The 141,649-nt window shown below is 41.3% G+C and overlaps 2 protein-coding genes and 1 pseudogene across 6 annotated transcripts in view; 1 reads left to right on the top strand and 2 right to left on the bottom strand.

Annotated features, from left to right (window-relative positions):
* Positions 1-20,380: 20,380 nt before the first annotated feature.
* Positions 20,381-126,091, top strand: Lpin2 (lipin 2). Of its 5 annotated transcripts, none has more exons than XM_048363671.1 (20): positions 20,381-20,677; positions 86,462-86,662; positions 95,706-95,801; positions 98,565-98,866; positions 104,111-104,218; positions 104,896-105,019; positions 105,982-106,327; positions 107,701-107,800; positions 110,443-110,630; positions 113,092-113,185; positions 113,810-113,879; positions 114,659-114,748; positions 115,801-115,883; positions 117,591-117,735; positions 118,554-118,702; positions 119,460-119,546; positions 121,195-121,347; positions 121,610-121,724; positions 122,361-122,464; positions 122,736-126,091. In XM_048363671.1, the coding sequence occupies exons 1-20, from the start codon at positions 20,654-20,656 to the stop codon at positions 122,878-122,880; spliced, it is 2,724 nt and encodes a 907-aa protein (XP_048219628.1). In that variant the 5' UTR covers positions 20,381-20,653; the 3' UTR covers positions 122,881-126,091. The 5 variants fall into 5 exon arrangements, with proteins under 5 accessions (XP_048219628.1, XP_048219629.1, XP_048219630.1 ...); XM_048363672.1 differs by lacking the exon at positions 20,381-20,677 and adding an exon at positions 26,582-26,967; XM_048363673.1 differs by lacking the exon at positions 20,381-20,677 and adding an exon at positions 32,399-32,566.
* LOC125364212 lies at positions 72,150-73,687 on the bottom strand (annotated as a pseudogene).
* Positions 126,092-129,056: 2,965 nt separating the features above from the next.
* Emilin2 (elastin microfibril interfacer 2) overlaps positions 129,057-141,649 on the bottom strand; it is a 59,138-nt gene continuing 46,545 nt past the window's right edge. The window contains exons 5-8 of the mRNA XM_048363668.1: positions 132,666-133,040; positions 131,783-131,827; positions 131,153-131,281; positions 129,057-130,047 (exon numbers count right to left, since the gene is read on the bottom strand). Coding sequence (XP_048219625.1) covers positions 129,710-130,047; positions 131,153-131,281; positions 131,783-131,827; positions 132,666-133,040 — 887 coding nt within the window. The 3' untranslated portion in view covers positions 129,057-129,709. The remainder of the gene's footprint in view (positions 130,048-131,152; positions 131,282-131,782; positions 131,828-132,665; positions 133,041-141,649) is intronic.

The following is a 141,649-nucleotide window of genomic DNA, read 5'->3' as shown; positions in this document are numbered from 1 at the left end:
CATCATCTTTATGGTAACAGAGTAGTCAAGTATGGAGAAGAGATGACACTCACATGCTCACACACATGCTGGGGCTCTCTGGGGACCATGCACACACCTTGCTGTCCAATTATGAGGGCAGATATTTGTCTTCTGAAAAAGGATGAGAACAACACACAGTGCAACTAAGTTTCGTTGAAAACACTTTGGAAGGGCTGGAGATGTAGCTCAGTGGTAGGCCACTTGCCTAGCATGTGCTAGCCCCTGGGTTTGGTTTTCAGCACCTCAAAGAGAAAGGGAAGGGAAGGGACGCAGGCAGTGGGGGGAGTGGCAGAAAGGACACTTTGTCAATAATAAGCTGTTCTGGTTCTAAGCCAAAAGAAAATGTTCCACAGGGCGGGGACAATTAGAACCAAAGCAGAACTTCCCTTCAGAGACCAGGAGACATACTCCAGCGTCTGTGTTTTGTTTCCTGAGGCTGCTTTGATGGCCGTGGGGCCAGGAGCTGCCAACAGAAGCTTCTCCAAGTAGCCTTGGATGGGGGCTGCAGCACGGTTCATGTGTATTCATGAGCGCCCTCTCCCCACTCCCTTCTGCTCTTTGCTCATGGAAGCCTCCTTGTTCACGGCTGTCTGTCAGTGCAGTCACCTCCAGCCCCTTTACTTCCCACCCCATCCAGTCCCAATCACCAGAATTCATCTGAAACTAACACACACACACACACACACACACACACACACACACACACACACACGCCCTCAAACCAGGGATTGCATAATCAAGAGGAAGTTTTGTTGTTCACTTATTTCCCAAGAGAAAAGACTATGCAGAGGGAGGTGAGAATGGACTCCCTTGATAAGGCAGAATCCAAACACCTGAAGCTTTCCTCTGCAGAGAATGTCATTTCTACTGAAATAAGAAGAAATGGAGGCTGGGAATATGGCCTAGTGGCAAGAGTGCTTGCCTCCAACACATGAAGCTCTCGGTTCGAGTCCCCAGCACCACATATATGGAAAACGGCCAGAAGGGGCACTGTGGCTCAGGTGGCAGAGTGCTAGCCTTGAGAGGGAAGAAGCCAGGGATAGTGCTCAGGCCCTGAGTCCAAAGCCCAGGACTGGCCAAAAATAAATAAATAAATAAATAAATAAAGTTAAAAAAAAAAAAGAAGAAATGATAGAGATGAAAACCAGCCCTTGGTTTCTTCTAATTGAAGACATTCAGGAGTCCGAGGCAGGAGGATGGCAAATTCCAAGCCAGGCTGGGTTACATAGCTACCTTCTGTCACAAACAAAACTTAACTCTAGGTTATGTTATTCAAACTGTGGTATCGTTTCTTCTATTCATTTATCAATTCACGTTTTACTCCTTCAGTCAATATTTACTTGGCTCCTTGTCTGGGTCAACCACTGTTCCCCACATACTCCTGAGCAGGACTAGCTGAGTACTCTTGGTCCCCACATTCCAGCCACATTTATGTCCAGTGTGAGTGGAAAATTACTGCCTGCCCTGACCTTGGCCCAGGTTCTGCCAGAAGCATTGGAAGTGAACTGGAGTGAAGAACTGGTTTTTTCCCAAGTGTATTAAGACAGAACTCCTACGGTATGCTGGGGGCGAGGAGGCGAGCAGGTGACCAGAGAGTGAGACAGGGTCGAAAACAGCCTTGACTATCAAGAACTCTGTGAGAGAGAGAGAGAGAGACAGAGAGAGAGAGGGGGAGAGAAAGAGAGAGAGAGAGAATTATGCTATTTCATTTAAACATGAGTAATTGCAATGTTTCTCAATTTATTCTGCTTAAAGCTCTTCATACTTAATTTAGTTTCTTACCTAACCATATTAAGGAAGGGAGATCATTGACTTTACACAGAAGACTAAAAGAAGGAAAGCTTAAGTAAAAATGGAAGGATAAGTCACATTACCTAGAGTAATGGAAACATTTTATGTGTATTTTTAAATACGGTCATACAAAATCACTTTACCCTATAAAACAGACACTTGGATATGTTCATTTCTGCCAGAATCAGAATGAGTGACACTCAACAATATGTGTGAAATAAACACATCTGGTATAGCACAGATGCATGCAGAGCCATTGTGTGGAATTTCTACTCTATTTTGATTAGCCAAAAGTAAAATAATATGAAAACTTATTACCCTAAGGCTAAAGTAGCCAGTTTCTAGACCTTTGATAATAAATCACTCAAAGCAAAATAAGTCAAGAGGCTAGTTAAAAAAAGCCAGAAAACCAGCAAACAAAAACCTATGCATAGTTGAAACATTTAGTATAGTGCTATGCTATAGATGTAGAGTTGTATCTTATTTATTGATTATATAGAGATATACTATAATTATATATGGTTATTGTATCATACTAATATTATAGTTGTATATAATATAGAGCTACAAATAAGATAAAAATTAAGAGGCTTAAAATCTAAAATAACTATATGATAACCTTAAATAAAACATTTGGCATGGTTCCTCATTTCTATGATAGCCTCATTCACCAGAAGATCATACTGTCCCTTGTCCCTTTCTAAACCAACACAGAATACAGGAAGTTTGTTACAAAGAAATCATTTAGCACAAGAGTCAAACTCTGGGAACTCCCTTTAAATGAAATGTGGGGGGTGGGGGGTAAAACAGAAAGTGTTTACTTCTATGGCATTTAAAATTCCTTATGTAGAGACCAGGCAAGTCATTGGAAAATGACAAAAATCCTAACCTAATTTACTGGTTCTTTTTCATGAAGACTTGAGAATTTTACCCCCTTAGAGCATGGTGATATCTTGCTAAGTCACCTGGCTTTTTTGCTGGTTGATTGGAGAAAAGAGTCTCACAAAATTTCTTGTCTAGGGGCTGGGGATATGGCCTAGTGGCAAGAGTGCCTGCCTTATATACATGAGGCCCTGGGTTCGATTCCCCAGCACCACATATACAGAAAATGGCCAGAAGTGGCGCTGTGGCTCAAGTGGCAGAGTGCTAGCCTTGAGCAAAAATAAGCCAGGGACAGTGCTCAGGCCCAGAGTCCAAGCCCCAGGACTGGCAAAAAAAAAAAAAAAAAAAAAAAAAATTTCTTGCCTAACCTGATTTTGAGCCTTAGCTAGGATTATAGGTATGAGCCACTAGAACCCACCTGAAACTTGGTTTTTTGGTGGTAGTAGTGGTGGTGCTAGCATCAAACATGGGGTTTTGTTCAGGCTAAGCACATATGTGCTAGCTGCTCGTCTAAGCCCCTTAATCCTTGATCTTCTCTGTAAGTATATGTGGAAGATACTTCTGATGGGGCTGCTTTCCAAATGAGGACTCGGAAGTGTTCAGAAAGACATTGTCCAAAGCCCCACACCTAGTCCATAGCTGAGCTGGATTTGAGCTGAGCACTTAGGCTCCAGACTCTACATTTCTAACAGTTCATTAGACTCGGTTGCCTCTCTAGTTAAAAAGAGGAAATAGCTTCATAATCTTCAAGGCATACTAGAAGCATTACTATCCTCCCAACTTTGCAAGGCCCCACATGGGAGAGGTAGGATAGTCTGGGCATTACACAGGGCAAGCTGGTTCTGGAAGGACCCCTCTGGCTCCCATTGACATACGCACCAAACATAACATGCCAGAGAAAACACAACAAAAATATCATTCGGATATTTAGATGGTAGGAGAACAAAACTAATCTCTTAAATGTGAAATCCTTTAGGACAATGATTTTATTTACTTCCTTACCACCTCTGTAGGGCTTATAATCATGCCTGGCACATTAGTATGTGTTTGATAAATATCTGTGAAATCAAAATAAATCAGGGCCTGGAAATGAGTAGTCAACTTAAAGCGATGTGCAATGAATGAAAAAGAATGAATGGAAAAGTGTCTTAGAATCCAATATAAACTTCAGGATGAGGGTGTTGGGGTCTTGATGCACATATATCAAATGGTACAACATCAAGTACATGCGGTTTACACAGGGAAGGAAAGGCAGGAGGACCAGGTCTGGCCCAGAAAAAAAAGCATGAGACTCTAGCTGAAAAAAGGCAAAACAAAAAACCCAGAGGCTTGCCTCAGGTAGTAGAGTTCTAGAAGGTCCTGAGTTCAGTCTCCAATACCACCATAAAAAGGAAGGAAAGAAAAAAGGAAAGGGAAGGGAAGAGAAAGGGAAAAGGAAAGGGAAGGGAAGGGAAGGGAAGGGAAGGGAAGGGAAGGGAAGGGAAAGGAAGGGAAGGATGGAAAGGGAGGGGAAGGAGGGAGGAGGGAGAAGGGGAGAGAAGGGGGAGGATATGAAACCATTAACCTGTTTGAGAAAAGTTCCCTATAGAAAGTCAAGGCATTGCCACATCTGTAAAACAGAAACTAGAACCCTCTAACTGGACAAGCAGTCAGTCCTGAAAACCCACAGCAAGCGGATCTGCTCTTGTGGGAATCTTTCCACACAACCTGAGGACTGTGGGACCCCGAGAGCAAAGAGCACCTGTAGCTACTACAGAGGAGGGCATAAACAAAGATTAGAATTTATCTGGAACATGAAGTACCACAAAGACTCTCAAGAACCACTCCCATCTAGCACTCCCATCTAAGAACTAGAGTTAGTAGAACAACAGGAAAGAATCTTGAAGATATTTGTGTTTAAAATACAGACTGCCAGTCCTGGGCAAAGAAGCCAAACTCAACACCCTAATTCGAGCTCCAGTATTAGCAAAAATAAATAAAATGCAGAAATAAATAAATTATAAACCAGGAACCAGATATTAAGAAGAAAAAGGCAAGTGTGTTTGCAAAGAATATCTAGAAATATTATATGTGAAAAAATATATTACTTGGAATTAAAAAGAAAATTTAATGAACAGTTGACTGGAGAGAGAACTGATGAATTAAGAAATATATTATAAACCAGATTAGATATATAAGAAAGAAAATGATGGAAGACCATATGAGAGACTTGAAGTCTAAATGACATACCAAAGAAGAGAGAACACACAATCATTGTGGAGATGATGTGATTTTTTTCCTACAAATCAAAGATATGATAATGCTCCTTCTATCACGAAAAGAACTAAGTAAAATATCATAATTCAGATTTAGATTAAACTAAAATGCAGGAAAAGAAAGGGGACATAGTAGAGCTGCATGAGTGAGTTGTTACTCAAAGTGTAACCAGTATAGAAAGCGTTCTTCCTTTGTGCCCATGTTTCAGTCTTGTGTTTGGTAGGCCAGTGAGGATTACTTTCTCTGAGAATCCTGCTGCCCTGTCAACAGTGGGAGGGTGAGAGGCTGGAGCGGATTGGGGAGGAGCCCAGATGATCATATTATTACAGCCTCAGGAACTTTCTCAAATCCCCTTTAAAGTGTTGCCTGTGTATTTGTAATTTCATCCCTATTTCTCTCAACTTTAATCCTGCTTTAAATTGTGAAAATCTATCCAAGCATAGTTTTTATTCAAAAATAACTAAAGTACAAATCAACCACGGACCAAATTTCATAGAATTATGTCAATGGGTTGTTCAAATACGCTGAACATTTACTAAGAACAAACATTTGGACTTGAGATCTATAAAATCACAGGTAGGACAATGAGGAATGGGCTTGGATTGGATGGGTTTGAATACAGGATGATCCTGGAGAAGGTGAAGCCAGTACAAAGGCTCAGGACCAGGTCTGTGTTTGAATAACAGGAAGTAGGTCAGAATACCTGGAAAGTGGGTATGATATCAGAAAGGAAAGCCAGAGTCAGATCAAATGGAGACACAAAAACTAGAGTAAGGAATTTGTATTTTATTCTAAATCTAATGTGAATTCACTAGGAAATTTTAAGCAGAGGAGTAGAAGTGGAGAAAATGGATCGAGAAGGGACAAAATGAAGGGGAAAGGTTTTTCTACCTCCAAAATTCATGTGAGATTGATGACAGCTCAGACTAACATGGATAGTCAAGATGGAAAGAAGAGACAAATCTGAGCTATAATTTCCTGTTTAAGATTTGCTGGTGCATTGGCTGTAGAGAAGAAGGGAAAGAGCACAATCATGTGAACTTGAAATCTTCTGGCCCATTCACTAGAAGGAGAGTGACTCCACTATCTGAAATAAGGAAATGGGGGAAAAGAGGTTCTTAGAGGGAACTGAGCATTCCATGTAGCCATGTTACTTTAAGAGAGAGAGAGAGAGAGAGAGAGAGAGAGAGAGAGAGAGAGAGAGAGAGAGAGAGAGAGAGAGAGAGAGAGAGAGAGAGAGAGAGCGCATGAGTGTATGCCTGCTCTGGTACTGGAGCTTGAACTCTGGGCCAGGACACTGTCCCTTAGCTTTTTCACTCAAGGCTGGCACTCTACCATTTGATCCACATGTTCACTTCCAGCTTTTTACTTGTTAATTGGAGATGAGTCTCACAAACTTTTCCACCCAGCCTGACTTTGAACTGTAACCCTCAAATCTCAGCCTCCTGACCAGCCAGAATTACAGGCCTGAACCACCACCAGCCAGCTGCTAATTCTGAGACATTTATCAGACCTGTGGCTCTAACAAGGAGGAGATTGCATAGACAAGTCCCTGGCTCAGGAGAGAAAAAATGAGGTTAAGAGTCATTGCCATAGATGTGCTCCCCAAAGCTGCAAGCTTCCAGAACAGGAATACCCCTGGAGAGAAAGAAGCAGAAGTAGGCCATAGCCCAGCCATTCAGAAGTCAGGAAGAGGAGGAAGGCCAGAGCATCATGCTAGAGGAGCAACTTGAGAGGCAAGAGAAGGGCTAAGGGATGCTAGGGAGGTACAAGAGAAGAGTGTTTGTCCCTGCCTACAGAGTGACTAGCTAGGTCCCATCAGGGCGAGGCTGTCGTTGAGTTTAGTTTTTATGGCACAAGCCTTGGTGTGGATTTAAAAGAAAATGAAACTGAAAAAGTAGGAGCTGGGGGCTGATGTAATCCTGCACCTGTCACTTAGCTCCTGAGGAGGCTGAGATCAGAGGATGGACATTTGCAACCAGCTGAGGTAGAAAAGTCTCTAAGACTCTTACCCCCAGTTAACCCGCAAATAGCTTGAAGGACCAGTGTAGCTCAAGTTGTAGAGCACTAACTAGCCTTGAGTAGCCAAGCGAGAGTACAAGGCCCTGTGTTCAAATCCCAGTACCTGTATTTAAAAACAAAACAATGGAAACAGAGCACAGATGGTTTTCATGTCATTTTTCCTGATGCAGAGTAAAGAGATGAGATGGTAGCTGAAGGGGACTGGGAGGCAGGGAGGGAGCATATCTTTAGGATGATTGGTAATAGATTGACTCATGTAGATGATACTTAACTGAGGAGATAGAGTAAGATGCAGATTGAAATACTGCGCCAAAGGGAAAAGGTAATTGTGATGGGTGGAGTTTGGTTATGTGTGAACAGAAAACCTTGTCCTCTTCCTTCATAGGAAAGAAGGCGAAGAATCAGCACAGGCATATATAGTAAATAGTACATTGTAAATTGTAGTAAAAAAAAAAAGAGAGAGAGAGAGAGAGAAAGCTCTTATTTAACAGATTCAATTTTTTTGTTTTTTAATACTTTTTTTCTGCTTTTATTCTTTATATTTTGTATTCCTTTTTCTTTTCTTTTTTTTTTTTTTTTTTTTTTAGCCAGTCCTGGGCCTTGGACTCAGGGCCTGAGCACTGTCCCTGGCTTCTCTTTGCTCAAGGCTAGCACTCTGCCACTTGAGCCACAGCACCACTTCTGGCCATTTTCTGTATATGTGGTGCTGGGGAATTGAACCCAGGGCTTCATGTATATGAGGCAAGCTCTCTTGCCACTAGACCATATCCCCAGCCCTCAATTTTGTTTTTTTGGAAATGTTGGGATTTGTACTCAAGGCTTGCAAGTGCTTGCGAGGCAGGCACTCTGCCTCCAGCCTTTTATGGCACTGATTTTTTTTTTTTCCCGTGTATTGAGCCTTGAACCCACTGACATCATACTCTTGCTTAGCCTTTTCTCTTGTGGCTGGCTTTTTACCACTGGAGCCATGCCTCCGCTTGTGACTTTTTTCAGGATATTTGGACATGAGGAGTCTCAGGTCTATTTGCTTGGGTGACCCTGACCCTTGATTCTCAGATCTCAGCCTCCTGAGTATCTAGAATTAGAGGCATAAGCCCCTGGTGACTGGCTTGAACTGATGATGCTTGAGAGAGCCTTACTTCCTGCCTGAGCAAGCACCTGCACTGCCTGTTTTATCCTTCTCCTCATATCTGGGATGACACAAACAAACCACAGCAGCTTCTTCTGTTGAAATGGAGAGTTACAGGCAGTTCCACCTGGGCCAGCCTGGAATCACATTCCTTCTGATCTCAGCCTTCCCTGTGGCTGGGATTGCAGTTACACGTCACCCATGTCTGGCTCTGATTACATTTTCTTAACGAGTCCTGAGGCTAAGTCATCACAAAGTGAAGATGAGGCACTGGGTTAGGTACTGAAAAGAGGTGAAGGTATGACATAAGTACCTCAGAAAGTAGGAGATTTGGCAGGGTTTCCAGGAAGTGTCAGGCCTCTGTGAAATCTGGGTGTACGTGTTTAAGATGCGACCCATCTGCACAGTTAGGCAATTTCCTGTATAATATTTGATTGCACAAGTGTCATGATGATAAAGAACTAGAGTTTTCCAGGTGAGTAAATAGGAATAAAATGGAGAAACTGACGTGAGGGAAGTGTACAAGGAAGTGATTGGCTGAGTTAATAAAAGACTAAGACTGTATATGTATATAATATATTATTATATATTAATAATATTATATAATATGCTGTTAATATTTGTTTTATATTACATATAATTTTATATATTACATATATTTTATATTACATATTAATATATAGATATTAAATGGACTGGTAGTGTGAATGAAATAGAAATATTTGGAATTTAAGTCTTCAAGTAAGTCAGCCAAAGGAAATATATCCTGGTCAGAAGGCAGAATGCTTAATTTTGAAATTTCAGAGAGCCTCACCTGCAGACTTCCCTTAAGTATAAGTAACACTAAAGTGAATATTATGGGCTAGCTATAGTTAATAATCTATGGAATACGCTTCAGAAAGAGCAAGAAAGATGGCTGCTTGTTGCTTTACTGAACTAGTTCCCCTACTGCCTCTCATTTGGCTGAAGACAAATAACCATGTTTCCTCAAGGACTTCCTTTAAAACGAAACCACATGGGAAAGGTGACTCATCCCAGCCCGGGCAGACCAGAGCACCCACTCCTTGCCGTGTGAATTCTGTGTCTCCCAGCCCCCACCCCCAGGAAGGCACAGTGGGGTATGGTGCCTTTTTTCTCTCAGCTTTATCCTTCAGTGGGAATTAATTGCTCAGATTACTTCCAGAGAGCACGGCTTTCTGTGGGGAAGGGCAGAGGCACCGAGTGCCTGTGATGGAAAAGGTAGACCTTCCCATGTGGCTTCATATGCACCGACTCTCTTAAAGATAGAGCAAAACAACAAGTATTATAAGAATGAATACAAAGAGAATTTATGTATGGATATTTGTGGTCTTTTAAATGTTTATCTTTGGATATAGAAATCCTGCATGTATTATCATTATGAAATACAGATATTGCATTGAATTGTTTATGACCCTTCATGACAATATCATTTATAATGTTACAACATAAAAGGCAGTTTGGGATGTAAGGGCAATCTGGAGGCAAGGCCTGCCACCCCACTGAATGCCAGGATTGATTACTTAGCTGATCTGGCTGACTAGGTGGGCATCTCCTTCCTTCCTCACCACTCCACATGGTCCCTCCTGAAGCTGCTCCCATGGTTGAAGAGGATGACCATTCCCAGTAGAGGAGGACTGTTCTTTGGTCAAGAGGGACTGTGCTTCCTAGGGTTCCCCTAGAACCTCCAAACAAGCTCTCCTAAAAGGCCGATTCACAGTAAAAAGGAGTTTAAGAAAACTGTTGGTGCTGATACCATGACTCACACCTGTAATCCCAGCTACTCAGACTTCTGAGAACCACAGGATCATGGTTTCAAGCCAGCCAGGGCAGAAAATTCACAAGACTCCATCTGCAAAATAACCAGCAAAAAGCTGAGCTGGAGGTGTGGCTAAAATGGTAGAGCACTAGTTGAGCAAGCAAGCTGAGGAAGAGAGCTCTTGATGAGGTCAACATCATATAACTGTGAATGTGATCATCAAAATATTAATTGATGTTACCCAAAGCATTTCTTTCTTTAAGTTAAAAATGGCTAAACAAATGCAGAGGGGGGAAAGATGAAAAGAATATATACACTATTGGTACCTATTATAGCTGTATGATGGAATTATAGGCAATTTGGTATAATTTTGTTTCTTTGTGCTTTGCTGTGTTTTCATTTTAAAAAATGAAACAACTAAGTGTGGATGTTTTCAGTCATAAAGAAAAATATTCAATTTTATTTTTATTTCCCAGCTGTGCAAAATGAATTCATCAACTGGCCTTGTAATTCTGTCCTTAAGTCTTAATTAACTAACAAGGCTTTTATTCTCAATATTTATTCTGACAGCGTTTATCACAAAGAAACAGTTCATTCAACCTAAATTACTTGATTTGGGATAAAAAAAATAGTTCTCAATAGAACATAATGATGTCTACGGGCAGACAAGGAGGCACAACGTTGTTTTTCTAATCTATGAGTTTTCCAATAACTAAATTATCCTCTCTCGGAGAATGTAGGTAATGCAGTAGCTTAAAGACATTCAGCCTTGTAAGGCGAAACTGACACAGTTCACATTCTTGCTGGCATCAAAGTGGCAGCCTGGTGCAGAGGAAATGGCAGGTAGCTATATCCAGCTAACTGCATGCAGAAAAATTAGTACAAAAATCAGGAGATCACCCTGTGGTCTCATCTTATCCCCATTTCCTATACTGCCGTTCAAACTCCAAACACAACAAAAATAGAAGAAAGAAAAAAAGCCAGCAAAAAGACAATCTGAAGATAGGTAAGCTCTTACAGTCCATACGGTCCAAATCCTAGGTTTTCAGAAGACTGAGATCTGAGGATCCTGGTTAGAACTCAGGCCAGGCAAAGACTCTTCTCTCCAAATTAACCATCAAAAAACTAGGAATGGAAGTGTGCCTCAAGCCATAAGCCAAAAAGCCAAGTTAAAGCATGAAGCCCATCATTCAAACTCTACTACCAGCACACCTATACACACAAAATCTCAAAATAGAAAAGCATAGAAGACTTTTTAATATAATAATAATAATAAACAAAAGAAAAGACAGAGTCATGGCATTTACTCTGTTCTCATTGGTATGACAGTGGCCATACAATGACAAAGATGCACTGTCATGACAAGAAAGAAAAGCCCGCTTCCATCTAGATAATCACAATAGACAATCCTTCAAAAACAGACATTTTGTTATTCCTGTGCCCCTAAAACCATGCCCTTGCCCATTGAACTTGGGCTCATGATTTTCTTCTGTGCTGCCCATTTAAACTTGAATTGCAGTTTGCTGCTTACTTGTTCAAAGGAGCCTGGTGGACATTTCTTCTTTGAGCTTCTATTTCATTTATAATGAGTACTATTATATGTATAGGTTAAATGAAATTGTCCTCTTTTTACTCAGTGCTTTTTTTACTGAGTGCTTTTTACTCAGTTTACTAAGATGGAAGCACAACTGGCGAACACACCAGGATGTGTGTCCATCGAGTATCTCCTGAGGAAATTAGAAGTAATACAGAGTAGTGGACAACTATTTGGTTATACCTAGGATGTGTAGGAATTTGTTAATTTGTTAACTTCACCCATTCATTCAATAAATACTTATTAAATGGTTAGGAAGGTATATTTCTTTACTCCCAGTTGTTTTGGTTATTACCAAAAGAGGAGAGTAACATTCGAAATGGAATATAAAAATACCAAGAAAGTAAGCTAATAAAAACTTACCTATTTATTACCTAACCCTGTTAATGTCTACACAAGTATACTCCAGTTAAGTATTTACTTAGACAAATTCTGAGAAGTAGCTTAAGGACTTTGGGAAGTGAGAATAGGAAGGATGGCATACCTCATTTTTCAAGTTAGGAAGCAGGAAAATGTCTCATCGGTTCTGGGATTTGAAAATTAAAGCTCATCATTATCAAGATCACCAGTTGCAACAATATCAAAGACTATGTCTAAAAACTAACTTAAGCAAAAAGGCTGAAGGTGTGGCTCAAGTTGTATAGAGCTTGCCTAGCAAGTGTGAGGCCCTGTGTTCAGACTCCAGTTCTGCCATGCATATGCACTATGAATAATTATATATATTAATAATTATAATACATATTATACTTACTCTATTACATGTTAGAAGCCCTAAAGAGCTTATGGTTACAGTCAGTGTGTCCAGGTAGAATACACTGAAGAAAGTGAAGAATTCTTTGATGAAAGTATTATTAGTTAGCTTTCAATTACTGTAACAAAATCCCAAGATAATGAACTTAGACAGAAGAAAGATTGATCTAGCTCAAGATTTTGGAAGTTTCAGTTGATGGTCTGTTGGCTCTATTGCTTTGAGCCTGTGGCCCCACATTACATGAGAGCCTGTGGCAAAAGAAAATTATTCCCCTCCTGACTTGTAAGTAAAGAGATAAAAGAAAGGGGCTTGGTTCCAAATATCCCCTTGAATGGTATGCCCCAATAACCTAAGGACCCCCTACTAGGTCCCACCTTTTCATGGGGCTCACCTAGGGACCAAGTGTTTGCCACATGGACCTTTGGAGGACATTTAAGATTCAAACTATAGCAGTTCTGTGGAGTTGAAATGTGAAATCATCATTGAAAAGAAAGAAGAGTTGGGATAAGAGCAAACATGTAGTTAGGAGAAAGATGGTCTTCTTAGGGTGTTGAGTATCATTGTTTGTTGTCGAAAGAAAGGGGCTGTAGAAAAGCAAGAATAAGACAAGGAAGAGAGTTCTGGAACAGGAGAGGAGAGGAGAGAAGTCCGGAGCAAGTGGACAAGCTGTGACAAGCAGAGCCTTTCCCCTCAGCCTTCGCCAGGTGTGTGAGAGGCCAGGTGATACATGGAGTGCACATCCAAGGGTGTAGTTTGGCCAGAGGACAGGGAAAGGAGTGAGGCCCGGGCTCTGGAGGCAGCCACGCAGGACTAGCAAGGCTCATCCCACCTGCCTTGTAGATTGCAGGCGTCCAGCCAGGAGTGCCATTCACCTTTACCCTGAAGTGCAGCATCTGAGAAATAGAAAGACCAGTACTGGAGCTCAGTGTGGACCCTGGCATAGGCCCTGATAACTCAGGGGGCCTGGTCCAATAGTAACTGCTTAGCTAGAAAGCTGAGCAGTGGTGGCATATACCTGTAATTCTACCCACTCAGGAGACTGAGATCTGAGGATGATGGTTTGAAGCCAGCCTGGGCAGAGGAGCCTTCCAGGGAGCACTCATAAGAATATGCCAGCCTCAAGACAGCCCAGCTGTGCCCTCCACACCCCTTCCAGATCCTCACAGACCAAGGCCCTGTCTGGATGCCCTCGCAGCACGCTCAAGGCATCCCCTGTAAGTCTTGGCTGCATTCCACCAGGATATGCAACATGCTCAGGCGACCTTGGGCAAATACTTTTCCCTATCCCACTGTGGGTGGCCCAGTCAGCAAGCAGGAACTAGAGCAGACCTGTCGCTAATCCGCAAACCCCTGAAATCTGGTATTCTGGAATTCCCTGGCTCCTTCTCCACAATAGAGGCCTTGCATGAGAAATTTAGACAAAGCTGCCCATGCTGTAACAACCATGCGAAGGGAGCCAGGCCTCCGGGGCCACAGATGTAGCTCAGAACCCTTCAGAAAGAATGCCAAGTTGCAAATGAGAAAGATACCACAGAAAATAGTTAAGACAGAACCCAAAATGTGGGCCACTGTGCCAAGGTGCAATGGAAGATGACAGGTAGGACATCTTACAGGAGATTATCCTGATCTTATTTGCAATGCTTATAATGCTATGCAGTCAGAGGCCTCTATCTAAAAATATGACTGATTAAAAACCACTTGGACCAAAAGAAATCATGTGCATGTGTCAGCCTTACCCTACAATTCTCTTGTATCTGTTCCTTGTGTGTCAGCCAGCAGTCGAGACCTAGACAGGTGGCAGAATCACAGCAAGCAGGGCTTCGAAGCCACTACTTTCTGTGTAAAACTCAGCTCGCCCTCCTTCTAAGCCCCCGTGGAATGGAAAACAGGACACGACCCGCCTGCCCTTGTGCTGTGATTATTTTGAAAGAATTAAATTATAACTTAAAAAAATCTAGAAGAATGTTACAACAATAAAAATAATAACTGTTTGACCTGACTTTTCAACATTATACAATGCATATATGTATTGGAATATCATACAGTGCTCCCAAAGAATGAGGCTTCATATGTATCAATTAAAATAACATTGAAAATAAACAAACAACAACAACAAAAAAAAACAACAGCCAGAAAGCAGTGCCTCAGAGAGTGTTTGGCCCATTGTAAGTGAACAATAAGGGGTTTCCTATTCCATCTTCCTACCCTTTATTCCTGACCCATTTTCCTCAGGGGCCCTTTTCAAAGGGCAAAGAAAAGCCTATTTGAGACATATTAGAGCCTCCCTTCACTTCTTGTATCAAAATCATTTGAAGTGTATGAAGTCAAGAATTCACATTTGTGGGAATTTCTTACTGCAACTATTTGGTTTTTGTTGAATGGAATCTGTTTTACATGCTTTCTGAAGGGATGACATGTTCTTATACATAAAGTAGAATGTACAGTTGAGTGAGGCAATTAGTTCATACTAAGTTGATACAGCCATTGCAAAGTGAGGCACTAGGAGGTAAACCAGTAGGCCATGTGCCAAGGAATGGCTCAGTGGGAAAAGAGTGGACTCAGGTGCCTCCACACTTCCACCAAAGCTGTTTTCTGAGCCAGCTGCACGGAGATGCTGGCTTTTGAAGTTTAAAGGCAAGAACAGTGAGTGAACAAGTACTAAGAAAACATAGGACATGTTCTCAGTGTGGAGTGCTTTGCCTATTGTGCTCAGGTTCCCAGGTTTGAAAGGAGGGAGAAGAGAGGGGAAGAAGAGGTGGCCTGTGTGTGTGATCCCAGCAATGTGGGAGCCTTAGAAAGGAGGATCAAAGAGTGAGGCCAGCTTAGGCAAAAATGCAAGACCCTACCCCCAAAATAAAGCAAGAAGGGCCAGGGGCTGGTTCACATTGTAGAGTGACGACCTAGCAAGGTTGAGGCCCTGAGGGCTGGGAATGTGGCCTAGTGGCAAGAGTGCTTGCCTTGTATACATGAAGCCCCGGGTTCGATTCCCCAGCACCACATATATAGAAAACAGCCAGAAGTGGCACTGTGGCTCAAGTGGCAGAGTGCTAGCCTTGAGTAAAAAGAAGCCAGGGACAGTGCTTAGGCCCTGAGGCAAGCTCCAGGGATGGCCAAAAAAAAAAAAAAAAAGCAAGGTTGAGGCCGAGTTCAGATCCATGTACTGTCAAAAAAAAAAGAGAGATGAAGGAGGAAGGAAGGAAGAAAAGGAGGGAGGGAGGGAGGGAGGGAGAGAGAGAGAGAGAGAAAGAAAGAGAGAAAGAAAGAAAGAAAGAAAGAAAGAAAGAAAGAAAGAAAGAAAGAAAGATGAGAGAAAGAAGAAGGAGGAAGAGGAAGAAAAAAGAGAAAGAAGAGGAGGAGGAAAGGGAAGGGAAGGAAGGAAGAAAGAAAGGAAGACAGAAAGAAAATGAAGTTAGAAAAGAAAGACAAGATGCTCTTTTTTTTTTTTTTTTGTCCTTTGTTTGATACCCAACTTTGGTGATGCAGTGAAGACTCTGCTTAATGCATATTGGTGGGGAAAGCCACCAGTCAGGAGCCTAGGGTTACTGCTCTTTGCCCTGAGCCATTCTTAGCATCCTCTTCTGTGAACAATCTATGCTGGTTGAACTGAAAATGTCCACAAGAACAATTTCACAACCAGGAAAGGCTTCAGAGTGAGTCAGGGCTTTATGCTCTGCCTCCAGCCAGTTCCACGATGATCAGCCAACTGTAAAAGACAAGTCATACCACTTGCTCAGTTAGTTGTTATTTTCTGCATCAGTATATATAAAAAGGAAATGAACTTGCTGACCTAACTGAAGTGACAAAAAGATTAACCAATGAAAGAAAATTTACTGGAGCAGTAAATATCTATTTCCTTTAAGACTTGGAAGGTCAAACATATTTAACTCACAAGTACCTATTATTAAATGTTTTTAGGTCACTTTAGTTAACCTCCTAGTATTATGTATACACATATTATTATAATCATTAATGGATTTTCTTTTTTTAGGGCCTTGTGCTTGTGGAACAGGCATTCTACCACTTGAGACCTGGCCCTTGACCTTCTTTTTTTTTTTTTTTTTTTTAGTTATTATTTCAGAGTCTTGTGGTTTTTGCCTTGGACCAGGCATGAACTTCCATCCTTCTGATCTCTACCGCCTAAGTAGCTGGAATACAGAGTGATTTTATTCTTCATTATAAAAACAAAATAATTTTTATCATGTGTCCAAATTCTAAAATCTTAGTGTTGGCTATCTAGAAAATATTTTCCCCCAACAACCTTTTGTTTCACTGAGAAATTACTAAGCTTTTATTAAATTGTGCAGTTCCTGTTCTGTTATTCCATATTCTTTAGTCTTACCTCCTTGAAAGACTGCTACCAATTCATGTTCCATCTTTTTTAACTAGACGAATTCTCTTAAGAAATAGGGATTTACAATTCTGCATGATTTTAATCATTACTGTTTTGGTCTCCTTCAAATGTTTTTATCCAATTCTCCTAAAATATGTGACCCAAGCTTGAATATGCTAACCTGAGTACACACGTTGTACAGAAGACATACCTCCATATGTAGACACCTCTCTCCCTTGTGTATTTGCTGTCATTTTACCAACCTTGAGATTTTTGCAAGTAGCAAATCATAGCCATTAAATGCAGCAGGCTACCTGCCCTGCACAGGTGGGTCTTCCAATGTGATTTGTGATGCTAAGTTTAAAAAGCTATCACTGGGCTGGGAATATAGCCTAGTGGCAAGAGTCCTTGCCTTGTATACGTGAAGCCCTGGGTTTGATTCCCCAGCACCACATATATAGAAAATGGCCAGAAGTGGCACTGTGGCTCAAGTGGCAGAGTGCTAGCCTTGAGCAAAAAGAAGCCAGGGACAATGCTCAGGCCCTGAGTCCAAGGCCCAGGACTGGCAAAAAAAACTATTACTGCTGTTGATTGGCCTGCCCTGCTATTTTATAACTTTTCCCAATGAACTGAGACAAGAAAACTTTTAGAAGTACACTCATCTTGAATAATATAGCACCATTAGCAGTCTTCACAAATTAAATAGGTGTGGGAAAAATTCAAACATGTTTCACTTTGAGTAATGATATTACTATGTTCCTAATAAGTTGAACAGAAAAGGAGTGAAACTTTATTGGCAGAATGTGGGGGGGGCGGTGAACTCAGGTCCTTATTCTTTTTTTATTTTTTTTATTTTTTAGGTCCTTATTCTTACGAAGCAAGCCACTTGAACTATACCACCCTATACCTTAAACCCTTTTTACTTGCGTTCTCACACATTTGCTTGGGGCTGGCCCTGGACCTCTGTGTAGCTGGGATCACAGGCATGCACCAGCACATGCTACTTGTTTGTTGGGATAGAATTTCAATAAATCTCTCTCCGAGGTGGCCTTAAACCACTATCCTCTGCAATCTCTGACTTCTGTGTAGCTGAGATTACAGTACCTGCGAGAGTGGATTTACATATAAGGAATCACAATGTCAGACTCACAGCTGGCTCTGTTGTTCAACAAAAAGGAAAAAGCATGTCTAGTTATGAAATTAGGCTGGAGATGAAAAAAAAGCACTTCCATAGAACTGGGAAGAATTAACAGAATTGGGGGACTGGGAGAACATTTCAGAAGGAAGAATAGAGGTGAGCTAAGTTGAATGGGAGGACAGAAGATGTGTCTTGTTAACAGACAGAACTAGAAAATGGGCCAGGGAAGCCTCATGTGGCCCTCAAATAATTCCTCAGGCACCACTGGTCTAGCTGAGGCTCCACATGTGTCATTGCTGTTGTGAATATCTCCAAATTGCTGGATTTTCTCTTAAAACTATCCTGAGCAGCTGGAAGTGGTAGCACACACTCGTAGTACCAGCTACTCTCTGTGCTGAGGCAGGAGAGTCACAAGTTCAAAGTCAACCTGAGCTAGCTATATAGTATGACTCTGTCTTTTAAAAAATAACAAATTATAAAACCAAAACTAGCCCAGGTATTCAAAGGCTTAGAGCACTGATACTATTGAGCCTGTACATTTGGAAATAATGGGCTCCTAACAACTACCCTGCTTACATCAAACATCCACCAGGTCCTACTTTGTGTATTGCTTTTTAAGTTATTGTTAATTAATTTTTTAATTATCTGTAAGTAGTTGTACAGCAGGGTTTCAATTCAACATGTCAGTTTGTGATCAAAGTTTTTGATCAAAGTTACCTCCTTTTATCATTCTCTTCCATCTCTCCCAACTCCATCCATTCCCCCCTCTATTTACCTGGTTTCATTTTCACACGTGTACATTGAATATGATGACCGCATTTGCCCAGCTGTCCTCTCTCCATTCATGTTCTCCTCCTTCCCCTTCACCCCACCCACCCCCTTATGCACTCAACACATGTGCCAGCTTCCTACTATTTGTTGCTGTTGTTGTGAAACTGTAAATTAGTTATTCAAACGAGTAGATTCAAAATATGACTATGTTACACTTTAGTTAATACGTTTGTGTATGTGTGTGTAGGACCCTGTATGTTTACATATATATTTACAATTTAGCTTTAACTTCCACATATGAGAGAAAACAGGTGACCTTTGTCTCCTACATTGGAAAAATTATATGAAAACAGGTTTTAGCAAGCACCATTATGAGATTTATCCAAACACATCTCAAAGATGAATTACTGAGCCTCTCTGAAACCTGGGATGTCTTCTCCAGAGCCTTTTGTCATAAAAACAGAAGAACACCAGAAATTTTTCTTTAGGAGGCTAAAAGTGGAAGAGATAAAGATATGTTGGCCTAGCAGAAAAAGAAGATTCTAAGGCCTGTGCACACTCTTCTATACTGGGACCTAAATTTAGAATCAAATCTGAAAACAAGATCAAAGACTGCTTCGTTTGCAAATTCCACATTCCTAGTTTGACTTTCCATTAGTATCTTGTAAGATCATTTTCCAAGCTGCTGTCCTAGTATCCCAGGCTGCATCTGATTCTGAAACTCCCCAACACCCCCCCACCCCCACACACATACTAAGAGCTACATTTTCTGGCATAAGATCACAGGAAAATTCCAGAAAATTCTTCAAAAACTAAAGTTTGAAAAGGAAGATTTTTCTCATCATTCCCCAAGTCCAAACTGAGCTGTTTTCTCTCACACAAGGCTGTGGGTTATTAAACCTAATTTAATTAAATCCTGATTACGTATAAAAGCCTGGCAACCTCAGTCTTCAGATCTCAGCCTCCTAAGTGCTGAATATAGACATGAGCCTGGTGCCCGGCCTAGCCTTCTTTCTGATCTTTTTTCCTTTTGCCACACCCATGTTTGTACTTCATCTTTTTCCCTTCTACACTGAGACAAAAAGTTCTAGATCAAGTGAGTTGCATTTTGGAGAGGAGGCACAGTCAGAGTGATTGTTGGTAGAAAGTGAAGGAGGGTTGGGGACAGTATACTAAGTTCCAACAAGAGCATACCTGTGAATCCCTTTTCCCTCTTTCTGTGCTTTTTCATACAAGTTCTAATTTCTTCTTAACTCAAATGTTAATACCCACAAAGTGGGCCATCCTGAACTCAAAAGCAATCTCATTTCCTTGTAAAAGTTTGTGGAAGGAACCCAGTAAGTTAGGGAATGTTCCATAGATAAGCTAATTAATTGATGACTACACAGCACTCTAATAGGAATTTACACTTATTTTCTAAATACTGGTAATTATTACTTAATGGCAGAAGAATCTCTTAGGAAGAACAATACAATTCTAACAATAGAAAAGAAACTGGGCATGGTGACATCTCCCTGTAACCCCAGTGCTCAGGATGGGCCTATGACAGGAAGATCCAGAATTCCAGGGTAGAATAGCCTGGTTAGTAGACCCCGTCTCAGAGAAACAAAACCAAAATAATCTATACATTGCATACATAAGCTATACATTGCATCAGCCTTCCATTTTCTCGCAGTGGAAAATAAAATGTGTCTAACATTAGTGAATCACTTAGAGACATATAAAGGAGAGAGAGAGAGAGAGAGAGAGAGAGAGAATGCTTTCTGTGGCTAAGAAAACTAATGTAGTCAAAAGAGCTGTGATGAGGGAGAAAATGGGAAGGGGCGGGAGCAGGAAGGAGAAGGCATCACAGTTGCTGAAGTGGAACCTTCGCTCAGATGGGGCTTTCCTGAGGAGCCTTGACCTTACCATCGGACACAACAAATGTCCTGAACCTGAGCAGAAAGCAAGGAGTGGTTCTGAAGTTTGTTTGCAAGAGTCTAAAGAGTCCTCTGGCGACACATTCTTAAGAACAATTTGTAATAGTACAGACATTCCATTCAAATTAGTGGCGGCTCTGAAAAGAAATTAAGACAGGAGCTGCTGAAACAAGCAATCTGGAAGAACAGGAAAGTTAATATTCACAGAGTTTTCCAGGCTGGTCTCAGCCCTGGCTGTGCATCAGCTCTGTTTCTGAACTCCCAAGTGTGCTATGGGCAGCAGCCGTCTCAATTGGGTGAGTGAATGAGTGCCTTTTCAAACCTCTCTGCCTCTCTTAGGGTCTATAACTCTAATTCTCATTGTTTGTTTGGTTAGCATGTAAATACAAACAGATGAAGGCATAGTGCTTCATAGTAAAACTGGAGGCTTTAGACCCAAGGCCAAGCTACTGGAGTTTCGCATGCCAAGTCAGGCCACTAACTCCTATAGGACAAGTAAAGAGATTTGGTGAAGGACAGAGAAAGAAGGTTTATTTTGTGGCAGCCACAGGAAGACAGCACTTCAGTACTTCATTAGTTGGCTTCTGGAGGTACAGATATCTGTTAAATAGGGACATCTGGGGGCATAGCAGAAAGGTATACAACCTTAAAACAGTCCCAAGTCACAGGTATATTTGTAGGTGGTCAAAGATGGTGTGACAGTCCACTCCCTCGGGATTGTTTAGGCGGGGTCTTATTACAGTGAGTGTCATTGACATGAGGAATGGGACAAATAAAGTCAATTCTCAATGTATTTATATGAAAATGGAACCAAGTGACTTGAAGAGATGGTGGAGTTGGGATATATGGGGGTAGAGAATGATGGAAAGGAGTGGCATTGATCAAGTTGCATTGTATTTGTATTCATAAATTGATATGTTGAATTGAAACACCTTTGTACAACTACACACACACACACACACACACACACACACACACCTCTTTTGCAAAAGCTGGGCTCTAGGTGTTCATGCCTATAATCTAGCTACTCAAGAGGTTGAGATCTGAGGATCAAAGTTCAGCCCTCAAAAAAGAGAAAGGATTGCCAGGTGCCAGTGGCTCACACCTGTAATCCTAGCTATTCAGGAGGCTGAGATCTGAGGATCAATGTTAGAAGCCAGCCCGGGCAGGAAAGTCCCCATGAGACTTTTTTCTCCAATAAACCATTCAAAAACCGAAAGTGGCTCTGTGACTCAAGTGGTAGAGCACTAGGACTTGAGCACAAAGAGTCTCAGGAATAGTGCCCAGGACCTGAGTTCAAGCCCCACAACTGAGGAGAGAGAGGATGATGATGATGATGATGATGATGATGATGATGATAATGATGATGATGATGATAATGATGATGATGATGCCATTAGAAATGCTATTTTCAAGTATAAACATAAATAAAATAAACAAATAATTAAGAGTCATTGACACCTGGCAGTGGTCCTGTCCAGGGTTCTAAGATGGCTACAAAGTGACTGCAGAAGAGAAACAAAGACCTTAGATACAAAACAGAAAAGTCTGAGCTGCTAAGCCTTTATCTGGTTGCAAGTTTATTAGTGGGCCCAAGTAAGTGGTCAACATTTCTCAGGGGAAAAGAAAACAGCTTTTTAAGCACTTCTTACCATAGTATGGATGATAAAAATCCTTCTACTGGGGCTGGGAATATGGCCTAGTGGCAAGAGTGCTTGCCTCGTATACATGAAGCCCTGGGTTTGATTCCCCAGCACCACATATACAGAAAAAGGCCAGAAGTGGCACTGTGGCTCAAGTGGCAGAGAGCTAGCCTTGAGCAAAAAGAAGCCAGGGACAGTGCTCAGAAACTGAATTCAAGCCCCAGGACTGGCAAAAATAAAATAAAAATCCTTCTACTGGACACGGGACACATTTTCTCCAAATTCCCAGTTCTAAGAAAGACAGTGGATGCTTCAAACAGATCATGGTTGTAAGATGCCGTCTCCAGATCATGGTTTTATGATGGCATCTCCTAGACAACATCAAGTGATTTCAGGAAGGTCTGCCTACCGGATAGGGCAATAGTCTCAACTTCTGGTTGCAGAATGAGTTCTCATCCATCATAATGAGTTATGGTGGCCTAAGGGATTAAGCATAAGTGTGACAATGGGTGGATTTCAGCCCCTGTGGCAGACATATTGATTATTCCATGGTCTCTAACTTAATGAGCTGACAGCACATGAGCAGGGAAAGTAAGGAAAGCTTGTGGTGTGACTAGAAGAGTCTTTGTTGTCAGGACTTGGAATTATTGACACCAATTTCAAAGAGGACAATCAGGGTTGAGCTGGTGGGTAGCCAGCCCACAGGTAGAGCCCCTGACTAGCAATGCATGAGGCCTGGGCTCCAGGGCAGAGGGGAGGTGAAAGGAAGGGGAGGGAAGGAGAGGAGAACAAATCTAAATGGAATGAGTTGGAAATATGCATGTTATGAGTGACTTATTAGAAGAGTTTTCATGCTTCAGTTGTTTCTTTTTGCCCTCTGAGCCTTTTGGGGTTTATTTTGGTTTTTGGTTTTTGGTTTCTTGTTCCCAGCCTTACATTTGAACAGTATCTGCTTAGGTAACTTGCTCAGATTAAGAATAATCTAGAGATGATTTCAAGTATATAGGAGGATGAGCATAGATTCTATACAAATGCCATATGTTCTATATATGCCATTTTCTATAAGGGACTGGAATATCTGTGGATATTAAGTATCTGGGATATAAGTATCTTTGGTATAAATATCTGGGAGCCAATTTCCTCAGATATTGAGGGACCCTGTACTTATGATGTCTTGTTTTTTTGACACAAGAGGGCTCAGTAGGTGAAAATGGTTTGAACTGTGCACTTGACATTGTGTGTGCTTTTTCCTTATGCGCTTTATGATGCATACTTTTCTCTGTGTATGTTACATGTCAAAACACTGACTTTATAAAAGTAACTCAGAATGACTGGTCCTTTTGTCTATGTATTCCAAAGCCTGATTTAATACCCTAAGTCATGGCAGAGAACTGTACCAATGCCATGAAGCATGAAACTTAAACTGCCACCACTGCCACTGCTATCTTGTTGCCTGGGCACCTAATTCTAATGTAGTTACTCCATCACCTCTTGGGTGTTGTTTACACTGATGCTCCATTCTCAGCCTTTTAAAGACTGGGATGGATAAATTTGTTAGGCAAAGTCTAGAATGTTTACTCTTTGTGGTAATGAAGAGTAGGTAAGCAAGTGCCCAACTTTTCACTTCCTGTAACACCCAGCGATATAGAACAGGAGTTATAATCCATAGCAGGGACTTATCTGATTTGGGGCAGCCAAAAAGAGGGACATCCTTAAGATGAACATTTTTGTCAGCAGAAGAAAGTAGATTTTAAGTGTCAGGAATAATAGAAGCCTAGGGGTAGAAGTTGACTCTAATGTCTCTGAGCCATTTAATAGGTAACTATTTCTTCTTTATCATTTAGAAGGATATAGTATAACACTACCTATAATGTTCTGTTGGAAAGCAGATATTCCTTTGCAAAGAGTTAGGGACGTTTTAAGAAATACTTCATTCATCTTATAAGTGATGAAGGGAATCACAGTTTGTAGACATACAATAACACTTTTAAAATGTTGTGTATGAAGCTGGGTGTTGTTGGTGGCTGATACCTATAAGCCTAGCTAGTCAGAAGCTGAGATCTGAGGATCATGGCTCAAAGCCAGCCCAGGCAGAAAAGCCCGTGAGACTATTATCTCCAATTTACCACCAGAAAACTGGAAGTGGAGCTATGGCTCAAAGTGGTAGAGTGCTAGCCTCAAATAGAAAAGCTCAAGGACAGCACTCAGGCCCTAAGTTAAGCCTCATGACAAATAAATATAAATAAGTAAATAAATGCAGTGTATGATGTATGGGTGATCCTAAATAGTGGAGTAAGGCAAGAAATAAAATCTATCTGAATCAGAAAGAAAAAAATCACATGACATGAATTTATATGTAAAAACTCAAAATAACATATACACAATGTATTGAGATGAATGTGAGAGTTCAGAAATGTTGCCAAAGTCAATATACAAAATCATTAACATTGATAAATATGAGCAGTAAATAGGTAGGGATGATGTGTTGCATACTTATCTTTTTAAACAATGTATTCTAGTACCAGGGTTTGAACTCCGGGACTAACACTTCACTTGGCTTGCTTGCTTAGGCTGGCACTCTATCACCTGAGCTATATCTCCAGCCCAACTTTTTTTTCTGGTTATTTAGCAGATGAAATCTCATGGCTTTTTCTGCTTTGCACTTGATGCTTTGGATTTCAGCCTCCTTGGTAGCTAGGATTACAGGCATGAGCCACCAGTGCCTGGTTTGAAAATGAACTCTTACCCTTTGTTGCTTTGTACTCAGAAACATGGTCTCTATGGCACAACACTTTCAAAATTGTTTGAGGCTGGGTTTATGGCACATAAGCAATCTACTCTAATGAGCTTTCTAACTATGCTTTTTTCTTGGATATTACTTTGAATCTGGAGTTCCACTTTACATTTTATTCATTTATGCTGATACTGGAGCTGGACTCACGTGGCAGCACGAGCACTATCCCTTAACATTTTCACTAAAGGCTGGAGCTCTAGCACTTGAGTCACAGCTCCCCTGTGGCTTTTTGTTAGAGATAGGAGTCTCATGGATTTTTCTGTCCAGGCTGGCTTCAAACCATGATCCTCATGTCTCAGCTCACTGAGTAAGGAGGATTATAGACATCAGCCACAGCACCTACCCTAGAAATTATTTTTCTCATCCAATGCTATGTACTTTTGAACTTGTTCACATCCGGTCTCCATTCCTCTCTCCTCAACATCCTGCTAACCATTAGTCTACTTGTCACTTCTATAAGATCATTGTTTTATGCTTTGTCCCTTGTTGTCACTGTATTTGATTTTGGTACCCTGAGTATTGTGAGACGAGCACTTTACCACCAGGCCATATTCCCAGCCCCTGTATCCTGAGTACTATATGCATGTTTATCTGAAGTAGGGAAGGGAAGGAGAACATCAAAATGGTTAGACAACGAACAAAGAGTAAACCAATGCAATAGTGATACTCACAAGAAAATATGTTGGAAGTTAACCATACAGCTGGGGGGTAAGGGGAAGGGAAAATGGGAGAAAAATGAGGGAGGAGGTAACAAGTTTGACAAGAATTGTACTCTCTGCCTAACATATGTAGCTGTAATCCCTCTGTACATCACCTTGACAATAAAATTAAATTAAAAGAAAAAATAACTTCTAATATTCTGTATCACAGAGAGTAACTATGTTTGACATCAACTAATTGTCTATCTCAAAGTTATTAGGAGAGGGCTGGGAATATGGCCTAGTGGCAAGACTGCTTGTCTTGTATACATGAAGCCCTGGGTTCGATTCCCCAGCACTACATATATAGAAAATGGCCAGAAGTGGCACTGTGGCTCAAGAGGCAGAGTGCTAGCCTTGAGCAAAAAGAGGCCAGGGACAGTACTCAGGCACTGAGTTCAAGCCCAGGACTGGCAAAAAAAAAAAAAAAGGTATTAGGAGAGAGAGTTTTAGTGGCTTATGCTTATAATCCTAGCTATTCAAGAGGCTAAGATGTAATAATGATGATTCAAAGTCAGTTTGGTCAGGAAAGGCTATGAGGCTCTTACTTCCAACTAACCACCAAAAGGCTAGATATGGAGCTGTGGCTCAATTAGTAAAGCACTAGCCTTGAGGAAAAAACAACAACAAAAAAACTCAGGGGGCTGGGGATATAGCCTAGTGGCAAGAGTGCCTGCCTCGGATACACGAGGCCCTAGGTTCGATTCCCCAGCACCACATATACAGAAAATGGCCAGAAGCGGCGCTGTGGCTCAAGTGGCAGAGTGCTAGCCTTGAGCGGGAAGAAGCCAGGGACAGTGCTCAGGCCCTGAGTCCAAGGCCCAGGACTGGCAAAAAAAAAAAAAAAAAAAAAAAAAAAATGGGCTGGGGATATAGCCTAGTGGCAAGAGTGCCTGCCTCGGATACACGAGGCCCTAGGTTCGATTCCCCAGCACCACATATACAGAAAACGGCCAGAAGTGGCACTGTGGCTCAAGTGGAAGAGTGCTAGCCTTGAGCGGGAAGAAGCCAGGGACAGTGCTCAGGCCCTGAGTCCAAGGCCCAGGACTGGCCAAAAAAAAAAAAAAACAAAAAAAAAAAAACTCAGGGACAGCACCAGGCCTGGCATCAAGACCCAAGGCCAGCACAACACACCAAAAAAAAAAAAAGTTACTATTAGAGAGGACTTTAGGAATTTATATGGTCCCAACACGAAGAAATGATAAATGTCTAGTTGATGGATGTACCAGATGGCCTGATGTTATCATTATACTCTGTACATGTACATGATTTATGTGTCACACTGTACCACCTAAATATGTGTACCTACTAAAATTATATAAATTAAATATGATATACAAATATATAATAATAAACAAATTTAATGTTTATCTATTTCAAAACATAGGTTGAGAATCAACCAGGCCCAGGAAAAATTCTAACTTCATTGCTTACAAGGTGTGAGATCTGAGGTAAGGTTCTTTCCTGTTTCTTCATCTATAACAAAGCTTCTCTATGGTTTAATCCCCTCTCCTGGGAACCACTGGACAGGAGACATCTTGTGTCTTCCAGCCCCAAGATGGGCAGACTTGATTTTTATTCTAGGAAAAGCCTTCTCCCCTTTCAGATTTCCTCAAAGATAGACGTTATCCATGGCTACTCCCTCTCGACTTAGATTCCTCAGTGAGTTTAGAGACTGAGAGATGAAAGGCAAGAAGGAAATGGATGAGACAACTTCTGCTTTCCATTCTGCTGTTGTCCAACTTCTTGACACAGGCACCAGGCCTGGGGAAAAGGCCAGGAGATAAGCAGAAGTTAATGTGGCCAAGTTGTTTTACTGTGAAAGGAATGGCTGAATCATGCAGGCGCAAAGGACCAGGGGATAAATTGGAGCAAGGAGCACTCTGTATATCCTCTTAAGAAACTGGACTTTTTGACCAAAAAAATACAAGTGGACATGATAAATTATACAGAACTCTAGACATTCACACAGTCCAGAAACCAAAGGAGGGTATTCCTAAAAGGAGGATCACAAGGGCTCAACAGCTATGGGCATATGATCATATAAATTTTGTTTATTGAACTACAAGTAATGGAAACAAGAAGTTTTTTTGTTATTTTGCTTCGTGTTTTTTTCTCCTTTGTAGCTGTGGTTTTTTTTTAAATTTCTGTACCTCGAGTCTTATATGTATTTATCTGTTCGCAGGACAAGGGGAAACACAGAAATGGTTGGACAAAAAGTGAACAAATGTAGCAGTGATACTCACTAAACACTATGTTGAAAATGAACTATACAACTTGTAGAGTAGGGGGATGGGAGAAAATATTGGGAACAAATGAGGGAAAAGGTGACACTATTCAAAAAGAAATTTACTGGGCTGGGGATATAGCCTAGTGGCAAGAGTGCCTGCCTCGGATACACAAGGCCCTAGGTTCGATTCCCCAGCACCACATATACAGAAAATGGCCAGAAGCGGCGCTGTGGCTCAAGTGGCAGAGTGCTAGCCTTGAGCAAAAAGAAGCCAGGGACAGTGCTCAGGCCCTGAGTCCAAGGCCCAGGACTGCCCCCCCCCAAAAAAAAGAAATTTACTCATTATTTGACTTATGTAACTGTAATCCCTCTATATATAACCTTTACAATAACTATTGAAAAAAGAATTGGACTTTTAACTAGTACTATGGTCAGATCTGCAATTCAGGTTAGAAGGGGTTATTTGTTTTGTTGGGAAGACTAGCAGCTTCCATGTCTTCAGTTGGCTACAAGAGATATAGAAAGGCCCAACTGCAAGGAGGGGGAGCCATACAGTCCTGCAACCAAGGAGGACATAGAAGGTGGCCAGTACCAAAGTTCTGCAGAGATCTAGAAAGAGGAAACAACAGGAGGCTAGAATCCCAGGGGAATGAGGATCCTTGCCAGGTTTCTCACAAGGATGACTAAATGGATGATGGTGTTATTGGCCAGTACAAGACTGGGGAAGCAGTACAAACAACGGGCCTGAAACTGTGCTTATTGTGGGCTTTGCTGCTGCTGAAGCTGGACACCTGTGGTTCAACTTTGTCTAGCTACCTAGGAGGCTGAGATCTGAGGATCTTGGTTTGAAATCAGCCAGGGCAGACAAATCTGAGAAAGTTAACTCCACTTAACCAGCAAAAAGCAAAAAATGGAGGTATGGCTCAAGTGGGAGAGTTTCAGCCTTGAGCAAAAAAGCTAAGCAATAGTACAAAGTTCTGAGTTCAAGTCCAAGTACACACACAAACACACACACACACTTACTCACAAATAAGTCCACAGAGCATAGGCATACAGACTTCAGACAAGTTCTAGCTCATAAGAATATGAGGGAATTTCAGTAACCTTTTACCTGACAGAGATCATGAGCCCCAAGACCCCAAAGGAACCCATCATATTTGACAACTTGAAAAGTATTAGCAATTAGACTCAGTGGTTTCAGGTATGAAAAGAAGAGCAATATTTTGAAGGGGTGGAAAAGCAGAAATTGTGTGTTCTTCCAGGTGACTTGATTGGAAAATAAATAGATAGCTTAAAGAGAAATGTTTCATAAGGTGGAAATGAGATGGTTGAAGTACAGTTGCACAAATCATATGATTTCTTAATGCATCCTCCAGTCACTGTGCTTGAAAAGAAGGAAGATAATGGTGACCAACATCACAAAAATGCATTTAATAGATGGCTATATCAGCTACTATAGAATGAGTTTCAACATGACTGTAGTTCAGTTGCACAATGAGGGTAAAGAGGCCTCTGTGGATAGTGAAGTCTGAAGTTTGAGGTGAACTGTGTATGCGTAGTTTGTTTGACAATCCCAGGATGCTGGGGGACAGTGTTGGGAATGAAGCTTCCACACTGTGAGGCCAAGAAGGGTAACAAGGTCTGCCTTCTTGCAACCCAAAGCTCTCAAAGCACTGCTCAAACTCTTTAGGTTATGCATTTGAAGCTCAATCCAAAACAACTTATATTAAGAGGCACTGTTCCGGTTTGTCATGCATTCTAAGAGGAAAGGAACTTACTGTAGACTCTTAAATAATGGACATGGTAAATTGTCGTGTGTGTGTGTGTGCGTGCACGTGGACGTGCTGGGAATTAGTCAGAGTCTCTTGCTCTCTGATTCACTTTTTCAATTATGATCTGTACTCTACCATTTGAGCCACACTTCCAGTTCTGGGTTTTTTTTGCTGGTTAATTTGTGATAAGAGTCTTACAGAATTGTCTGTTGCTGTCTTTGAACTATGACTCTCAGATCTCAGCCTCCTGAGTAGCTAAGATTATGGGGATGAATCACGAATGCCTAGCTGATATGTCTACTCTTAACAAAATTTCAAAACAGAACAAAGCACTAGCTCGAAAGCAGAGACATCTTACAACCAACTATTCAAGAACTTGGAATCATTTAAAAATGACATTATAGTGCTCAGTAACCTTTTATCAACAGGATAAATAAAGGCAGCTCCTCCTTCTCTTTCTCTTTATTCTTCTGTCATTTTAAATGATGGGAGGAGCCTGAGTGGAGGCAGAGATGCAATTAGAGTAAGAATCTGGTGCTGGAAGGCATTGAGGGTCAGAAAGACAGGTGAAGGGAAAGGTGTCCGGGATAGTGGAGCAGGTAAGAATTGGTTCCCCTCCACAATACACAAATGTCATGGAGGTCAGGGCAGGAAGTGAAGGGACATTATACACCAAATAGCTAATTATTCCTACTCTGCTGAAGCGGTGGTAAGTTAGGTGGACATGAGAGAAGGAGGAAAATATTCGAAATGTGAAGCAATCATTCTGAATGAGGCAAGGGGGAATTTGGAGGAAGGAAGGGGATGTCTAGGTGAAGGATGAAGGGATGAAAGGAAGAGAGACACTTGGCAGACTATTTCCTCCACAAAGCAGGAGGTACGGACATTAGCCTGCAAGAAACAGGAAAGGTCTAAGTTGGAAAAACGGAAGAAAAGCAAGAAGACAACAGTAACAGTAAGCTCCACAGTACTGGCACTAAGCTAAATTAGGTGCCCAGGGGAAGCATATGTAATTCTCAAGGCAGGCTGGTTTCCATTATGTTGAGTACAAACTGAGGGGTGAATTCTTTCTATGGCTTTAATTACAGTTCTCTATAGTGTGTGTATGTGTGTATGTGTGTGTGTGTGTATGTATGTGTGTGTGAAAGCTGAGTGTCCGGGTGTGGGAAACTAAATGCTGAGCCATGAAGTTTTCCAAAGAGAACTGGAATACCAGTCTCTGACTCTCAGAAAGCTAAGACTGGCCGGAGAAAAATCAATTGCTCCTAGTATTGCAGAGACCCCTATTTTACCCTAAACGTGAGTCAATCAGTGTCCAAACTTTCCTAGACCATGGAGCCAGGTAAAGGCCTTCAAATTGTGGTTGTTAGCTGCTCTTCTACACCTCCTAAGATAAGGAAGTCGCTAATCCTAGGATTGTTCCCCGCACTCTGGTGTCTGTAACTTCCAAGAGATTGCTACCTTGCATTCTGCACGTACTCCCCTGTTGGATAATCAATAAAAAAAAAAAAAAACAACCCTGTTAACAGGGCCTTGGCTGTCTGTTGCTGGTGTAAGGCACAAATCTCCCCGCACCCCCTAACAGGTTTTGCATCGGTCTCCATCATTGCCTTGCTCAGAATAAGGCGCCCACCGCTGTTTACAACACCAGTGCCTGGCGCCTGTAATCCTAGCTACTTGAGTGGCTGAGATCTGAAGATCTCGGTTCAAAGCCAGACAGGGCAAGAAAGTCTGTAAGACTTTTAGTTCCAGTTAACCAGCAAAAAGCCAGAAGTGGAGGTGTAGCTCAAATGGTAGCTTGCTAGCTAGCCTTGAGTAAAACAAAGTTAAGGGACAGTGTCCAGGTCCCTGTGATCAAGCCCCGTACTGGCTGGGTGCGAGGGGGTGTGAAGGTGGCTGGGAGGGGAGGGGGCGGAAGGGGGGGCTTTGAATTTGGAGGAGCAGCTCCAGTCCTGTTTTATAAAAGATTTCCCTGGGAAGCCAGGTGAAAGGCAGCGATATGAAATTTTCTGGTGCACTTGGGGAGGCAAAACCACCCTTTTCCGTGGGGCCTCACTTACTTTGGGGAAGTTCCCTCTAGGCAGAAGGGCCCTGTGGGGAAGGAGGCGGAAGGGGTCTGTGGGTCTGGGCACAGCCGGGCAGTCGGGCTGCACCGGGCCATCCTCGGATCCATCCTCGGATCCCCGGATCCCTGGGAAGAGATGGTGCCGTGGCCAGGCCCACTCGGGCAGGTCTGTCCCACCCTTCGCGGGGCTATGGGAAACACCCTGCTGAGGAGGCAGCAGAGAAACGAGCCAGCCTGGAAAAGCTGCTCACAGGCCTCCGGCTTCCATCCCTAACTTTCAAAAAGAAAATAATAATACGTTTCTCGAAGGCGTATTTTTTAGTGTAATAGGGTTTTGTGGGGATGGGAGGAGAAATACCTGAGCAGGCACACAGTGATCGAGAGGGGGTGTCACAATGTACGGTAGCACTTATATAATCTTATTGCGTTTTTATGACAGTCGTGCGGTCGGCTTTTATTTGCGGGGAGCATTCGCGTGGTTCTCAACATTCACGTCATGACCGTTTTCCGGGGGAACCAGAAGAAACTTTTTTTAAAAAGTAATATCTGGTGTCCGGAAGTGGGAGACAGCATCGCCCCGCCCGCCCCCCGCCCCGGCAGGAGACAGCTCCGCAGCCGGCAGGAAATCCACGCGCGCTCCGGGCAGCAGTGGCCGGAGGCGTGCCCGCCAGCGCGCAGCGCGCGTCTCAGAAGGCGGGGGAGGGAGGGGCGTGCGTGTCACGTGACGGGGGCGGGGCCTGCGCGCTGCCCGCCGCCCGATCGCCCGCCCGCCCGCCGCCGCTGCCGCCGCCGCCGCCGCGTCCCATTCATGAGGGCCGCTCGGCTCCGCTGCGGCCCAGGCGGCTTCCAAGGTAGCGGCGGCGGCGGGAGTGTCGGCCGCACGCGCATCCCTGGCTGACCCCGCGTGCCGAGGCTGGTCCTCGCCACCTTCGTCCAGACGCCCCTGCGTCCCCTCAGCCGCCCTCCAGAGCGCAGCGCCTCAGGTAAGCGAGCGCCGGGGGTCCTCGCGCCCCGGGCTGCGGGCGGACGCAGCTTGCGGGAGCGGGGTGGCCGGCTCGCAGGCAGGGAACCCTCCCCACCCCCCCTCCGGGGAGCGCGGGCCGAGCTGCCTTCTGCCCGCGACCCTGTCCGCGCCTGGCCGCCACCGCGCCACGTAGACGCGGCCCCGGCCGCAGCCGCTGGACGGACGCCGGGGCTGTGAGGCGGGCTGGGGACGCGGGAGAGCACCCGCGCCCCGGCCGCATCCAGGATGTGACGGTCTCCCCCGAGGCCGCGGGTCTCGGCGGAGAGGCCGGAGGGACTGGGGGGGACGGGGCGCGGGCACGTGATCCGCGACACCGGCGCCGGCGGGCTGCCGTTCGTTTGCCCGCCGCCGCCGCCTCGAGGCCGTGCCCGGTGTCCGTAGTTCGCTCTGCCTGACTCCGACCCCGGGTCCCCGGCCGCCGCCGCCTCCCCGAGGCTGTGCCCTGGTGTCCGTAGTTCGCTCCGCCCAACCCGGACCTCCGGTCCCCCGGCCCCGGCCCCGGCCCTCAGCCCTCAGGCCAATCGTAATGGGCATCCGCTCGGTTGAGACACGGCCGTACCCTGGGGCTTCTCGAGCGGATTTTTTTTTTTAATGCCATGGATCACCTGAACGGACCAAGAGTATTTTCATTCAAAATTGGGATGACGTTTCGGAGATATAATTATGCAAAATGGGGCCAGGAAGATCACCCGTCCTTTCAGAAAGTCCTGGAACTCGGAATACTTGGAAAGGTGCCGAATGCTTACTGAGCAAGCAGCCGGACTAATTTTTAATGCAAATTTGAGGCTCACATCACCCCCCCCCCTTCCTCCCAGTTATTGAAAACGAGTTTCTTGCCTTGTTGGCCAGCCCTTGCTAAAGTTTATTTCCTCTACGTTAGTGATGCTGGTTAAGTGATAAGATTTAAGACCTGCCCCGGCTAGTTTATAATGTTCTGGCAATAGAAAGTCAGGGTTCACGCGTTGAAGATCTGATGTTGATGGTCTCCAATGGCTTAGGAATGAACAGTGTGGTAGGTGATACAGGGGTTAGGGATAGAGCTGGCCACCAGGTGCAGACGGGAGCCGGGTGGCCACCTTCAGGGGGCTGGCCCTTCCACGGAACTTACTAACTTGGCTAGATTTGGGCTGAAGTGGCTGCCCTTGGGGCACAAAACAGCTGCTTACAAGAGTGGGTGGCTTCTTTCCTCCAGTTAAATGTGTAATCAAATGTGGTACCACAAACCGAAATATCCTAGCTTAAAGTGTTAGTAGGTATAAACGTAGAACGCTAGAAATGAAACAACAGAGTTCTCATTTTTTTAATCAACAGAGAAGCATTATGTTTAAGAGGATCTGGAAATGGGAGCATTCGAAAACCCTTGAGCACTATAATGAAGTACTGTTAAGCAAATAATAGGGTCAGCTGCTGTAGTGTTTTCTTTATTGCTACCTTCTTGTAGCAGCAAAGGTTCTCATCACTCCTGCATTGTAATTTTTGGTTTACGGATTGAACTGTCCTTGCTCTGGACTCAGACTCCCTAAAGGCAAGACTTCCCAAACTGTCTAGTACTAAGCTGAGTGAGAAGTTCTTTGCAGGCAGTTTGTCTTTCCCTGGGAGTTGGTGGGAATTCCTAAATGACTTCACTGAATTTTCCTGAGTGGTGAGTCTTGAGTGGATCATCTTGGTGGTGCCACACATAGGAGGTGATCAGAGGTTAACTTTGGCAAATACAAACACTAATTGGGTTTTTCAATGCTTAAATATTAGTATTTAGTTTAAATATCACTTGGTTCGCTATATAAATAGCTATTTTCTACGCTGCTTTGCATGCATAACATAGCAGAACACTAACTCAAGGTAGATTACAAGCAGCCTCAGTCAGGATTTTTAAGTCTGACTTGAGTCTGTCTATAATCTTTAAATCATTTCCTTTTTGCCCTTACCTTAGAAACTGTTCCTGTGTTTTTGTATGTGTGGGTTGACTTGCCCTGTCAATTGGTGGGCAGTGCGGTTTGGAACCTTTATTTTAAAAATCTGTTCTTAGCTGTTTCTAATTACCTTCATTGCTAAGGAAGTTGTTACACTGCTGGCTGAACCTCAGGGTCTTCTGACCTATCATTTGCCTTTTTCATAATGAAACAAGTGACAGGTTGGTAGGCCAGGGTTGCAGTTGGCAGAATGCATATAAATTTTGTGTTAAACCTGGGACTTGAAGACACTTTTTTTAGGCTGCAGTCATAATACTGTAATGATGACTTGGTAATTAGGTATTTGAATAAGAAGTCCTTGTGGCTTTGCTAAAAGTTAACCAATTTTTACATCCACTTTCTCCACCATTGTCTTTTAAAAATTTTATTATTTTTGTTTATGTGATACTGAGGAATTCTGCCACTAAGCCACATTCCCAGCCCCTTCCACTATTGTCTTGATTCTTTATGTCAGCAACATATTATTACTGTAAACATTTTCCATGTGTGAGGTCCCCTACATTTCAAGACAAACATGAAGGAAAGTTACTCCTGGGGTTCAGATAAAGTGGCCAATAATTTCATTTCCCAGGTGTCAGTGGTAACCCTCAAGTGACAGGATCGTGGGAACCCTGTCCAGGCGACCTCATTCTCTGCTATCTTCCCTTGGGGCTCCAGCCCTTGATTTGCAGCTGGAAGCTAGGTCCTGTCTGATGGTTGGGTTCAAGGCCAGCCTGGGCTATCTACCCAGGCCTGGTCTCAAAACAAGTAATAACAAAGTTAGAAGAGAAACTGTGCTACAGTGCAAGCAAGATAGGGCCCTTAATGTTAATTTTAGGGTTAAAATGATGACGAACTTTTTTTTTCTGATTTGGCTCTTTGATAACAGTTTAAAGTCTTTCCCCTAAAGCCTTTGCATACTAAATTTCAGTGATCTTATTTGTCAGGTTGATGTTAAAATTATTATTAATAGATAGGCACTGGTGGCTCAGGCCTGTAATCCTAGCTACTCAGGAACTGAGATATGAAGATCATGGTTCAAAGCCAACCCAGGCCGGAAAGTCCACGAGACTCTTATCTCCAATTAACTACCAAAAAAACTGGAAGTGGCACTTCAAAGTGGTAGAGTGCTAGCCTTGAGCTGAAGAGCTCAGGGACAGTGCCCAAGCACAGAGTTCAAGCCCCCAGACCAATCTATGTCTATATATCTGTAACTATATCTATACGTGTGTGTGTATATATATGTATGTATATATAATTAAGGATTGAGGAAGAAGGAAAGCCTAGTGAAACTGTTACTGTATTAGCTCCTTTTCCTACCTTCAGTTTACCTCTGTACAAACCAAGCTAGTTTATGTGACTGTTAAAAGTGGGATCTTATAGAATTCTATTTAGATTATGTTGAGCACACATATAATTTGAGATCCTAAGGGTGAGGTAGCAATGCTGCCCAGGACAAGGAGGAAGATTCTGTGACCCAAAAGACTCAGTACACTGTTTCCGCATCTTCCATGTGCGAAGAGTCTGTCCTTTGTGACCAAACTCTGAGAAAGACACTGGCCAATGCCTGAGAGTCTGGCCAGTGTCTGAGGACCTTCTTGCACCAAATCCCAGAGGCCTTTCCAGCCCACTTACCTGCACCTGCCTGGTGTATAAGGCTTCCACAGCAGAAGACCAAGAGCCCCACTGGATGGGCTGGGACTATATATGGGTGTGAATATATTTGCGTTTGAACATTTGTGCCTGGCAGAAATGGGACAGGGAGAGAAGGATTGATGCTGCTTCCCAGGCCATGGTATATCTGTGCACAAGCTTTTGGCTTCCCTTTCTTGTTGGGTTGTGGGTTGTGATGGGATCTCCATCACTACAGTGAGTAATGTTCTTTAGAACAAACGGTGCCAGGGCACACAGGGAAGAGAGCTATGCAAGCATCATCCTTTCTAGGCCACATAGCAGTGGTCTGCTCCAGCCGTGGGCCAAGAGGAAAGCCAGAACTGGCAGCTTGGCCTCTGCCAGGGCACAGGGCCCACAATGTCCTAAGTGGGAATGCTGAGTGAGGGGAGCTTTCTATGTTATCCTGTTAGCTTGGGGTAGCAGCAAGCAAGGGTCTCTTTGAATTGTTAGGCCCTGTATACCATCAAGACAGTTGGGTAATTAATATGAATCAAATGCTCAGAATTAGTGCTCCTTCAATTATGATATTTTTCCCAAAGATTGAATCTGCAAACTTGTCCTTATATAGAGACTTGCTATTCTTAAGAGTCAGCTTAAGTCTACGAATGTTTGGGCTTAGTGAAACATGAAACCTCATAGGGAGTATGCTTTTTATTTTAGCATGCCGTGTTAACTTTTTGTTGTTGTTTTGTAACCATTCCAAAATATCTACCCACATATTAAATTTCTTTAAGATCTCATCATTTATTTGGGATGACTAATAGGTAGATCTATTTGATGTTATAGCCATAATAGCTGTTTATATATGAACTACAGAGATAAGACTTAAAGAAGTGTTAAAGAAATAGTGCTCTATCATTTAAAATGTGTACTAAAGGCTTAGAAGAAAGGATGTTAGTTATAGAATTTTCCAACTGGCTCACCTAATTCAAAACAACTCACCTATTTAACATTGCTTGAATAGTAGAAATTTGGAATTTGGGGTTCTTAGTCTACCAAATGGCGATGCTGCCTACTATTAGGAACACTAAACATTTTTCTAGAACCTATTTAATGTTTGTAAAAGATTGTCATCATTACTATAGTTACATGATTGAACACCTCCCCTCGGCTAAGCAGTGTGCTAAGTCCTTTTTATATTGTCCTAACACCTCTGCAAGGCAGAGATAATGACCCTATTTCTAGGTGAGGGTGCTAAAACTAAAAGAGGTTTGGAAAAGGCTACACAGCCACATGGCAGTAATCTCCCTTTGTTGCCTTTCACCTCACTGAGGTGATGCATTTATTTGACATTCAGTTTTGGGATTTTAGTTTTTACTTTTATTAGGTAGAACAGGCATCTATAAACTGGTAATAGAGGGAACGCAGCTACTTAATAGAAGCCTTGGGTTTCTTTGATCATTTATGTATGCAAGGCCAATTGTGCTAGGGAGAGAAAACCATCCAGGAAAACAGTGAAGGGTATTGGTTCCCACCTGGTTCTGGAACCAGTCAGACACTATGAATCTGATGTTCCTCTGTCTACTATGTGAGCCTGTCATTAGGCCAACACTGGATCAAGTATCTTAAAGGTAAAATTTTCATACAACATGGCCTCTAAACTCAAGCTAAATATTGCTCTCAGACTTAGCCTAAGAGGAAGATGGTTCTGCTAGAGTATTGGAAGGAAGAAATGGGCAATTAGATTGAGACATTCATCATGATTTCCCTGGTATTTTTTTTAATCTTCTTTATTGTCAAAGTGAAGTACAGAGGGGTTACAGTTTCATATGTAAGGCAAGTACATTTCTTATCCAACTTGTTACCTCCTCCCTCATTCCCTGGTAATTTTGACTGTTCCTGATTTGAGTAGGTGTGTACCATAATTCTGGACTGGCACTAAGATAAGCAGTGTCAGAGTTAGATGGAGCTCCTAGCCTATTCTTTCAAAAGTCCTTATTCTGTCATATTGTATACCTAGCTGAAGCTACCATACCATACTGTTGAATATCTGACTTTTTTGAACAGATTTGTCTTTGAAACTAGTGTTGGTTTTTTTCACTAGATCATTTGACTCACCAACTACTATATCTAAAAATAAGCCTTCCTGTAACGGAGTTTTACTTACTGATTTAATTAATAACTTAAGAACTTTTTTCTTAAACAGAATATACTCAAGCCTTTAGGACTTCCAGAGTTATGGATATAGTATTTTGAGGTGGTACTAGGATTTGAACTCAGGACTTTGAGCTTAGTTGACTTGCTTCTCATGGCTGGCTGGCACTCTACCACTTAAGCCATACCTCCAGCATAACTTTTTGCTGCTAATTGGTGATGAAATCTTAAGAACTTTTGTAGCAAAGCTGGCATGGAACTTCAATCCTCTATATCTAGCCTGAGTATCTGGGATTACAGGCATGAGCTACTAGTACCCAATAAATTAATGAATATTCTTTTTTTTTTAAGTTTATTATTTGTACAAGGGGGATTCCATTGTAACATTTCCACACATGCATACAGTATATCAATCACATCTCTTCCCTATCTCACTCCCCTTCCCAAATTAATTTCAACAGATTATATTGCTCTGTCTTCATACTGATACTGAGTAAGATCATATCCATCCTCCTTCATTCCTCACCCCCATTTAGCTCTCTACCCTTCCACTAGTACCCACTACTCAACAGTGTTGCCACCGTACTTTCTTGTCACTCATTCTTTCATTTTTAAGCCACCAGTGCCTATCTATTAATAATAATTTTAACATCATGGTGTTGATGAATATACTTTTTTAAACTTGATTTTACTTATTATTAAGTAGTTGTACAAAGAGGTTACAATTCCAATACGTCAGGTTATGAGTACAGTGCATCTTGGTCAGTGTTACCCCTTCAATCATTTGCCTCTATTTTCCCCCTCTTTTCCCTACCCTCAATTTATATCTTATATGTAATGTACATTGGATATGAGTGCATTTGCTCACCCTTCCTGTATTATGTACACCTTTTGACTCCTCTTTTAAGTATACCATCCTTTAGTCAGTTTGTGTCTATTATGTACCCTGCCTTTTGTTCTCCCCCTAAACATGTTGCCATTTCCTTTATCGATTTTATTAAAACAGTTCATTAGTTGTTCAGAGGAGTTACACCTTTTGACTCCTCTTTTAAGTATAACAACCTTTAGTCAGCTTGTGTCTATATACTTAAGACTCTGTATGTTATCATGTATGATTGTACTTTAGATCTAGAGTCCACAAGTGAGAGAACACATGTGCCATTTGTCTCTCTCAGCCTGACTTCACTTAATATTTTCTAGGTCCATCCATTTCTCTGCAAATAATTTATTCTGATATATGAGTAAAATTCCACTATATGTGTGAATCATATTTTCTTAATCTACTCATCTATTGTAGGGTATCTGAGCTATTATAACTTGGCTATTGTGAATAGTGCAGCAATGAACTTGGATGTGCAAGTGTCTTTACTATATCCTAACATAATATTCTGGGTAGATGCCCAAGAGTGGTATCGCTAGATCGTAGGGGAGTTCTATGTTTAGTTTTTTTTTTGAGGACTCTTCAAACCATCTTCCAGAGTGGTTTCACAAGTTTACATTCTCATCAACAGAGTTAATTTTTCCCCTGAATCCCCACCACATTAGTTGTTAGTATTCTTGATGCTGGCCAATCTTATTGGAGTGAGGTGGATCCTCACTGTTGTTTTGAGCAGGGATGCTGAACATTTCCTCGTGTGTTTATTGGCCATTCTTGCTGCCTTAAAAACAAAACAAAAATAAAACAAATTTATTGTCAAGGTGATGTATAGAGGGCTTACAGTTACATAAATAAGGTAGGGAATACATACCTTGTTGAATATTGTTACCCCCTCCCTCATTTTTCTCCCATTTTCCCTCCTATCCCACCCCTCCCCCCCAAATTGTAAAGTTCATTTCCAACATACTGTCTTTTGAGTATCTTTTGCTGCTTTTGAGAAGTCTGTACTTAGCTCCTTTGCCCACTTATTACTTGGATTACTGATTTGTGGGGAGTGTTAATTTCTTGAGCTCCTGGCATGTTCTGGATACTAGGCTCTTGTCGGCTGCATAGCCGGTATTCTCCCAATTTGTTAGCTGTTTTTGTTGTTGTTTTGGTTTGGTTTTTGTTGTTGTTGTTAACTTTACTATGCAGAGACTGATGCAATCCCATTTGTCAAGTCTCTAATTTATACTGAGTACCTGGAACTCTTCAGAAAGTTCCTGCCTAAGTTTTGATGTTTTTCCTACTCTTCCTGTAGTAATTTCAAGGTTTCAGGTCTGACATTGAGGTTGTTGATCATTTCGAGTTGATTTTAGTGTGAGGAGACATCCAGTCTTCTACATATGGAGGTATACTTTTCCCAACATCATTTGTTTAACAGGCTTGCCTTTCTTCCAATATAGGTTTTTGGCTTCCTTGTCAAATATCAGATGACTCTAAGAATATGGTTTTATTTATGGGTCTTCCAGTCCATTGCACTGGTCTTCAGGCCTATTTTTATGCCAGTACCAAATTGTTTTTGTTGTTATAGTTGTGTAAAGCTCAGGTCTGGAATTGTGTTACCTCCAGCATTGCTTTTTTTTTTTTGGCCAGTCCTGGGCCTTGGACTCAGGGCCTGAGCACTGTCCCTGGCTTCTTCCCGCTCAAGGCTAGCACTCTGCCACGTGAGCCACAGCGCCGCTTCTGGCCGTTTTTTTCTGTATATGTGGTGCTGGGGAATCAAACGTAGGGCCTCGTGTATCCGAGGCAGGCACTCTTGCCACTAGGCTATATCCCCAGCCCCACCAGCATTGCTTTTTTTTTCTTTCACTTTTTTGGCCCAGATTTTCTTTGGCTTTTAGGGATATTTTGTGGCTCCCTATGGATTTGGGGATTGTTTTCTCTATCTTGGTGAAGAATGACATTGGAGTTTTGATGGGTTTTATATTGAATTTATAGATTGCCTTAGGCAGTATGGCCATTTTCACAATATTAATGTTGCTAATCATGAACATAGGAGGGCTTTCCACTCCATGGTATCTTCTTTGATTTCTTAAGATTTTTGTAGGTTTTGCTATACAGGTCCTTCACTTCCATTATCAGATTTATTCCTGGATAATTTATGTTGGGGAGGGGTACTATTGCAAATGGAATTGTTTTCATGATTGCTTTCTCTGTCTGCACATTGTTGGTATATAAAAAGCTACTGATTTTTTGTAGGTTAACTTTGTATCTTGCTTTTTTGCCAAAGTTATTGATCTACAAGCTTGGGGGTAGACTCTCTAGGGTCTTTTAGATATAGGAGCATGCCATCTGCAAATAGGGATACATTTGACTTCTTTTTTCCTGTTTGGTTCCCTTTAGTATCTTTCACTTGCCTTTATTGCTCTGGGTAGGAATTCAAATATTATATTGTCTTTCCTGATTTTAGAGGAAATAGTTTGTGTTTCACCATTGAGTATGATGTTGACTGTGGGTTTGTCATAGCCTTTATTATGTTGAGGTATATTTCTTGTATTCTAGCATTTCCAGAGCTTTTGTCATAAAAGGATGTTGAATTTGGTTGAAGGCCTTTTCTGCATCTGTTGAGGTGATCATGTGATTCTTCTCAACATTAATTCTGTTAATGTGTGAATATACTTTTTTTTGGCCAGTCTTGGGGCTTGAACTCCAGGCCTGCCAGTTGAGCCACAGTGCCACTTCTGGATTTTTTGAATAGTTTATTGGAGATAAGAGTCTGCCTGGGCTGACTTTGAACCATGATCCTCAGATCTCAGCTTCCTGAGTAGCTTGAATTACAGGCATGAGCCACCAGCAAGGCTGTGAACATACTTTTGATACATAGTTTCTTCAGTTGTCTCCTCTTTTGTAACATGGAGATGACAGTACCTCAATACCTGACTGGCTAGTTTGGGGGATTAAGTGAGAACATATGTTGATATGTAACTACCCAGCGGTCCAGAGGTCAGCAGGAGATTGGAGCTCCAAGGAAACCAGAGATGTCAGAGTTGAATCATAGGGCAAGGATAAAAGGTGAATTGCACAGCTTTCTTGCTCAGAAGTAGTATTTCCTTTTATGTAAAGCAGCTTCAAAACAGGAGGGATTGGGAAAAGAACACTAAATGACTAAAAATGAGAAGGCAAACGAATTAGGTTGGAGAAAGCTTCTGTTTACATTTTTAGTGGAGAGTATATTGAATTTTAAATATATATATTTCAAATCATTTTGTGTGCTTGCTTAAATTTTCTTCCTTAGCTGGGAGCTGGTGGCCCATGCCACTATTAATCCTAGCTACTGAGGAAGCTGAGACCTGAAGATCTGAGATCTGAGCTCTTCTTTGAAGCCAGCCCAGGAAGAAAAGTCCCTATGAGACTCTTACCTCCAAGTAACCAATCAAAAACTGGAAGTGCAGTTGTGACCCAAAGTGGTAGAGTGCTAGCTTTGAACAAAAGAAGTCAGGGTCAGCACTCAGACCCTGAGTTCAAGCCCCAAAACTGGCAAAAATTTCTTCCTTGACCTATTACATTTATTGTCATAGTGCCAAAGTTAACAATTTTGCATATACTACATGTGTTTCTAAAAGCCTTGTGATTTTTTCCATCATTTCATCAATGGCTATGTAAATTTGTAGCGTTTTATCCTTGTATCTAGTACGATGCAGGTGAGTACATTACTAAAAGAAAAAAATGTTTAAAATTCTAATTAATAAGTCTATAATAATAAGCCTCGAATTAACATTTCTCTACAAACTGACTTTCATAAATGGGTGCCAGTTATGTTAGATTATAAAAGTACTCAAAGTTTGTAAATTTCATTTTTATCTTTAAATAGTTATACAAAGGAGTTGCCATTCATGGAAGTTGTAAGTTCTGCATCAAAAGATATAATATTCCTGTTATCATGGTAGCAGATTTCTTTTGAGTCTTCTGAATGTGGTCCTGCTGAATGTTGGCTAAATTTTTTCACTAGTATCCTATCCCACAAAATGGAAAAGGACTTTTTTGTGTTAACATTTTCACTGTCCCAAGTGAATGAATAGGATAAAATTCCTACCAAAGTTGGAACTCTACTGCTTGAACCACAGCTGCACTTCTAGCTTTTTACTGGTCATTTAGAGATAAGAATCTCACAGACTTTTATGCCTGGGCTGGCATCAAATTGTGATGGTCAGAGCCCCCTGAATTTACAGGCATTCCTAACTGAACAGGAACTTCGCTGTGTTTAATATGCTGGTTCATTTCATCTGATCAGTGAAACATACCTAAAGCTCAAATTGACCACAAATGCTAATGCTGAGTATTCTTTCTTTCCCTAATAATTTTTATTCTTGTGAATGATTGTAGCTTTTCATGTTCAAAATTGTGAAAATATAGCTAGGTGCCAGTGGCTCATGCCTGTAATTCTAGCTGCTCAGGAGGCAGAGATTTGAGGATTGTGGTTCATAGCCAGCCCAGGCAGGAAAGTCATGAGACTCATCTCCAATTATCCACCAGAAAACCGGAAGGGGTGATGTGGCTCAAAGTGGTAGAGAGCTAGCCTTCCCCTCAGTTCAAGCTCCATGACCGACCCCTCCCCCCATATTGAAATATTTAAATAGTATTACGAGGTTTAGAGTGAACATAACTAGTCCTCTTCCTCACTACTGATTACTGTGTTCTAGGAATAACATCCTTATTTTGCCTATTTTTTATGAGTTTTGCTTTTTTTCTTTGTTGTTTTTGTGCACTATGGGGGCTTAAACGTAGGGCCTTATGCTCTTTAGATTTTGTGCTCAAGGCTAGTGCTGCTGTATCGGTTGAGCCACATCCCACTTCTTAGCTATTGGCTGATTAATTGGAGATAAGAGTCTAAGTTTGCCTAGGCTGGATTCAAACTATGGTTTTCAGATCTCAACCTCCTGAGTAGCTAAGATTATAGATGTGAGCCAAAGGCTCTTTGGATTTTAGCCTTCCATGTCATTCCATTTTAAACATTCTTTGCAGAGATTCCACTAGACAGAAGGATTTGTCTTTTTCATAATCCTCATGTGACATACATTTTCTTATAATAACCTTCTAATGTAATTATAATATTTTACATCCCCAAGTTTTCAGTTTACATTTTGTGAGTCAACAACTGTTGGCTTTCATTTTGGAGCATGAATCCCAGCTTTCTTTTTTGTTTTTCTGTTGACCATGAGGCTTGAACTCAACCTGGGGGCTCTCCTTGAGCTTTTCGATCCAGGCTGATGCTCCACCATTTTGAGCCACAGCTCTGTTTCCAGTTTTCTGGTGGTTAATTGGAGATATGAGTCTTCACAACTTTCCTGTCACGGCTGGCTTCAAATTGCAATCCTCAGTTCTCAGCCTCCTGAGCCACCAGTGCCCAGCAAGCTCCCCATTTTTCTGAATACAATCTTTACCTTGTCCTGAATTTTAGTCATTTCTCTTGTGTTGGGCCCTTGCCCTAGATCTGGGGTCTTCCTTCTTCTTGCTGCTCTCTTTTTTCTTGATAGAGCACTATTCCAGCAGCTTTTCCAGAAAAGATTCATAGGACATAAACTCATTAAGATCTTACAGGCCTTAGAATCTCACTACCACCCATCATTGATATGTTACCTATAGACTACTAAGATGGAAATAGTTTATTCTTAGAATTTTGAGCCCTTTTAATTTTTTTCTCCTCCTATCCTTTCCTCCCACGTTTTTATAAGCACCTGCACTTTATCTCATTTAAAAGTATCTCTTCAAACTACCTTCTGTTGATAAAGTGTGTTGGTTTGTGATTTGCTATCCTATCTTTGGACAAGACAAGGTCAGGGACTGAATGGAATATTAGGAAAGTACCTGCCTCACCTGGCTTTACAGTGAACTTTCATTCCTGGCCTTGTTCTCTGCACCTGGCTAATAGGTAAGTATGTCACCAGAATCTCTGCAGGATAGAGGGCATAAAAACACTCAGAATATAGGTGCTAGACTGGCTTGGTGAGGCTTCTCCACACATGTAGGGTCAGCTGCTGTGTATCCTTATGAAGTTGGGGAAGGAGCTGGCATTGAGTGCTGTATCTCTGATTGAGAGCCTGGTATGTGTCCTACTTGGTGTAGCCATATGTATGCAGCATTTCTGAAGTCATTGCTATTACAGAAGCTCTATAAACCATTTTTCTGTTGTGATTACTTTTGGTGGAATCTACAGTAGAACCAGGTATCTGGAACAGGGCATTCTGTGGGAACTTTCAATTTGGAAAACCATGTTTCTGATTCTGGGAAATATTCTTGTATTTTTTTTTCTATTCCTTCCTCTTTTGTTTCTGTTTCTGTTCTCTAAAGACCCTATGAATCAGATACTTGGGGTTTGGGGTTCTTTTGGAGGGTAACTTTGATTTTTTGTCACCTCCTTTTGCTCGTTTATTTATCCTTGCTAGACTTAACAGGTTTCTACATATGGTTTCTACATTTCAAAGCCTTCTAATAGAGGCTTTACAAATTTTCTATTATATTTTAATTTCTAAGAGCTCTTATTCTCAAATGTTCGTTTTTTTAGTGCCCTATTGCAATTTCATGGATGCAATGTTTTCTCTTGCATCTGACAATATTATGGTGTTTATGAAACTTATTTGCATTGCTTATTCATTCCAACAAATGGCTTATTTGTTTTAATTACTGCTTTTTACAGTAATCTCTCCTCAGATGTGTGGTATTTGTTGGCCACTTGTTTATATCTAGTAGTTCCAGCTAACTGTAACTGCTCTGTGCAGGAGCTGGACTTAAGTGCAGGGTGGCTTTCACAATGTGCAATCAGATAGGAGATTCCAGGTATCAGTAGTTATAGCTTTCCCCAGTCCCCATATACATTCCTAAGAGAGGAACATGTAAGTAACCAGTGATCTGGAAACTGGGGAATAAAGGGTGAGTAGCTCTTGAAACCTTCATGGATTTCTGGAAAGTGATTCATCTTGTTTTCTGTTGATGATGTTTCCTGTGCTTACTCTTAGCTTGATTTGTAAGTTAGCTATCTCTCTTCTGTTTATTACTTTTTAATGTTTTTGTATTTTTAAGATAGTTTGTTTTGCAGAAAATATAGTATAAAGTTCCCATATAGCCTGCACTTGAGCTTCCATTGTTATCATCTTTGTCATATTTGTCAGTGAGCCATATTAATATATTATTTGTAACCAGAGTCCATAGCCTAAATAGTGTAGATAGATTTCTCTTGTTTTCCTGTCTCAGAGTCCAGGTTACCACTATATCATATTTAGTTGTAAAGTCTCCTTGTTGAGATGAGGATGGAATTTCACAGAAGAAATTTGTAAGTTCATCTAGTAAGTCATTTATACTGAAGTAGACTCATGGTTTTTATTTTATACCCTGGTTATAACTATATTATACCATATTGCTATGCTATGCTGTCCAAATCATTCTAGTTTTAGCCACAAAGAGCTTTTTTATTTTGTTCCTGTGTTCCTCTAACATGTCTCTACCAATTTGGAGTTGGTGTTTCATGTTGTTGCTCTTGTTTTAAAATGAATCTCACTATGCTTTCTAGGTCTCAAATTTGTAAAATCCAATGATCCTCTCACCTTAGCCTTCTGAGTACCTGGGGTTACATATAGGTATGTGCAGAAGTTGGGTTTTGTTTTGCCCACTTGTTTTATTACCTGCTCCTCCATCCATTTTTCTTCCAAAAATTTGACCTCTTCATATCCTGTCATCTCATCAATCCATTTCCATTGTCCTTTTGAGTTACCCTTTTGTATTTCTTTTTTTTTTTTAATCCGCCCCCCACCCCCCACATCCGATATGTGATAAATGTCATTTCTCCAGCTAAGGGGTGGGAGGCAGGATAGGACAGGGCAGCTTCAAGCACAACTGGTGTCCTGCTTAGGTCTTCAGGGAATTGCTGTATCTCTCTTGGGGAAGACAGCAGAGCTTGACTTGAAGACAAAAGAACAATGCTTGGCTTGGCCTGCCAGGAAGAGCAGCCTCCTTTCTCCTGGTGTGTGAGCTTTCTCTCTGCCCCCCTTCCCCCCTCGGGCTTCCTTCTGCCTCCTCCCCAAGACTTGGAGTATAAAGCTTGGAAAGAGATGGTGCCCTTCCCGCACCTGCTTGCTGCCTGCTCTGTATTTCTTTCTTTCTTTTTTGCCAGTCCTGGGCCTTGAACTCGGGACCTGAGCACTGTCCCTGGCTTCATTTTGCTCAAGACTAGCACTCTACTTACTACTTGAGCCACAGTAACACTTCTGGCTTTTTCCATATATGTGGTGCTGAGGAATTGAACCCAGAGCTTCACGTATACAAGGCAAGCACTCTACTACTAGGTCATATTCCCAGCCCTCTACTCTGTATTTTATTGTTAGGGTTCATGAGTATATTAGCTTGCTAGGGCTGCAGTAATGAAGTATCAAAGACTGGGTGGGTTAAACAACACCATGTTACCATGTTAGTATTCTAGAGACTAGGAGCTCAAGCAGGGGTGGTGCATACTTCTATACCTTCTGGTAAATGTGCCTTCAATATTTGTGGTTCCTTGGCTTATGGATGGCATTACCTACGATTTCTGCTTTCATCTTCATATGGGGTGTGTGTGCTCATGTGCGCATACTGGTTGATCCAGATTTCCCGTCATTTATAAAGACTTCCATTATATTGGCTTAGGGCCCACCTTAACTTCATTTTAACATGGTTACCTGTAAAAGTCCTTTTTCCAAATAAGGTCACCTAACTATTTGGGGAGAGCATAATTCAAACCATAATGAGTTTCAAGAGAATGGAAACAAAGTATGTGGCATTCTCTGGCTTAACAGGATGTCTAATTATATTGAGAATTTTAAAGGTGCTTTGAATGATAATGTTCAATCTTCGTTAAAGATCTGAAAGAAGCCCTTAGGAAATAATTTTTAGATTACAACTAGAGATTTTGGTTGGGATTTGTGACTGCTAAAATTTCTGCTGATTCCTGACTGTCTAATAACCTAGCATCTAAGCTGTCTCATAATTTATTCTTGCTTTGTTTTCTAAAGCAACTTGAGGGTTGGCAAAATGATTTAAGAATGTGCAGAGCAATGTGTGGTGTGAGGGTCTGTCGTGTCTATATCACATAATTAGCCAAGTTCTGCTTCCCTCAGGTTCATTATACTCTTATTTTTACACAAAGCCTTTCTGGAGTTCTTTCTTAAAAATACTCTGCCATACATCTGTCTATTTTGGTCTCTCCATGCCTTTTCCTAAAGTAGCCATCAACTGCCCTTCTGTCCTTTCTGGCATTGCCCTTACTTATTTCCCCTTATTTAGTTATCGGAGACTAGGATTTGCTGAAGAGAACAAATCCTGTTGCTATTTTATTTCTCCCTTCATTAGAAAGGTGTGTCTTGACAGACTCACAGGTTGTTCCCAGGTTCTCAGAACAGCGCCTGAGTGAAAAAGGGTTCATATTTTCAATGCCCCTAGTATTGGTTCATTGACTTGCTGTTGATCTTGGACGGAGTCCTTCTTGTTGAAGTAGCTCAGTATGCTCAATGTGTCTGCTTGTGATAACACATGGCTGCAGCCTTCAAGTTTCCCAAAACTGCAGCCCCATCTGGAGTGATAGGCAGTACTGGCAGCAGCAGTGCAGTTGGTGAGAGCACTGCTTCTATAGTCTCTCTCTTTACCCAGCCAGATGTCAACACAAAGCTGGGAAGGAGACCACTCTAGGAGTATAGCCCCTCCTGCATATTTGAAGCTCTTATGAGGTCTCAGGGGATGCCATGCTGAATAAAGCCAGACAGGAACAGGAGCTGTGTTCTGATTGCCACTAGTGAGAATTTACCCAGCTTCTCATTTCCCAAGGGTCCTCTACAGATGTACCACCAGATGACTAGAGTTGGGAGATAACTACTACTTGGCTTTCCTGTGTTCTACTTCAACTAGTACAGGAAAACTAGGTGGTTTCCAAATTGAAACAGGTAGTGTATACCAGTCAATCCGACTCCTTTCTAAGAAACGCGGAGCTGCATCTGATAGCTAAATGCAAAAGAGATTAAAGTTGTTTGAAAAACCTGAGTATGTGCTTCAGGGTGGAGAAATTCTCCTGATCACATCTATGTTATCAACTAAGTAAACTGGTGAATTGGTGCTTTATTTTTTCTTCTTCCAACTGACATCCTTTCGATAATACTGGAAGATCTTTCTCTTGCAGGAGTTGTTAAGTGATAACAGAGCAGGCAGCATGTGAGGCTGTTGAAATTGTTTATGCAGCAGAAATAACCTTTTAAACAGAACTATGGCACTGTCTTGATTTCATCATGGCACACTGAAGGGTGACAGTGGCTAAATAGCCCTTTTTTATTTCAATGAGATTTCTGTAGCTTTGACCTTGCTAATAATGTTCTCTTGAATTTTAGTTAGGATTAGGAAAATTAGGAAACTTTACAAACCTGAAGCATATAGATTTATGAACTATTGGGCTGGGAATATGGCTTAGTGGCAAGAGTGCTTGCCTCGGATACATGAAGCCCTGGGTTCGATTCCTCAGCACCACATATATAGAAAACGGCCAGAAGTGGCGCTGTGGCTCAAGTGGCAGAGTGCTAGACTTGAGCAAAAAGAAGCCAGGGACAGTGCTCAGGCCCTGAGTTCATGGCCCAGGACTGGCAAAAAACAAAACAAAACATAACAATATTTATGTACTATTGGCTCTAGTATGTGTTATTTCTAAAGGTTTTGCTGGCTGAGGAAAGAACTTTGAAAAACAAAGTATACAGCATTGTTGTGTTGTTTGGGGAGGACCTATATTATAGATTTATGATATTCAAGAGAAGAAGCCCTCAACAAGTGGGCTAAAGACTTAAAAAGAGTCTTCTCTGATGAGGAAATGAGAATGGCCAAGAGACATATGAAAAAAGTGCTCTACATCACTGGCCATAAAAGAAATGCAAATCAAAACAACATTGAGGGGGCTGGGGATATGGCCTAGTGGCAAGAGTGCTTGCCTCGTATACATGAGGCCCTGGGTTCAATTCCCCAGCACCACATATAGAAAATGGCCAGAAGTGGCGCTGTGGCTCAAGTGGCAGAGTGCTAGCCTTGAGCAAAAGGAAGCCAGGGACAGTGCTCAGGCCCTGAATTCAAGCCCTAGGACTGGCAAAAATAAAAACAACAACAAAAAAAAAACATTGAGATTCCATCTCACCCCAGTAAGAATGTCCTTTATCAAGAAAACTAACAATAATAAATGTTGGAGGGGACATGGCCAAAAGGGAACCCTACTTCATTGTTGGTGGGAATATAAACCAGTTCAGTCACTCTGGAAAATGGTATGGAGATTCCTCAGAAGGCTAAATATAGAGCTCCCCTGTGACCCAGCAGCCCCACTTTTGGGCATCTACCCAAAAGACCACAAACAAGAACATACTAAAGCCACCAGCACAACAGTGTTCATCGCAGCACAATTTGTCATAGCTAAAATATGGAACCAACCCAGATGCCCCTCAGTAGATGAATGGATCAGGAAAACATGGTACATATACACATGGAATTTTATGCCTCTATCAGAAAGAATGACATTGTCCCATTCGTAAGGAAATGGAAGGACTTGGAAAAAATTATACTAAGTGAAGTGAGCCAGACCCGAAGAAACATGGACTCTGTGGTTTCCCTCATAGGGAATAATTAGCACAGGTTTAGGCTAGTCACAGCAGAGGATCACAAGAGCCCAATAGTTATGCCCTTATGAACACATAAGATGACGCTAAGTGAAATGAACTCCATGTTATGGAAACGACTGTTATATCACTGTTGTAATTACTTTCAACATGCCATGTGAAACTGTAGCTTCTATTGATGATCCTCCTGTATCCCTTTCTGTGGTTGTCCCCGTGCTATCACTGTATCTCAGATGAATACCCTGGATACTGTATATACTGGTGTTAGAATTAGGGAAGTGAAAGGGAATATCAAAATCAAGAGACAAAGGATAAAAAGACAACCAACTCCAAAAGCAATACTTGCAAAACCATTTGGTGTAAACCAACTGAACAACTCATGGGGGGAGAGGGAAAGGGGGAGGAGGGAATGAGGGAAGAGGTAACAAACAGTACAAGAAATGTACCCATGGCCTAATGTATGAAACTGTAACCCCTCTGAACATCACTTTGACAATAAATAGGAAAAAAAAAAAAAGAGGCCAACTGTGGTGGGTGGGGGGAAGAGGAGGAGGAGAGGGAGAGAAGTGTGTGCTGTCCTAGAAAATGTCATTTCTTTTTTTTTTGCAGCTTTACCATACCCGTTGGAATGGTAATGAGGTGTAATTTATGGACATTACTTACATATAATAGATTTAACACTACTAGTTTAAAATTTATCCATAAGACATAATTACTTCAAGTTTTCTAGTTTTGCCGATGTATTACAGGTGAACTTGGTACTACTAAAACATTAACTGCGGAGTACTATGATTAAAAATACATTGCTTCCTTTTTTTCCTTCAGTACTGGAGATCAAACTTTATGGATTGGCCATGCTAGACAAGCACTTATACCTTTGAATAACACCTCTAGCCCCTATGTTGCCTACTTGATGATGCACACACACACACACACACACACACACACACACACACACACTTTTTCAACCATGCTGTCATTCTGGAAAATATTCGGAAACACTTCTCCTTTTTAAATTGTTTTCTAAGTCTTGAAAACAAAGTTCCTTGTGCTCAGTGGTAGAAAATATTTACCCTTCAGGGTAGATTAGGGAAATAACTAAAAACCATTCAAAGTAATACATGGTGAATCATGCATGTAGAAAGATGAGTCATGTTTACTTCTGGATTATGAGGTGGCTGAATTTACATCTGGGAGTGGGCTTTTACCTTAAAACTATTCTAGGGTTCTTCTGACTTATTTTAGCCTTATGGTGCTTATTAGTGGCTGGAGTATGAATTAGATTCATACTCTTTGTACAAATAATCTGAAAAATAGGATTCAGTGGGTTAGGAAATCATTTGTAAAGCCAGGACACATAAAGAACTGTTGATAGAAATGGGAATTTAGGAAGTTAGTATACTTTCCGGTGCCACTCACTGGATATTGAGCTCCTAGGTGTCAGGTTGCCGTGCTTCGCTCTATCCCTCCCCATCCACGTGGGGAGGGGTCCTGGGCTTATCTATCTCTTCCGTGTGGGATCCATACTCACTCTCTCACATCCCCCCGGCCGGTAGGGTTTAGATGCGGGAGCAGGGGTCCCGGGTGAGCCTCAAGTTCGCATGTGGGGTTCCCCGGCCATTGCACACGTACTCGCCCCAGGAGCAAAGGGCTTCTCTTCCTGTTAAAGGCGGAAGAGGGGACAGCTGACCTCAACATCAGGTACTTTAAAATTTTTGTATTAAGCACAGACTATGACATCAGTATTGGTGCTATTTATTTGATTTTTTGTTTTTGTTTTTTGTTACAGTCCTGAGGCTTGAACTCGGGGCCTGCACACAGTTGCTGAGCTGTTTTGCTCAAGGGTAGTGCTCTACCACCTGAGCCACAGCTCTGTTTCCAGCTTTTTGGTGGTTAATTGGAGATAAGAATGTCCTGGACTTTCCTATTTGGGTTAGCTTTGAATCTTGATCCTCAAATCTCAGCCTCTGAGCAGCTAGGATTAGTTTTGAGACACCAATGCCCAGCTTGCTATGGTAATTTTTGGAATAAGTTCTCTTTGTTGTTGGTGGTGGTGGTTTGGGGTCTTGAACTCTGGGCCTGGGCACTGTGTCTGACCTCTTCAGCCAAGGTTAGTGCTCTACCACATTGAGCCACTTCCATTTTTCTGGTGGTAATTGGAGATGAGTCTTATGGACTTTCCTGCCTGAACTGGCTTTGATCCTCAGATTTCAACCTCCTGAGTAGCTAGGATTATAGGCATGAGCCACTGGTGCCCGGCAGGTTCTCCTTTTTATGCTTTGCATTTAGCTAGGATGCCAGGTACACATTACCATGCTTGGCTATGGTTTGAAGAAGGGGTCTTGGAAACTGTTTGCCTGAGCTGGCTTGGATCCCCACCTTTTAAGTAGCTAAGAGGCATGATGCACCAACCTGGCTTATACTTGATTGTGTTTTTGTTTTGTTAGAGGGGATTACTGTGATGAAAACCTGGTTATAGGAAATATTTAGTGGCTATGTGTTTAGTAGAGCTAAATGCTTAGGAGGTTCTTCTTTTCATAGTATCAGATTATTGTACCCAGAAGGATGCATAAAAATTATACAGAAACGGGCCGGACACAGTGGCTTATTCCTGTAATCCTAGCTACTCAGGAGGCTGAGATCTGAGGATCCTGGTTCAAAGCCAGCCTGGGCAGGAGAGTCCATGAGAGTCTTATCTCCAAAGTAGTAGGGCGCTAGCTTTGAGCTGAAAAGCTCAAGGACAAAGCCCAGGCCCAGAGTTCAAGTCCCATGATGGGGATGTATGTATGATATACGTACATACACACACACACACACACACACATATACACACACACACAGAAATGTTGGGATTTTTTATGAGAATATTGAATGCTTTGCTACAGAGAGACACTATCTCAACCCCACCCCCACCCCCAAACAATCTGAATATCATTGCTATAATTTTTCATTTATACAACTTGGAAACTTTCAATAAAATAGAGGGAGATTCAACTGCTAAAGGCAATAATTAAGAATTCTGATTATTTTAATTTAAATTTCACTAAATTTCTTTACTTGGTAACAGACTTAAATGTAGCATTAGAATTTTCTAACCATTGTGAAGGTAAATTCCTTAAGTTACTCTCGCAGCAAAACAAATATATAGCTTCTTTTCCTGCTTATTATTTCCTGCAGAACAAGTGAAGCTGCACACAAGAATATGAAGTATTTTAGTTCTGGCTTGGGATGCAACAGAGATTGAGATGCTTGAATATTTAAAAATGAAAAAAAAAAAAAAAGAACAGGAGAAAAAGCTGACCACAGAAACAAAGCAGGGTTGCCAACTCCCAACACACACACACACACACACAGACACACACACACACACACACACACACAAAATTGCAATGGTGACAGTGATCTGTGGCTGGAAGTGGGCCTCCAATCAAAACCTGGTGACTCTGCTTTATGTGTTTTGGAGTTTTTTGGTACTGGAGACTGAATTCAAAGCTTCATGCCAGCTAATTAGCCACTCTGCCACTTTTTTTGCTTTTTTTAATTTTTCAAGTAGTGTGCCACACTTTTGCCCAGTGGTTTGAGACTATAGTTCCTGCCTATATCTTCTAATCCTGCCTATACTTCCTGTATGGTAGGTGTACAGCATTGAAATTACAGACATGTACTACCAAGTCAGGCTTTTTGGTTAAGGTAGGAGTGTTAGTAACTTTTAGCCCCCCCCCCCCAAGGCTGGCCTTAATCTCTGCCTCTCCAGTAGATGAGATTCCAGGCATGTTCTGCCATAAGTAGCCTTTGGATGACTTTAAATTTACTAACATAATAAAAGAGCAAACAGTAGAATATCAACAATATCGTTAAAAGCTGCTTCAGACAGGAAACTCCTAGTATTTTCTCATCTCAAAATTCTAGGTGAAAGCTTAATTTAGAACATCTATGTCACAAGGATTAGATTTGTTTGAACCTGATGTCTTAAGTTGGTATACCTACATCCAGTTTCTAATAATATTCTAAGCCATACAATTAATGAATGTGATAAATTTATAAATAAATGTGATAGATTTACCCTTGAATTTGGTAGGAAAAACCAGTTTATATAAGTCAGAGAAAGGTGTTGATATTTAAAGATGAAGAATCTTCAGGGAAGTTCTTTGAGTCAATTTAATATAGGTCTCTGATGTCAGGAGATCCTATTTTTTAATTTCTGGAAAGAACTGTTTGGATTTGATTATTCATTCACAGTTCAATGGAATAGGTGTTGTTGAAAATTGGAATTTATGTTAAGATATTACACAACACAGGAACTTGATAAAACTTAATTTTTCTGGCAGTCCTGAAGCTAGAACTCAGGGCCTAGGTGCTGTCCCTGAACTTTTTTGCTCAAGTCTAATACTGTACAACTCAAGCTACAGCTCCATTTCTGTTTTTTTGGTAATTACTTGGAGATAAGAGTCAAACCATGACCCTCAGCTCTCAGCTTCCTGAGTAGTTAGGATTATAGGCATGAGCTGCCAGCACCCAACTTGATAAAACTTTATATATAAGCCATTAAACTATAAATGTTGAACAACGTGAGAGTAGTAGAGGAATTTCCTTTTGGAAACAGTCTTCCTTTGGAAGCAGTCTCTTTTGGGGGGTTGTCATAGTTTCAATAGTGACAAAACAACAAGCCCTTTATATGCTTTAGTGTAGCTGACAGAACCATGTGGCTTTAATAAAAGGAAATTCGTTTTGAGTGGTTTGTGATGCTTTTATGAAGTCTTTATAGAATAATTACAGTAGAGATTATGAAATTATGTAAGGCAGCCTTTAAGAATATTTTCACTGTGATTTTTTTACTCATGTCTTCATGGCTAATTCAGAAGAAGATGTTGCTATTCCACAGTATGACCACTAGGAAGAGTATAGTTACTATGTTTTATGAAATGTGGACACAACTCGGGTACCAGCATAAAAGCATTCTGTTGAACCAAGTTAACACATCTTCACAATTTTCGTTATCTTTAGTCATACCAGGGAATTACCATTTAACAAAGCATTTCATAAGTACAATGTATCTTGATCAATGTCACCCCTTTCATCACTTTGGCCCTTCCCAACTCCTTTCCCTTCAGTTTTCTTAGTTTTATAAGACATACAGTGATTTTTTTTTTTGCCAGTGCTGGGGCTTGAACTCCCGGCCTGGAACACAGTCCCTGAGCTTCTTTTGCTCAAGGCTAGCACTCTACTACTTGAGCCACAGCACCAGTTCCAGCTTTTTCTGTTTATGTGGTACTGAGTAATTGAACCTGGGGCTTCATTCATGCTAGGCAAGCAATCTACCACTAAGCCACCTTCCCAGCCCTATATTGAATATTATGACTGTGTTCTTCCTTTCCTTATTCCCTCCCTTCCTTTCTTTCTTCCTGTATTCCTCTTCCCTTAAGCCCTCCCCTCCCACCTTTCAAGTGCCTGGTTCCTACTATTTATTTTGTTGGACTAAGTTTTTGTAAGGAATTATACTATTTGAATTCTCTCCTGCAAATACCATAGTTTGGTTAATACATTTGTGTGTGCTTACATACAACCCTGTCTGTGTTTACTTGTACTTTTTTTTTCTTGCCAGTCTTGGGGCTTGAACTCAGGGCCTGAGCACTGTTTCTGGCTTCTTTTTGCTCAAGGCTAGCACTCTGCCAACTTGAGCCACAGCGTCACTTCTGGCTTTTTGTATATGTGTGGTGCTGAGAAATTGAACCTAGGGCTTCATGTATACGGGACAAGCACTCTTGCCACTAGACCATAGTCCCAGCACTACTTGTACATTTTTAAATTAGTTCTAGCTTCCACATATGAGGGAAAACATCAGTCTTTTGTCTCTCTGGGCTTTACTTGGTTTCACTTAACATTTTTTTCCAAATCTATTCATTTCTTTGTAAATGATGTAATATTCTAATTGGTGAGTAAAATTCCATTGTGTATATATGCCACATTTTCTTGATCCATTTATTCATTGAGGGGCATCTAGGCTGTTCTCATACTTTAGGCAAAGAAGTTGTAAATCATTGTTTTCTTATAAGGTCCTTTATGTCTCATCTTATATATTTATGGGGGAGGGCTATGTAGTTTACTTGGTATCATTATCACTCCCACAATCTGAACAAGATTTTTATTTTCATGACTGGCATTTAGCTTTGTTTTCCTACTAGACTAGTTTTTTTGTTTTTTTTTAAGGTATACATCTTGGAAAGACTACCATGCACTTTTTCCCCTTGTTTGTTTGAGACAGTTTTACTGAGTAGGCCAGGCTGAGCTCAAACTTGACCAATCTTTCTCCTTCCTCTTCTGTCTACTTCTACCACCTAGCCCAACTATTTTCAACATCATCAAAGAGCCAGGTACAGTGGGAGGGTTATCTAGACCCTCCTAGGAAAGATAAATCCCCCGATTATAAAAACAAAAACAAAAAACTTAGAAGACGCTATGTAACAGTAAAAAGCAGTTCTCAGTATTCAGCCATTTGTGTGTGTGTGTGCACATGCACGCACCCACGCAGTTTTTGGATTTGAATTCAGGGCCCAGACACTGTCCCTGAGCTTTTTTAAAAGCTCAAAGCTAGTGTTCTACTACTTGAGCCACAGTTCCATTTCTGGCTTTTTGATAGTTAATTAGGTATAAGAGTCTCACAGACTTTCCTGCTCAGGCTGGCTTTGAACTGTGATCCTCAGATCTCAGACTCCTGAGTAACTAGGATTGCAAGTGCCCAGTTACATATACTTTTAATATTAGCCTGTAGATAGAGTTCGATAGAACTATTTTTCCCCCTTTAAAAGATTAAAGATTAAATCATTTTTTCCCCTTAGGAAATTAGAGATGATAGAAAATTTTCTATTTGTGATTTTAACACTAATTGGCTAAGACTAAAAAGTGCCACCACCCAGATGGGAGGCCAGAACAAAAACATCAGGTCACAGACCTGGAGGTCAAAATGGTGCCCAGGTCACCACAAGGAAAGCTGAAGTTGTGTGCCTGGAAGCAAGTAGGTGTTCAGATGAACTCACCTCTGATGACTCCATGGTTATAGACAGGACATTCTGTGAGTCACCAACAAAAACAATGACACAATACCGAAATGGGCAGGAAATCCATGGCCACTCTGGAACCACCTTGTTGTGTAAGAGTTTTTGAAGTGAACATTGGCCAGAGTTTGTACCCACTGGCCTCTGCCGTGCAGGATCTCTACCACTTTTCACTTGTTAGAACTTTCCTCCTGTTTCTTGTCAGCTGCCTCCTCCTGCCTCTAGTATATTGTCTGTAGATCTCAGTTTGGCAAAATAAAAATACAGGGGCTGGGATATGGCCTAGTGGCAAGAGCGCTTGCCTTGTATACTTGAAACCCTGGGTTCAATTCCCCAGCACCACATATACAGAAAATGGCCAGAAGTGGCGCTGTGACTCAAGTGGCAGAGTGCTAGCCTTGAGCAAAAAGAAGCCAGGAACAGTGCTCAGGCCCTGAGTCCAAGGCCCAAGACTGGCAAAAAATAAATAAATAAATAAATAAAAATACATACTGAACCACAAATTGGGAGGATTCTTGTTTGGGCACCTTTGTTGAGTAGGTGACCTCTGGCTGTTGCCTGAACTCTTTATCGACCTCAGTTTTCTCACGTTTAAAATTGATGAGGATAAGATTTTTCTTTTTTTCTTTCCATCTCACATCTTAATTTTTTCCTTCTGCTGTCTCCTTGATATTTTCTCATCTCTTCCATATTTATCTCCTATGCCTCTGACTTTGCATGCCTCCGCTTCATGTTCTTAACTCACTTCTCTTAATCTCCCTATTTTGTTCTCTCCTATTCTTCCATGACCTCTCATTTCTCCTGCCCCTCTTTTTCCCACTAGTATGAGATTACTAACTATACCCTCTGACGCTAGGGCTCTGGAATTGTAGCAGGTCATGCAGGAAGAGATTTACATTTTTATGTATGCAGCATCATAATTAGACCATAAAATCGGTTGCCTCCTTTGAAGGGATGTATGTGATGCATATTTAGTTACATTACAAGAGAATGTGAATTCTTTAATGTACCTTAGGCTCTCATTACTATCTGGAAGACTGAACTAGCAAGCAAGGAAATTTTGTTCAACGCAAAACAAGTTTTCCTATTTTAAATTTTGGTGAAATATTTTTTAAACTCTTCCCCTTAACATATTATTTAAATCTTGGTGGTGAATTATTTCCCCTTACTTGGCCAAACATTTGGTAGTTTAGAGATAGGAAAAGCAGTATCATTAATTGTGTGTTGATCAGTAAATAATTGTTAAGCACTTTAATGGAATGGTGAAAAATATTTTCTTTAGTTCTTCAATAAGTAAAACTTTGCCAGGGTATCCTTCCTCAGTTCCCTGCTCTGAAGATTGCCTCAGAGACCTAGAGCAGTATTACTCAATAGAAATGTAGTGGGAGTTACATGTGTAATTTTAAAATTTCCTTTTTTTTGCCAGTCCTGGGGCTTGGACTCAGGGCCTGAGCACTGTCCCTGGCTTCTTTTTGCTCAAGGCTAGCACTCTGCCACTTGAGCCACAGTGCCACTTCTGGCCATTTTCTGTATTTGTGGTGCTGGGGAATTGAACCCAGGGCCTCATGTATACGAAGCAAGCACTCTTGCCACTAGGCCATATCCCCAGCCCCCTAAAATTTCCATTTTTATGTTGTAAAAAGTAGGAAAAAAATAGGAAACAATAGCCAGGCACTGGTGGCTTATGCCTATATTCCTAGCTACCCAAAAGCTGAAAGTGGACTCTTTTATCTCTTAAACCCCCCAAAAGCTAGAATTGGAGCTGTGGCTTAAGTGGTAGAGCACTAGCTTTGAGCAAAGGAAGCCCAGGACTAGCACACCAGCCCTGAGTTCAAGCCCTAGAACCAGTGCACACACAAAAGAAGTAGGAAACAATAGACAGCATTAATTATAGTATCTTAGTCTAGCATACCCACAATTTTATTTCAATATGTTATCTGTACATATATATGTATATTTATAAAAATAAAATTTCACTTTCTTTTTCATACTGTCTTTAAACTCCAGTGGGTATTTTATACTCAGAACATAGTATAGCTGGTGCTGGCTGCTTAAAATAGCTCAGTAGGCACAAAAGATTGTGCTGCTCATTACAACTAGCAATTTATTAGCTTTACACAAACTAAGAAAACAAAATATATTCTAACCTAAAAATCTAATATTTTGTCTATGTGTGTTGGAAGTGCTTTAGGTTTTTTGAAAAATTCAGGTGAAGTTACTTTACATTGACTTTCTGAAAACTGGCAAGAATCTACTGGGAATATTGGTGAAGTATTGTGTTGTCATACTGTTGAAGTGTTGTAAATCTTGTTTACTGTGCTGAGCAGGATATCTGACACATTTATGAAAAGTATATGGTCATGCCAGTATGAAGTAAAAATATTTAGTATTTAGGATGTACAAAACATACGTACACCTGGCTGATTTGGGGAGTTCACTGATACTCAGAAAATCTATGTAAATTATTTCCCCTGTATGATTAGTTTACATAAGACTATTTCTCCATATTTGTAGATGTTTTTATTTCAGAAAATGAGGATGTAATTGGTTCAAGAAATCATTAACTCAATCCGTGTTTGTGTGAAGGCAGCTGTAGGGACCATCATGTGATTGGGCAGGACTTGGTACCTATCAGTGTAAACACATGGCACAACCTATTTCATGCCTTTGCTTATCTCCTCAGGAGAGAAGGGGTTGAGGCATTTTGAGCAAATCTCATTGGTAAGTTATGTATGCATTGCTTTTTTTTTTTTTAAGAATCATTTCCTTTCAGTTTTACCCATATTCCTGTGTCTGCAAACAGCACTGTTTGTCAGCAGAGCTGCTTTCTCTTTTGATGCACTCTTCTTCATTGCTGTAAAAAGATATGCTTTACAAGCTTCTTCAACTTTAAGATGTTTTACTTAGAAGATGATAGTGAAGAATGGAAGGGTCAGGAAAGCTCATTAAGTAGAACTCGAGGTGTTTACCATGGCAAAGCTCCTCCTAATATTCTGGTGAGTTCCAGACACCCATACCTGGTTTGCTTGCTTGTATGCTCAGGCAGGGTACCAATAAGAGAGAGGGTGACCCACGAAACAAAAGCAGCTAATATGTTTTCTTTGGGAAATGTAATGTTATCGTAAATTTGCTAATTTTCAAATGCATGTGGAACATCAGTCTTTGACTGCTTGACCTTTCTAATTGAATCTATGCTATCTATATCTGTCTATCTTTTCCTGTTATTAAGCAAATAACTTTCTGCCTAGAAAAAAGTGAAATTGATTTAGACTTTTTGAAATCTAGGTTTCAAAGTGACTTACTTGGTTTCATATTCTCTTTTTTTTATTAAACCTTTTTCTTTATTGTCAAAGTGAAGGGAGGGGTTACAGATTCATATGTAAGGCAGTGAGTACATTTCTTGTTCAACTTGTTACCTCCTTCCCCATTTTCCCCCCTCCCCTTTTCCTTCTTCCCCCAAGAGTTGTGCAGTTTATTTACACCAAATGGTTTTTGTAAGTATTGCTTTTGGAATGATTTGTCTTTTTGTCCTTTGTCTCTCAATTTTGATATTCCCTTTCCCTTCCCAGTTATCTTTGTGTAGGAGATGAGGTATAAAAGTCAGTTTTAAAGTCTCCAAAATGTATTGTCTTAGCCAAAATATTTGAAAGCTAAACTCATATTTTGAAACATATTTTATGTGGATGAATAATGGAGAAGAATGACTGCAGTCTTCTGCAATTGTAAAGAAAACAACAACAACAAAAGATTGTAAGCTTGAAATATGTGGGGAAAATAGAAATAGTCTGAAGTTTTTCTCTAGGATCCCAGGGCCTTGTGTGTGCTAGGCAAGTGCTCCACTGAACTACATCCCTAGCCTTGATTTTTTTTTTCTTTAATTTAGAAAGGGTTTTTGTTTTGTTTTGTCAGTCTTGGGGTTTGAACTCAGGGCCTAGGCACTGTTCCTGAGCTTCTTTTGCTCAAGGTTGGCAATCTACCACTTGAACGACAGTGCCACTTCTGGCCTTTTCTGTTTATGTGGTACTAAGGAATCAAACCTGTGGTTTCATGCATGATAGGCAACCACTCTACTACTACTAAGCCACATTCCCAGCCTATGTAGAGTTTTGTTACAACATACAAAACAGAACATGTCATAACTTTAGTTTGAGTTCCAAAAGTCTGTGTTAAGGAAACTAAATGAGATTTTTTTTTTTATCAGAGAGTGTAACTTTCCCTATGGAATCTTTTATTACAAAAATAATACAAAGTAAAAATAATAATAATACAAAGTAAATGCCTATTTTAATAGGCTTAACAAATTTTAGAAAATTAAGGACAAATATTTTAGTAAATAATGTTAAATCCACAAAAAAAAAAAAACTGGACTGTTTCTAAGATCTGGTGCATATAACCTAGTTGATTTTAGTTTTTTTTTTTTTTTTTTTTTTGGCCAGTCCTGGGCCTTGGACTCAGGGCCTGAGCACTGTCCCTGGCTTCTTCCCGTTCAAGGCTAGCACTCTGCCACTTGAGCCACAGCGCCGCTTCTGGCCGTTTTCTGCATATGTGGTGCTGGGGAATCGAACCTAGGGCCTCGTGTATCCGATGCAGGCACTCTTGCCACTAGGCTATATCCCCAGCCCTTGATTTTAGTTTTAAATATATATATATATATATATATATATAATTTTTATTGTCATCGTTGGAGATATTATCACTTTCTATGTGCTTTTTTGCTTTGGGGTCTGTAGGTTTAGGTCTACTGTTTAGACTTCCAGAATACTAATTGTTTGAATATGAATGATAGTTGCTACTTAGGGAGGCAGTTTGCTTTTGAATTCTCCATTTTATTACAGAGTTTATTTGCAGATGGATTTTTATACTTTGGTTCAAACAAGAGTATTAAAGAAGGAGAATATGGAATAATATGGTTTCTTTATGAAATAGTTTACTTAGTTGCGTCAACACACACAGACTGTCTGCCAGAGAAAGAAATTCTTACGACACTGTTGGTATTTTCCAGAGAAAAGCCTAGGACTGTTTGCTTAGACTGCATTTTATTAACTGTTCCCTTTTATGTTATATCTTTGACGTTTTATGCGTCACCATCTGCCCCAAGAGAGGCATGAATTTCTGAATGGCTAGTGGTTGGGATACTAGATTAGATATCTGCTTAGTAATCTGTAATGACTATGTTAAAGTTTACCTTTATAACTTAGGTGTGTGTAGTGAGAAGTAGAATCCTACTTTCCAAGACCCAAACACTCATTACAAGTCATATTTTGGGAGTTGACAGTTTTGAAAGGACTCCTTTCCTTGTGGTTTTATGTGTTCAAAGTGCACAAATCTCATAACTTTAAAAATTGAGAGAAGACTTCTGTGCTTTGTTAGAAATTGGGAATTTTTAAAAAAAAATCTGCCTTTTTTAAACAAGATAATTTATTTGGTGTAGGTTAAAGGCTAAGTGATATTATGTTCAAATACCCTGGAGTTCTAAAGTAATGATTGGCTTAATTTTCCCTCCATTTCTTTTAAATTACCTTGCTTATTGTGGTATTTTGGGGGTGGTTCTTTTGCCAGACCAGAATGTGATAATAGGAATTTTTAGCGAAATCCATATCCTAAGAGATCTTCCAGAGTCTGTCTTTTGGCAGTTTAGAGCTGGAAAGGATTCTAAAGCCCAATTACCTGTTCTCATGTTAGGCACCGGCAGAGGTTACCCAGATGTGCTCTTAGACAGTAGTGAGACTTGATGTTGTGTCTTCTTATCCTTGCCAGCTGCAAGCATGTAGGAGCCGCTAGGGATAGTGCTCCTCAGTCTTCCTATCTCTACTCTATCAAAAGACCTGACCTCCACTGATTGACTCCAAAAAGCTCAACAAGGGTGTGTGTGTGTGTGTGTGTGTGTGTGTGTGTGTGTGTGTGTGTGTGTGTATGTATGAGAGAGAGAGACAGAGAGAGGAGAGAGAGAAGAGAGAGGAGAGAGGAAAGAGGAGAGTGAGAGAGAGAGCTGGTCCTGGGGCTTGAACTAAGGGCCTGGGTGCTACCCTTTAGTTTTTTGTGGTTTTTTGTTTTTGGTTTGTTTGTTTGTTTGTTTAAGGCTTATGCTCTACCACTTGAGTCACAGATCTACCAATAGCTTTTTGGTAATTTATTGGAGAATAAATTTTTTTTAAGTCTCACAGACTTTCCTTGCTGGACTGGCTTTGAACTGCAATCTTCAGTTCGTGGCCTATGAATAGCTAGTATTACAGGAATGAGCCACCAGTACCCAGCTTGCTCAACAAGATTTAATCATCTGAACCAGTGGTAGAAGGGAGCAAGTCACACTGTTCTGCTGGTCAGGGCTCATGACATGAGGCCAAGTGGTTTATAAGGAAGTAAGGAAACCCTGGGCCCATCAGCACTTCTTGAGTGGGACTGATGAGCTGTTTCTCTGGATAGAGTGCCCAATGTTGTGATGTCATCCAGGTATAGGATAGTCAGCTTTGTGGGAAAGTTAAACACCTCATTGTCCCATCTATGCTTCTGTTCCCACAAGCAGCCAGCCAGTCTAAAAGAGATAGGTACAACTAATAGGTCTAAATAGAAATCTTACCCTCTTGAGAATACACTGATTTTAGGCTATTTGTGTTTTGTTCAAAGCCATTTCTATTGGCAGAAAAAAAAAACCACAACTATACATTTTCAAGAATAGTTTGTGTGCTTCTATTTTTTTTAACTCATGGAACATATGCAATTTTATTTTTATTGTTTTATATCTTATTCTGGGAAATGTTTTTGTCTCTTCCTTGAAACCTGTTTATCTAATGTCTCTTATGAAAGACATGAAAAATTATTTTTCAGAGACAGTTAAGAAATATATTGAGGGGCTGGGGATATAGCCTAGTGGCAAGAGTGCCTGCCTCGGATACACGAGGCCCTAGGTTCGATTCCCCAGCACCACATATACAGAAAACGGCCAGAAGTGGCGCTGTGGCTCAAGTGGCAGAGTGCTAGCCTTGAGCTGGAAGAAGCCAGGGACAGTGCTCAGGCCCTGAGTCCAAGGACCAGGACTGGCCAAAAAAAAAAAAAAGAAAAGAATTATATTGAATGAGTCTCTAACTTTTATTTCTTTCCTGGGGAACAGGAAATGTTTCTCTCTCCCTATTTCTCCCTACATTAACTCTGATATACTAAAATAAATAATTGCTAAAACTTTCCAAAATGTTATTATTTGTAATTACTTTGTGAAAGTATTATTTTAGCTCTGTAATGAAATCATGTTTAGAATTGCATGTGCCTTTGGTATACCATTTTATCATTAACTGTTATTTATGTGGAAAGGACTTGTATTAGAAACCTGCCTAGTACCAGAGTGCTGGTGAGCTCCTGTAATTCCAGCACTTGGAAGGCTGAACCAGGAGAATTATGAGTTTGAGGCTGTCTAAGCTATGTAGCAAGACATTCAAATTAAGGAGAGAGGTGAATCATTCTAAAGTGAATCAATCCTAAGGATATTTGTGTGATCTCTAGAATATTACCACATGCTCAGACTTACCTGAACTCTATTGAACTGCAAATAAGAGAGGCTATCTTCTGCTGGGTCAAGGGGCAGTAGCTAAGATTATAGAAGTCATTTGTCACTTTTGTTTCTCTTATTCTAAGAAAGGATGATACCATAATCATTATATATTTCAATCTAGTGGAAAAGTAATTCTGTCAGGGGAGTGAGGCAGAAAGGAGCAGTCCCTGTGAAAATGTAAGGATTTTAGAATTGATCCACTTGCTTCTTGTCATCCGCTTAAAATTACTGACATTTTAGGGTAACTTGGGGACTTCAACAAAAGTACTTGTACCTGTAACCCTTTGGTGAATATATGGTCATCAGAATTTCTCTAAATGTACAACTAGCCATGAATGAGAAGTGTTCCTAAGAATAGTGACTCTTAACTCTGGACACTGGAATCTGGGCTTTGGTTAGGATACACAGATTTCCCAGACAAACTGAGGCAGTTAGGGGGGTCCAAAAATTGCCTTTTCTTTTTAAAACAAAACTACAGCCTTTTAAAGATATTTTTAATGAAGTCCCTATTCTGTTTCAGAATCTAATCCAAGATCTCACCTCTTCAGTTTTCCAGCGCCCTCATTTTCTTCCAATCTATGATAATCTTTCCTTTAATCTTTCCTGATCTTGACATTACATTGTATACTGATCAGATACTTAGTGCATTTATCCTCTATTTGGATTTGTTTAGTGTTGTCTCATAATTAGATGGTGGTTGTAGTAATGCATCTTGAGGCAGATAATGAGGCTTGAACACAAGACTTTCTTTTTGGTTTTGTATTTTTGTGCTGGTTCCACAGCTTGAAACCAAGGCCTCATGCTCTTGCTAGGTTTTCTTGCTTATGGCTGGCTTCAAACCACTATCTCAACATCCTGAGTGGTTAAGATTACAGCCGTGAACCATCTGTGACCCATTCAGTGTGTCCTTTTCAAGAAGTCATGTAAGTATTTGTTTTCTTACTGGTGAAGTTTTTCTTCGCTATTTGATTATGCAAGTTTCTACAGGTACAGGTTTCTCCAATGGACATGAAATGCTATTTTCCATTCTTGTAATGAATTATATATTTGTGGGAAAATAGTTTGAGGAGAAACAAGCTGTTTGAACATTCTCAAACTTTTGTCTTCTTTATTTTTGACAGTAGTAGTGTTTGAACTCTGAGCTTTGCACTTGGTCTGCTTGCTTGCTCAGCTGTGTTCTGCCACTTGAGTCATGCCTCCAACCCTGCTCTTTTGCTGGTAATAGTTGGAGAGGGAGTCTTAAGATCTTTTATGCCCAGGCTAGCATGGAAAACTGTAATCCTTCAGCCTCCTGAGTAATTTGAAATTCAGGCTTCAACTGCTAGCCCAGTTTATGCTCCGTTTGTAATATCTGCTGATGGACGTTGCTTATTATTATTGTGGTATTCTAATATGACGTTCTAGTTTCATTATTTTTCTTCAGGTCTCAGTTGGAATTCATCTTTAGGATAAAGTCTCTTCTTGGCCCACTTATTTATTTACAAAAATGTAACCTCAAAAATATTTGCTTTATTCTCTTTAATCTTTGTTGCTCAAATTGTTCTAGCCTTAGCCATTAGGAGTTCTTACTTATTAACTCTCATGTTACTGTAATTCACATGCCCTATTGTGATTTTGAGTACTTTGTTACTATCCCACACTGCAGAATAGTCTAGCGGCAACCTGTGTTTTGTTTTGTTTTGTTTTTAATTTTTACTGTCAAACTGATGTACAGAGAGGTTACAGTTTCATATGTTAGGCATTGGATACATTTCTTGTACTGTTTGTTACCTCCTCCCTCATCCCCCCCTCCTTCCCTCCCCCTTTCTCTTTCCCCCCATGAGTTGTTCAGTTGATTTACACCAAACAGTTTTGCAAGTATTGCTTTTGTAGTCGTTTGTCTTTTTACCCTGTGTCTCTCGATTTTGGCATTCCCTTTCAGTTTCCTAGTTCTAATACCAGTATACACGGTTTCCAATGTACTCAGATAAGATACAGAGATAGTGCAGGTACAACCACAGGAAGGGGGTACAAGAGTATCATCAATAATAGAAGCCACGGTTTCACATCGTATGTTGAAAGTAATTACAACAGTGATATATCACTCATTTCCATAACATGGAGTTCATTTCACTTAGCATCATCTTTTGTGTTCATAAGGGTATAGCTATTGGGCTCTTGTGATTCTCTGCTGTGACTAGACTAAACCTGTGCTAATTATTCCCTATGAGGGAGACCCTAGAGTCTATGTTTCTTTGGGTCTGGCTCACTTCACTTAGTATAATTTTTTCCAAGTCCTTCCATTTCCTTACGAATGGGGCAATGTCATTCTTTCTGATAGAGGCATAAAATTCCATTGTGTATATGTACCACATTTTCCTGACCCATTTGTCTACTGAGGTGGGTTGGTTCCATATTTTAGCTATGACTAATTGTGCTGCAATGAACATTGTTGTGCTGGTGGCTTTAGTATGTTCTTGCTTGTGGTCTTTTGGGTAGATGCCCAAAAGTGGGCCTGCTGGGTCATAGGGGAGCTCTATGTTTAGCCTTCTGAGGAATCTCTATACCATTTTCCAGAGTGGCTGAACCAGTTTACATTCCCACCAACAATGAAGTAGGGTTCCCTTTTGGCCACATCTCCTCCAACATCTGTTATTGTTAGTTTTCTTGATATAGGACATTCTTACTGGGGTGAGATGGAATCTCAATGTTGTTTGATTTGCATTTATTTTTTAAGTCTTTAGCCCACTTGTTGAGGGGGCTATTGGTTCTTTGCGGTTTTTTTTTGGAGGAATGTAATTTTTTTAGTTCTGCATATATTTTAGATATGAGGCCTTTGTCCATTGTATGGTTGGTAAAGATCTTCTCCCAATCTGTGGGCTTTCTGTTTATCTTGCGAGCTATGTCCTTTGCCCCACAGAAGCTCTGCAGTTTGATGCAGTCCCATTTGTTCCTCCTTTCTTTGATTTGTAGCATTTCTGGGTCTTTGTTAAGGAAGTTCCGTCCTGTGCCAAGGAGCCCGTGTTTCTCCTACTCCTTCCTTTAGCGTTTTCAGGGTATCTGTTTTAATTTCAAGGTCTTTGATCCATTTGGAATTGATTTTGGTGCAGGGTGATATATAAGGATCTAATTTTAGTTTGTTGCATGTGTTGAACCAGTTTTGCCAGCACCATTTGTTAAAGAGGCTATCTTTCTTCCAGACTGTCTTTTTAGCTCCTTTGTCAAAGATTAAGTAGGCATAGTTCTGTGGGTTCATTTCTGGGTCTTCAATTCTGTTCCATTGGTCTTCAGGCCTGTTCCGATGCCAATACCAAGCTGTTTTTATTACTATAGCTTTATAATACAGCTAGAAGTTTGGTATTGTAATTCCTCCAGCACTGTTCTTTCTGCTTAGGATTGTTTTTGCTATTCTGGGTCTTTTATTGTTCCATATGAATTTCTGGATTGCTTCCTCTATTTCATTAAAAAATGGTGCTGGGATATTAATGCATATTGCATTGAATTTGTAGATAGCCTTTGGTAATATTGCCATTTTGATTATATTAATCTTCCCAATCCAGGAGCATGGGAGGTTTTTCCATTTCCTTAGTTCTGCCTTAATTTCATTTTTCATGCTTTTAAAGTTTTCATCATAGAGATCTTTCTTTTGGTTAAGGTTATTCCTAGGTATTTTATGTTTTTTGAGGCTATTGCAAAAGGAGTTGCTTTCCTTATTTCAGCCTCGGCGTTCGGGTCATTAGCATATAGAAAGGCCATTGATTTTTGAGGGTTTATTTTATCTCCTGCAACTCTGCCGAAGTTTTGGATCAGCTCTACTAGCTTGGGAGTAGAGTCTATGGGGTTCTTTAGGTATAGGATCGTGTCATCTGCGAAGAGAGAAAGTTTAACTTCATCTTTTCCTATTTGGATCCCCTTTATATTTTCTTCTTGCCTAATTGCTCTAGCTAGAAATTCTAGTACTATGTTGAAGAGAAGGGGAGAGAGCAGACATCCCCGTCTTGCTCCTGATTTTAAAGGGAATGGCTTTAGTTTTTCACCATTTAGAATTATGCTTGCTATTGGTTTGTCATAAACTGCCTTTATTATATTCAGGAGTGTTCCCTGGAATCCCAGTTTTCAGGGCTTTTAGCATAAATGGGTGCTAGATTTTATCGAACGCCTTTTCCACATCCAGAAATATAACCATGTGGTTCTTTACCTTGCTCTGGTTGATGTGGTGGATTACATTAATTGACTTGTATATATTGAACCAACTTTGCATCCCTGGGATGAATCCAGTTTGATCATGGTGTATGATTTTTTTGATGACCTGTTGAAGTCGATTGGCCAGAATTTTGTTGAGAATTTTTGCATCTATGTTCATCAGGGAAATCGGTCTATAGTTCTCTTTCCGTGATGAGTCCCTGCCTGGTTTTGGGATGAGGGTTATACTGGCTTCATAGAATATGTCTGGTTGTGAACTTTCTCTTTCAATTTCATTGAAGAGTTTGAGAAATACTGGTGTGAGTTCTGTTTTGAAGGCCTTGTAGAATTCTGCTGTGAATCAGCAACCTGTGTTTTCCTGTCCTCAGACCTGCTCTTTTTCATTTTTATTGGAGAAATATATGGAAACTTAAGATCTGAGCTCTAGATACTTACCTTGCTTTGGGAGTATCCATGGTTGTAGATCCTCTCATCAGAAGAAATTTAAGTCAATATTCTCCCAGATATAAGCATGTGTGCACTTATCTACATATATATATATATATATATATATATATGTAAACTATGAGTTCCCATTCCAGTTCAACACCACAGGGTTCATTCAGCCTTCCCCATTAGGAAATAGTGTTTTTATAAGCTTCCCAGAACTTTATGTTCTAATCAGACCTGGAGAATGAGTTTTGGTTTTAAATCTTTTAGGTACAGTATGACCTTAAGGCTCTTAGGACTTTAAAACTGTTCAGTAAGAAACAGTCTCTTAGCAAATCATCATTTCCATAATTGGATTAGTCGCCATTTCTTCTTCATACACTAAAAAGAATTTTTATTTTACTCCAACCCTCAAGACTAAATAAATCCTATTGTTTTGTAGTGGAATAGTTCTAGTTCATGGCCAGTAGTCTTCTAAAAACTTTTTCAGAGAAATGGAACACTCCCAAAATGTTGTTTGGTTTGAATGTCAAGGGAACTGTAAACATGTTTTAAGTATATAAACAACCACCCAAACAAGGGACACAAAAATCTCAGAATTCCATAAAATTAATCTAATTCTTGAATTACCTTCTTTTTGATAAGGCAGTCTGAATTGTATTTTTAAGTTTGCCTTGATTTCTTTTCTTTTTTGTTTTTAGTTTTGGTTTTTTGGGTTTTGGGGGGTTTTTTTGGTCATGGAGCTTGAACTCTGGGCCTGCGCACTGCCCCTGAGCTCTTCAGCTCAAGGCTAGTGCTCTGCTACTTTGAGCCACAGAACTACTTCTAGTTTTCTGGTGGTTAATTGGAGATGAGTCTCATGGACTTTCCTGCTTCAGCTGGCTTTGAACCGCCTCCTCAGATCTCAGCCTCCTGAGCAGCTAGGAGTACAGGTGTGGTGTACTTCGACTTTTTTTTTTTTAATTTTTCAAACTTTATTCCTTACATCAATAGAAAAAAGCAAAATTTCTCAAATTACTGATTTTTAGATAATATTTACAATTGCCACCAAAAAGTTCAGTTTCACAGAATATAACATTCAGTGATCTCTAAATGCAACTTTAATCCTTATTTTAAGCTAAGTATAATAACTTAATGCAATAAGCTGTAATCAAAAGGTGTTTATATTCTGAACTACAAAAGTGGTTTGTAGCTACCTGTGGTTCTAATCAAGACATTTCCACATCAAACATGTACTTACATGGGGCTGGGGATATGGCCTAGTGGCAAGAGTGCTTGCCTCGTATACATGAGGCCCTGGGTTCGATTCCCCAGCACCACATATACAGAAAATGGCCAGAAGTGGCGCTGTGGCTCAAGTGGCAGAGCGCTAGCCTTGAGCAAGAAGAAGCCAGGGACAGTGCTCCGGCCCTGAGTCCAAGCCCCAGGACTGGCCAAAAAAAAAAAAAAAACATGTACTTACATATATGTTAATAAAACGCTACCCCAAATTCCTGCCCTGCCATCAAGTCTTTAAGCCCTGCCACTCCTACTGCTGAAATCATTTATTTTTAGAAGCTTTAATCTGATCTGGGAAAATGAGATCTCCCAAAACTTAGTAGTATGTTATAAGTTCAATAAGGTTTTAAAATTTAAACACAGAAGCATGATATGAAACTTAAAAAAACAACCTTGTTATCTTTAGAAAAGAATATTAAAACAAATTTTCTTTCTTTCTTTTTTTTTTTTTTTTTTTTTTTGCCAGTCCTGGGGCTTGAACTCAGTTTCTGAGCACTGTCTCTGGCTTCTTTTTGCTCAAGGCTAGCACTCTACCTCTTGAGCCACAGTACCATTTCTGGCTTTTTCTATATATGTGATACTGAGGAATAAAACCCAGGGCTTCATGTATATGAGGCAAGCACTCTACCACTAGGTCATATTCCCAGACTCAAAACAAATTATCTTTTAAGGCAGATAAACATCCTTCCCCAAATGAGTTGTTTTCCCATGTCATCTCCTTAAAAGAAACACAAGCCAATTCACTATTTTTAATAACCTCACACCACTGTTGTCTAAGAATTTCAGAACACATGAAACACTGTCTCAGCTTTAAGTCAAGAAAGGACATCTCCATTTCACATATTAAAAGCTACAGTTATAGCTTATAGTGGCCCAAATCTACCTCACACATAAATACAGCATGATTTACAACACTTTAAGATTCATGTAGTCATTAAAAGCCAATAAAGAATTCAAGTACATTGATATAAAGGCAGCAAATTAAAGGCTCAAGTGTAACTCTAAAATTAAGGACATGAAAATAAAGACTTTCTCAATCTTCCACTTACATGCTTAGATATCAGGATAACCCTGCAGAAAATACACAGTCATTATGTATGGTTTCCACAGAAGATAGTGAAATTTCAAAAAGGTGTCAAGATCCATTGTTTGCTTCATCAAATGCTTTTCTAGCTCATTTCAGTTCTTCATAGTAAATAAATCTTCACTCTAGCAAATTTTCTTGGATCTTTTCGAATCAATAAGACAATATCTTCAACTTGCACTTGACCTTGTCTTCCGATTGATATTGCTTTATGAGTCATTTCAGTGATGAACTCTATGACAAGGTCTTGAAGAATGTTCACTGATTCAGTATAAGGATTCTGGTCATCCCCAAGTCCATACCATACAACGTAATTCTTTTGAAAAAAGCCTCTTTCTTTTACCCTGTCTACCTTCTGCACCTCCTCCAATTTCTTCATTTTCCTCCTCAGAGGTGTGGTCTTCCTCCTCATCTGCCATTCTGGGAGCCCACCAAGCACCAAACTCATACCTTGACTTCTTAAGCAAGTAATTTTCTACCAGAGCCATTGATAACCTTTCAGCCTTGGGTTGGTGAGGGTGTTGGACTGTGAAGTTTAAGCCTGTAGATGTTAATAGCTGCAATATTAGTTCAAGTAGGTGCAATAACATTTTAGGAGATGCAATACCTTTTAAAGCCCAGCCTTTTTCAATGCAGCCATTATATTCCTGAGTTTTACCACAGTACAGTATTATGCTACCAAGGGACTTTCAACCCAAGGAATTGACAGGATTGGGACAATTAGGTTCCATTGGTTATACGTGTATGAGAGGAGGGTGTTATAATTTCACACATGTTTGCAGTATATTCCATTCAATCTTATATCCTCTATCACTCCTTTCCCTCCTACCCTTTCCAAAACAGTTTTAACAGATTTCAGCTCATCTGTGATATTTAACTAAGGTTGTCTTTAAGGGGTAAGAAGATAGAAGATAGATGAGTGAAGTATGACATCTTTATTTAAACCTACAAGAATGTGTTGATTTGTTTCCAGTCTATGGTTGTAATTTTGACATTACAAGAAATCATGTTGTTCATTCTAACTTCTAGGTCAATGTGTAAATAGAACTTCCAATAGAGATGGAATGCTTACAAGGAAATTGAATCCTACTAATGTTTGTGATAGTCATTCCTGCTAGTACAATATATGGTTTCCATACCAGCATGCTAAAATTGTATGCCTTTTGAATGTGAAAGTAAGCTAAATGATTAGATTTCTAATTTACTTTAGAGATCCTGTGGTTGATCATTACCAAAATATATAATTGTCATAGAAAGTTTAAAATTAGAACTTGGCCCTTAAGGGGGCTGGGGATATGGCCTAGTGGCAAGAGCACTTGCCTTGTATACATGAAGCCCTCGGTTCGATTCCCCAGTACCACATATACAGAAAATGGCCAGAAGTGGCGCTGCGGCTCAAGTGGCAGAGTGCTAGCCTTGAGCAAAAAGAAGCCAGGGACAGTGCTCAGGCCCTGAGTCCAAGGCCCAGGACTGGCAAAAAAAAACAAAAAAAAACAAAAACAGAACTTGGCCCTTAAGACATATTTTTAACTTGTACTCATATTTTAAAAAAAAACACAACTTTTTTCTTGTATGGTAACATGTGGGGTAGTCATTAAGATCTTCTAAAGTCTGTGAAATTCAAACCTGCAAATAGCCCTGAAAGTATATGTGTGGTCCCTAGATGCAGTGGAGGGATCATGGTGTTTGAGAGAGGCATACTTGGGTGTTTGGGCCTTTCTCTTTTTAACTGCTTGACTCTCCAGTTAGGTTACATAATCTTCATTAGGCTCCAGTTTTCATGTTATTTATAGCACATAACATTGACTTAACGTGATTGTGAATATGAAATCAGATTAAGTATATGATGACATTTAGAAGGGTTGAACATTAGTGCCTTCTCTTTTATCCTCTGTCATCCAGTGGCTATTAACATAAAGCAAGATGAGTAAAGCATATGAATTGCAGCTTAATTTATAATGTGGTTAATAAGAAGTATGCAGTGCTTAAAAGGTTTATATCAGTGAGTAATTTGCATTTTCACCAGTATAGTGCATCTACATTTTAAGCAAATACCACATATGAAAATTTAGGCTTATAAAATAAATTATCACTTTGAAAGTAATTAAAGGTAGAGTGTATGCACATGTTCGTGGTATGCATGCTGCTCCTAGGAGCTCGAACTCAGGACTTGGGTGCTGTCCCTGAGCTTTTTTGCTCAAAGCTAGCACTCTACCACTTGAGGCACAGGTCTTTTTAGGGCTTTTTAAGTACTTAATTGGGAATAAGAGTCTCATGAACTTTCCTGCCCAGGCTGACTTCCAATCATGATCCTCAGATCTCCACTTCCTGAGTAGCTAAGATTATAGGCCAACAACCCAGCTAAAGTGGGGTTTCTTATTAATAGGAAATTGCCATATGTCTATGAAGTTAGCTTAGAATAATGATACACAGTTGGACATTCAGAAGGGAAAGGGAATACCAAAATCGAGAGACAAAGGATAAAAAGACAAACCAATGCAACAGCAATATTTACAAAACTATATGTTGTAAACCAATTGCACAACCCATGGTGGGGAGAGGGCAATGAAGATGGGGGAGAAGGGTGAAAAATGAGGGAGGAGGTAACAAGTTGGATAAGAAATGTACTCACTGCCTTACGTATGAAATGAACCCCTCTGTACTTCACTTTGACAATAAAGAAAAAAAGAAATATATGTAAGCATTCCCATTTACTTGCAATTATGCTGGCTCAAAAGTTTATGTACAGGTGTTTGGCTTTATTTGTAATTGCCAAGAACTAAAACAACCTAGATGTCTTCCTGCTAGTGAATGGATAAACTTGGTACATCCAGTCTATAGGTTACTTTTTAACAGCAAGGAACAAACTGATACTGATACACGGCACAAACATTAATCTCAAGTGCATTGTGCTAAGTAAAAGAAGTTAGATTTCAAAGCAGTTTTAATATTTTATATGATTATTATGATAGTTTATATGATATTCAAGAGAAGAGAAGATTAGAGACAGAAAAAAGAACAGAGGGCACTGGGAACCCATGAGGATGCAGTCTAACTTTTCTATACCTCGATTATGGTCCTAACACAGATTATGTTGTTAAAACTTAGAAAAATATACTTATGGAAGTGTTCATTTTAGTGTGTGTGAAGTTTGTTACCCTTTTAATCTGTTTTCAAGGCACAGGTATTTGAAATCTTAAAATTGCCATACCTGAACAATTACCCAGAAGTTTTTCTGGGCTGGAGTTTTTCTATGTTGATAGCTATCATCATTCAATTTAAGTAATAGTCTAATATCTTTCATGATTAAACAGAATCTTAAATTCATTACTTTTTTTTTAACTGACTTTACTATTTTCTCACTAGTCTTTTGCCAGGTTTTTCCCTGTCACAGCATTTGTCATTTCATGGAGCCTGAAGTCAAGATGGGGCCTATTGTAGCTGAGAAGAGAGTCGATAAGTACTAAATTGTCAGAAAGCTTGTTATGAGGTGAAGGAAGGAGTGATAGAGAAAAATGCAGGAAGAGAGACCATTTAGAAAAAGTTATAACGGGCTAGGAATATGGCCTAGTGGCAGGAGTGCTTGCCTCATATACATGAAACCCTGTGTTTGATTCCCCAGAACTACATATATAGAAAACGGCCAGAAGTGGCGCTGTAGCTCAAGTGGCAGAGTGCTAGCCTTGAGCAAAAAGAAGCCAGGGATCAGGCCCTGAGTTCAAGGTCCAGGACTGGGGGGGGGGGGGGAAGAGAGAGAAAGAAAAAGTAATAACAGTTTGAAACCAGTTTGGTCATTTCAGTGAGGTGAGTTTTAGCTCTTCTTCTACCTTGCTCCTTGCCATTTTAGGATCTACCAAGGCAACTTAATTCATTATTACTTTGAAATCTAAAATAAGCACTTAGATTTTCTTGATTCATACCAAATTCTTTTGTTGAGAAGAATGGATTCTTAGGTACACTTCTGATTTTATCATTACTAGATATTGTCCTTGAAAACTCTGAATAATTAGAAAGTTGGTTGCTTTCATGTAAGTAAAGTGACTAATGGAAACTAGATAAATTGGCTTCTTTCACTGTGATCATCTTTGGTTCTGGTTTTATCTCTTGTCACCTAATTTCCCCATGCTAACTTGCTACACTTCCTTTGACAAAATCATGTGCCTCTCTTCTGCTCTGAAACCCCGCTGGGCTACTCACGGTTCTTCAGAATGATCTGTACAGGTGTCATTTGTTCTCCCAAGGATAATTTTAGATTTTTCCATCCTGAGGCCAGTGTTTGTCTTATCACTCATAGATGTATGCACATTTTTCTCAGTGAGATCTGAACAAAAAACATTGGTTTCTGAATATGTAAATACTGCTTTTGGGCCTTTGGGTTCACCACCACCACTGATTTTTTTGTTGTTCTTTTAAAACAGAGTCTCACTGTGCAGTGAACTCTCCATCCTCCTGTCTCAGTCTTTTCAGTGCTGAGATAACAGGATGTACTACCATACCTGCTTTTCCCACTTACCTTTCAAAAATATGGATGTGGGGCTGGGGATATAGCCTAGTGGCAAGAGTGCCTGCCTCGGATACACGAGGCCCTAGGTTCGATTCCCCAGCACCACATATACAGAAAACGGCCAGAAGCGGCGCTGTGGCTCAAGTGGCAGAGTGCTAGCCTTGAGCGGGAAGAAGCCAGGGACAGTGCTCAGGCCCGGAGTCCAAGGCCCAGGACTGGCCAAAAAAAAAAAAAAAAAAAAATATGGATGTGTGTATAGATGTCTCTGCATGTATATCTAATCAATCTGTCTGTAGTCATTTACTTCTTGAATATCATTAGCTCATTCAGTAAGACAAAACAAAATACTCTGTATATTCCTCATGTTACTGATTCTGCTCACTAGCTCTTGTATATATGCACTAGTCCGTCCAAGGTTATTCAGCGGTGGGAATATACCTCAGTGGTAGAGCACTTGTCTAGCATCTGGAGGTCCTAGGTTCATTTCCAGCCTCCCAAATCCCTCAAAGTCGGGCTGGGATGTAGCTCAGTGGCAAAGCACTTGCCTAGCAAGTGCAACGTCCTGGGTTTGATCCCCAGTACCAAAAAAGAAAAGACAAAAATACAATTTAAAAAAAAAAAACCAAATCCCTCGAAGTCCCCACACTTAGAATTCAAGATTTCCCAAGCTTTTGAGACATATGAGGTATGCAAAACTCCTTCTTTGTTGGAATTTTAGGATTTTGAAGTGATCTAAACTAATAAGTATGGTGAGTGTTGTGGTGGGGAGAGAGCAGGGTTCTGTACTGCCTCGGTAACAGTTTCAACATGCACTTCAGTTTTTCTCATCAATTAAGGTAGAAGCCATGCATCCTTACCTCTGTTGGTTTTATTTTCAATTGTGCTTTTTCATTGTGCTCTTTGGATGCATAATCTGTTGTGAACATATTTTCCTATTTGATCCCATTTCTTCTGTATCCAGGAAGGCTGAAACATACTTGTTCCTTTTCTTTCTTTCTTTTTTTTTTTTAAGTGCCAGTTCTGGGGCTTGAATTCAGGGCCTGAGATTATTATTTTTTTTCAAGGCTAGCATTCTACCATTTGAACTATCACTCCACTTCCCACCTTTTTGGTAGTTAGAGATGAGTCTCATGGACTTTACTGCACAGGCTGGCTTTGAACCATGACCCCTCAGATGTCAGCCTCTTGAATAGGTAGTATTCCAGGCATGAGCCATTGATGCCCCACGTGTGTGTTACCTTTTAGGAAATCGTAAGATTGAAGAATAAAACTGGTGTTCAATTTTGAAGGATTGTCCTGAAAGATTTTTGAGCAAGTAACGGGGGTGAAGAGAGATGAGTTGATGGATTTTTCAAGGTGAAATTAATAATGCTTGTAGTTTGTCCTATATTTGCTGAAAAGCTGAAGCAAATAGCTGAGAATATATGTTGTTATATTGGCAAAAAGTTTTTTCTTTCTATAACTTAACTATTGTAAAGACTTCACAGCCTTTTAAACCTTTCAATGGAGAAAGCAAATTTTGATAGTTCTTTACATCTCCTTTCCTTATAACCTAATATCTAAAAGGAGGTGGTTGAAGGGAACTTTGCAACTTTTTAGTTTGTTTTATGATCCTAATTTTTAGTCTGGTCCTTTTGGTATTTGTTAAAAGTAATATATTTTCCTTGTGTCTTCATCTATCTATGACTGAGGAACTTTGTAGTCCCTTTTAATCTTAAAGAGAGATATGGAGGGTCGATGTTCAGTTTTCTGTCACTACTTTTTGTGCTGAGTGAACTTTTGGTCCTCTGTAGAAAGAGAACCAGAAAAATCTGTTTTCCTATCTGATTTAGGAGTGACATAGGAAATTCAGGTAACAGATTGCTGCAGTCAGGACCAGAAGACATCAAGTTACTCTTCCACTAAAAGAGAAGTCAGTTAGAAATGAGTGAAAAGCATCCTTTAAAAGTTAAAATTGTTGGGCTGGGAATGTGGCTTAGTGGTAGAGTGCTTGCCCAGCATGCATGAAGCCCTGGGTTCAAGTCCTTAGTACCACATAAACAGAAAAGGCTGGACGTGGTGCTGTGGCTCAAGTGGTAGAGTGCTAGCCTCGAGCAGAGAGAGGCTCAGAGACAGTGCTCAGAATAGATATGTTTATTCTTGAAGAACCATATGAAACATAGGGAATATAAAGTTTACAGTTGGAATGTATTAAAAATACCTGTCAACCACAGAAACAGCATAGTATAGTGATAGTTACTAATAAAGATGGCAAAATAAATTCATCTCTCTGCCCTCTTTTTTTTTTTTTTTACAGAGCTGAGGACTGAACCCAGGGAGTGCTCTTCCACTGAGCTAAATCCTTAGCCCTTGCCCTCTATTGTAGATGTAATAGTCCATACTTGTCTTCTATGGATAATATTGCTTCAATACTGAACCTCCTAGAGATTGATTTTAAATCTTGTTTATGACTTACAAGAATAAAAACTTTCAGCCCCAGCTATTTCTGCTTTTATTGTAATAACAAGAGAAATAGGTTTTATTCTTGAAATGTAAAACCATATGTGACAGCATCTAATAATCTTGAAAAATAAGCCATGTGCCTTGTAATTTTTCCCACCTTTGAATAGACCTTTCAATGTTTTGCCCTGCCTTATAGTAGAATGTAAGGTTTATCTAAATCTGGAATTTCCAGGAGTAGGGCAGAAGAGATTTTTATTACTTTACTGTTTACTCTAGGTGTTAGGTTACTAGGTTGCCTAATTTGGATCCCAAAGTCCTATAGAGCCCTACCATTTTCAGATAAATCTTGTGTTTGAGGTGACCTTAATATAAAGAGGTCTTTTTTTTCCAGAGCCAAAAGTTACTTTCCCTGGAGATATATGTGCCCTACATATTTTACCTTCTCTTGGGGGAATGTGTTTCAAGAGATTAAGTATTCTGCAGATCCCAAGAAATTAAAGAAAAACTATCTGCATACTGAAATAAGGCTCTGAGGTTTAAAGTTAAGGTCCTTAAGTCCCTTGTTAAGATAATTTCAGTTGGTAATCTTTTATCTAAGCTTTAGCCTCTAAGAAAATAAGATTCGAATTTGCATATGACAGTGAGTTGTAGAGAACATAAAATGTATTAGTCTTCTTGGCTGTCACTGGCATTGGATTAAATACTGTTAACCTTTGCAAAAACAGAACCAGGGTAACAATGGTTGATCCATCATAATGACATGGTCTCCTATGTCAGAAACCTATACATAAGAATTCATCTTTATAACCTCTTAGTTTAGGGTTACCGGGGTGCTGGCAGAAACGATTCAATTCCAAGGCCTCATAAAGTTAAGGCTAGTCAGGAACTTGTGATCCTTCTGTTTCAGCCACCCAAGCACTGGGATTGTCATGTACTGTCATGCTGTCATTGACTAGTTATCTTTTGACAACTTTTCCTTGTCTATGAGCAAGTTCTCTGAAGACATCATTGACCCCACCACTCTTTATTTGTTTTGTAATTGTCCTTACCAGGGTAGATTCTCTGGATGAAGTCCCTCATTGGGAGGGAAGTGATAACACAAGTTGAGAGTGAGTGCCAACAAAACCATTTTTAACCAATTTAAAGCACTTAAAAATTTTACAATTGGTCCTTAGACTGGGTATATCTGGAATCCATTTTTAAAATTTAGTTTTGTCTACTCTGTAAGTAATGTCCTGAAATTAAACGAATGCTCTTTAGGTTACTTTATTATGGATATACTTGTGAGATTCAGTTCCTTTCTCAGGCACACCGATTTCTGTCATTAGAAAATGGATGAGGGCTCCCCAGTGTCCATACATAATCACAATTCATTGAGATCCATGTATGAAAAGAATTTCAGTGTCTCACAAAAAGGAGAGTGAAAGTTTTAGAAAGATTTTATTTTAGCATAACAGAGTAGGAAGAAAAAGAAACATAAGAAATGGGAGTTAAAGACTCAGGAACATATATGCTTTAACCGACAAAATTTGATTGTATTTCTCATGGACCAATAAACTGAGTAGAGTTAATCCTTCTAATGTTTCTTCCCTTAGCAGGAAAGAAACAAGTGAGACATTTAGGAAGTGATAAATTTGCTCTTTAGAAATAATGTGTAATCTATAGGACTTGAAAGAGATTTGTCCTATAACTGAAGAGACATTTGGGGTTCTTGCTCCACTAAGGAGCTGAACAGTGAATTTCACTTGTGCAACTGTCAGCATTTCTTATGTACTGTCTCAACTTCAGAGTGGTCACATGGCCTAGATGGACCATCTGTTTAGTGGTGCTCTTAGAGGGTGGGCTGGTCGTTTCTTGTGCTGATATTGTTTTCTGTTTTGTTTTATTTTTATCTTACAAATGATTTAAAACGTAGTTCATAAAACAGCAAAAATTAAGGGAACTAATTGACATTTTGCTGTGATGGAAAAAGGCATTTATTTGAATTTAAGTGACTGAGGGCAGCTTCTCCCAAGAATGTCAAGTTCTTTGTCAAGGCTTAACATCTTTTATCTGTGGCACTCAACTGTTTGCTACTTATTCTCAGAGAAAAATTTGAGCAGGTTGAATTCAGTTCATCTTTTGTCCTTACAGACACCAGAAAAGAGCCCTATATTTTAAGTACTAGAGCGGGGGGAGATGGTGGACAAATTTGGGACTGAGTAAAGAGGGAAGTATGGTCTAGTGAGTAGTATGGAAAATAAACACCTTGCTTCAGTCTGAAATATAAAACTAATAATATTGTCCTTGCATAACTTGCCTATCTCTGAGGATCAAATGAGGAATGTTTGAAATTTTTATTGAAAAATACTAAGTGCTCTTTAAACACAGGATATAATCTTGTTATCCTGGAGGAGTTTAGCTCAGGAGCACAGATTCATGCTGTAATGTATAACCAAGTCTGCATGTCTTTTTGCTGAAGAATCTAGGACATCACTAACTGCTATGAGCAAAAGGTTAAAATGGAATGGTAGGTTCTTTTGTTTTTATTTTTGTTTAATTTCTGTAAGAATAAGTTTTTGTAGTGGTATATTATGTTTAAGAGAAAACTCTTCCACATGTCCCTGCATGCATTTGATCATCAGCTGCTCTTCCGTGGCTGAGCCCCTAAGATAGCCTCTTTCCAGGTATGTTAGGGAAACCCTATCAGAAGGTTGCTGCTTATCATTTGCCTTCCCTTTTCCCTTTGTTTTCCCAGTCTTCATAATATAAACAAATATTTCATATCTACCAGGAGAAGTTTTTTACTAAACAGCCTCTATTTTTATGCATTTAGCAGCCACATTTACACAATAGATCTCTATGTGTGACAGCACAGTCCTAACCATAGCAATTTAAATCAATCTTGAATAGATGTACTTACACTTAAGTATTGATTTTATGCCCCAGTTGATGTAAATTTGTTACACAGTTATGTTTATATAAGACCATTGCTTATGACTAAATGTTAATGCTTTAGTATTTTTCAATTTTTTAAAAAGACAATTGTGATTTTTTCTCCATAGAATGTTACAAAATTCATTTTCATATTGCCACCATTTGGTGATCATATAAATGTATGTCTTGGATGCCATTTAATTGCTGTGCCAAGCAAACAAAGCATGTTGTAAACACACATTACTTGCAGAATGTGAAAAGTTTGAGTTGTTCTATGTTGCTGTAATAGGGAGGTCAGATCTGGCCAGTGCCATCATTAACTGTGGAGGGGCGTCAGATTGACTCCAGCTCAGATTAGAGCAGAAGCCAACTCCATCACTAAAATCTCCTCCACCCTATCCATGGAAGCTCCCCTTTATTATGATGTTATGTAAATTGACTACCTGAGGCCTGGGAGGTTCAAGGGAACCTGTGTCCTCCCATGGGTAGGTGTATCTACCTGACTTCAAATCCATGTGCCCTCCAGAGTGGGCGTATCCACCTGATGTCAAACCAATGTGCCAATTCTAACTAGAATGATAGGTTGGTCCAAAAAGATACTATGAAACTGACTAGCTCTATTGGCCACCTGCGTGCGGCCTAGCATGCTCTGTAAGTGCTGTATCCGCATTGGCCACCTGCATGTGGCAAGTTTGACTATGATGTTTGCCTTATAACCAGGCTAGAAGGCCACACGTGTGCGCGGTTCCAGCTCCGAGTCTGGGTGCAACCCTGCACATGTGGTCAACAGTTTCAGCTCCCGAGTCTGGGTTGCGACCAAGGCCGGTCAGTTTGCTTTTTGTTCACTTTTTACTTCCCTAATAAATCCATCTTTTTATCATCTTGTAGCTGGAGACTGTGTGGTGGACTCTTGGGGGAACCAGGAATCCCCTCCCTTGGGGGGGGGGACCGTTTCATTGTAGTGAACCCCCACTTTACTTCAGTTTCCAAGAAATACTCCCTGGTAAAACAGACGGAGAAGATCTACTGCTTTAACTGAGATTCATTTCTCTCTTGGCATAACAAATTGTGTAGCATGACTCCAGAAAATAATTTTTTAATCTGCATTCCTTTCCCCCCCTTTTCTTATTTATTTATGTATTTATTTATTTGTCAGTCCTGGGACTTGAACTCAAGGCTAGGTTGCTGTCATTGAGCTTTTTCTCTTTACAAGTGCTCTACCACTTTGAGCCACAGCACCACTTCCAGTTTTCTGGTGGTTAATTGGAGATTACTGAATCTTCAGATCTCAGCCTCCTGAGTAGCTAGGATTACAGACAAGAGCCTATGCTGGGCTCTAAATTATCTTTTCTAAAACAAATCTGTATTGCTCAGTTGGCAAATCAGCATATGAAAAGATGCATAACATCATTAGCCATTAGGAAAAAGCAAACTAAAACCAATATCACTGTTGAACCTGTCATCGATGATGGCTAAAATAGTGACAATGCCATACTGTGGTGAAGGTGCCAAATAACTGGATCTCATATAAGCCGTTTTACAAAGCAACTCTGGAAAAGAGTACAGCAATATCTTAAGAAGTTAAGCATGCTATTGATCAATTGGGAAAAAGTAATAGCGAGTAATAGAGTATTATTCTGAGCAAACTACAAATGCATATTTGAAATACTATGGTGAGACTTCTTGGTGTAATTACTGCACACATAAAAAAAAAAATAGGCTGGTTGTTTGGGAGAGGGGTGGGTCTGATGGGAAGAATACCAGCAGGGCTGGAGCTGGTAGGGCTAGTGAAGAGTGAATGAGAATAAATATGGATGAAATAGTACATTTGCATGTGTGAAAATAAAACAATGAAACTTGTTGAAATGGTTTTAAGAAGAGGAGAGTAGGATAAAGGATAGGAATAAGAGACAATGAGGTAATGAGGTTGATCAGGATATATTGTGTACAGTGTTACAGTGAAACCCTCCTTGTACAAATAATGTATCCTTTAAAAAAAAAGTTAAGCATGCAATATCCATGCAAAACTGAGCATTTATTCAATGAATTGACAATGAATTTATTTTCACATACAAACACATATTGAATGTTAGAATTGTGGCTTTATTTCCAGTATCCAGAAAATGGAAACCGTTCAGCTGTCCCACAATAGGGGAATGATTAAACTGTGGTTAAGTCTATATGATGGAATACTACTTAATAGTTGAAAAGAACTAGTTGTTGACACATAGCAACCTCGATAAAGCTCCACAGATATAAGCTGAGGGAAAGAAGGCAATCTCCAAGTGCTTCTACTGTATTGTTGCATCTATATCAATTTCTGTCTAAAAATGTCAAAAGTAGAGAAGGAGTTAGAAGTCATTAGGGCCCAAGGAATGAGACTAGGGAAGAAGGAAATAGATTTAGTTGTAAGAGGGCAACAGGAGAAGAGATTCTTGTCATGATGGAAATGTTCCAAATAGTAATGGAGTCAGTGATAACCTCATAGTGATGTTACAATAGCCATTCCTAATTAGAAGGGACTCAGAAAAGGATACATTGGATCTATCATTTCTTAGAATGACCTATGAGATCCACAATGATCTCAAAATACTAAAAGTAACATTTAAAAGTACAATGAGATGTTACATGGATATTCTAGTGAAACACTATTTCCTCCCTACATATTTCTTAGGGTTTTAAAATTCCCCCACCCCCTTATGTGCCCTTTTAGATTCATTACTACTGGTTCATTTGATCATTCCTTTGTTTAAGAAATAATTATTGAGAAATATGTGCTTAATCTGTATAGCCTTGCTATTAAGGTCAAATCAGTTCTGAAACCACCATCAGCAGTTATGTTTTATAGTTACAACAACATAAATGACACCACCTCATTTTATTATATAGTGGTAAATTTTGCTGCTAATGTGCATTGCTCAAAGTCAGCTCTTGTCCAGGTACATATTGAGATCTTGGTAGTAAGTTTTCTTGAACTTTCATATTAGTCTGTGTGTAAGAGCAGAAAAACGTGTTTAGTGGAATTAGATCACTGTGGTAGACCCTGGTTCATCTTCAGAGAGTAGGGTGAGTTTCTGTGCAGGCAGATGAACTGGTAGAGCCCTTGTTTTTCCAAGGGACAGCATTCTTTCTCCCCGTTCTAGTTTGGGCTATCCTGGCAACCTAGAATGTGTGTAGAATTTTGCAGAAATGGAACTCTGCAAAGCTCAGAGCAGCTTCACAGCTGGGTTTGGTGAGACCACTGTTTATGGTGAGTAACGTGGAAACTGGTTTGGTCAGACCTGGGGTTCAGTAGAAATGAGTTTCTGGATTAGCCAGAGCAGTGGAGGGTCTCTTATCTTGGGCTACTCTCCCCAGGGCAAGAACTTTCATTGAATTGTGCTTTCACACAAGGTGATGGTGTCTAATGAATGAAACATAGCAGTCTGCTGAAGACCTGGAAAGATGTAACATCTTTAGGACTACATAAATTGTTCTGGTTTGGGTTAAGGTTTTCAAGGAAGAATTGGATGGGGCAAAAGGGATAACTTTGTGGAGGATTCCTTGGAGAGACCTCTAATGATCCTGATTTAAGTAGTGGATTGTGGTTGAAGAATTAGATCAAAACTCCTTACTTTGAATTTTTGGGGATTTGAATGTGTATCTATGAGTTGTGTTAAAGCAAATAATGTTATGTGTTTGGCCTTGCCTAGCTTACCACAACTCAAGCATGTATCTGAACCATAATATTCTATTAGTAGCTGAGTATAGAACCCAGTTCTCATATTCTTACTTCTTCTCTTGGGAGTAATATTTCTTTTCTTCTCTTCTCTTTTTTCTGTTTGACTGTTATTGCCAGAGTAAATTCAGTATCCCCCAAGTTTTAGTCTTTGCAGGAGGGCAGCAGTGGTGGTCAGAGTTCTGGGATGACTCTGCAGCCCCTGAGCTTCTGGGGGATGGGGGTGGGGACTCCCTAATGGCATTTGACATCCTTTCTGGTAAGAAAAAAAAAAACAAACTTCTGTAGCCTAAGACCCAGACTGGGACAAGCTCTTACACAGAAAGAAGGGCAGGCAATCTTTCCTCCATGGAAATGTGTTGAAACAGTAGAAGCAGGAAACTGCATGATATCAGCCACTGTAGTTTTGGTCATTGTCATTAGACTCACAAAATCAGTATTAACATCTTTCTCTCTCTACTTTTTTGTAGTCTCAAACCATGAATTATGTGGGTCAGCTGGCTGGGCAGGTGCTTGTCACTGTGAAGGAACTCTACAAGGGCATTAATCAAGCCACCCTGTCTGGGTGCATCGATGTTGTGGTGGTGCGACAGCAGGATGGCACCTATCAGTGTTCACCTTTTCATGTGCGGTTTGGGAAGCTGGGAGTCCTGAGATCCAAGGAGAAAGTGGTAAGTACAGCATGCAGCCTGTCTTCAAAGTGGGAAAAATGGGTGTCAGTGAGCAAATTATCATGGTGAGCTTTCTGGGCCGTGTTCCTTTTTAAGCCTGAATGTTGAAGACAGTGGTATGAGAAGTCAACCTTCCCTTATTGCTTTTGAAATTTTTCTAAATTTAGAAAGCCTTATTATGAAAGTCTCTCCAAAGAAAAAGAAACTGGTGGTAATTAGGATCGTCTTACATGTTGAAAATCTTTAGAGCATAATGAAGAATTCGTTATAAATGAGGATGTTATGTGTATTTCAAAAAAGTTTTTGTCTGAGCGTGGTAGCTCACACCAATAATATCCCCTATTAAGGAGGTAGGAATTGGGAGGATCCTGGTTTAGATGAGACAAAGTTAGTGTGACCCTATTTCAACAAGTAAGTTAGATATGGTGGTGCATGTCTGGAAACCTAGCTACTTGGGAGGCTGTAGGTAGGAGAATTAGACCTTGTATAGGAGGATCATAGTCATACATCATAGACCTGGCAATGGCAGAAATGAGAGACACTATCTTACAACTTGAAAAACAAATCCTAAAGCAAAAAGAGCTGGCAATGTGGCATTGTGCCTGCCTACAAAGTCCAGGATTCCTGAGTTCAAACAAAAGTACTTTCAGAAAAGGGAAGGGGGAGTCTCTTAACTAATACAGCACTTTGAAATAACTCAGTGTAATACTTTTTGATACTGATTATGGACTAAGCTAATTTTATTTTATTTGCTTAAAGGAAATTAATGCTGTATTTTTCACAAACTTGTAATCTGTATGTGCTTATTGATACACCATGAATTGTCCCCCAAACTGACCAAATGCTAATCCAAAGACTGGTTGATTTTTCATTTATTTTAGGGACAGGTCCTTCAAAAAGGTATTTGTGAGCCAGGTTTAATGGCTCATGCCTACTCAGGAGGCTGAGATCTGAGGACCCTGGTTCAAAGCCAGTCCACCCAAGCAGAAAAGTCCGTGAGACTCTTATCTCCAGTTAACCACCAAAAAGCCAGAAGTGAAGTTGTGGCTCAAAGTAGTAGAGTTTTACAGGCTCTTGAGTTCAGCCCCATGACCAACCAAAAAAGATATTTGTATTAGCTTCTTTTCTTTCTCCTCCTCCTATCTCCCTCCCTCCCCTTCTCTCTTTCCCCCTACTCTCTTTTGTTGTGGGGAGGCTGGCTGGGCTTTTTGTGGAACTGGGATAGAACTCATGGCCTGAAGCATGCAAAACACATACTGTACCACAGAGCTGCGCCCCCACCTTGCTTTTCCTCTTTATTCCTTCATCCTTTGGGTATTGGTTAATAGGGAAGTTGGTAATAAAAAATATTCCAGTTTCCAATTCCATTTCCACTCATGTCCCACAATACTTACCTAAATAATGTATTGAGAGATTCTGTCAAGATTACAGAGCACTGTGAGAGATTCTCATCATTTTCTGACACAGATCTAATAGTTTGTGTTACAGGACCAACTTCCATAAGTTAAGAACATCTAGTATCAACCTTTTGCTATTTTATATAGCTGAGCTTATTTGTTTGTGAGGGCTGGTATGGAGACTTGAACTCAGGGTTTCTCACTCATCTTTCTAGCTTGCAAAAACTAGTACTTTACTATTTGCACCATGCCTCCAGTCTAACATTTTGCTAGTTAATTGGAGATGGAACCTCACAAACTTTTCTGCCTGGACTGGCTTTGAACCTTAATCCTCTTAAGTCTCAGCTTCTTAAGTAGTTAGGATTACAGGCATCAACTACCTATGCCCATAGCTGCTATTCATTAAATATAAATTCTCCTCTTTAATTAAATGTATATTGTTTTAAGAGTGCAAGTAAATGAAGGATTTGAAAACTAATTGTTCTTTATTAGTATGTAGTAACCTTTTTTGTCTCTTCTTACTGTTTTTAATTTGAAGTCAATTTTATCTGATACTAGGATTGTGACTCCAGCCTGCTTATGGGGGCCATTTGCTTGGTAGATTTTATTCCAGCCTTTCACTTTTAGAAGATGTTTGCTTTTGCTGGATAGATGTGTCTCTTGGAGACAGCAGAAAGATGGATCTTTAAAACATGGACTCTATGGTCTCCCTCATAGGGAATAAATAGCACAGGTTTAGGCTAGTCACAGCAGAGGATCACAAGAGCTTAATAGCTATGATCCTGTGAATGCATAAGATAATGCTAAGTGAAAAGAACTCCATGTTATGGAAACGAGTGATATATCACTGTTGTAATTACTTTCAACATGCCATGTGAAACCATAACTTCTATTGTTGATGATCCTCTTGTATCCCCTTCCTGTGGTTGTACCTGCACTATCACTGTATCTTATCTGAGTACATTGGAAACTGTATATACTGGTATTAGAACTAGGAAAGGGAAAGGGAATACCAAAGTTGAGAGACACAGGATAACAAGACAAACGACTACAAAAGCAATACTTGCAAAACTGTTTGGTGTAAACCAACTGAACAACATGGGGGGAGAGGGAAAAGGAGGGGGAATGAGGGAGGAGGTAAAAAACAGTACAAGAAATGTATCCAATGCCTAACGTATGAAACTGTAACCTCTGTGTACATCACTTTGACAATAAATAAGAAAAAAAAATATATATATATATCCACAGGAAAAAAAAAAGAACCGTGGTTCAAAGCCAGAAAAAAAAAGATGGATCTTGATTTTTGATCCAACTTATGAGCCTATGTCGTTTAACTGGAGAATTAAGTCCATTAATGTTGAGAGTTAGTATTGAGAGATGATTGTTTGTTCCTTTCATTATAGCTATCTTGTTAAAAAGCTGTGTCTTTATAGACCTACCCTATGACCCAGCCATATCACTCCTAGGCATCTATCCTAAAAAGCAAACCCCAAGATATCAAAAAGACATTTGTACTTCCATGTTTATCGTGGCACAATTCACAATAGCCAAAATATGGAAACAACCCAGATGCCCCTCCACAGACGAATGGATCCAAAAAATATGGTACTTATACACAATGGAATACTACATAGCGATTAGGAATGGTGAAATATTGTTATTCTCAGGGAAATGGTCAGAACTCGAACAAATAATGTTGAGCGAGACAAGCCTAGAACACAGAAAACAAAGGGGCATGATCTCCCTGATATATGACTGTTAACAAAGGGAGACAGAGAGACAGTAGAGACCAAGTCTGTGAAACCAAAAACTGCTTGTCAAATAGTATTCCCCACAGGATTGGGGCAGCGACCCAACAGTATGTAACTAAAACCAAACAATTACTCAACATATAAAGGTCAAAAATTGACCTCTCAGGGGAATGCAATAGCTCAAAAGCTATGTATGTACGTTCATATAAGACTACTGTCGACATATGGTCTAATATCGACATTACATTTAAAGCCCTAGGAGAACTTTCTTGGGCGTGGCCACGTGGCTACTGTATATGTTCTTGATACATTGTATATGGTATATATGTCTACCTGACCTAGAGAAGAGATAAAAAACAGGGTGTAAGATATCACAAGAAATGTACACACTGCCTTACTATGTAACTGTACCCTTTTTGCACAACACCTTGTCAAAAAATTTGTGTTCAATTAATAAATAAATAAATAAAAAGCTGTGTCTTCCCAATTCTTGATCTAATATTCTGGTTTTCTATTTAGGGTTCATTTCTCTGTCTGTATTGTGATCTTGATTATTTTCCATGTGTAGTACATCCTTGCGGATTTTCTGTAAAGCTGGTTTGGTGGAGATATATTGTTCCAGTTTTTCCTTATTGTGGAAGACTTTTATTTGGACTTGGAAAAAAATTATACTAAGTGAAGTGAGCCAGACCCAAAGAAACATGGACTGTGGTTTCCCTCATAGGGAATAATTAGCACAGGTTTAGGCTAGTCACAGCAGAGGATCACAAGAGCCCAATAGCTATACCCTTATGAACACATAAGATGATGCTAAGTGAAATGAACTCCATGTTATAGAAATGCCTGTTTTATCACTGTTGTAATTACTTTCAACATGCCATGTGAAACCGTAGCTTCTGTTGTTGATGATCCTCTTGTATCCCCTTTCTGTGGTTGCCCCCGTGCTATCACTGTATCTCAGATGAGTACCCTGGATACTGTATATACAGGGAAGTGAAAGGGATATCAAAATCAAGAGACAAAGGATAAAAAGACAACCAACTCCAAAAGCAATACTTGCAAAAAGCATTTGGTGTAAACCAACTGAACAACTCATGGGGAGAGAGGGAAAGGGGGAGGGGGGAATGAGGGAGGAGGTAACAAATAGTACAAGAAATGTACCCATGGCCTAACGTATGAAACTGTAACCCCTCTGAACATCACTTTGACAGTAAATAATTATTAAAAAAGAAAGATTAAAAAATAAATAAATAAAATAAAAACTAATTGTTTTTTTTCCCCAAAGATGGTGAGGAGATGTGGTAGAGACACTTTTCTAGGTGTAACAAATCAGTATGTACTAGAGAGCCACATTTCAGGGTGACTGTGAGGTCTGGCCTCTGCTCACAGTCACCCTTTAGAAAGCAAAAGCAGATACGATTTTCAAAGGGACTTGGAAAGTTTCATTGCAAAACAGTGTTGTTCAGCAACAGTTTAGCTCCTGTGAATTTTTTTCTAGTCATACTAATAATAGTACTTCCAGAATGTTTCTGTTTTGGAGGAATCAGCAGCAAACTGTTTCTCTTATGAAATTTCCCATAAGTTGTACAAGAATTTGTAAAACTGCTTCTTAGTCTCCCGTGTCAAGTTTTAATCAAGTCAAGTTTTTTTAATTGGTTCAGTTTTTTAACCTTTTGCAATGGAACCTGCAGGCAAATGTATGTAGGCACTAGAACATCTGTAAATGATGACTGAGCAGATAAGTTACCTTTCTGTGCATGCTCTGTGCCTCTAATTTAGGAATATGATTTCTTTACCAGGATCATTCTGTTGTGTTAAATGTCAAACATATCTCAAGCATAATTCAGAAGAAGAGAAATTTTATTTTCTGCTCCTACATTCCAGAAACCTAGAGGATATGTTTGGGAATCAGTTGACTATTTTATTTACCAAAACACAGCTTCCCTGTGATTGCAAAACATGAAAATGGTTTGCTTTGAGATATATGCTGGCAATTGCATTAACTGTTGTTGTGTTATTGTTCTTTTTTCTGAGTCACTTTACATTAAGGAAAACTATTCACTGACTTTATGCTTATTCTAAGGCCCCAGTTTTTCAAATGGTGATACCTGTGAGGTGGATTTGAAGTAATAAGCACTTAAAAAAAACCACTTCAATTTTTCAACACCTGTTTATCTGATTTTGTTTGATAGAGCAACAGTGCTCTCCATGTATCTGAGAACTCGGGGATTTAATTTTAGAATCCTTTCTAAATACTTTACTTTGATGTGGTATTAAATATGTGGTAATACATTTATCAACTCAGATTGGTATTATTTAGCTGATACTGGGATTTGAATTCAAGGTCTCTTACTCTTGGTTAGCTTTTTCGCTCAAAGCTGGCACCTGAGACAGTTCAGTTTCTGGCTTTTTGCTGGTTAATTAACAATAGAGCCTCATGGACTTTTCTGACTTTGCTGCCTTCAAATCATGATCCTCAAATCTCAGCCTCCAAAGTATGTAGGGTTACGTGGATGACAATATCATTATGTAGGCTAAGTGATTTTTTTTTCAGTTATTTTTCCCCCAGTGCTGCCATTTTAACTCAGGATTCATGCTTGTTAGGTAGGCACTCTACCACTTGAAACACACACACACACACACACACACACACACACACACACACACACACACACACACACACACACCCACCCATCCCTTTTGGCTTCAGTTTTTAGATAGTTTCTGTGTCTTTTTTTGTCCAGGGCAAACCTTGGACCACAATCCTTCTACCTTTGTCTTCCACATAGCTGAGATCACAGGTGCATACCACCACTTGGTTTATTTGTTGAGATAAAGTCCTTTTTGCAGCTGGGCATTGGTAACTTAGGCTTGTAATCCTAGTGACTTAGGAGACTGAAATCTGAACATTGAGGTTCAAAGCCAGCCCAAGCAAGAAAGTCTGTGACTCTTATCTCAAATTAACCACCACCTAAGAAAAAAAAAATGGACCTCCAGAAATGGAGCTGGAGTTCAAGTGGCAGAGCACTAGCCTTGAGTGAAAAAGCTCAGGCAGAGGACCTAGGTCCTGAATTCAGGTGCTACTACCAGCACAAAAAAGTCCTTTTGTCCAGGCTGGTCTCAAACTGTAATTCTCCTGACCATTACCTCCTAAATAACTAGGATCACTGCCATGTACCATCTCACCCAGCTTTTTTCATTTATAAGTCCCCTTTTTACTTAAAAATGTAGTCATGGGGGTTGAATTGAGGGAACTTAGTTTTTGCTAGTCAGGTGCTCTACTGCTTGAACAACATATTCAACTTCATTATTGTTACTTTAAATGTGATATACAGAGGGGTTAAAGTTTCATAAGTTGAGTACATTTCTCTGTGGACAATGCCACCTTTTCCCTAATCTCTCTGTTTTTCCCTCCTGTCCTCACCCACAAGTTGTGTAAGTACAATTTCAGCATAGTGTCTAGTGAGTATCACTGACAGCTCTACTTTAAGTTTGCTTTCCAGATAGGTTCTCACAATTTTTTTTTTTCCTCCTGGGGCTTGAACTCAGGGCCTAAGCACTGTCCCTGGCTTCTTTTTGCTCAAGGCTATCACTCTACCACTTGAGCCACAGTGCCACTTCCCGCTTTTTCTGAATATGTAGTGCTGAGGAATCGAACCCAGGGCTTCATATGTATGAGGCAGGCACTCTACCACTAGGCCATATTCCCAGCTGTGTTCTCACAAACTTTTACCCAGGCTGACCTTGAGCCTCGATCTTCCTGTCTCCACCTCCACAGTGGCTAGGATTAGAGGTGTGCTCCACCATGCTGGTTCTCCTGCCCCATTTATAAAATGCAATGCTGTATTTCAGAGCTGTTCTTCCTGGGTACAGTGGCTCATGTCTGTAATCCCAGGTACCTGGGAAGTGGCGATCGGGCAGACCTTGATTTGAGACCAGCCAGAGAAACAAGTTAACAAATGAGCCAGGTGTGGTGTTGTGCACCTGTTAATCCCAGCTGTGTATGGGAGGTATAAGTAGAAGGACCACAGTGTATGGTTCAAGTCCCTATCTGAAAAACAACAATAGCAAGGGGTTGGCATGGTGGGACATGGTTCTGGTTGTGGAGTGCCTACATATTAAGTGAGGCCTTGAGTTCAAACCCCAGTACTGGGTTGGGGGGGACATTGAAATTATAATTTTTATTTAGTTGCTCAAGCCATCCCATTTTGTCAATTAGTATTACATATACTATTATATTGATTATTTTCTGAAAAGCTTTAATTTTCCTTTTGTTTGAAATAGGCTCTCACTTTGTATCCCAGGTTGGTTATGAATTTCCCATGATCCTCCTGCCTCTGCCTCCCAAGTTTTGTGATTACAGATGTGCCCAATCATACCCAGCTTCCATTGGTTTTTAGCCCATTCCTTTAGAAGCAAAAATCTGCTCACTGGATATTCTCATGCTACTAAAGTGGCATTGCTTCCAAGTTGTCTCATCTGAAAGAGCTGACACATTGTGTACATTTCTGTTGTGTGTTTTGCTAGTCCTGGGGCTTGGACTCGGGGCCTGAGCACTGTCCCTGGCTTCTTTTTGCTCAAGGCTAGCACTCTGCCACTTGAGGCACAGCGCCACTTCTGGCCATTTTCTGTTTATGTGGTGCTGAGGAATTGAACCCAGGGCTTCATGCATGCTAGGTGAGCACTCTCCCACTAAGCCACATTACTAGCCACATGTGTACATTTTTAAACGTGTAAAAATTAGATTCATAGATTCTTCTGATTGCAGTGCATTACTACAGGTTGCTTCTCCCTCGTCTGTAATCTTCTTTCTGACTATGGGGAACAGTTATAATTATCTATAGTGTGTCCAATACTTGTCCAGTGCTACAGTGCATAGAAGAGAGTTTCAAAATGGTTAATCAACATTTCTGTGATTAAGAAAAATTACTACTATACAGTACTAATAGTACGCATATAAAGTTTGTCTTTGGGCATTTTCCTTAGGTCTGTATATACTTCTGTATTATGTAGTGTTCTTCTGGCGGCATATCTTGATTTCTCCATTGGCAGCAAGGGCATGGTGCCCAGAGTAAATTGTTGTAATTCTCAAGTACAACATGAATTTGTGTTCCAGCATCATCAATTTTTTTTATTGCTGCACTTGGATATCTTGGCCAATAAGTTTCTCTTTTAATTGGCTTTTTAAAAAAAAAGATGTATTATTTATCATGTATCTTGAAGTCAGAGAACAGATTTCAAAGAAGATCCATGATGGTTCACAGATGGCTTCTATTATTTACTTAGAAATCTGTGGACAGAGGAGCTGCAGGGAAGTTGCTCCCAGTTCATGAGCATGCAGGATTGCATGAGGATTCCTTGCCAAAACTTGTGAAGTAGGCAAATGTATCTACAATATTTTCCCCATTTTATATTATTTGGAGATTAAAGCCTTAACAATAGATGATGGTGCCAGGCACTAATGGCTCATACTTGTAATCCTAGCTATTTAGGAGGCTGAGCTCTGAGGATTGAGGTTCGAAGCCAGCTCAGGCAGCAAAGTTTGTGAGACTCTTATCTCCAATTAACTACCAAAAAAACGAAAGTGGAGTTGTGTCTCAAGTGGTAGAGTACTAACCTTGAGCAAAGAAAGCCCAGGAAGCAAACCCAGTCCCTGAGTTCAAGCCACAAGACCAGCTCACACACACACACACAAGTTGTTGAAACATTTTCAGTGTCTAGTTCTCCATTCCTGCCCTAACCCACATTTGTTTCTTTGAGATGGGGATGTGAGGTAGGGGGCAGTGTTTGTCTAGGGCTTTAACTCTAGGAAATTGTTTTACCGAGTTTGGCTTAAGAGCCCAGAAAACTTAAGTGAAAGATTAAATATTAAGTCACATTTTATTTCTCTGCTAGATTGATATAGAAATCAATGGCAATGCAGTAGATCTTCATATGAAATTGGGTGACAATGGAGAAGCTTTCTTCGTGGAGGAGACTGGAGAAGAATATGTAAGTTGTCCACTTTATGCATTTGTTTCAGGTCTCTGGTACATGTTCCAAATCAGAAATGGTCAGCAGTTTTCATGCTTGCATAAATGATTAATGCTGTTTAGACAAGCTGTAGTATTCAATTGAAGAGCTAAACTATCCAAAAGGAACTGGGGAATGAGGAACTCTACACCAACTTTGAGGGTCAAGAAAACATACATACAGAAAGCCTCTATATTTGCTCTTTTTGTAAGGGAAGTACATCTTAACTTATTAATTTTCAGTGCTGAGGATTCAGCCCAAAGCTTCCCACTCACTAGGCAAGTAAGTACTCTATCACTTGAGTTACACCTCCGGCCCTTAATGAACTTTCTTAATATCTTTTACAATTTCCCCTTGACTGAAATTTATTCAGTTCTGCCTGAGTAAGGCATATTGCCTCAGACTATATGTAAATGTTGGTACATGTGACCTTTAAACTTGGTTAGGAATTTTATCCCCAACCTTAAATAGACACATGAATTAATTCTCACAAGAGATTTCAAGCGATGGACCTGTGTTCTTTTATAAATCATTACGTCTTCCTTCCTTTCCACCAACACAGTCCTGCCCTCCCCCCAGCCCTGTTTGAACAGGAATAAACGTGTTCTTGGTACATTTAGTTTGACTCTTTAAAAAAATCTGTAGAAGACACATCTTACTCTATAAAGAATAAAATTCCAAGTAGCAAAAATTATAAGCTTTATTAAGGATATAGAATTACTTTTTTAGTTTTGAAGGTGAACTACAAATTTTGAACTATACATTCACAAAGAAAAATGTCACCAAAAAACGATAGCAAAATGAGATTTTTTAAAATCAATTTTTAGTTTAGAGAAAACCATTAACTTAGGTATAAGCAAGCAATGCAGCAATTGAAATAGTGTGACTTATTAAGGAGAACCTTATCCAACAATTGTTCTTCTGGGTGTGTATGTGTGGGTCCTTAGGCTTGAAATCAGGGCCTAGCTACTCTCCCTGAGCTTTTGTGCTCAAAGCTAGCACTGTCACTTTCGCCACAGCCCCACGTCTACCTTAAATGGAGATAAGAGTCTCAAGGACTTTGCTAACTCAGACTAGCTTTGAATCTCAATCCTTAGATCTCTGCCCCCTGAGTAGCTAGGATTACAGACGTGAGTCACATGCTTTTCTTAACATTTTAATTTATTGCCTAAAAACAAGTGGGAGAAAAACAAGGGAGGGGAGTAATAATGTTGGACAAGAAATGTACTCATTACCTTACATATGTACCTGTAACCCTGTACATCACCTTAACAATAAAATTAAATTTAAAAAAAAGAGAATGAATCATAATAACAGCCATTAGAATGATAACATAATTTTGAAGTTTTAAATCACCCATAATCCATATCACAGATTACCATTGCATCCAGTAAGTGAGAGACTGGGTTAGTGATGGTTCATTATCTAGTTTCAATTGCTATTCTCACAATTCCATTAAAAACTGTACTTTGGCAGAATCAGCTTTGAAAATATCAATTTTCCAGCCTGTTCTCTATTCCTTATAAAAACAGTTGACCAGATTTTCTATAGTGAAGTATGTTTCTCTTTAAAATAAAGTTAATTCATCCTATAGACATTGGAATTACTACTATATGCCACATACATATTATGAATACAATGTAGCACTTGCTCTCCATGATTTAGAAGATTTAAAAATGCCCCATCTGTCATGTATTAGGTTTTGTTTCCCTCCACCTTTACTTGAAATAGGGCTTGTAGTCTCTCTCTCTCTCTCTCTCTCTCTCTCTCTCTCTCTCTCTCTCTCTCTCTCTCTCATTCTCTCTCTAAGTCCCTAGCAATCACAGACCACAAACTTTGCTGTGGATGCCTTAGGTGCCTCTTATCATAGTTATGCTACTGGTAAACACAGAGATTGTCTAGGTAAATAAAATTTCCAGCTTCTGATAATGTTTGCCAGAGCTGTTAAAAGCTTAATGGGAAACTGTTATGAAAACTCACACATTCTCTGTATAAAAACTTAAAAATCCTAAAATTTTCAAGATGAATGTATGACTTTCTACCTTTTATTTCCTCCAATGACAGAGGTGTGAGGTTAATTTGCTGAACACTAGGCTTGTCTATTTAGTCAGTATGAAACTAAGAATTACTTTAGATATTGAATCTCCTTTTGAATTCATGAAAAGATGTTTAAAATACTTTATGGTATAAAATTCAGTAATATCACCTGTTTATTACAGGTTTTGCTTCTGTTACAATCTTTTTCCACCTTCAGTTAATTTGGCTAGTTTGCATTAACCACTCTAAATTCATCTAATTCATTTCACTTATCCTGTTGTTCTTTGTCTGATGTGGTATCCTTAATCTCAAGAGCCTTCTACTTTGTGGTATTTATACTGTTCTTTGTAGGTTCTTGACAAAGTCCTTATAACTCCCCCTTAGAATACTTACATTGCTACTTGGAACATCCCTTTGCAAAGAATTGAACTGATTCCACTTTAATTGCAGCTTTTGCATATTTTGTGCTGAGTTGGCAAATCATTTCCTCCAAATATACTTGGTTACGTGGATTGAAATGAGCTAACATCTAGCTATGTCTAGAAGGGTAGAGATTTGCTGAAGCACCTCAGTTCAGTATAATTTTCTTACCTTTAGAAATGAGTCTTCTTTGTACCATCATGAAAATATGTAAGTCAAAATTTATTATTGCTGTAGTCCACTATCCATCTGATCATAGCTATTTCTTTTACTGTGTTCTGTAAGGAAAAGCTTCCTGCTTATCTTGCTACCTCACCAATTCCTACTGAAGACAAGTTCTTTAAAGATATTGACACCCCTTTGGTGAGAGCAGGTGGAGATGAAAGAGCATCTCAGAGTGCAGCCATTGCACACATCTTGGAAACTGAGACCATTTTCACTCCAAGCTCTGTGAAAAAGAAGAAACGAAGGCGAAAGAAATGCAAGCAGGACAGCAAGAAGGAAGAACAGGCTGCTTCACCTGGTGTAGAAGATGCTTGTGATGTGGTCGTGAGCTCTGATGATGAGAAGGGAGCTCAAGCAGCCAGGTACAGCTCTTGTCTTGTGGTAGATGGGGCTTAGGGACAGCCAGCAGCTACTATTACTATTGTGGAAACAAGTAGCAATTTATTTTTCCTTTTGCATTTCTGCAGAATTTACTGTTCAGCCTTTCGTTATGGTATAAATCATTTAATTTAAAGAAAATATGTTAGAGACACTAACTCTGGGTTAGATGTTATTAGACACATCAACGCATTCAACTGTGCAATTTCCCCACCCATGGTATCCCCCCTAAAATAAAGGGGTTTTTCTGTGTCACCCAGGTTGACTTTGAACTCAGTCCTCCTGCTTCAACCTCCTGTGTTCTAGGATTACTGGTGTAGTCCTAGTGTAAATCTGGCATCCCCATCCAAGGTTTTATGCTTGGCATCGTAACTGTACTGAGAAGTCAACAGTTTTGTTCTGATTTGATTATCAAAATATTCTAGTAAGTTGAACTTTAAATAAGAGTTCTTAATCTTCACTTATTGGTTTAATTAATTAGATGAGCTCAAAAAAATAAGTGCTATTTTTCAACTCAGTACTACCTGGGATTTAAAGGGAACAGATATGTTGTATCTTACATTCAATTTCTTCTACTTGTTCTACTCAGTGGCTACTGGGCCCTAGAAGATACATGAATGTGTCTGTAGGCAGCTCTCTCCACTGGCAGCCTTTGGTTAAGAAGCTGCCACCCATGGCCCTGCATCTCCAAATCCTTCATTTGAATGGGGGGAGTGGCTTTCAGTGGGACATTCTGGTCCACTCGACTGTTTTTAGTTCTGATGCTGAAAGGAAGATCATTACCTACTTCCTAGGAAAAGTAATACTGTAAATCTGTTCTTGTCAGAGAAATAAGGGAGAATAATTTTTTCTCTTATGACAGAAACCAAATATATATAAAGTAAACTTTTATTTTTATCTAGTATGTGTTTTACCCATCAAGCCATCTCAACCTGTTTTCCTTTTCTGTCTTTTTTTGTTGTTCAAGTATGTTATTTGCACCGAAGGGTTTCATTATGCTAAGATAGTACTTTTTAACATATGAAATTTTTCCTGCTTATCTTTTTTGCTGGTCTAGGGCTTGAACTCAGGGCCTTGAGCTCTTATTTGGCTTTTTGCTCATAGCTGATGCTCTACCACTTAAGACACACCTTCAACCCCTGATATTTGCTAGTGAATTAGAGGTGGAATCTTTGCACTTTTCTACCAAGGCTGGCTTTGAACCACTATCCTCCATGTCTCAGCCTCCTGAGATATAGGTAGGATTACAAGCATGAGGAACCAATACCTAGCTTCTGTTACCAGCTGTCATGTGTGATACTCTTATTATAAGATTTTTATTTGAATCCTGATAAAATGAAGAATTTCTGTTAGAATTAAATAAATATGAAAAGAAATAAAGTATTTTAAGCTCACGGACTTACATACCTATAAAACTTTAAAATCCTGAATAAATCAATAATGTTCTACCACTAATATTAGTTGGATCAGGAAGTGGTGGTTCAAGCCTTTAATCTTTGCTACTTGAGAGATGGAGATCCAAGATCACAATTTGAGGCCATCCCAAGGATAAAAGTTTGACACTCCACCTCAACCAATAGCTGAGTGTCTTTGTGAGCTCCTATTATCCCAGTTATGGGGGAACCACAATGGCTCTGCACAGTGACAGAGTTAATTTTATAAACTCAGTTTGTGTGCGTGCGTGTGTGTGTGTGTGTGTGTATCAATTATCAAAGGATTTTAGACTACCATAGAAAGTACCAGATTTTTCCCTGTCTTTTTCCTATTTTCAGTCTCAGAGGTTATTTATCCTTCCCTAGGAGAGTAAACCTTTCAAACCTTCCTCCACTTGATTAAAGCAATTCCTTTCAGTGTTCTATCTTATATATAGTAAAATATATAGGTAGACAAGAAATGTTTCTAGACAAATTTCAAATACCTAAATCTTTTTTGGATTAGCATGCACCCTTAAGTGCCTTATTCCTTAAAGTGCTTTCAAGATCCACTAAATAGCATTAATCGTTTTGCCCCTAAAGTTTTGTTGATACATGCCTCTTACTAATATAGATTGGAATTTTTGAACAATCTAGTTTTAACGTAAGAAATTAGAATTTTTTTAACTCATGCATAAAGTCCTCTGCTGAGTGTACAAGAGTTGTTATTGTAAGGGCATTTTGTAAATGGATAGTGTAAGTCAGTACATTGCAGAAATACTAGTACATATTTTACTTTCCCAAATTGTATGAAAGCCTGCATCAACCAAATCTGTTAGGGTACTGATTTGGTTGACAGTTTCAGATGGTTGCCAGCTTTTTTTCTCTAAGCTAACACCTTGTTTGCTTAGTAAGCAAGTATCTTACACCAGACGTAGGGAAGTATATTTTTCAGGAACTTGGAAATTGTTTTTTCTGTGGGCCAGTAATGAGTTGCAGATCTTGTCACTTGAAAGAGTTCTTTCCTGAAATGTATGTGAGCTGGGCATGGTGGCACATGTTTATAATCCCACCACTTAGGAAACTGAAATAGGAATACTGAGAATTCAAGGCCAGACTGGGCTATAGCAAGATGCTATCTCAAAACCACAGACAGAATCTATATAAACTATATAAACCATATGTATATAAGAGCTATATAAACTATGTAAGACCTATATAAAGATTTATATAAACCAACAACAGCTGCTTATTGTCAGGTATTATGTATTATACATAATTGTACCTGATGTTCTTTTATACAACTAACATTTAATATATCACCATCACCACTAATGTGAATGATGCATTGCACTGAAACATTACAATCATTACTCCACCACTAGGTTTAGCTAAATCTTAGGAACCACATTCAGTTAAGTCTTTCATTGACCAAACTGTCATACCATACACACACATACACACACACACACACACACACACACACACACACACACACACACACACACTTTTAGCTCCCCATCCAGATTTGTGGAAGGTACTTAAAGTCATTAGCAACAAACTAAATAGCATATTAATATGTGAGAGAAGAGTTAGGATGTAGCTCATGGTAGAACAGTTGAATGTGCAATACCCTTGGTTTAATCCTTAGACACACGTGTGCACGCACACGCACACACACTTCAATCCTTGATTGGAAAGGGGGTCTTTTGCAGTTGAGTATCTGATGTCCACCCCTCTCCCCCGCCCAGGAGTGGAAATGTGACCAAGGGTTTATTGCATTCTAGACAAGTGCTAAGAGTGATGTTTCTTGAAGAAGACAAATGGAAGAGGGAATGTTTTTTGTGTTTTTTGTTGTTGTTGTTTTTTGGCCAGTCCTGGGCTTGGACTCAGAGCCTGAGCACTGTTCCTGGCTTCTTTTTGCTTAAGGCTAGCACTCTGCCACTTGAGCCACAGAGCCACTTCTGTCTGTTTTCTATATATGTGGTGCTGGGGAATCGAACCAGGGCCTCATGTATACGAGGCAAGCACTCTTGCCACTAGGCCATATCCCCAGCCCCCCCCCCCATTTTTTTTTTTTTTTTGGTCAGGGGTCTTGAACTCTTAAGTGCCTGGGTGCTGTCCCTGAGCTCTTTTGCTCAAGGCTATTGCTCTACTACTTTGAGCCACAGCCACCTCTTTGGTTTTTTGTTTTGTTTTGTTTTTTAGAAAACTATCATTTATTGATAGATTTAAGGTGTAATACAGGTTTCCAAAAGTGTGGCAGTGAGAATACCAGCATAAAAAAGAGAAACTTGTGCCAGAAACAACCTGAATTCATCGTTGGCAATATTACATTACAATCAAGGTCCTCACATACGAATGATTTCCACTTTGCCTCTATTGCCAACCTCCCATGCATCAAGAAACCTCTTTGGTTTTTGAGTAGTTTATTGGAGTAAAAGTCTCATGGACTTTTCCTTCCCCAGCTGGCTTCAAACCACAATCTTTAGATCTCAACCTCCTAAGAAGCTAGGATTACAGGGATGAGCCACCAGTGCCTGGTGGGAATCATTCTCTAAAAGCCATTGCAGTCACAGAAGAAAGCCATTTGTGGAGATCAGTATTTTAAACCACCCAGGGCTTTGTTTGCACTGTACCTAGCGAGTTTCTCTGCCTCCTTAAAGATAGACTAGACTTGGGGGTTGAATCTAGCATGGAAACATTTCTCAGGATCAGTGTGTGTGTGTGTGTGTGTGTGTGTGTGTGTGTGTGTGTGTGTGTGTATGAAAATTGTTTAACAGTATCCTTCTGGGAATGAAAAGGACTTTTTAAGTTGGAAGGTATCCTGTCACAATTTTAAGTGCAAATATACAAAATATTACCATTTTTGAAACAAGTCTAAAATATGCAAAACAACATTTCCATGCCACTGATGAAAATAGTTCAGATACACAGCAATAACAAAATAAAGGGACAAATCCAGACAGAAAGAAACTTCAATCTTTGCCTCTCAACCACAAAAATGGGTTTGAAAGTTAAACCTAGGAACTAAGTCACAAAGCCTGAGACTTGTCATGGAGTGCATCTTTTGCTTAGAGGTTACATTCTTCCTCTCCTGATCAGTAACTGGCTTCTAGGACCTCGCAGATGCAAATTCTTTTGTGGTATGTGCAAGTATTTATGGTGGCCTGGAGCTTATGGGCGTCCTGCCTTTGTGCTCCTATATTCTGATACAGCAGATGCCTTTTAGGAAGTGTACATTTTATGAAAACTGTTTCTTGTCCAAATGCAAAGGTTATTAGCCACACTGAAATTCACTGAGAATAATACTGTGCTAAGGTTGCTGATAAATGTATTGTTATCATAAATGATCTTTGGTCATGGTACCTAGTAAAAACCCCATTTATCTCTTAATACCAATTATAGATTAAATTTATCTTATGTAAGTCAGGATTTTACTCTAGCTTTCTACTGACTAAAGTACAACTTACAACGATATTGGCAGATATTAGGTGCGAAGTTTAGTAGATTTTGGTGGTTGCAATTTCTGTTAGCAATTGAAATACTGACTTGTTCAAGGATGGCAAACTTGAAGACATAATGTAACAACATGCATGGGTTGAAGTGCTTTGTGCACAGTGACAATGAACATGAGCAGCTGTAAATACCAGTCTTGACTACAGGTCAAGTTACTGATCTCTCTGCTAACATATATATGATTATTCCCGTGTTTTAGCAGGTACAGACTGTGTTCAGGCAATTTGTCAGATTTGTGGAGTATTATAAAGCTGACTAAATGTTGTTGTTTCTGACTTTGGGTTTTTCCTTTCACAGAGGATCTGCAAATGCTTCCTTAAAGGAAGAAGAATATAAAGAGCCTTCCCTCTTCCATTCTGGGGATCACTACCCCTTATCTGATGGAGATTGGTCCCCATTAGAGAGGTAAAATCTTTGAAAATTCTATTTTCTTAAGAGGAAGAGGAAGGACATGTTCAATAAATTTTCTGTTATTCAATAGCAACAATACTCATGTCTTGTATAGTAGAACATCAGAGTGTTTGCTGATGTTTTAACATGAATATGAATTGTTTCTCTTAATAGTTTTATTTCTAAATTTGATCTGACCTCTAACATTGTTGTCAGGTTGTAAGTCTGTTATAGCCAGCACAGACTTTGCTCATCTACTATGCTAAAATTCCAGCCAGTTGGAATTCCAATTAGTGGCAACTGTTGGCTATGACCGTGAAAAAACATGTGGTCATGTTTGTTCGGTTCCCAAATCTTCATGTATTAGCTGCCTCTTTGTCTAGTTTTTGGTACTGGGTATTAAACATGGGACCAGATAGCTGTTAATTTAAGCTACCTTTTGTACATTTCTTCCCTTGTAAAAATGCTTTTTTCATCAACATCCAGAGAGAAGTAAGTGGAAGAATGGATATAATAGTATTTACTGAGGACCTAGTAGGTCCTCAGTTAAACACTAGTTATTTGTCTTACTAAAATCCTCGAATGGAGGAAATAATGTGTTCCCTTCAGTAGCATGTATATATTTTATTCCCGTTTCTCTCTCACGCTCACAAAACTGAAGGCTTTGCTCTTCTTTGTACTTGTGTTTGCAGCACCTATTCCCAGGCTGTATGTCCTAAGAGTGATTCCGAATTGGAAGTGAAACCCGCTGAGAGTCTGCTCAGATCTGAGTCACACATGGAATGGACGTGGGGCGGGTTTCCAGAGTCCACTAAGGTATTAGGTTTACACTGTACTGTGGGTGCATCTGATTATGACCAGTGAACTCTCACATCCCTAAGTAAAAGAAGCAGGTTCTAAATGAGTTCACAGACTAGTACCATAGTGCCCTCCTGTGGTACTGAAATGAAATAAAGTTATAAATGTTTGCAATATGTATTTTTAACAGAAGCAACACAACAGTGCTTTTTGTTTCCAGTTAGCAAGTAATGTTGATTGCTAATTTCTTCAAGGAAATTCTGCAGCCACCAGAAAGAAACTTACCACACTGTATTTTTTTTTTATTTTTTATTTTTTATTTTTTTTGCCAGTCCTGGGCCTTGGACTCAGGGCCTGAGCACTGTCCCTGGCTTGTTTTTTGCTCAAGGCTAGCACTCTGCCACTTGATCCACAGCGCCACTTCTGGCCATTTTCTGTATATGTGGTGCTGGGGAATCGAACCCAGGGCTTCATGTATACGAGGCAAGCGCTCTTGCCACTAGGCTATATCCCCAGCCCCACCACACTGTATTTTTAAATAAATTATATGAAGGATTTTTTTGCCATTATGGAAGAAGAAAAAACTAGAAAGATAATATTTTTGAAAGGAAGAAAATGTTTATATTCTCTTTTTAATTTAGTTAAGACATATGAGCTGCTTATGTTGTTTTAATCAAGTTTGGACTTCCTACTTTGTTTTAACAGAGCCATGTTAAATTTTATGTGTACAATTTCCCTCAAAGTGAACATTTCCTATCTCTTGATATCTAAAAATTGTCATATTTCTAGTCTCTAATATTTAAATCTTCATAGTAGAACAATTATATCCTATCATTGAACAAATGGGAATTGTTACTTTTTATCAACTAGGAACTGTTTCACTTAAAATAGGCTAATGAAATCAATATGTTTACTAATTTAAGTGTCACAATCAATATCTTTTGAAATCAGTTAATTTTTAAACAATTCAACTTTTGTAGGTCACCAAAAGAGAAAGATATGACTATCATCCTTGGACAGCTACAATTACACCTTCAGAAAATACCCATTTTCGGGTAATTCCCAGTGAGGACAGTCTCATGAGAGAAGTTGAGAAGGATGCTAATGTGGAAGAAACTGTGTGTACCATAGTGAAACCCAAACCCAGAGCTTTGTGTAAACAGATGAGTGATACAAGTTCTGCTGTAGAACTTCTCCAGCCTCCTCTTGAGACACCTCAGATTTCATCTATGTTAGATGCAGACCACCTTTCCAGGCCATCCTTAGCAGAGGCTCCCTCAGAACCCAAGCCAGCAACTAAAGTAGACTCACCATCAAAGAAGAAAGGTAGTAATTGTTTAATTAGTCGTAAAGTACTTGGATTTTGGATGAAATTATTTCAGTGTTATAGATGAGATTGCTACCTTTATATTTGTATTAATCAGGACCCTGTCTTCATTTTGTTATGATTACTTATGTACTGTCTCTTCACATTTACTCTTTCAACTTCCACTGGAGTAGGATGCTTAATTTCCTCACTACTATCTCCTGACTATCACTTAGGAGGTCTATGTAGTATTTATTGAGAAAGCATATGAATCAGTTCTAATGAATTAATAAATACAACAGTAGTACCATTATCATCTTGAAGAATTGTGATTTACAGTTCCTCAAGTGTGATAAGTGTACTTTTAATTTATCACTTCCTTTCATCAGTTTATTTTAAAAGGATTCTCCCCAACCTCCCTCATCTCTTCCTCCCTTGTCTTTCCCTCTCACACACCTCCACACCTCTCTCCTTACTACCCTCTCTGGTAGAATTCATTCAATTCCAGGTACATCTAATTGTTTTGTAAAATGAAGTCCCCCTACTTTCTTAACTGGAAATTACCATTTAATACCATTGTCCAACAGAAATACATTTTCTGTCTATGAAATGTTGAATCTTCTAATGGCTACTTTAGAAGAGTAACATTGTGTTTGGGTTTATTAAGCTATAGTCTACCCAAAGCAGTAAATAAAACCTAAAATACTAGAATTTTAATATGCAATATTAATAGATTCATTAATATAAAATTGAAATAAAAATTATGGAAAATCATGTTTTTATACTTTCTTACATTTTAAAATGTATATTTTAGATTATAACTTTTAAAGTTCAGATAAACTTTTTTTTTTGTCATTTGTGAGGCTTGAACTCTGGGCCTGGGCACTGTCCCTGAGCTCTTTAGCTCAAGGCTAACACTCTACTACTGGAGCCACAGCGCTACTTCTGGTTTTCTGGTGGTTAATTGGCAGTAAGAGCCTCAAAGACTTTCCTACTTGGGCTGGCTTTGCACTGGAACCAGCTAGATAAACCTTTTAATGCATTAACATACTTCAGACAAGTGACAGTTTAAGTGCTCAATAGCCACTTGTGCCTGGTAATACCTGTAATGGAAAGTGTATGCAAGTAGTCCCAAGTTTGGTCCTGTTTATCCTATCTTTAATTTTTTTAAACTTTCATCATTAAATATAAATTAGGTGCTAAAATTATTATTGAACACAACCTCTTTCACTGGTTTGGATGGTAATCAACAAGATAAACAGTGACACCTTTTAAATATAAAACTTATTCAAATCATGGTATATCCTATTTGGAAACATTTATTTTTTTCCAGAATTATAAATGAAAAACAACAGAATTGTTTACTTCTGTTATGTTTTTCCTATAAAAATAGGTGTCCACAAGAGAAGCCAGCACCAGGGACCTGATGATATTTACCTTGAGGACTTAAAGGCTCTGGAACCTGAAGTTGCAGCTCTCTATTTCCCTAAAAGGTACTGTGTGCTTTCTGTATTGGGTGAACAGCTCCAAAATACCCAAACTATTTCGTCTTGGAAAAAGGTGTAAGATGATTGCTTTTTAGCTAAATTGGGTTATTGCTTCAGGATTTACAAAAATCACAAATGTTTTTAGTGCAGTGACTTCAAATAGTTATTCATACTAAGACTTGACACAGTAGTTTGTAGTATTTAGGGGAGCTTCTTAAATTTTTTTCTTAGGTCTGCCTGTCCCCTAAATTTATCTCAAGTGTCTACATACTTCATTTGAAATAATAAGGGGTTTTTGATGAGAAACTGAAACTGCTTATTTTCTTCTAGTAGGAAAATTAAAATGTAAGCTGTTTTAATCAACTTCCCAGTCCTTGGTTATTTATTTACATTGGCATTCCTATAGTAGATGTTTTTCTTTTCGCCAGTCCTGGGGCTTGAACTCAGGTATCTCTGGGCACCATCTCTGAGCTTCTTTTGCTCAAGGCTAGCACTTGAGGCATAATGCCCCTTCTGGCTTTTTCTGTTTATATGGTACTGAGGAATCGAACCCAGGGCTTTGTGCATACTAGACAAACACTCTACCACTAAGCCAAATTTCCAGCCCTATAGTATATTTCTTAAATTCTCTTTTTAAAAAATGAAGAAAGTGGGGCTGGGAATATGGCCTAGTGGTACAATGCTTGCCTCGCCATACATGAGGCCTTGGGTTTAATTCCTCAGCACCACATATATACAAAAAGCCAGAGGTGGCACTGTGGCTCAAGTAGTAGAGTGCTAGCCTTGAGTAAAAAGAAGCCAGGGGCAGTGCTCAGGCCCTTAGTCCCAAGCCCCAGGACTGGCCAAAAAAAAGTGGAGAAAGTGTCAGATGATAGGACCTTTGTATAATCTATCATAGTTTAATTTAATTGGCTAGAGTTATTTCCCTTTACTAGGTTGTAACTCACAACTAATTATTTCCTGAGACACTGTCATAAAGATGGACTCTTAATGTGCAAGCATATGTTTTGTTGTACCCTTCCCTATTAAATTGCCAGTATTACAGCTAAATTTGAGTACAAGTCCTGTCAATCCAGTGGATTTGGTATCATGCTGAGTCAGATGGCATGCCTCATATGTTCAGATATTGCTACTGGCTTGGAGACACCAGCTGCTATAACTGGTAAAGCTCAACATCACAGTGAATTAGCACAATCAAAGTTTATTTTTTTGCTCTTGGGAGATCATTCCAGTCCCTTCCTTGGTGGCAGGCCTGCATACATGTCCCTTCTATTTTGAGCTCTGCTATCCTCGGGGCCTTGGAGTTCATTATCCAGTGAAAGTAACCAAGACCTTGCTGGAAGGGTGCAGCATGTACCCAGCTCTCGCTCAATCCCACACCCAACTACAGAAGGAGCCACCCATGTGTGTAGTAAAAATAGCACCTATGGGTATTAAGAGAACATGTAGCCACCTTCTCCTGTTTCACCACCCACCCTTCTTCCCTAACTCCACTTAGACACAGGTTTTCTGCATTATCATTAACCAACAGGATTGGCTTTTTGCCATTTCAGTGAGAACATACTCTCAACCCATGATACTCAATTTGGGGGTGTAAGAATGCATTGATATTAAGAGAAAAATCCATAAACCCAAGCTTCTCATTAGTTTACACGTTAAAAAAAATAGTTTTTGAGGCTGTTTTCTGCTTAAAACAGATCTAAACTTTGCTGTCTGACATCTGTTATTCAACATTGAGTTTGTTTTCAGAAGGGCACATTAATTTCACTAGATCTCATTTTTTTTTAACCCAAACATTAAAAAAACAATAGTTTGGAGAATATAGATCACGTGAGGCCCTAAGTTCAACACCCCAGTAATTTTTTTTTAATATTAGCTTATAGAAAAAGTTCTGGGGCAGTTTCTCAAATTCAATACTTACTTAGAGGTGCAGAATAATAAACATAGTGACTAAAAACATAGCATGCCATTTTCTTGTTCTTTTTCTCTCAGATTTATTATGTTCCATGACAGAAGGTGTCCATTATGGTCACCTTCTAGAACTTCTATTTCTTACCTAGCAAAAGAAAAGTACTGAATAACCTCATCTTTAGTTCTGGCCCTTAGTTCTGACCTTTAGTTTTCTAGATGGATATAGTCTTTTGAGGGTTTCCTTAGGTTTTTTTTGTTTGTATAGATAAATTTAGCAAAGCCTTATTTTTAAAGAGTACAGCCTTAGACTACAGTAATTTTGTGTGGGATGTATATAGTACCATTGTTTTTTCTAGGAAATTAGGATCAAAAGGTTTCTAAATGTCAGATTTTTCTTAACTACCTGTCATTTTTATCATGGAATTATAAATAAATGCTTAAAACTTGTATTCCTTTCATTAATACCAGAAAGACCACATTTAAATGTTTGTATTATTATGAGTGTAGTGATTTTGTGATCGATTTACTATATATATTCACAGTTAATTCTTCAGAAACACAATTTAGTTTCTTGCTAATGTTGCTTATGATTTGATTCTAAATGTTATCTTTTAAAAAGTTAGGTCTAACTAGACATATGATGTTTGCTTTGAGCACCCCAGTATGTCGTGTAGGAAGCTAGATATATGTTTGTAATAAAACAGATCTTTTTCAACCTTTTCTTGTCCCTGCTGCAGTGAAGCAGACCCAGGCTCTCGTCAGTGGCCTGAGTCTGACACACTCTCTGGCTCCCAGTCGCCTCAGTCTGTCGGCAGCGCTGCTGCAGACAGCGGCACCGAATGCCTCTCAGACTCTGCCATGGACTTGCCGGATGTCACCCTTTCCCTTTGTGGGGGCCTCAGTGAAAACGGAGAAATTTCTAAAGGTATGCTGGGCAGTCATGCCATGTTCACTTCAGGGCAGCTTGGTTATCATGTGACTTAACACCTGCCTTTACCCAGTTCAGGGTGTTGTAAGTTCTTGCCTGACAGCCACATAAGAGCAGTAATCTTCCTATAATGTTAGACTTGTAGACCCCATTTTGGTGAGGACAGTACTTTAAAGGCTCTGATTCCAAATGAAAAAATTAAAATCTGCTGGCCTGTTGGCTAAGCAGTCAGGTCAGACTACACCACATTGATCTTTTCATCTGCAAAGTTGTTGGAACATTTGTGGGCCTGGGACCAGCTGCTTTCCTGGAAATTACTGGGCTTAGACCTGATGCTCAGGTTCCTAAGTGGTAGTAAATGATTATACACTGACTCAGCAGTGGTCTTTCTAGCAAAAAGCTTAGGAGTACTTTCTGTGTCGGCTTGAGAGTTAACACAAGGTAACTAAAAACTTGCAGCAGAATAAGGAAAGATCTCAGCAGAGGTGGTCAGACAGCTATAGGTGTAATGGAGCACCCATGTGTGGGTGAGTCTCATGTTCCTCAGTCTTTTTAGCTTTACCTTCATTCTAAACTAAACGTTTAATCATTTCTTATTTTGGCTGATGGCCAGTGATTGATTTTCCCCTGAGAAAAGCTTTTCTTTTCATAACTGCTACCATCATTTTCACATCATCCTGTATCTTCTCTTGCCTTTAAAGGAACTAAACGCATGATTTGTCAGACTGGGTGGCCTGAGCCCCAGAACTGTTTTCCTGAACTTTGCCCTTTAGGACTACTGGATATTATGCCTCTTTCTTCATCTCATTATTCCATTCGTTTGCTTTATGTCTTACTTGGTTTGGTTTCTTATTTTATAAGAATCTCAGGCCTTGAATTCAAGATCCTTATGACACAAGCTCCTTGATACTATAATTACAGGAATGCACTACCACCACAACCAAGAGTTTGATTTATGTTTTATAACAAATGAAGAGTGTGGTACAGCACTTGCCTAGTATACATGAGGCTCTGAGTTCAGTCTCCACTGTGGCCAAAAAAGGAGAGTATTTGGGCCGTTGGCTCTTTCTAGGAACAAAATTAGGCTAGATTCTTTTTATACATCTTTATTCCCTCAAGTGTTTTATGAGAAAGGATAGAAATTTAAATCAAATACATATTTCACTCTTGTAATGACAAGGTAAATTATATACATACATATATGTAGATGTTACCTAGGAGAATTATTCTTGTGCAAAATTTATTTGTTAACCTGGATCAAATACAGTGCAGATTTAAGAACATGTATAAAAGTTCATGCAGGGGCTGGGAATATGGCCTGGTAGTAGCGCTTGCCTCATATACATGAAGCCCTGGGTTTGATTCCTCAGCACCACATATATAGAAAAAGCCAGAAGTAGCTCTGTGGCTCAAGTGGAAGAGTGCTAGCCATGCACATAAAGAAGCCAGGGACAGGGGCTGGGGATATAGCCTAGTGGCAAGAGTGCCTGCCTCGGATACACGAGGCCCTAGGTTCGATTCCCCAGCACCACATATACAGAAAGCGGCCAGAAGCGGCGCTGTGGCTCAAGTGGCAGAGTGCTAGCCTTGAGCGGGAAGAAGCCAGGGACAGTGCCCAGGCCCTGAGTCCAAGGCCCAGGACTGGCAAAAAAAAAAAAAAAAAAAAAAAAAGAAGAAGCCAGGGACAGTGCTCAGGCCCTGAGTTCAAGCCCCAGGACTGGCAAAAAAAAAAGTTCATGCGAAGTTTTCATTTGCACTTGCAGATCTTAAGATTTATTTATTCAAGACTCAGAAAAAAATTGTACATTTCTCTTTTTAATGCCAATAATTATAATTGTCTTTTGGTTGTGTATGCACATTGGCTGTACCTACATAGATCTACATAGATCTACATAGATGTTCCCCAGTTCAGAATTCTCTGTAAATTTCCCCTCATGAAAATGAACTTAGTTATTAATGTATAATTATCCACCTTCACTTCTCTCTCTCTAGCCATATCTATGATCTATTTTCTTGAAAGTCTCTAGCATATCCCTTTCTTCTCTTAGAGTTTGCTTTTCTTATTTTAACTACAGGGAAAAGGAGATGATAAAAAAAGTAGTTTTCTTTCTGGTCCTTAGAGGGAGGAAAAGGGTATGATATTTTGCCTTGATCGATATAAAAATGTTAGGGTTTTGTTTTTGTTTGTTTAAAAAGGACTTTTAGGGCACAGAGGTGGCTCAAGTGATAGCAATTAGTAAGGGCAGAACCCAGAATTCAAACCCCATTACCACTAGGGGGTAGGGGTGGTGGTGAGCAATTTAGTCTACGTTTTTCAGTGCTGAGGTTTGAACTCAGGACCTTGTGCTTGCTAGGCAAATGCTCTGCCACTTGAGCCATCTCTCAGCCTACAAGTCTAGCGATGTAGGATATTGTAATTATCTCTAACCAAATTGATCATCACTATTTTATATTGCAGAAAAATTTATGGAGCATATCATTACTTATCATGAATTTGCAGAAAACCCGGGACTTATAGACAATCCTAACCTCGTGATACGGATATATAACCGGTAAATGTTGAAGGGATTTTTTTTTTAGCAAGGTGCTGTTTTTAGCTATAAAAATTTGTCATCTCATGTAAAGGAGCCAATGCTGAATGGCTTTAAGTGAAAATAAAGCCTCAACTTACTTAATAAGACATTGGAATGCTATTAGTCTGTTTATGCTTCTATAATCAGAGAGGTTTGGCTTGAAGCAGAGAGTTTTCAAGACAAAAATTAGGTTGTTATTTTTTTAAACCAGTTCTAGGACTTGAACTCAGGGCCTACACACTATTTCTGAGCTTTTTTTTTTTTTTTTTTTTTTTTTTTTTTTTTTGCTTAAGGCTAGTGCTCTACCACTTGAGCCACAACTCCACTTCAAGGGCTTTTTGGTGGTTACTTGGAGACAAGAGTCTCATAGACTTTCTTCCCTGGGCTGCTTCCATCTGTGATCCTCAGATCTCAGCCTCCTTAGCCAGGATTACAAGTGCGAGCCACCAGCACTCAGCTTGGTCATCTTTTTATTGAAAAGAATAAACAATGAGATAGTTATTTCTACATTTTCTGTACTCCTTCACACCCTCCCCAACCCTGCTTCACTTCTCTCCTACCTATCTTTGTGTAATGATTTTGAATAATTTTTGTTTCTCACAGTTACTATAACTGGGCTTTGGCTGCTCCCATGATCCTTAGTTTGCAAGTATTCCAGAAGAGTTTGCCTAAGGTGAGTGATTCACATTTGAGGCCTTCTTGAAAGGTAGAGCACTAGCCTTGAGCGAAAAAGCTCAAGGGCAGCACCCAGGCCCTGAGAAAGAATATAGTACTTGATTTTTCTTAGATGGGTGCTCTCCAGTGTTTTATCTGAGTTCAGTGTTTAATGTAAAGACTCCTACTCACTGTACATACTTATTTAAATTGTCCCATACCAAAAATCTAGTCTACTAGCTGGGCTGAAACTCTTCGCATTCTCTTTAATTAAATATCTATACCAGTTTCAGGTGGTGTATAACAAGTCCAAGGTTTAGGCTAGGAGGATGCTCAGTGCTACCACTGAGCCTAACATGCCTAACATGCATGAGGCCTTGGACTTGATACCAGCACCATAGAAAAGCTGAAAGATTTTTTACTAATTATAACTGAAAAATAGAATGAATGAAAAAAGGTTATCTTCTCATTAATATGAGCAGAAGCAGCAAGAAAATTGTTGTAGTTATGACAGGAGCATGACATCAATGTAGTTGGATCCAATTGTGGCTTACATCTTCCAAGTAGAACCCCAAACCTTGTGATGTGTAATTTGTCTACCAAGAAGACATCATCTGCCTACCCCTAAAGGACCTATCTAGATTGACTACCAGGCTTACACCAAAGAACTGCCATGACCTTCGCTGCCACCAAAGCAGGATATTGTCCTCTTATAGTTATTGGAAACGCTATCAGAGTTGGGAGGTAAAGAATTGAGTACTTTACAACCCATACTGACCCAAGTTGGTTGATTTCCAGGCTACTCTTGAGTCCTGGGTCAAAGACAAGATGCCAAAGAAATCTGGTCGCTGGTGGTTTTGGCGTAAGAGAGAAAGCATGACCAAGCAGGTAACAAACAGACCTACCTATAAACCTTTCTATGGACCAAACATAACTGAATCATTCATTCAAGCAACTTGTTGGCCACGTACAAGAAAGTGGACTGTATGGTAATGTTTTATTTTTTTAATGACAGGAAACTTTATTAGAATAGAAATATAGCAGAGAAAGCACCTGACATAGACATGCCTCAGGGTGGCGATCAGTTCAGCCTGTATCTGCTATCTTCTATGTGGTGTTATTTTGAAGTGACAGCATTGAAGTAATTACTGCATGTTCTAGGTGGTTTCATATATTATCTCAACTTTCTTCAGCTCAGCCCCAAAGATATTTGAATTGCTATTTTACAGTAATGAAGCTTGGGAACAAAGAAGTAATAGAGCTTCATGAAGTCACATAACTGGTGAGGGATGGAGCTGGGGCTGACCTTGAGTCTTGACCTTAGAGCCTATGCTCTTTCCTCTTCCTTGCCTTACCTTTCAGATAAAATCAAAAGTTTATAGTTCTCCACAATTCCACATGCAAATAACTGAAATCTGCTCTTTTAACGAAGAGTCAGTAGATGAGGCTTATCTAGAGAACATTAAGTAGATCAAGTAGATTCAAGCCTTGTGAAAAAGAGGACTCTGGGAGTTCCACATATCAGATTGGTCCAGCCTGAGCCAAGCTCATGTCCACATCATTGTGGTCTCCTGCTTCTTCCTGCCCTTGTGTGGATGCTGGGTGACTCCCAGAAGGAGCAGACAACATTGATCACTTCGGTTGTGTTTCGGTGTCTCTGCCAAGGCCTTTCCCATGTTAGGTCAGTTGTACTATATTTTATAACTGAAATCGTGCTCTTCTAAAATGTCTTAACTAGATTTGTGGGGATAGTTTTCTGCATGACAACACTTCTGTCTCAAGTTGCTACTGTACCCTTTGGGTCAAAGTAGACAGTGTGTTTTTAAGTCTTTGTGAGTTCAGAAGGTTTTATTTTTCCTAGAGAGGGCAGCTGCTAAGTTTGGCTTATCTGTAGGGAAAACATTGCATATTGCCATTATCATCATCATCTTCTTTTTTAGCTGCCAGCAGCCAAGGAGGGAAAATCTGAGATGCCGCCAACCAGTGAGCTGCAATCAGATCCTAAGGAGCCAGCCAGTGCCAGGTGAGGCCCTAACCTTGGCACAGAGCACTTGGGCTGATCTTGAATTTTTTGTTTAATTTTTAGTTGCAAACATCTTTCTCTTGTATCATATGGACATGAAGTAGCTTATTAGTGCCACTCACATGACAACTGCTTTTGTTAAAAAAAAATTACTAGTAAATACATGCATCACTACTTTATAAATAACTAGCCCCCATCACTGAGCCATGGAAGTGGTGGCAGGAAGATGGGACTTGGGGACGGGACCCTAGATGTGTTAAGGATTGTTGTCCCTAGTGCCCATGCTTCCTATCAGATGCCAAAGGGAGACATGGAAAGGAATCTGAAGAGTTGGCTGGCCCAAAGATGAGTTGTTAATTCAATGCCCATTATAATTTGCCCTCTGCTTTAGTTCTCTTTCTGCTTGCTAACTTTCTTTCAGTAGTCCAAGCCCAAATGTATCTTCTTCCCCCTCAAAGGTAGATTATTTTAATGCAATTTAATTGTTCATAGTAGTATGGATAAGTGGTTTATTTCAATTCTGAGGAAAATTCTTAACAGCTTTGATCTTAATTTTGTCAAATACAAACAGCTCTATTTACCTTTTAAAATAACTTTATTATATACCTTAATCTTTTTTTTTAAACGTTCAAGTCATTTGGAAACCTTGGACTGTTCGCTTATTCCTTTGGGCCCAGCCAGCTTTCAGAGCAATTTTCTGCAAAGTTCTACTCGCCAGCTGGTGGCAAGGCTGCTTGATAGAGATGAGCATGGTGAAATGAGTGAGCACACTTTGTAAAGCTACCTCTAATTCTCCTCATTAGTATGATTCCATCCACACCAGCTTACGCAAGGTCAGATATGCAAGACAAGTACTTGGCAGGATTCTAAATAGTGAAAAAATGATTTCAAATAAAATAGAATCGCTCTTGAAAGAGAATTGAGCTATGTTTTATATCAATCCAAGAAAGACTTTAATATTGGTCTGCCCTAAGTAAAAATTAAGAATGCCTTTACCTTAATGTGAAAAATATATGAAATGAAACTTGACTGGCTTTTAAAAAAATCATCATAGGTGGGCCTAGAGGCATGGTTCAAATGATACAGCCCCTGCCTAACAAATGCAAGCCTCTGAGTTCAAATCCGATATTATTCTCCAGGAAAATTGACATAGAATATTTTATTTAATTTGTACTAATTGAAACACCTTTGTCAACAAGAATGGTATACATCTGATTAAAGTAGAACATAACAAGTCAAGACCAGAATAACTAGCTACATGGCAATAAGGACATGAAGAAGAGGTGGTTAAGGATATGCATGGTTAGGGCATAAGAAACAGGATATGGGAGGATTATAGAAGAACCAACGCTTCTATCCTAGAAAGGGTAAGGATGCCTTTATTGCTCTTTTTCTTTTTTCTTTTTTGTTGGATGGTTGGTTTTTGTTATTTTCTATTTAGACAAGGTCTTACATGTAGCACAAGCTGGCCTTAAACTTAGAATCCTCCTGTCTCATTCTCTCAATGTGGATTATTAGCATGTGCCACTTCTTTTTTTATTTGATCCTAAATTAAAAACCTATTGCCACACACTGGTGACTCATGCCTGTAATCCTAGCTATAGTATTCAGGAAGAAATAAGATCTGAGCATTACAATTCTAAACCTACATGAGCCACGACGCTTGGCTCCCTGTTGTCCCTTAGTAACTGCTTTGATGTTGAATAGGCCGGCTGAGGATGACACATCCAGTGACGAGGGATCACAGGAGCTGGAAGAAACAATCAAAGTGGATACTCTCCCCACAGAGACCCTGAGCCATAGCAGCATGACTTCATATAAGAAGTCTCTCCGACTATCCTCAGACCAAATTGTGAGTCTCATTTGATCCCTGTGGATCCAGTAGGCTTTATTGTAAATAATTCCCTGTCTCAACTGCACACAGAGTACATGGTGTTGGGTCATGTAAATGCTCATCTACAGTGCCAACCCTAGTCCCCCACGGTTCATTCCAGCCATTCTGGCAACCTGAACATGGATTTTGAAACTAATAAGTTTTTTTTTCCCCCAGTTCCTGATTCCAGGCCATTTTTCTTTTCTTTTGGCTTTCTTGCTCACAGCTAATGACCTACCTCTTGAGTTAGACCTCTAGCCCAGCTTTTTGATAGTTAGTTGAAGACGCAGTCTTGCAGATCTTTCTGCCAGGGCTGTCTTTAAACTGCCATCTTTGGTCTCAGCCATCCTGAGTAGATAGGGTGATAGGCATAAGCTACCAGTGCCTGGCTTCCCTGGTAAATTTTACAGTTAAGCCAGAACTGACCCTTGGGAGTCAAAACAACAGAGAAATAACTTTTTAAACACAATTTCCCTTTCTTGTTTTTAACCTTCTCTTATTTTGACCTGTTTTCAGTATGAAATGGCTTTCCTGAGCTCAGCAGGAGGTTGTGGACAGAGCTGTTTTATAGGGGATTAGAACTAAGATCATGGGAGCCCAAAACACTGCTCAAGCAGTGGCTTCTTCAGGATGTCCATGAGCATTCTCATCGGCTTAAGTGCCAATGCCAAAGAAAACTGCCTGCCTTGAATTTGTGGGACTCTTCAAACACTGTTTATTTTGTAAAATTTGAAGTAGATTGGTCCAAACTGTATGTCTTCAGCTGGTTTTCTTTGTTCTTATGCTTTTTACTAAAGGCAAAACTGAAGCTCCATGATGGCCCCAATGACGTTGTGTTTAGTATTACAACCCAGTATCAAGGTACCTGCCGCTGTGCAGGGACCATTTACCTGTGGAACTGGAATGACAAGATCATCATTTCCGATATTGATGGGACAATTACCAAGTAAGAATGAACCCACTACAGATGGCACCTAGGTAGAGATAGTGCACCGAGGGGAGGGAGTTGAGGGACATAGATATTTAGCTCTCAGCCAGAGTGGGAATGTTTTTTAAACCATAATATCCTAAAAGTAGTGCAGACACTGTCATCTCATGAACCAAGGAAATGGGTGGGTCATGCAAACGGAACACAAAGAATAACTGGGAAGGAATTATTTGTTCTTCAGATTATATTGTTCAAAGAAAATGTTGAGATTAGGGACAAAAAATGAGAATATACAGTTGTAAACTGTCTATAAAAATCAACATCTCAGGGCTGGGGATATGGCCTAGTGGCAAGAGTGCCTGCCTCGGATACACGAGGCCCTGGGTTCGATTCCCCAGCACCACATAATCAGAAAACGGCCAGAAGCAGCGCTGTGGCTCAAGTGGCAGAGTGCTAGCCTTGAGCGGGAAGAAGCCAGGGACAGTGCTCAGGCCCTGAGTCCAAGGCCCAGGACTGGCCAAAAAAAAAAAAAAAAAATCAACATCTGGCTTTTGAGTAACTCTATTCTAGAAATACCTTAGTGTGTTATGTGCTCTCAGGGCTTGGCAATTACCTGTACCCTGTACATGAAGACATGATGAGATAGGCTTTGTAGAGTACCCTTGATTGCTTTTCCACCCAGTGTTTATTCACAAATGATATTCAACAAATGTCAAATGCTTAGCTTTGTATGTTTGATACCTGGTACCTTTTCCTGTTTCTACTTTCTTCTCAGGTCTGATGCTTTGGGACAGATTCTCCCACAGCTGGGTAAAGACTGGACTCATCAGGGCATAGCTAAGCTCTACCACTCTATCAATGAGTAGGTATCCTTTCCCCATGTCATCTTGCTCTAGTGAGACTGTTTCATTTTGATCATAAACCATAGAAAAATGCCATAAGTCAGGCTGGGAATGATGGCTGTAGTCCTAGCCACTTGGGAGACAGAGAAGGTAGAACTGATGTTTGAAGCCAGCTTGAGTAAAATGTTAACAAAGATATGCTGGCCCAAATATGTAATACCAACTACTTCTTAAGAAGCAGAAATAGGGGGGGCTGGGAATGTGGCCTAGTGGTACAGTGCTCGTCTCATATATATGAAGCCCTGGGTTCGATTCCTCAGCACCACATATATAGAAAAAGCCGGAAGTGGCGCTGTGGCTCAAGTGGTAGAGTGCTAGCCTTAAACAAAAGGAAGCCAGGGACACTGCTCAGGCCCTGAGTCCAAGCCCCAGGACTGGCAAAAAACCAAAACCAAAACCAAAACAAAATAAAGAAGCAGAAATAGGATTGTAGTCTAAGACCAGCAACAGGCAAAAGCAAGAGACCCTTATCTGAAAAACAAACTGAAGCAAAAACAAAGCTTGGCAGACGCTCAGACTTCAAACCCCAATACCACCGAGAAAAACTGTAAATCATCAGTCCACATCAATTGTGTGTTTGTTAAGTCCAGACATTACTGCTCCGTATTGTTAACAGCATGAGGTGTGTGCCTAGCATTGTGTTACAGGCTTTACCTGTATTATCTGCTAAGTCTCATAATCTTGAGATTTAGGTACACTTACTATAGAGATAGTAGTTTTTTTAGTTCTAACTATAACTATTTTTTTTTTTGCTAGTCCTGGGGCTTGAACTCAGGGCTTGAGCACTGTCCCTGGCTTCTTTTTGCTCAAAGCTAGCGCTCTACCACTTGAGCCACAGCACCACTTCTGGCTTTTCCAGTATATGTGGTGCTGAGGAATCGAACCCAGGGCTTCGTGTATGCTAGGCAAGCATTCTTGCCACTAGGCCATATTCCCAGCCCCTATAACTACTTTTTTATAGTTAGTACTGAACACAAGCTGATTTTTATTTTTGGTTTATTCACTGGGCATTTTTAAATTTTATGCATACATGGAGAACAGTTGACTGCCCATGCAGTTCTTTCAGAACATTCAAAGGAAAACCACAGGATCCTTTGTTGGGATCCTCACACCTAGGAGCTGCATTCATTTGAAAATGTGTAGCACTGTCTTCAGCATTAGTGGAGAATGCCATGATAGGAAATGATGGATGTCAGTTACCCAGGTGTAATTTTGTTCTATATGTAACAGAGTAATTTACATCCTGCAGATTGTTCTTGTGAAGATCTCTCATGTCTTTCCTTTATATCAGATCCTTTAAAGGTGGGCCAGGATTTTTTGACCTGGATCTTGCTCTCGTGGACTTGGTGCTACATGTATTAGTTCAGTACTTTTAAACTTGTCACGATCATTAGTTGCATGGACCTCCATCAATGTTTTTTTCCCCATAGAGGAATGAAATCTAAATCCCAAGTAATTTCTTCCTGAGTTCAAGAATTTGGCTTTCACATTAAATGAGAGGAACATGATTTGGATCTATGAAAAGATTTTTAGTTTTGTTTTTTTTCCTTTAACCAAAATATATAAGCTAAATAGGATATGGTGTTTTCTTCTTGTTGTTTTTTTTAGGAATGGCTACAAGTTTTTATACTGTTCTGCGCGTGCCATTGGCATGGCTGACATGACTCGTGGCTACCTGCATTGGGTCAATGACAAGGGCACAATCTTACCCCGGGGCCCTCTGATGCTGTCCCCCAGCAGCTTGTTCTCCGCCTTCCACAGGTACTTGTCCTGCAGTCACCCTGGATTCCCACCTCAGTGTACATAGGGGCCAGGGCAAGATGGAGCATGTGAGGACAGACAAGTCGTATAGGGTTTCCACCCACTGAGGAGGTTTAACTCGAGTGCACGACAAAGACTGGAAAAGAAGGAGAAACAGGGTACCAGTTCCAAAGCCTCAAAGTGGGTGGCTTTGAGTACTGATATCTTTAGAGAAATATGTGCTATTTAAATTTGGTGCTTATAGTATGTATTTATCCCTCAGGGAAGTAATAGAAAAGAAACCAGAGAAGTTTAAAATTGAATGTCTCAATGACATTAAGAACCTGTTCGCTCCATCCAAGCAACCCTTCTATGCTGCCTTTGGAAACCGTCCCAATGTAAGTGTCTCCTGGGTGCCTGCTACCTTCTGATGTAAGCAATATTGGGGTGAGGTGGTGGTGGATCAGGACGTATTTCCCATGATTCTAAAGCCATTTCACATGAAGTGGTTGTTTTACTCAGTGTGTTCTCACTTGATCTGTTCCAAATTCTCACAGCAGTTAAGGAGATCCAACAAGTAGAGATCTACCCCAGACTTTTATGTGGAAGGAGCTCCTTTGTTTCTGGAGCTTCAATTCTGTGTTCTCAGGCAGCTCTTTCATATGTCCTAAGCCATGTCTTTGGGTTCACCCCAGAGCCAGAGCTCCTTTTATCATCCTTTTCCAGTGTGCTTCCTGTCCTGCAGGCCTACCACATCACAGCTATGCTGAAGGTACTGCTCCCAGACTCATGTTCTCAGAGTTCCCTGTAGCCTTCCTTATCAGCTGCCCAAGTTTTCTGACTCTCTAGAGGCACTGTCTGGGTTTGACATCACTCCTTACTTTGGGTTTGTCCAAAGTTCAATCTCCAGAGGCAAAACTGCACTGTGCCTATTGCCACGTATTTTCCATAGAAAGTCTTGTGTTGGTGCAATGTCTCTGGCTCACAAGGAGCCAGTGGAGCTTCTCGTGACTTCTCTCTCCTTTCCTCTGCAGGATGTTTATGCTTACACACAAGTTGGAGTTCCAGACTGTAGAATATTCACTGTGAACCCCAAGGGTGAACTAATCCAAGAAAGGACCAAAGGAAACAAGTCATCGTAAGTATGCCACTTCTTAGTCAAGTGCCCTGCAACCCAAGGCTCAGCTGGGGACAGTGTCAGCAGATTACAGCTACATACCTTTGGGGTGTTTTGCCCCCAAAGTAAATATTTAAGGTGTTTCTGGTTCTCTTAAGTGTGCAAGTCAATGTCCTGGGATAGGACTAAGACCTGACTGAGCCTGCCTATGTGGGGTATCTAATAGCCTACCTCACAACCCAGTCTGTTCTTTGTGGAGTCACAGACTGTCTCCTTCCCCAATGCCTTCCAGGTACCACCGACTGAGTGAGCTTGTGGAACACGTGTTCCCCCTTCTCAATAAGGAACAGAATTCTGCCTTTCTGTGCCCAGAGTTCAGCTCCTTCTGCTACTGGCGAGACCCAATCCCTGATGTGGACCTGGATGACCTGGCCTGACATGTGGCACCTCTGACAAAAGTGGGGCTACAGTCACGCACCTTCAGTAGAGGAGGTGACCAGCCCTCTCGCAGACGAGAACCCAGGGCTAGCAGCTGGGCACGTGCTTTCCATAACAGGGCCTGGAGCTGGTACTGCAGTCCTCCTTCACCTTCCAGACACTGCTGCCTGGAGCCCAGAAGGAGAAGCGAGGGACTCCTGAGTTACAGAGCTGTGCATTGCCACATATGGGCCCTTGATGCTGCCCTCTGGCTGCCTATGGGACAGGGCTTCAGCTGCATAACTTGAAGAAGACAGAATCTGAAATAGAATGGACCAACACAGTACACAAAGTAAAGTGTTATCATTTCCACTAGGCAATTGAGATTGTTTCTATGACCAGGGCTTGCTTCAAAAGGTAAGGGCCCACTCAACTGCCAAAGTCCAGTTAATGATGGCCATTTGTGCACATCTCCTTTGGGCTCCATTCCTTGCACACTGAGGAAGAAGTGGCTCCTTGGTGTGAAAAGTTGGACAGACCCCAGGACACATGGAGTAGAGCCACTGAGCCCAGTGGTCCCAGTGTGGGCTTCCAGAAAGGAAATCCCCTTGAGTCACCATTTTCTCATCTGTGACTACTTCACAATGAGAAACCTTTAAATTAATTCTTAGATCTAGCCAGAAGAACAGGTCTATATTGGATTCAAGTCTGAAATAATGGTGGGAGATTGGGGTTTAAAGCAAACGAAAAGCAACAGATGTGTCTGTTGATACGCAGTTGTATTGGGTTCTGGGAATAGCCCTTTTCTCTGACCCTCTGTCTATTGTCTGGCTTAGGTGGGCCTATCAGTACTATCTTTGGGAACAGATGTCTCCTATTTCTGTGCTTCAGATTTGTTGAGGAAGCTCAGTTGTCATTGTTGAGGAAGCTCAGTAAGTCATTGACCGGCAGTATGGGCTTTGGCATTTGGAATCATGACCCTGTAAATAAGCCCGTAGAAACTATGCTAGAGAGGGGTCATTGAGCAGCCAGCATAACATCAGTTATCTCCAGCCCACTAGTCTGACTCTTACCAGCCTGGGACACGTGTATGCTCAGCAGTCAGAAGCTGCTTTATGAAACAGAATGGGACATGGGAACATCCATGCTTTTTCACTAAGAGAAAAACAGCTTTGTTTACTGTCTTGCTGTAATGAGCTCATGTCAAATCTTAAGTAGATAGCACAAGGGGAGGGTCTTGTGCTGTAAGCCCCTCTAGAGTTTTTGATCAACTGAACGTTTTCAGCTGTATCACTAACATCAAGAGAACTGTTAAAGAGGAGACTTCCGGGGACCTGAGAAGGTCACAGATCAGTCCCCTTTTTAAAGGATCCTGAACTGAAAGGATGCTGCAGATAAGGACCCAACACAGAATGGTTTTGTTTTCAGTTCTACAGTGTGGATGAGCTTTTCTTACTTAGTTTGCTTTACCTAAGACACTGCTGATAAAGAGTTGAAGAAACAGGGTTGCTTGGTTTTTCCAGATTGGAGAGTTCAGCCACTTTCGTAGTACAGTTGGATGCAGACAATGTTGAAACCTTGAAAACAGTTCTAGGGGCAAGCCCTGAAGGTGCATGCTCCCAAAAGGACAGCACAAACTTTCTCTGGTGTGAACCTTCCCCTTAAATAGTTCACAATGATTACTTGTTTAATTATTTATTTTTGTGAAGTAGGGAATTGAAGTTGTTTGTATGAAGTTCTGGCCAGTTAAGATTCTAGTAGAGCAGTCACACGGCTGCCTTACCCCTAGAGCCATCAGTACATCCTTTCACCGCCTTTGATTTAAGGGAATGAAGGAGCTTTGTGAGCTTCACCTGAGCTTAGTAGGACCTCTTACATCTGTTCAGTACAGAAAATCTTAGCATACATCCACTAGTCCTTTTTAGGTTATCCTTTAAGTCGTTTCTGACTAGTTTGTTTCCCATCCTTGTCCTAGTTTGTTTCCCATCCTTGTCCAGCTCTTTGGACACATGGGCCTTCTCAGAGGATCCAGCTTAGGAACTGGCTCTCCCAGCCCAAGTCGAGGGCGGGTGGTCCTTCTGTCCCAGTGTCCATTAGCCCTAGACTTTGTCACTGCAGGTTGATCCAGTGGGTACATAGGCTAATGATTGTAAATCTTTTTCCTTGTTTAAAGGAGTCCTTGCTGAAAGTAGATGATTACTATCACTGTAGTGTTCTAGAAGTATTAATTTTGTGCTGAAAATCCATTGCCATTTGGTACAAATGACATTTGTTCTTTCTGTGAAAGAGAGATGCCCTCGAGTGTGTTTGCACACAAACCCTTAGGATAGAGAGTGGAGCATTGCCCTCACACCGTCTTCAGTGATGGGTGGTGTCGCAGGGACAGTGCAGGCAGGTGGGCTCAGTACGTCATTCTGTCAGTTGCCTTTCCCTCATAGTTCAGTCTAACATCAGTGTTCGCTTTGCTGTCGTGTGTTGAAGCATGTTCTGTGGAAGTTGACATCGCTCTCAGGCTGTGTGGGGAGCGCATGTGGATTTGGAGCATGCTAACAGCCCCAGCATCAGTACCTCGCTTCACTGTCCAACACATCTGCAGTTTTCAGCTGGAAAAGGAAATAAAAACCTACTAATGTGATGTCCTAAAACAAAAGCTGCTAAAAACTTACAGAGAGGACAACCCAGGAAGAGCTAAGTGAGTGGCAAGAGCTTTGGCCCCGAGCAGCCCCCTTTCCTGTGGGCTGGACAGCCTTCTGTGGGTGCCCTGTCTGGTGTTGCCAGGCCTTCAGGAAAAGAAACGGTTAGGAAGAACATAAGCACTTTCTACCTTTGCAAGTGGAGAGGAACAGTTTCTTCCAGGGAGTTTAGCTTTTCTAGTATCCTCATCTTTACTCTGGGGAGCCTTGTTTCTCCATGTTTTAGAGCATGCTAGATTCACTTTAAAACTGGTTAAGCCTACCATTTTTTCCAGGTGGAAACTATCTTTTTGGTTTGGTTTGAAGGTTAAAAAAAAAAAAGGGAAGGGGAAACATTGTTCCTTTAATAATTATATTCAGGTGATGAAGTATTTGATTATTAGACAGCAATGTCACTAATAGGTTTTAAGTTGTCAGAAATTGTGAACAGTACAGTATCTTAGTCATGGTAAAGATGTCTTCAAATAAATGGCTCATTTTTTGGTGCAGTGTTTGATGTTCAAAACAAAATGTTACAATAATAAACATAAACTGTGTACATTTGGCTCTTCAGGGGATATTTGAACCATCTTCTCTGTACTCTTGCCATAAGTTGGTAATTTCCATAAATCAACATTTGTGGACACTTCAATTTGTCTACAGGAGGAACCTATTCTTGGTGCTTAACTTTAAAACCTGGTTCTTGAAGTGAAGCTCCACCCACAGGAACTAAACTTAACCTCCTGTTGCTTTGTAGGAACTGCCAGGAAATGGTTCATTCATACATATGTGGTTTCTCTTGCAGTCTGGCTGGTGACTACATCAGCCCTCAGAGTCCCCTGAGAGTCCCTCTCCCTTAACACCTGCCTGCCTTAACAGCCCTGTTGTGCAGAACCAGTGGGATCGTTGATCAAACTCCACATGGTAGATTATTTGTATGAGTATTGCCATCCTCTCAGATAGGCTGTACTGTTGGGCTACTGGTCCCCCCCACAGTGCAAGCTTTCAAGCATGTAGAAGCTTTTTTTAACCCTTCTTCACCATGATGATGTTGATGGGTAGGATGACAAGGAGCTAGAAGGGAGCTCAGACAGGGAGTTTGGTTATAATGGAAGTTTGTTCTTATTCACAACAGCTTCAAGTGCCTCAAAGAACCAAAACCAAGTATGTGTCTGTCTGTGGCAGCATGAACTCCTGGTAGTTTGCATGTATCCTTTCTTCCTTCACATTTATAGTATGTTATAAGGAAAGCACAGGTAAATGTTTAGAAAGTGGATGTGGGGGTGTGAGCAAAGCCGTGTTTCAGATCATGCATGGACTTACAGATTTCCATAAGTACAGATTACTTTTCTAGCTTCAAATTTGTGGCAAATAGTTTGAAAGATAATTTACAAAGCCTAAAGTCATGTGCTAATCTGGAAATGATTTGCAATGGAGCTTTGCATTGGTTTGTGTTCTTTAAACATAACTATTAAAGGATACCTGCAATAAGCATTTAAATTAGGACTATTGGTAGTGTTACATGTCTAATCTTCACAAGGATTCTGATCTTATTCTCAGCAATAACTCCTTCGTGTCAGAAGTTACTGTCTCAGCCTGGCATGGTAGGGAACATCTGTAATGGCAGCTTTCTTGGAAGGCTGTGGTGGGCAGGATTACTTGAACTCAGGAGTTGAGCTAAACTAGGCAACATTGCCAGAACCTGTCTCTAAAATCTTTTTAAACAAAACAAAACAAAACAAAAATTTGTGTTTGGTGTAATGCTGGGGTTTGAATGAAAGGTATGCTCCTTCCAAACAGATTAGCTATGTCTTGAGCCACTTCCCCAGCTCTGTTTTTTGCTGTCGTTTTTCAGAAACAATCTTGTTTTTCCCCTGGACTAGCCTACACCATGATCATCCTATTTAAACTTCCTCACAGCTAGGATGGCAGGTGTACACCAATGTGGCCCACTTTTTATTGGCTGAGAATAGGACCTTTCCAACTTCATTGGCCTGGCCTCAAAGCAAGATCCTCCTGATGTCTACCACCTGAGTAGCTGGCATGAGCCACTGCACCTGGCTTTGTTTTGGAGGTAGGGTCTCACTGACTTCGCCTTCAAGGGTGAGATCTTCTTGCATCTACCTCCGGAGTAGCTGGGATTATGAATATGTGCCCCTTCACATAGCTCTCATTGAAAGGAGTTGTTATCTAAATCCTGGTGTTTAGTTTGTACCTCTGACTCAGTCTCATGACTTCAGGGATATGTTGACTTGTTAAAGGGGCTGCTCTAAAGCCCCAGCAGCCCTTAAGCATGACTGACCTCGTAGGCAAAGGCAGGCTCTTCATTTCCAAACTTATCTCTTACATGACCAGGATCTAGCTTTCATCCCATTTTATCTTGTAGTGGACACAGGCACTACCAGCTCTCATCCATCTTAGTGTTTTGCCATTGCTTGATACACAGAGCCAAGATGTACTGAAAGGAGGAACTGGAGTAAAAATAGTGAGTAGTTCTCTCTGCTCCTTGCAGTTCCAGCCACAGAGTGTCCTCTCTGGCACTTTTTTTTTTTTAAGTGTGAGAGAAAGAGCCACATGCATGTGCTGGGTTTTCCTGAAAACACTGTGCTTGGCTTTTTTTCCATGAGTCATTTCTAGGACAGCCAAGGATACTCAGATGGCTACCTTCGCCAGTTCCCCAGCTGTAGAAACAAGGTCTGAGAGCATTGGTCCCCCTTCTTCAACAGTGGTCCAAATTTTAAAGTACAACAGCAAGCCTTAAATGGGTTTCCTTGTTTTTGAGCCAGGGTCTCTATGAAGCCCCAGCATCTCACTTAAAAAATTCTGTCTCAGCCTCCAAATGCTACAGTACCAACATACCTGGCAAACCTTGAGTTCTCACTTGCTTCTCTCCAGGTGGGGTTGATTGAGAATGCCATATTACACTGGCTACTCTGGAATTAGGCTATAAAAACACCCAAGAGCCTCTTCTACCAGCCAGGGCAAGGAAGAGAACTCGTTTCTCCCATCCACACTTTTCCCTAGAGCCCTAGAAGTTGCTTGTCGGTTTTCCTACCTTAATTACTAGCAGAAGCCACCCCGTGTCAGTGCTTCTGGGGCTCAGTGAAGGGTTACCATGCCTGGGCCTCTAGAACACAGAGTGCAGGCTCTGGGGTGATGCCTACCTTCTCCGATCATCCCAGCTTTCAGCTAGCCATGTTTTATGTTGAGCCTCTGGTTGCTTAGGAACCCAAGTTTATAAAGCTGTATCTGCCAGTAAGCCATGTAGTGGAACAGTAAGGATCTGGTCTCCTTAGCCAGACCAGACCTACTGATAAGACCTAAGGCCTCCTCTGGAGGAGCCCCTCTCCAGCTGTGGAATTGGGGTAGGGCAGCTGGCCTCTGAGCACATCTGGTCTGTTTACACCAGAAGCAAAACCCAAGTAAGTATACCTTGAATGCTGGTAGACAGTGGTTTTATAGCTGAGATATTGGTTCTGCAGTTTACATGTTAGCAATAACTAATAATGACAAAGCACCAGAAGTAACAAAGTGGTTTATCTTTATTGATACTCCCTGTCTTTGCACTTAAAATAGCGCATGTCATTCAAGGAGTCCAGACAGTCCCTGGAGGATCACCCTTCACATCAGGGGTGAGTCCCAGGCAACAATGGTGAGCTGGGCACAGAAGGGCCCAAGCTGAAAGCTCAGAGTCCCAGGGCAGTGGCTTGGGCCACAACAGCACTTCAGTGTTTAAACTTTCTCCTGCATGCAGTGTAAAGAGGCAGTTGGCTACAGTGTTGCTTTCCAGTGAAAACCAGCTATGAGTGATAGGCATTCCACCTGCTCTTCCTCGCCATCAGCAGCAGGGCACAGTCCTAGGGTGAAGCAGTGAGGCTCTGAGGGTAGCACCAAGTAGGCCCAGCCCAGGACCTCGTGCAGAGCAGAAGGCTGGGGAGATGCGAGGGAGGAGCAGAGCAGGTCTACAGGCTTCAGCAAGAGGCTTTCCCGGTCTTTCAGTTGTCCAGTTATGAGTGGCCACGTGAGCCACGTGAGGCTAGGGCGTGGCCTCACGGCGAGGTGAGGCCTTCATCCTGGGGGAGGTGGGGTGGTGGGTGCAGAAAACTAGGCCAGTGCTCGTTTACATACAGAGGTTGAATATATTAAAGATTTGAAGTTTTTACAACCCACCCTCCCCCTAGAGGTGGGCAAGGAAAGGATATAAGAAAACCCCACTGAAGGTGGAGTACATTTCATCAAAGTCTGTGTGAGCCAACCTGCCCCCAGTCACTACGACATTGACGCCATCACCTGCCTTCAGGTGCACAATGAGGTGAAATGCCCCCGGGCCCCCACATGTGTGCACAGCCCCGGGGGGGCGGTGGTACTCCAGGAACTCCCTCCTGTAGCCTGCAGTGTGCAGCTGAGCCACGCTGGCGTTGGAGACTGACAGGACCGCTTCTACGTAGGTGTCTCTCTCGGGGGTGAGGGTGGCCGTGATCAGGTAGCGCCCATCATAGGGAGCGGTGAAGATCCCTAGGAAGCAGATGGATGGTAGGTCTCTATTCCCACAAGGCAAGGCACTCTGTCTTGCACTGCCACTAACATACTCCTTGCACACTGCATTGTTTGCAGCATCGAAAAGTGAGCAAGTAACTATGGGATTAAGTGGTTTTGATGGTGGAGCTGCAGCCGCTGAGTCCACCCCGCCTCTGTCCCATGCTGCAAGCAAACCTGGGGCCAGGGCTCGGCCTGTTCCCATCCAAGGCTTGATGGGAAAGAAGATGGCTTTGGGATGGCTCTTATTGAGCACAACAGGGGCCGCCTCTGAAGGTTTATCTCCAGGAGACCCTAGCTTTCCAGTGGAAGGGCCTATCTTCCACGTGTAGGTGTCTGGCGCACAGGCCCAGGAGATTTCTACGTGCTGCAGAGCGACCATGAAGGTAGATGTATTCTACCAAAGGGCCAGCAGGCTGGAGGGGGAAGAAGAGAGTGCCTGCTCACAGGATAATGCCACCTGTGATAAAGGGACGGCTCTAAGGGCCGGGCCACCCCAGCCCTTTAATGCAAAGGTGCTAGACTCTTCCCAGGGTTTCAAGGACAGAGGGGGCCAGGGCTGGGTGTGGCTTGTTCTGGGAATTGGAGGGGGTGGAGGGCGGGGATGCAGATTACTAGTGTGCTAGCAAATATCAGTTCCCAGGCCACAACGGTTCAGAGCAGGGGCCAGGAGGAAGCCAACTTCCCTGCCTTCCGGAATGGCTTCTCCAAGTTCTGTGGTGACGTTTCACATTTCAGATTCACTGCTTTGGGAGGGGGCATGTAGCCAGGTGGTAAACAGGCCAGGATGAGAACAGCTCGTGCCACCCGCCTTTAGGAACAGCCCTGGGGTCCGAGGAGGCAGCCCTGAGGTTGGGTCATGGGGCCATTGTGGAAGGGCCTCTCCATACAGAGATGAAGACAGACCCATGCCTTTTAGCTGTTACAAAACTAACGGTATTCCGGTGGCGGAGTGTACCGATGTCCTAACTGGAAAACGCGGCTGCCCTCGCCCCATGCAGAAAGCCCCATGGCCTCACACGGGAATGGCAGCTCCAGCTGCCTGTGAGCAGGAGACAGCAGCAGATTCCCTCCCAGAACTCACCAGTGTTGGGGTTGTATACATCCCCGTCATTTACCAGCACCTTGTTAAAGAGGACGATACCCCCATCGCTGGAGAAGGGCTTCTGGGTAAGTCCGGCTGAGAAAGACACCAGGGCAGGCGCAGGAGCCCCTGCGGCAGAGACAGCAACATTGGGCCAGGCTCCCTCCGGGGCAGAGATGGCAAGGCTCAACGGGACACAATGGCCTCCCTCTGAGGGCCAGAGGGCTCCCTGGTCAGAGCAGCAGTGGTCCTGCTGGGTGCTGGACTGGCTCCCCATGCCGTGCAGGGAGAGGCTGCGTGGTTGCTTGTGTGGAAGGCCTGGGGCAGGTGCACGGCAGGGATTGTTCCAGGAGCTGCTTGCTCACTGGTGAACCACAAGAGCTGCCCCCCACACACACCCCAGCCAGCTCACTGGGACCACACAGCACACAGACCACCCTGTGGTCCCTGGGCAAAACAATTGGGGGGAGTGTGGGAGGGAAAACTTGTGTGGGGCCTCCCTGGGGGTTCAGTCCACTGCAGTCAGCAGAGGCTGAGCCAAACAGCCTGTAAGAGACGGGGGGTGGAGAGGTGGGGGGAGGGAGGACTAGAAAAGGAGAAACATCTGCCCCACGTCCGGAGCTGACATACCTGGAGGTGCTATAGGAGGCGCTACAGGAGGCGACTTGGGGTAGCCTGAAACAGACAATGGAATGTCACGATCCTATACAGCAGCTAGGTTCTCTTTACCTCTTCTTTATTAGAAACAGCGAGGACATGTATCCTGAGCTGACTTACTAGAATGGGGGTCACATTGCACCCCCCTCTCCTGTATCCCCACTAGCCTTATTATTCCTGAGTAGGTAAAAAGTCACAGGATATGGCCAAATTTACAAATGCCCCAACAAAATCAAGTCACCCAGGCTCTTTTTTAGAAAAGGCAGCTGTGATGGCTGCAGCCTGAGTGCTGAGAGAAAAACAGTACACAGTCTCCCCAGTAATGTCCTAGGCAGCTACCAGGCATCGCAGCCCGTGGCTGCCCAGCTGCTACCTCAGTGACTGGCTGCCCCCTAAGCTCAGCCTGGAAGGGTCTTTATTAGCATTCGAGCCCCAAGGCCCAGTTCCCTGTCTCTGACAGAGGCAGCGCCAGCCTGCAGCACTGTGGGGGAGTGCTAGGAGCTGTATTTCCGTCCCCGTGGCTCCCTTCTACTTTGACTACAGCACTACTGTCCCCAGAGGGTGACAGTAGTGGCGCAGACTTTCACGGCCCCTGTGGAGCACTCTACACAAGCGCAGAGCACCCTCGCTGGGCGTTTGCAGAGTCCTGGGACTCTGGGTGGCTGTTGCTGCCCTCCTGGGCACCTGCCAGGTCCCTCCATCACTCCTCTTCCATTCTATCCCGGGCAGTCTTTCTGTCTCTGGGTTCCCCAGTATCCTGGCCCTGGACCCCTTGGAAGCTGCCCCTCTCAATTTGCCCCACGGAAGGCAGGGGTTCCCACAAAACATGCCGAGTCTGCAGGTCCCCTGGGCTTACCTGGTGCTCCCGCGTAGCCCTCGGCACTGGGAATCGGAGCCTGGCCTGTCTGGCCGTCCACCCCATGGGGCAGGCCCCTGCCCGACACACCCATCCTCCCCGGAGGCCCGGCCTCTCCCGTCTCCATGATGACTCCCGTGGAGCCAGGCAAGGGCAGCCCTGGCCAGCCGGGCCAGACCAGAGGGGGCAGCGGCTGCAGGGGCCTCTGGGGCAGCACAGGCTGCTGGCCTATGTGCGGGGGGAGTGCAGGCTTCTTGGGGGGCGGCGGCCTGGGCTGGGGCGGTTCTGTGGGGGCCTCTGCAGTGGAGGGTCCTGTCGGTGGCACCTGTGGGGCTGTCTCGGCCGGGGGCTGGGGAGCTTCCGATGGCGCCTCCGCTGAGCAGGGGCAAAGCAGAAAGAAGCGTGGTTAGAATGCTGCCGGTCACTGGTTACTCTCAGGTGCCCGTGTGGCTCTTACTAGCAATGTCCTCCGAGGATGGGGGTGTGGCTCATTAGCAATGTCCCCTGAGGATGGGGGCATTGTTTCCACAGAGACTTAACCAGCAGCACCACCACCTGGGGACAGCAAACTCCAATCTGGTTTTGAGACAGGTCTCACAATGTAGCCTAGTCTGGCCTTGAACTCACAATCTCCCGAGTGCTTGAGATTATAGGCTTATACTACCACATGAAGAAAAAAACACTGAATCCATTGTTTTCTGGGGAGCAGCTCTGGGGCTCAAACCCAGGGCCTTTGGTAAGCGTGTTGGCAGGAGCTCCCTGAGGCCCAGCTGCCTGGCATTAGGCTGAAGCGGTCCTGGTCATATTGCCATAGGTCATCGCGGGAGCCGAGGAAGCCACTGTGACCCCAGCCAGGCGGGGGAATACAGCCTTTGGTACGCCCCAAAACAGCAGGCTTCACACTTCACAACTTCACTGGAGGTTCCCGCACTGGAGGAGGCCACACCACTGACCAGCCGCTGCTGCCCCTGACCACCACAGCACAGCGGCTAGAACAGGCCACACCCCCACCTCCAGAGTGCACAGAGGGAGTCCCCCAGCAGAACCTCCTCAGGCCAGGAGCCGCCTCGAGCGCTTCCTTGCCTTGGTGAGGTGGCCACTGTGACTCAGCCAGAAGCCACTGGCTGTTCCTCTTCTGCCGACCTTCCTAGAACTGCCCTCCCTGCACAGGCCCTTCCTGTGCATGAGACATCTGATAATCACCAGGTGTGGCCGAGACATCACTTAGCTAACGTAAAACTCAGCCACCAACCCAACCAGCCTGGTTCCTGCAATGCCCACTGGTCTGGAGCTGTCCTGTTTCCACTGGCCAATGCGAGCAGTGGCATTTGGACCCATGGTCAAGGTTTGCTTTAGAATTCACAATGGTCAGTGTGGCAGATCAAATACATGCTCCCCCGGCACCCCCAGAGCCTGTGGCCAGACCACCCCCAAGAAGGGCCATTTCCCAAAAACACTAAATGCCTTTCCTAGCCAGTGCTTCATGAGAGAAACCCTAGAAAAATGGTCTGTCTCAATTCTTCTAAAAATGGTACTAATTACAGTCCAGATACAGAAAAGATGTCAGACGTGGTGTGGCTGTAATAGTCCCAGTCCCTAGCAGCTTTACTCAGAAAGATCACAAGTTCAGTGCCTGCCTGCACTATACAGCACACTGTGAATCTTGAAAGAGAGACTAATCCATTCCATATGATGGAGTGACACCAAACCTCAGTTCTCTTTCAGCACCCTTAGAGATTACAGGCATTCTTGGCTCAGTGATCCAGTCGTTGCCTAGCGCATACACGGCTATGGGTTCAATCCCCAGCACTGGAATAAAGCACCACGTAGTCATTCAGACATGGGGATATCAGCCATGGCGGAGAGGAGACAAAATCACTAAGACGACATTCATTTCCCCTTCCCTGCTCAGCTGCAGCAACACTTGCTAATAGCTGTGGTCAGATCCAGGACAATCCTTCAAACTGCACAATAATGAAGTCTACTATCCAATACCTCCCAGGTAGATCTAAGCCAAAGTCAAGGTCACTCGACGTGGGGGAAAGAAGAGACTGAAATAAGTAATGAAAAAACTGTGAGAACACAAACATCAACAGCCTCCAGCATATATAAAACCCAGTTACCAAAATGCAAGGAGAGGGAGGGGGAGGAGTCAGCATAGGGTGTAGCTAAGTGAAAGACCAGCCTAGCATGCAAGAAGCCCTGGATTTCAAGCACAAGAGGGAGACTAGTCAGGGAAGGATAGTGAGCTTCTGTTTGCCAGCCAGGTAGAGTGGCACATCCCTTTAGTCAGGAGGATCCTTAGACACAGGAGTTTGCAGCCAGCCTGAGCAACATAAGCTCTGACTCAGAAAAAAAGCATTTGGCACCTGTCTCCTTCCCCACTGGCTCCGGCCCCCTTCCTAGCCCCAGACTTGTAGCTCAAGTGTGTCTCCATCACAAAATTGAAAGGACTTTTCTCCAGTCCTATGACCTGGGATGAATTGTACTTGGCAAAGTACAAGCCTCCCCCATACAAGGGCCCTGTGCTCTTCCTCTGCAATCCACCATTGTTCTCCCCGTATCCCCATCCAGACACCCACAGTCCTACTTTGTACCCCTTCATTCTCTCCTCCCTTTCTCTCCTTTTCCTACTCAGGTTGCTAAGCCCCATCTGAATCAGCCCTTGGATCTTTTGTCTACACTGTTTCCAGAATGCTCTTTAAGCATATCTCCTGCTCAATAAATAAATCAAGCAATCTTCTCTGACATTCTACTTCCCACCTCCTGCTAGTGCCATGACCTCCAAAGATGCTCTGGTTCAGTGTCTTTTGCTGGGTGTAACCTCTGAGAACACTCTTCCTACACCATTCAAACATCACCACCTTCAGGAAGTCCTCCTGGATCCACACAATAAGACTTGTGCGATCTTGGCTCTAAACTAGGAAGCACCGTAAGCAGCCAGGGGCACTTTTGGTTTTGTTTATCTTCCTTCTCTGGCTGCATCAGGGGCTGCTCAGGGCTTGGCATGAGGCCTAGCCGGTGACAGCAAGCAGTACAAGCGTTTGATGAATGAAGGGAGGCTTAGAAGATGGCAGTACATGTCATGTTCCAATTCCGGCCAGCCACTTAACTGGACTCCCTAAACCTGCCAAAATCCTGAAGGTAGAGCTGTGGCTCAAGTGGTAGAGCACCAGTCTTGAGTTAAAAAAAAAGCTAAGGGACAGCACCCAGACCCTGAGTTCAATTCCCATTACTGGTGCACATGCACATAAATACAGAAAGTTAAAACAGTGTCATGGAAAGAACACTTAAGAGTCACGTCAGGCCCTGGTGACTCACGCCCATAATCCTAGTGACTCCCAAGGCTGTGATCTGAGAATTGTGGTCCAAAGCCTGCTGTGGTAGACAAATCAAACTCTTACCTCCAGCAGGCAAAAAGCCACAGCAGAGGTGCGACTCTAGTAGTAGATCACCATACTTGAGTAAAAAAACTAAGCAAGAAGGTGAGGCCCTGAGTTCAAGCCAAGAGCCAGGAAAGGGGGGAAATCGTGCATCTAAGACTGTCCCTTCTTGAAAGTGTGACTCAGAAGAGGGACTTCCCCCAGCCAGCAGTGTCTCCGCCCCCTTCCTCCCAACATCAGCACCTCTGGCACACGAGGGGGGGTGGGGGTCCACAGGAGGCTCAGTGCCACACCAGCAGCCCAGGTGGCTGCACAAGGGTGCCCCCCCCCACTTTCCTGTGCTTCAGGGTGCCCAAGTCCCAGACTGCCTGGAGGGCAGGCACGGGGCCGCCGTGGGGCATGGGAAGAGCAAGAATTCCCAAGAAGTGGTCTGAGGGACCAACCACCCTGCCCATCTGTGGCCACAGGAGCAAGGTGTGGAGTAGGGCCCCACCCCAACATCCACCATGCAGCGAATGGAGGTCGGGGACCCCTCTCCCGGAACCGCGTGTGTTCTGTGCAGGAGGGTGGTGAGCGCTGGTGGGGAAGTGTCTAGGCGGTCGCACTTTCCCTCTGACCTCTCACTTAGAGGAAGGAACAGGGAATGGCGGCATTCCAGCACTCTTGCTGGCCTTCCTGATGGGAAAAGAAAAGGATCCAGATTCAGCCAGGTGCCGATTCAGCATCCGGTGCAGGTAACAGAGGGTGAAGTGGAACTCTAGGTAAGGGCTGACACTGGGAGCTCATGCCCGTAATCCTAGCTAGTTGGGAGACGGGGATAAGTTTTCAGCTCAAGACCAGTCCAGGGGAAAAAAATGCATGCATGAGCTGCATGGAGGCTCATCACTGAGACTTGTCACCACGGAGGCACAGTGACAGGGCACTAATGAGCCTTGAGTAAAACACACTCAGGAGAGCATCTAGGCTCTTAGTCCAAGTCCCACACTGCCATACACAAAACAAAAAGTTCATTTGACCCTGTCTCAACAACAACAGAAGAAGCTGAGCATGGTAGGACATTCCTGTCATCCCGGCTATGGCAGGAAGGTTAACAAGATCACGGTCCAGACTCACTCAGACAAGAACTCAGGACCCTACATTAAAATAACCAGGAGGCATGGTTCAAGTGGTAAAGCATCTACCCAGCAAGAGGGAAGCCCTGAGTTCAAACCTCAGTGCTACCGAAAAAATAATTAATAGGTAATATTTATGGAGTGATTACTAAGTGTCAAGCAGTATTCAATATCCCATTCGTTTCTTAGCTCAAAAACCTTTCCAAAGTTTCTGAAGAGTACTTAAAATAGCCAGGGGCTGGTGGCTCATGCCTGTAATCCTAGCTACTCAGGAGGAGATCTGAGGATTGTAGTTTGAAAGCCCTTATCTCCAATAAACTACTTAGAAGAGTCAGAAGTAGAGGTATAGCCTAAGTGGTAGAGCACTAGCTTTGAGCAGAAGCTGCTCAGAGACAGCACCCAGCCCTGAGTTCAAGCCCCAAGACAAACACACAAAAATAAATCATACTGGGCTGGGGATATGGACTAGTGGCAAGAGTGCTCACCTCGTATACATGAAGCCCTGGGTTCGATTCCCCAGCACCACATATACAGAAAATGGCCAGAAGTGGCGCTGTGGCTCAAGTGGCAGAGTGCTAGCCTTGAGCAAAAGGAAGCCAGGGACAGTGCTCAGCCCCTGAGTCCAAGGCCCAGGACTGGCCAAAAAAAAGAAAAAAAGAAAAAAAAATCATACTTAAGATGAAAATTCTTTTTCCTAGCCTACTAATCTACCATTGCCTGTGTCTTTCTGCCTTGCTCCTGAACTTGGCCACATCAGCACTAGTTTTTCCAATGAGCAAATTCATCCCTGTTCCAGGGGATTTTTGTGGTTGTTGGTAGTTGTCATGGGGCTTGAAATCTGGGCTTGGACACAACTCCTAAGCTCTTCAGTTCAAGTCTAGTGCTCTACCACTTGAGCCACAGCACCATTTCCAGTTTTCTGATGGTTAACTAGAGCTAAGTCTCATGGACTTTCCTGCCTGGACTGGCTTTGAACCACGATTCTCAGATCTCAGCCTCTTGAATAGCTAGGATTATAGGCAAGGAACCGGCTGTTCCAGGGGCTTTGAACAAGAAAGTCCCTCTGCCTACACCATGTCCCCACACAGATTTCTGCAGGACTCAAACTCCAAATATTATTCCACACCTGCCTGGTATACATGCCTTGCCTGTCATCCTAGCTACTCAGGAGGCTGAGATCCAGAGAACTGAGGCTGAAACAGCCCGGGCAGCAAAGTCTGGAAGACTTCATCTCTAATCAGCCAGCAAAAATCAGAAGTGATATGAACATATGCACAAGCATGCAGGGGAGGATTCCCACGGTGTAATAACTCCTTTTGACATTTGATAGTGTAACAAAATGACGACCAGGAAGCTCAACTACATCCTGTGTGAGGGGAGGGGATGCAAGAGGAGGAGGTGGACAAGTGGAGAGAGGAAAAGTGGGTGAGGACAGTCATGGCACTCGGTGTACATGTGTGAAAATGGAACCTGGTAACTTGCGGGGATAGGAGAAGTTAGGATATAGGAGGGCGGCCATGAAGGGGGGAACTGATCAAGATGCATTGTGCTCATAAATCGATATAGGAATTGAAACCCCTTCATACAACTACTTAACAGATAATTTTTAAAAAATTGAAAAGCAGGTCTATCCTGAACAACAGGTCTCGTGATACCAAAAAGGCATCTGCACATCCATGTTTATTGCTGCACAATTCACAATAGCCAAAATATGGAAACAACCCAGATGCCCCTCCACAGATGAATGGATCCAAAAAATATGGTACTTATACACAATGGAATACTACATAGCGTTTAGAAATTATAAAATATTGGTATTCACAGGGAAATTATCAGAGCTTGAACAAATAATGTTGAGCGAGACAAGCCTAGAACACAGAGAACAAAGGGGCATGGTCTCCTTGATATAGGGTGGGGCAGGGGGGAACAGTAGAAACCAGGTCTGCAAAACAACAAACGTCTTTTCAAATGGTATTTCCACAGGTTTGGGTCAGCGACCTTACATTATGTATCTAAAGCCAAACAACTACTAAACATAAAAAGGTCTAGAATAGACCTATCAGTGGATCACAATAGCTCAACAGCTATGTACACATGATCATATAAGATGAGGATAAGCAAAAACAACTCCAAGAGAGGGACACAGGAGGATTCTATTGTTGACGTTACATTTAAAGTTCTAGGTGAATTTCCTTTGGCATACACTACGTGGTTACTGTATATGATTTTGGTACATTGGTACTGTATATATGCTTACTTGATCTAGGAAAGGGAAAGAAAAACAAGGGTGTAAGATATCACAAGAAATGTACTCACTGCCTTATTATGTAATGATACCCCTTTTGCACAACACCTTGTCAACAAAATTTAATTAATAATAAAAAAAGAAATGAAAAAAATTGAGAAGCAGGGCTGGAGACATGGCTCAAGTGGTAGAGTGGCAACCAAAAAAGCCAGTAAAGCTGAGGTCCTGAGTTCAAACCCCAGTACTGAGGGGAAAAATAGGTTCCTGCCTCTAGTTCTCCACCGCCTTACTCTTTCCTCATTCAATCAGATCAGATCTTTGTGTAGCTGTATGTTATCTGCCTTTCCCTTTAGTGTAAAATTATGCACACAGATATCAGCACCAGAACATAGCTCAGGAGACACATGTTGAATAAAGGAATCAATCTATCATGAATTAATGAAGGGCCTGGAGTCAGGAGGGCTTAAAAGGCTTCATCTTTTAAAAGTTAGGCTCCCCCGGCGATCGGCAGACAGGCTGCCAGGAGCGCAGAATTCATATAGTGGGAGACCCCACGGACACAAGGCAACCCAGCACGGCAGAAATCGGGAACCAGGGAAGCCACCACGACACTTAGCCAACCCGTGGAGGGCCAACGGCTGCGAGGGACACACACACAAAGCAGCAAAAGTGAGTGCCCTCCCTCCCCCTCCCCCACCCCTGAGGGAACAAAGAACCCCCAAATCAGGCGGGGAAGCTCCCATCAGGCGCTGGGAAGTCAGTTTAGCAGGGGAAGGGCCCAGCAGCACCAACACCCCACAGGTTCCTGAACTGGCAGAACCCGCCCCGCCCCCTTCCCAACAGGGGCCGGGAGACGGCTGGTTGTGCAAACCCTACCCGAGGCGCCTGGACCTCGCAGACTCTTACAACTAAGACCACAGGCGCTGGTGGGCAATACCAGCCCAGCAGGGTCACCTGAGCCTGATCACGTCCCCCACTCACAGCAGAGGTGAGGTCTGAAGGTGCCAAGCCACACCCGAACAGTCGATCCCACTGGGCCCCACACATACCGCCCCCCCCAACGGACTCATGGGAGGGCGCAAGCACAACCCAACAACCCAGGACCTGCTCTGGGAGGCATATCCCGCTGAAGCACCTGTTACAGTGGACCCACAGCGCACAGGAGGGCAGGGCTCCCGGCGACAGCGCCCGCTCTGGTAGGCGTACCCTGCACTGGTGGGCGGGGCCACAGCGACAGCACCTGCTGCCGTAGACACGTCTACACAGGAGGGAGGGAGGAGCTACAAACCAAACCTGAGAAGCCATCCAGATCTCCAGATGTGCAAATCACAAAGAAACATAACTCAGTTCATCAAAGGGCAAGCCAACTCGCCAGCTCCAAAAAGCAGCACAACTGAAGAGGAGATGGAGAATAAAAAAGCAAATGAGGCCATGTTAACAGGAATGATCGAAAGCGTCAGAAATGAAATCAGAGGGGCTGGGGATATAGCCTAGTGGCAAGAGTGCCTGCCTCGGATATACGAGGCCCTAGGTTCGATTCCCCAGCACCACATATACAGAAAACGGCCAGAAGCGGCGCTGTGGCTCAAGTGGCAGAGTGCTAGCCTTGAGCGGGAAGAAGCCAGGGACAGTGCTCAGGCCCTGAGTCCAAGGCCCAGGACTGGCCAAAAAAAAAAAAAAAAAAAGAAATGAAATCAGAAAACAATTCCAGGAATTTAGAGCGGAAATCTGGAAGGACACCCAGGAAGCCAAGAAAGAAATGGAAGCAAAACTGGATACAATGCAAGCCTGCTTTAAAGAAATGGAAGCAAAAATGGATACAATGCAAGCCTCCTTTAAAGAAAATCTCCACATCCTGAGAATTGAAATGCATGAAAAAATAGATTTAAAATACAACTCTTTAAAGGAAGAAATCTCCACGATCAGAGCTGATATGACAACCATAAATAGCTCTCTGACATCCATAAACTCCGCAATTGAAACCATAACACAAAGAGTAGACCATATAGAATCCAGAATCTCTCACCTGGACGATGAAGCAGCTGACAACAACCAGAAAATGACCACACTCCAAGAAAAGGTGAAGCTTCAGGGAAGACTAATCCAGGAACTAATGGACAAAGACAAGAGATATAATCTGCGCATAATCGGAATAGAAGAAGGAGCCGAATACCAGAGCAGAGGGCTTAATCATGTTCTCAATAAAGTTATTGCAGAAAACTTCCCCAATCTCACAGGGGACCC

This window comes from Perognathus longimembris, chromosome 15, assembly GCF_023159225.1.
Source record: "Perognathus longimembris pacificus isolate PPM17 chromosome 15, ASM2315922v1, whole genome shotgun sequence".
Lineage (NCBI taxonomy): Eukaryota > Metazoa > Chordata > Mammalia > Rodentia > Heteromyidae > Perognathus > Perognathus longimembris.
Note: the sequence above shows the minus strand (reverse complement) of the source record. Positions and strands in the feature narration are given on the sequence as shown.

What these genes read in the sequence shown, in the direction of transcription:
- Lpin2 (XM_048363669.1), top strand. Translation starts at nt 60,790, where the DNA reads ATGTTTTACTTAGAAGATGATAGTGAAGAATGGAAGGGTCAGGAAAGC. An exon ending in GCTCTCTATTTCCCTAAAAG is followed by an intron (nt 107,801 to 110,442) that starts GTACTGTGTGCT and finishes TCCCTGCTGCAG; the next exon opens with TGAAGCAGACCCAGGCTCTC. An exon ending in ATTGATGGGACAATTACCAA is followed by an intron (nt 118,703 to 119,459) that starts GTAAGAATGAAC and finishes CTTTCTTCTCAG; the next exon opens with GTCTGATGCTTTGGGACAGA.